The sequence below is a fragment of the Squalius cephalus genome (assembly GCF_949319135.1).
Source record: "Squalius cephalus genome assembly, chromosome: 1".
Taxonomy (NCBI): domain Eukaryota; kingdom Metazoa; phylum Chordata; class Actinopteri; order Cypriniformes; family Leuciscidae; genus Squalius; species Squalius cephalus.
Genome location: NC_137122.1, coordinates 47,398,626 through 47,522,865, shown reverse-complemented (window position 1 = coordinate 47,522,865; position 124,240 = coordinate 47,398,626). Strand labels below are relative to the sequence as shown.

The following is a 124,240-nucleotide window of genomic DNA, read 5'->3' as shown; positions in this document are numbered from 1 at the left end:
CCTGAAACAAATGAGGAATAACTTCCAGGAATAATCTTCGTACAAAACAATAAAGCACTGGATCGGTCAGGTTACTTCTTAATTCTGCAGGTTAAGGACTAAAAGTGAAATCATGTCTTACAAAGAAACACAAGGTGTAAATATCGGCTTCCGAATACCTTCGGTGTGAAGACTTGTTTCCGGTGGTTTTTTTAAACCACACAAATAAGCTGAATGACTGTTGTTTCTGATTTCTTCTCAACATAAAAGTGTTCTACCTGTGATGTGAATGCCACCGGGTAGCATTTTATCTTTAGCAATACATGATGTACTTTTTACTGTTTATGTACTATTTGCAATGTCGTTTTTTTGTACCGTAAGCGTAAATGGAATCAGAGTCGAGTCTGCCACAGTTGACAACCATTTGACGGAGATGAAGTGCTTCCGAATTTTAACACCCTTCTCACTTTCCTTACTAACTTAAATGATGTCTTGCCATATTTGAAGCTTGCGCTATATGTATAAAGCATATGCTTTATTTAATCATTTTTAAAAGATGTATTATAACCAATGCTTGAATGACATCTTAGTTGCCCGTCCAGAGACATGTAATATGTATATTAGAGAATCATTGTTCCCATTTGTTTGATGGCTCTATTCGTTTGGTGGTATGTTTGACCAATCTAATCTTATGCACTATTCTAATTTGTACCTTTTGTCTATGTATAATTAGGATGAATTTTACAAAGGGCTTTTAAAGAGGTATGTGCTCATAACAGGAGTTGCCCGTGTTGAAAATGAAAAGGGTTTGTTTTTCCCAATGCAACGAGAGGGAGTACAGTTGCTTGTGTCGGAGTGGACAGAGTTTACTATGGTAAATTGTAGCAGATTTCAGACGCAAGGCTTTGCGAAAGTTATGCTCTGTTCAGCGATCAAAAGTTGAGGAAGTTTCTAGCTTTAACACACTCATGGGTTGTGTAATACCATCCATCGCAAAGCAAAAAATGTTCTCTACTTAAGAAAACAGATATTTTCTTGTTTGAACCCAGAAAAGATATATGCAAAAACGTGTTAAGGACATATGAGAGCTTATTACAGGCATGAAAAAAAAAAAAAAAAAAAAAACTGCTCTAAGATTGAACTTACCAGCATTAAAGGAAATCCAAAGCCAGCTACAGCACTGCAGGTTGATCCTAATTAAAAGTCACTGGTTACATCATCGATAAAAAGAACGACATGAAGACTAATTAGGCTTGTCTGTTGACTTAAACAAGGTCCATTTTTTTTACCGCAACACTAGCTTTGAGAAATATCTCCTGTCACATTTGTTTTACATGTTTACTGATTATATATACGCCCGTTTATTCATACATCAGGGTTAAAAGAGCAAAAAGTTTAATGTATAAATATTATGTAAAAATGTATGTATTTGATGTGAATATAATGCAGCATTAGTTTACAGCCTTTCACAAATACACACACACTCTAAAGCTGAGGATTTGACATTGTAAACACAGTGTTTTGTGCGCGTAAACTTTTCAAATGCTTTTCTGGGTGCAGCCAGGTGGCGTTACAACGTGTCCTAACTACACAGTCTCACCCCAAAACGTCACATACTGACGCGTCTTGACCATACGGCAACATACGACGAAAAGGGTACCCCTTTAACGTCCATGTGTGACGATTCGGGTTATGGGTAGGTTTAGGTATGCGTTAGGGTACCGCTAAGAGGCGCTGCTGGTGCGCTTATGTCTGCGTCTCATATTGACGTTAAAGGGGTACCCTTTTCGTCGTATGTTGCCGTATGGTCAAGACGCGTCAGTTTGTGACGTTTTGGGGTGAGACTGTGTTGGTCCTAACTAGGTGTGAAGCGACACGTTTCCAAGTAATTTATTCGTCCAAAATGCCATGCAAACCCTGCAACAGGGACAGCCTGGTTTCTGGAAGTATTATTTTCAAATGATATTTCAAAAAAGCATTGAACCAAACAAACAGCTCTGAGTTAAATCATTCGATCAACATTTAAGCAAAAAAAAGTTTACGAATTTAAAACTGGGAAAGAGAGACAAAAGTATAAGACTATACTTCACATTTTTTGAAGCGATGAAGTTCTCAAACCAAGAAGCACTGCAAATGACGTAACAACATCAGCAATAATGGTACAATGTAAAATGATTCATTATCAAAGTCATTGATTATCAAAAATAGTATTGAGTATTAAGTTAGAGTATTCAAACATAAAACTTTAATTATGCCATTGGCAGTGCTTTATGGGACCAATGGGGATTTTACTTACTCTAGCAAGCAGTATTTTGGACCAATACGATTTTACCGTGGGCGGGGCTACCCAACACAATGCTATAACAGAAGTCATGCCTGGTTAGGGCACAGGTTCCCTGGCTGAGATAAATAGCTTTTCCTTCCATTAGCTCTATGTCATCAGCATTCACTCTCTCTTTTCCACTCATCCTAGCTTCCTCTTCTGACTCATCAAGGATTAATGGACGTTCACACCGACTGTGATAAAATTGTTGGAGGTCAGAGTCTATCCTGTCTGTATTCTTAATGGTAGTCACCATATTAAATGGTAGTTTATTGGAATAAAATTGCATACCTTAACTTTGTTGCATTAGGGGTTGTTGTCGCTCGTGTCACCCAGAAATTGTCAGCCCTCAATAAAAATGGCAAATCACTGTCAGTGTGAACGTCCAGTCACCATTCATCTTCAAAATGATGTAAATGTAGAGTACACACAGGACCTGTAGACAGGGGTGTAAGAAGTACTGAGAAAATATACTTTTGTATGGGTACTAAGACAACATTTTACATTAGCCTAAAATATACTTGAGTGAAAGAGAAATATTCTACATTCACATTACTGTTCAAAAGTTTGGTCAGTAAGATTTTTTTTCCACTGCTTTCAACATTGAATATAATGTTTTACTATATTACGATTTTCAATCAAATAAATGCGGCAAATAGACATTGCAACCTATTTAACTGTAGTTGTCTTCAATGTCCCGGATATATAAGACTCTATAGGACACTGAACTGCATTTAGTGCTAAACTGAAATCAACATGTTGAAACGTAAACTCTGCATTGTGCAGATCAAACATGTTTGAGTCAAATTCATCTTCAACAATTACAATATATAGGCACATGTTGTGGTGATTGATGAGATGTCTTTTAACAAGGATGAATTACCATAGTTTGACCAATTACAGTACATTTTACATTGATTTTACTGTTTGTTTCTTGGGATTCTGAGACCTTGATATGCCTTTTTGGCTAAATAAGGCAGACAAAATTATATTTTCTCATTAAAAGAAAAGAATTTGCACTTTAGTGATGAAGCACACAACATTTTTTAAGTACCTTATACCCTTGCCTACAGGAACCAGTGCAGAAACTGATCTTCAAACTTCAACTACTGCACCATCTCACACTTGGACAGTTTCATTGATTATAATCTAGTTTTGTCGCATCACTCACTTGCAGTGCAGACCTGACATTACAGTAGTCTCTCTCTCCTTCCTGTTCTCTCTGTCACTGTCTCATTTGTGTTTGTTCCCCCATCTCTCATTGGAACAGTGGGAGGTGTAAGTCTCAGCTGTCGGTGATATCTAAGTTAATATGGGTCTCCTGATGATAGAGAGAAAGAGAAATGGAGGATAATACAGTACATGATGATGAAGAACTGTGGGTGGAGAGAGGAGATCTGTCATCCTCTCCTCTCGTTTCCATGTACTCCATCTCTTTTGCTCGTCTAATGCCCCATTTCCATATCTGCCATGCCTTTTTTTTCTTAAGTCTGGTTGCACTTTGAGGAGATGTTGAATAATTCAGAGAAATAAAATTTACAGGATGGTGAAAGAGAGAGAGACAGTCAGAGAAACACTGCTGTAGAAAGCACATGAAAAACTGTGGCAATTCAAAAGTGAAGCTGAAATGCACCTATTTGAGTAGAACACAATTTATAGTCGTTTAAGTGTGTAAGTTGTACGTTTTAGAAGACATTTATGGACTGTTATAATGTCTGGGAAGGTTTGGCTTGACTTAAGGAATATCCAAGGTTCAAAACAAGCTTAAGACCCCATGAATTCGCTTGATTATCAATATGTTGTGCCCTGTGTTGACATTTTCTATTGAAACGGGAAGTTTAAGTGGGACACATTAAAATCTCACCCTTTTTTTTAAAGTAACCAACAGGAATGAAGGTATTAGAGGGCGGGACATTCTCATCCTACAGGTCTGATAGGACAAAAATCTGTTCAGTGTAGAATGAGTCATCAACATTTCTGTCAGTCTAAGAAACTCTTAGATTTGTAGGAAACATTGAACATTTTTTTTTTTAATTGAAAGTTTGAATGTGCAATTTTTAGGAATACATTAGCCTATAGACTCTTTCAAAAGCTAAATGACATGGGCCTTCATGGGGTCTTGAAGATATCATCAAAAGCATCTGTTAGCTGCTGTCGATAACCATTGAAAATATAGTAATTACAACCTAAAACAATTGAATGCACTTACAATGGAAGTCTATGGCATTAACATCACAATACACACCATCTCAAAAGTATAAATGCTAAACATAAAGATTATGTGTGTTAAAATGTTTGATAATATTGCTTACTAACCTTGTCTGTAAAGTTATATCCAAATGAGCTGCCGACAGACTTTAAACTTGTTTTGAGCTGGTATATTCCTTTAAAGATTTACAGAACATTGACTACTGAAATTGTCTAGTGATAAAAACTACAAATCCCATGATTCAATGCAACAATTACCAGGTAGAAAGATGTCTGTAAATGCTTTCTCTTAGGTCAGCATGAGAGCAACCTTATTCAATAAATGATTATTATTATGAAAACAATTTTTACTAAGCAATGAAATAACTGAACATATGGTAGAGAGGCAATTTGATGTTCAAGATACCAAGAGCAATGATGATGATGATAATGGCAACAGTAACCATGCTGACTCAACAGCAAAGAAAACGGCAATTGTTTCTACAACATTAGATGCAATTTATAAGGTGCATACGGACATGGTCCAACTGATTTAATGGCTTTTTAAACATCTCTTTATAACAGAAACATTGTTAAGTGTTCTTTGTATAAACTTGTTTAAAAAATAAAAGGCAGAGTGAAACACTCCTCTGGGCTGAGTCTGGTTAATGACCACCGGGGGATCTATCTGCAATTTCTGGGAAGATCTACTAAAAAAAAAATCATGCAACATTTACTGAATAACAGAGAGTTTATACTGTTAAAGAATTATCTAAGCACTGAGGTTTTATGCAACAGTGTGATGTTAACCACATACTGCAAAGGAACCTGTAGCATTTTAATAGTCTTATTTAGCCTGACTTTCAGTTATGGACATAAAATCTGGTTCAAAATGCAGCATGTAATTTTTTCCATTAAGTTGAAGGAAACGTTAAATCGGAAATGGTAACACTTTACAGTAAGGTTCAATTCTTTAACATTAGTTAATACATTCAGTATCATGAACTAACAAAGTTAATAAATAGGATAAATTGTTAATGTTAAAGGTACAGTGTATGTAACTTTTGGCCCTAGCGGTTAAAAAAACTGAATGTATTTTGCAGAAGAACATAGTTTGGTTGTGCTTCAGCTCTGTGTGACTGTGCTCAAAAATACGTTTTTTTCTCATTACTAAAAGAAAAGGAGAGAAAGAGATTATCCTGCTGCATAAAACATTAGCTGAAGACATTACTGTAGCAATATCCATAAATAGACACGGTACTTCCTTGAAAATAAATTCCAGCACAGCGCTACAACAACCATAATGAAATGACCCTTCACCTTACAATAAACTCTGTTAGACAGCTACATATGGCAGTTTATCTGTTCAATAAAATACCTTACTCACCTGTTGAGTAATAAAAACAACATCTCCGCGTCGCTTTTACAACATTTCAAATCCTTCAGTTCTCACCATCTCCGAAAAGTAGAGTCAATAGCCCCTTTCACACATACAGGCTAAATCCAAAAACGCCCCCTAAACCATCATTCACTATTCCCTATGTTAGTCCCCTAATACTGTTCACTTGAAGGAGTAAATAAAAAGGAGTGAGCGAATTCGGACAGCCGTTGAGCGTACACTCGTTATTGCAGTGCAATGTGGGATTGAATAAGTGCACTCAATAATGCCCACTAAGGTTTCGGACACTACTACAAATGGCTGTCCCCTTAAATAACGCCCTATTTGACGGTATAGGGGGGCGATATCAGACATTTAAAGATCACTTCCGATGACTGACATACAGAATTTACCAGAATTTGGAGCTGATGTGTGAATGGTCTCTTACCGGTAAAAAGCCAGAATGCCGTTGCTTGTGTGAACAGCATTTTTGTCTATTTACCGGTAAAGTCATTCTGGCAATTTTACGGTAATGTACCGGGATTGCTGTGTAAAAGGAGCTAATGTTGATTCTGGTTTTATTACAAGCACGTCTCGTTTAATTTTGCCAGCAGACTCTCCTCTGTTCTAGCCTGGCTAATGTCAGACCTCTTTCTCATTGAGACGTGGTCTGGGAACCACATGTTCATTTTCTCGTATTTGAGGCGTGGTTTACGAATGCCCAGAGCCGTTTATTGGGCGCTACGAATGTCAATCAAATGGGCCTGTACGTAGCTCATAGCCAATCGTTTCAATTATACCAGATGACGTATGTAGAGCAGCTCCCTCCCCGTTCTGTGATTGGTTCCCTTTTTGAGGGGAAAATCTGGTCCATGGTGTCCAGGCTGCCTAGCAGCGTGAATAAAATCGCGCTGCACTCAAGGCAGCATGGGGAAACCCAGGCTACCTCTGTTCAGCGTTTTTTTTTTTTTTAAATGGGTGATTCACCGGTTCGAGAGTTAGTGGCAATAGCCAACAATACACTGTATGGGTCAAAATTATCGATTTTTCCTTTATACTAAAAATCATTAGGATATGAAGTAAAGATCATGTTCCATGAAGATATTTTGTAAATTTCCTACTGTAAATATTTATTTTTGTGAGTGAATGCAGCACAATCGCGAACATAAATGGACAACTTTTAAGGCGATGTTCTCAATGTTTCGATTTTTTTGCACCCTCAGATTCCAGATTTTCAAATAGTTGTATCTCGGCCAAATATTGTCCTATCCTAACAAACCATACATCTATAAATACCTTTATAAATCTCAATTTAAAAAAATTGACCCATGTGACTGGTTTTGTGGTCCAGGGTCACATATATACTTCAAAGTAGCTGGAGCAACATTTTTCTATTTACAGATATGACAAGGCACACACGGCCTGGTGAAGTACGTAATTTTCTACGCAACCCATCCTGCATGGTCAAAAATATAAACATTAATGCTGCGATCCAGACAGCTCGGTATTTGGATATTTCTCAACTCATCGACTCAAAATCAGACATTCGACCTGAAAATTCGGGGTATATCAATAGATCAACCCCAACTGCAGCGAGACGCGTCATTTGACATCACTTCCAAGATGTCGGCAAGTCCTGCTTCCAATATAAATGTAAAAACAAACTTTAACATTAGACATCAAGTTTTTTACTTTTTATGTTGTTTTCGTCACGGTATGTTTTTGCCATAATTGACACAAAAACACGATATGCTCTCGTTGTGTCGTGGGCCATGGCGACATCATGTGGTCAACATGTGAACGTGACGTCACGTCTGATTGGGATTATTTAATTTGGGATATTCCAACATTCAACTTCGTCTGGAATTCAGCATTATAATAGGCTAAACACAGTGTATCTGTGTATCAGGGTGAGACAAAAACATGTTACATAGTGTACCTTTGATTTGTAAATATAGCCTCCCATTAATAACATGTTTATTCATGTTTGTACATAACATACTGATACCTGGAATGTTAAGAATGCATTATTTCACAATATTAGCATACTGTCTTTTTGATCAAATAAATGCAGCCTTGTAAAGCATACAGTAAAAGACCCCAAACTTTTGAACATGAATGTATTTTTAGCTCCTGTTATAAATAATGTTATCAAATAGAACCTTATTTTAAAGTGTTGCCTCAGACATAAGCAGAACATGCAGCTTTCAAACATTTGACAGCAAATACCTCATAAACTGAGCTGTAGAAAATGGTGTAAATAAGGAACTGGTGAATTTAGCCAGCTCTCAGCAGTTAAATATGCAATACACAGAAGATACGCTGGCATGCCTACTGTTTTTAGTAGACTGAGAAATAAATCATTTGGAAAGAGGTAACCACAAAGCCGTCTATCACAGCAGTTTAATTGGAAAGAAACTCAAGGAACAAAGACATCTGGGGTGCTTCTCAATTCTTATTTGTGCATCCTCGTTTCCTTTCCTCGCGTCTCAGCTCCACCCCTGTAGGATGCGAGGGAAGGCTGCGAGGAAAGAAAATGCGAACGGAGGAATCGAATGAAAGCTTTTTTTATACATTGGAATACTTTATCACTCGAGCGTCACTTCACTGCGTCATCAGCTGCGCTCAAAGGATCTGCCCTTATGTTGTTGAAGATTGTTTATTTAAAGGGGTCATATAATGGTACATGCACTTTTACAAGTTGATTGTACTGAAATGTGTTGACAGTGCCTGTACACAACCATCATAAAATGATAAAAATCCATCCAGTGTTTTTTTTTTTTATCTTCTTATATGTTTTCCCCTCTCTCAAATCAAGCCGTTCGATTTTGTGACGTCACAAAATAGACGCCCCTAACACGATTGTTGATTGACAGCAGCGTTTCAACACAGACCCGCCCTCTCTCGTGAGTGAGCTGTCAATCATAGTCCGCGCGGACCGGCGCGGTCATTGTTGATATGCTGGAGCATTGTCTATGAGCAGAATGGCGTAAGCGATTGTGGTGTTCTGTTCTTGGGTGTAATAAGGAACACAGGGGTGAATATAAATAAGGAATCAACCCCGATCAACCCCAACTGCAGCGAGACGCGTCATTTGTCCGTCATTTTGATGTTCCTAAATCCGAACCGCTGAAGACGCAGTGGCTGAGTTTTGTTTTCTAAGGGAATATTCCCCACGATCAACGTCAATGCTTTCATGTTTGCGCAAATCATTTCACACACCAGACTGCTTTACAAACGAAGGTCAATATAAAGCTGGTTTTGCTAAGAAGCTGCTCCTGCTGCACATCCAGAAGAACAAGTGAGTGTAACGTTTTATTAACCTTATATTAATATTTATATTAATCTTTGCAAATCGCTTGCTGCACGCTTCACGATGAATGCGGCTGTTTACACTCAAGGTACATTACGGCATGTTTTCTATGTACGACATTCTCAATATAATTCATAATCCCACGTTTATAATGAACAACGCATTATGGTTATTGTGTTATTAAAACTGTGTACGCACAGAACAGAGGGGCGGGGTGAGCAAAGCTCATTATCATTTAAAGACACATGCACTTAAACAGCGTGCTGAAAACAGAGCTGTTTTTGACCAGGTAAAATGAGTGTTTTCTTACAATACTAATGAGAATTTTTAGTTAAAGTATATTACAAACTTTTAATTTAGACCAAAAGAATCATATTAGCTTGTACAAAAAGGGCATTATATGACCCCTTTAAGAAATTCTTAATAAATAATAATGAAGCAAGATACCCTGTTGATTAATTGATTTATATAAACTGCAAAGGTAAAGTATAAATTAAAATGATTGTGACCGATTTGAAGGGGGAGGAGAATTTATACGTGCATCACGTTTAGTTGATAAAACTCTTCAGCATAGGATACACCTGTGTATCCTCGCTCATGACTCGTCTGGAAGCTTCCTCACTCCTCGATCCTCGACTCCTCGCAGTGCAATTCGAGAATTGAGATGTCCTTCAAGATGGCTGAGCTCGATCGGTTTCCGGGTCATAGGCTGGAGGATGGAGGAGTGAGGAGATGAAGAGGGATATTGAGAAGCACCCCTTGACTCATTCATTCACATTAGAGGTGCTGGAACCAGAGGGGGCAATGACCTCCTGCAATTTTTGCTCACATTCAGCTGGCAGATTTTAAAATACATCTTCAGTTGGAAGTGCACTCCTGAAATAAACTATTTAACGTTACAGTTGTTTCAGAAACCTGATATTATTTCAAACAGACAAAAGTGACCAATTTGTCAAGATATAAAACCATATGTGGTCTATAAAACCACATAACTCAAGCGCATGCATGAATTTACCAATTCAACAGTTTAATTCAGATCTACTAACAATAGAGGATGCAGCAGTAATGATGTATTTTTGTGGGCCAGCCTAGATTTAAGATTCTGGTTCAACACGACAAAAAACAATAGGAATTTTCCATAGCATTTGGAATATTGCAGAAAATAAGCTCTGACACCAACAAAAGTTTATGATTCTTACACATTTTTTTCATTATGATAATCTTAACAAATGAACACAACTTTTAGAAAGTTTGAAGCCTAAATACAACTGCCAAGTCAAAAGCAAAACATAGGCCGTAGCCTACTTCTTGTCACGTGACACTGATTTTATTTTATTTTATTTTATTTTCCCTTCCCTTTTTTATTAAAAATATTCACAGATTTGTTAGCTATAGCATGAAATGTCTGATATTCCGATGTCATATATGTACATTTCCTGAAGAAAATGTGAAGTGGTGCTTGCAGTGGCAAAACTCGCCACTCGGTTGCTAGAGTGTGGTACATGATTGCATACAAGCCAACAAGCATGTCTGTACGATGTTCTGGTGCTGAGATATGGCTTATTCATGTTGTTCAGGTGGTTGCTAGGGTGTTGCTAGGTGGTTGCTAGGGTGTTCTGGGTGGATGCTATAGTGTTCTGGGTGGTTGCTATGGTGTTGCTAGGCGGTTGCTAGGGTATTCTGGGTGGTTGCTAGGGCGTTGCTAGGCAGTTGCTAGGGTGTTCATATATGTGCAAGTAGATGCCTTTATAACGATCGTGATGAAGCGATGAGCGCGTGTCTGGCTCAGCGCCAGCCAAAGCGCGAAAGCACCAAGGCAAGCACTTTTGAATTTAGCAGTTGATCACGTGATGCACTGAACGTTCTATTCACACCGGTGTGATCGTTAGTGAAGGGAAACCGATGCTTTCTGAAGCATTTGAGGCTTTCATCAAATTGTGCCGAAAAAAGGTTAATGACTCGAAGCTTTTAACACCATGCGCATTATGATCTGGTGGTCACACTTGTTTTCTCCACCATATCTAACAAATCACCAGAGCAGAAAAAGCACGTGACCAAACAAAGCTTTGGAAGTCCGTGATTAATTTGTGCCAATGAGACCACAACTCGTGTAGCCTGGTCAACGAATTCACATATTGATCAATAATATAAAATATAAGTATGTGATCATAATTAAAGTAATTGAAAAAATATTTTGCGTGTTCTGTTGTAAAAAAAATATAAATTATGTTATAGGGAAATGTAGTTAAATCATTTAAATAATGCATCCTCCATAATCATTTCCCTTTTTATGCATCAGATGAGGTCGCGAAGTGCCAATTGTTTTCAAACTAGGTTTACCGAACATAGACTGTAAAAAAAGACCTCCTGTGTAAAAGTCCCGACCTTCTGATAGGCTACTGCATGACGTTCGAAGCCTCAAACGTCATCAGTCACGTGGTATTGTCATTTCGATACAAGCAGGGCCGTTTCTAGCCTTTTTGGCACCCTAGGCAAGATTCCAATTGAGCCCCCAAGACCCCCCCACCCCCCAATCTGGTGCACTTTGAGAGCTAAAAATTAAGAGCTTCAACCCATGAACTCTGCACATTGAACAAAGAAAAACCATTGACTTGTACCTGGACACTAAAGAGGGCTCAAACATCTTAGTTATGATATAGATAGAGTCTCAGTCTACATTACATTATCACTGGTGTTTATGATTTATATAAGTATTCCTATGATGTAAAATCCTTATAGCCAATAATATGTAGGCCTACTGTATAAATTAAAATGAATATTTTAAAAGTATATTTTACATTACACTATAGTATAGGAAAATTACAATACTTTTGTCCTAATTTCTTCACTTGCAAGAAATAAACCCTTGAGCTTTTATTTTGGAGAAAAACACCAGATCACCATGCTGATCGCATGAGCAAAGTGCACACTTTTCTCTAAATCACGCAGCACAAACAGAATGCCTATATAGGCTACTTAATTAAAGTCTTATGCTGTTTCATAAAGGCACAAAGCCATATCACGATTTCGATTTTAGTTCGTTTACAAAATATATGTATGTTAGGCTATAAATTTTACATCTCATGTGTTGGGAAAAGGGAGAAGAGCGAGTTCGGCAAAAGGCGGATTCGAACTTGGGTCGAACGCATCAAAAGCTACTTTTAAGCACCTCACGCCTTATGACCTATGCCACTGTAGATATTTAGTGGTGGGCGTCTTTTTGCTAAAAAGACATGCACTTAGTGCAAATATACATCGGAAATGTCAAAAAATAAGGATTTTTCTTCCACTCGCTTGGGCGAGAAAAAAATCTCTTGGTGTGGTGGGGGCTCTCACTGGCGCCCCCCAGCTGTTTGCGCCCTAGGCGACCGCCTAGTTTGCCTATGCCTAGAAACGGCCCTGGATACAAGCATCGGTACAGTGTGTGCTACAAAAGTGCTTTGAAAACTGCTTCGGAGCCCCGGTATCAACCATCCCATCACTAGTGATCGTACGTGTCAAAGGGTTAAAAAACAAACAAAAAAACATTGACTTCAGGATGATGGATCCATGCTAAAATGCTAATTCGTTTCCGAAGTTTGGCCTACAAAAATACATAATTCCTCCAGCTCTCTATGTTAGCATGAGATAGGCCTAATATTCATGAGCCAAGTCAGTGACATTTGTGACTACTTGAAATGCATTACCCGCAACACTGCCATTAAAATACAACATTTGAGAAGTTTGGGCCAGCTGACATCTCTAAGAGGGTGCTCTTGTTCAGTAGCTTCAGTATTTCCTGAAGTAAAGCAATTCAAAACCAATGAAATGCCATTATATATGTGCAGTGTGTGTGCTGAGAAAAAAAAAAAACATTATCTCTGAAGGATTAACAGCCTAAAATGAATGATTTACCCTGCCATTAATGATTTCACACCAGCTTCAGCACACAGGAAACAGGGCATCAAACCTCAGTGTGTTCTACCTGCAGATCCTAAAAGATGAGTGGCGTCAGACGTGTCTCATCCTTGCTTGATGTTTGACGTACTGTACTTCTGAACATCTGTCGCTCACTCTTGCTTGTATGGAGAAATACACATGCAATATCTGCAACAACACCTGATGAACAAAACCAAAAGCAGAAATAAACAGACACGAAAGCTGTTCCTTAAGCTTCTTCTTTTGGCCAAATGCTAAGTCATCATCGCATGTATCTTTTGCTGAGAAGACAATCCCAGAATGCATTGCAAAACAGACGAATTGGGAGAACAGAAGTCTGGTATATATTTTATTTAGTACCAAGAATTATGCATAGTTAATTCTAAAAAAACAAAAACAATATTTTACCCAATATTTACTTGCTGTGTGCAATATGTATTTGTATGCTTTTTAGAGTAGAATAACTATTACTGTTGCTTTTTTATTTTGTGGAATTAATTGGCTATTATTAGTTAGCAAGGATGGATTTAATTGATCAAAAGTGATAAAAAAAAAAGAGTATGATTTCTGTAAAATAACAATGGTCTTTTGAACTTTCTATTAATCAAAGAAGCCTAAAAAATGATCAGAGTTTTCTTAAAAATATTAATCCACAAAACGGTTTTCAAAATCATAATAATGATAAAATCGATAATAATGATAAATGTTTTTTGAGCAGCAAATCAGCATATTAGAATGATTTCATAAGGATCATGTCACACTGAAAAATTCAACTTTGCCATCACAGGAATAAATTACATTTTATAATATATTCCCATATAAAACAATTATTTTAATTTTATGTTTGTATGTATGTATGTATGTACTGTATGTATGTATGTATGTACTGTATGTATGTATGTACTGTATGTATGTATGTACTGTATGTATGTATGTATGTATGTATGTATGTATGTATGTATGTATGTATATATATATATATATATATAATTATTAGGAACACCTGTTCAATTTCTCATTAATGCAATTATCTAATCAACCAATCACATGGCAGTTGCTTCAATGCATTTAGTGGTGTGGTCCTGGTCAAGACAATCTCCTGAACTCCAAACTGAATGTCAGAATGGGAAAGAAAGGTGATTTAAGCAATTTTGAGCGTGGCATGGCTGTTGGTGCCAGACGGGCCGGTCTGAGTATTTCACAATCTGCTCAGTTACTGGGATTTTCACGCACAACCATTTCTAGGGTTTACAAAGAATAGTGTGAAAAGGGAAAAACATCCAGTATGCGGCAGTCCTGTGGGCGAAAATGCCTTGTTGATGCTAGAGGTCAGAGGAGAATGGGCCGACTGATTCAAGCTGATAGAAGAGCAACTTTGACTGAAATAACCACTCGTTACAACCGAGGTATGCAGCAAAGCATTTGTGAAGCCACAACACGCACAACCTTGAGGCGGATGGGCTACAACAGCAGAAGACCCCACCGGGTACCACTCATCTCCACTACAAATAGGAAAAAGAGGCTACAATTTGCACAAGCTCACCAAAATTGGACAGTTGAAGACTGGAAAAATGTTGCCTGGTCTGATGAGTCTCGATTTCTGTTGAGACATTCAGATGGTAGAGTCAGAATTTGGCGTAAACAGAATGAGAACATGGATCCATCATGCCTTGTTACCACTGTGCAGGCTGGTGGTGGTGGTGTAATGGTGTGGGGGATGTTTTCTTGGCACACTTTAGGCCCCTTAGTGCCAATTGGGCATCGTTTAAATGCCACGGCCTACCTGAGCATTGTTTCTGACCATGTCCATCCCTTTATGACCACCATGTACCCATCCTCTGATGGCTACTTCCAGCAGGATAATGCACCATGTCACAAAGCTTGAATCATTTCAAACTGGTTTCTTGAACATGACAATGAGTTCACTGTACTAAAATGGCCCCCGCAGTCACCAGATCTCAACCCAATAGAGCATCTTTGGGATGTGGTGGAACGGGAGCTTCGTGCCCTGGATGTGCATCCCACAAATATCCATCAACTGCAAGATGCTATCCTATCAATATGGGCCAACATTTCTAAAGAATGCTTTCAGCACCTTGTTGAATCAATGCCACGTAGAATTAAGGCAGTTCTGAAGGCGAAAGGGGGTCAAACACAGTATTAGTATGGTGTTCCTAATAATCCTTTAGGTGAGTGTATATATATATATATATAAAACACACACACACAAACACACATAAACCACTTGTCCTCAATGTCCCGACTAACATTTTCAAAAACATTTTCAAAAATTCATACCCAAAACTTTGAAACAGAAGTGTAAAAGTATGTTACAGGTAAGTGTTTATGTGATAAATAAATGTCTAAAATGGGTCATGCCTCTCTCACACTGCAGCAAGATGGGACTTAAACACTGAGAGAGACAGAGAGATGATGAAATAATCGGGAAGGATTGCCGAAAGAAAAGGATGAAAACTGTGCGCAAAAGAAATAAAAGCTTTCTAGAGCAAAACGTTTTTTTTTTTTTTTTTTTTTTTTTTTTTAATCAATAGAAAAGGAAACAACAGGGAGAGACACTATAAAGAGAGTGAGCACACACTTTTGTTCCTGTATATTTATGTCTGTGGAGAATGCAGGCCATTTCACAATTACACTCCTCCTACTCAGACACACAAACACACACACTGCTCCTGCAAACCCCCAACCCATTTTGTTACACACACAATTAAAACAGAGTCAGCTCCAGCTCCATCAATCACTTGTGTGAGAGCGAGAAGAGGGTGGACACATGACACTAGTCACACGGAAGATAAATGTTGGACTCTACAGAACACGGTCATGGCAAGCACGTGTTCCAAGCTCTATATCTGCATGTGTTCTAGAACTTCGACCTGTCAATCACAGCGTGTCACAGGAGGTTTGTAACACCTTGGAAGGGTTGCACTAGCCATAAAGTCTTTCCTAAATTGGGACGTAAAGTTCACACTAAGAGCTTAGTGACTAATTTGTTTTGAACTAACTCTGCTTTTAATTTGGTTGCACCATTTGTTCAAAGTTTTGATGAAACGGAAGTCGCAACTGATCATTTCTTCTGTATTTTGACGTGCATCTGAGTGAAACACATGATCAAAGAAGAAAAAGGATTTTGGTTCTATGCATCAGTTGATGAACGGATGGAGGCAGATCTGAATGCGTGCTTGTAATTGATTGTAAGGAAGGGGCAGAGTTTAAGAAGAATAAATATTGAGATTAACTTTTAAAAAAATGAATGGATGAATCGTGCACAACAAGATCAATAACATGCTTTAAGAAAATAGTGTGTGTGTGTGTGGGGGGGGGGGTTCATGGCAAATTTAGGCAGATTTTTCCTGGTATGGTCATAAATCTCACCATAAAGTAATGGGTAACACTTAATTTTACAGTGTCATTGTTGCATATGTTACATGTAGTTACTATAGTAATAAGTTAGCTATAAATTACGAATAATTATTACATGCAACTAAACCAAACCAAAGCCTAAACCATATAACAAGTAGGCTATATGTATTTAATTAATAGTAGCCTACTTAAAGGGATGGTTCGGAGTAAAATCAACCTATAGGGTCCTTTGCACCATGACCTCGAGCCAAACACCCCCCAGAAGCCTTTTTTCCCTTGGTTCATATTAAAGTTAGAGCTTATTTAGAGAAATCTAAATGTGAAGAGCATGTGAAGAATCAGTGGTTAAAATTCATCTTTACCATGATATCACAGCAGTATAATCCTAAACTTCTGCTGTGTTCCCTTTATTTTACTGACGACTGCTTCTCAAATCTCGGAGTTCGATGTAGGATTCGCAAACCGCTTGCTCTTGAAAGATGGTGTTCAAAATGAGTTTTGAGTTTTATATTGTGTAACGTTAGGTCTCTTGCTAACTGGCTAACTCATGTTATCACTGTCTTACTGAAATACTTCTAGTGAAAATCAGTCACGCAACCCAAACCTTTTGATGCAACACACATAGACATCCATTCACCAACTAGAGTTTCAGACAAACTGGTCCTGATTTGCTGTATTCCCAGTTCCCAGTATTCACACCTTAAACATTCATAAACGTCAAAAGCTTTCTTTGGTCTTCAAGCACCCTTAATAAATGACCTTAGGTCTAAAAGTCATGAGAAAGCACCACTGAAACCTGCACTACCGATAACGATGAGATGCAAGACACCCGTAGTTTCTTTCGTCCATCAGGTTTTGACCTCCTCAGCTCAACTCCCTTATTGTGTTGACTAAATGAAATATGATGCTCTGTATATTGAGCAATACAATGACGAGCCCTTCCGTCCGCACGAGCCATTATTTAATTAATTCGGGTCGTTAAGAGAGCTAGGGGCTGTCTGGGAAAGGGGTTGGGTCAGCAGTCCATTACGACTGATAGATTTCTGCATCTCGGTAAATTGATTAAACAATGTGATGAATGGACACTGGAACACTCAGCCAGAAGGAGAACACACGGACAGGGGCGATGATGTCATCGAGGAGGGCGTGGAACATGGGAACAGACTGTTCTGTTACAATTTGAGAATCCTGGCAGGATGCAGTTGAACATTATGCAACAGACGTGCAGTCTAGAATCGCTCATCCTAAGGTCAAGATACTCTCTAATGGGTTCATCAGAGGTGCATTCGACGCCAGGGTGTGAATTAGTAATTTACGGGCAGGGGAGGTGCTCTTACACTGATCTCACCAGAGGACGGTTATGAATTTATAATCATGCCCGCACCATCTAATCCAACAAGCTGCCTGTAAACACAAGGTTCACTGAACATGGATGAAATAGAGCAAATGTTCTGATTGAGAATCTGGTTTAAAAATAAGGCATCATGAGTGCAGCAAACCTCCACAGCAAGAATAAAATAAAAAAATCTATTCTGTGTTGCATTATGTTAAGTGGCAAAAGTTCAAATTTTAAACTACACTGAGGTTTAAATTCAAATGCATTGAACTGTGGGATATTTTGATGAACAAATTCTGATGAACGTAGGGGTCTTTCAGGAATAATATGTAGGCCTATAAAAAAATATACAAAAACGGATGTATAAAACTTTAGCCTAGTTGATGGGTTGTCTGAACAACCAGCAAACCAAGACAATCTTAAAGGAAAAGTTCACCAAAAAGAATAACTTCTGTCATCATTTACTCACCAACATGTCACTCCAAATCTGATGACTTTATGTCTTCCATATGTGACCCTAAAGGAGAAATGTTAAGGTTAAGCCAATAGTATTGAAAGTCAAGGGGGGATACTTTGTCTACGCAACTCATGCAGTATATTTCAAGTCTTCTGTACAATAGTCTTGTGATTAGATGTAATCATTGTTCGCTTACTTGCTCATATTTGGGTGAACTGTCTCTTTAAGGAAGCCCGGTTTACGGTAGCGTTCACCAAACACGTTTGTAAGGAATATATGGATGTCAAGTGCAAATTGACCATTCTGACCCAACCCTACTGCATACTTTTTACCCCAACCACAATAATAACAATATTCTATTTTTTAACCAAGACTGCCCTTTCCACCCTGGAAAGCACAAAATACATTTATTTTTATTTGTGACATATAATTTTCCAAAAACAAAAAAAGTCTTAAAGATCTTAAGCCCTGAGAGGCTCCAAAGCCCCACAAAATGAACACATTCAGCCAGTGAAGCATTGAGGAGTTTGATTCTCCAGCATACAGCAGGGTACGGTGGACTGAGGACCATGTGGACATGAAGTTCAATTTGGGCTCAACCACAGGAAGCACCAGCCAAAACTCTGTAAGTGCAATTTCAAACAGATGGAGAGCGTGAATACTGCGGACAGTAATGCTGTTCCCACAAACGACGTCACACACACGCACACACCACAATTCATTCCTGAGCTCATGTACAATATGCAGAAACGCTGGAAAATTGCACATTCAAGCAATGCATAAAGAGAATAACAGTAATAATATAAGTGTGTTTGAGGGTCCTTGAAATTTGAATGTTGCTTATTGATAAAATGTGGTTATGCCTTGTTTATATGCGATTAGAATCCTCTATGCACAAAAATATATACATTCAAATCATCTTAGAAACATTCATTATCTCTTAGGCTCATATTCCTTTATCAAAACTTCAGCCTATAGACAGAAGTATTGATAAAATACAGTGCAGTACAGTACAGTACGCTGTGTACTGTGATAGGCATATACAGTTCATATACAATGCAGAATATTTACAGTAAAACATTTAAAAATTCTCATGTTTTTGAAAGGTACAGGCATGTTCGATTTTTAAGAATGTTAACATTAAATTAAAATGCAGCTTCATGTAATAAAGTAATTTCCCAGCACACACCGAGTCTTGTATATAACATGCACAGAATTATTTACTGGGTCTAAAATATATGAAGCAGTAAGACCTCTTTTAAGCTTGCTAAAATGTAATGGTCAATTTGTTTTGAACTGTATTTAGGTGATTATTGATGATGTAAACCAAGGAAAAGGAATAATAAGGCTAATATTTTTTAGGAATTGTACTCTTAACTTCAGAACTCAAAATGTTAAGCACTAGGGAATTATTTTGTACTAATAACTTAAGAAATAAAAACTTCGTCTGGCAGCTCTCATCGGGTTGCAATGCTAGCAAATGCTAACAGGCTAGCAAAAACAAAGTATGAATGGCTTGTCTTACCATATTGAAAAATATAACTAAAGTAGAATAGTCCCTTTGTATTATAATTCAGTCAAATTTTGAATAGCTTACTGGCTATCTATATAGCCATAAAATAATATTTTTGGCACCTGTACAAAATGTTTAACAGATAATGTTGTGAATAGTAGCTACAGAGATACACGCATGTTGAGTCTCTTGTCCTATTGAATAATAATAATAATATATAATACTAATACATAATATTAATAATAGTTAGTTAATAATAATACCACCGTTAAAAAAATTATAGAATCAAGAAGTCATGGCAACATGTCTTTTTCCCCATTACTTTAACTCGTCAAAATAATTTAAAGATTCAACTCGATTTTTAAGTCAGTTTGACAATTTAAATGGGTTGAAATGACTTGTAACGCCAACTTGATTATGTTTAAAAATAAGGCGTAGGTAGAAATTTCTACGGTGCAATAATAATAATAGTAATAATAATAAGAAGTATTATTAGAAGTAGTAGTTATAGCAGTATTACTAAAATGCTTATGCTAACATACAAATGTAAATGCTATCAAAATGTTATGAAATCTGTTGGCTTATAGGGTTATAGCATATGCTATAATTTTTTTTAGCAACATTAGTTTAATACTATAAATGGTAATATCCAGGTGAATATTCTGTACTGTAGCTACTGAGTTTTCAATAACCAGTATGCATAAGTCGACCAGTTTTATTTGGTAAAGCAAATAGTTCACCCAAAAATGTAAATGTTGTCGTCATTTACTCACCATCAAGTTGTTCCAACCCTGTATGAGTTTCTTCTGTTGAACACAAGAGAAGATATTTTGAAGAATGTTGTTAATCAAACAGTTGACATTAGCCATTGACTTCCATTGCATTTTTTTTTTTTTTTTTTTTTTTGGCTACCGTCAACTGTCTGGTTACCAACACTCTTCAAAATATCTTCTCTTGTGTTCAACAGAAGAAACTCATACAGGTTTGGAACAACTTGAGGGTGAGTAAATGGAATTTAAATTTTTTAATTTTTGGGTGAACTGTCACTTTAAAGAGTTTTAGGATATATTGCTTGTCTGTATGCCTACTTCCATAAGCACACGTATGTCACCAAAACATTTTGAGCAAATGCATCATTTAGAAAGCATCTTGTTTTAAGTGTCATATTATTATAAGAGCAATTCACATATTTCAATTGATAAAAACATACAAAAAAACCCATCTTATTCTTCTTGTTTCCAAATTTGGGAAGTTTTAGAAATGTGTTTCAGATAAGAAAATGCTCAAAAAAAGTGCTTCTGGATAAAAAACCCCCAATATATCAGATTGACTGCTCAGTGACATACGTGTGTTATGAGGGGTGTGAGCGTTTGTACAAGGGAAGGTGAGGGATAAAGTCCTTCAAAATGTAACATGATCCAAGTTAAATTAGTATTACGAGAATCCAAACTTGTTGAATCCAAATTGGAAAAGTCACTGGTGGAAACTAAAATAAAAGCTGCTGTACTGTGCGAAGGAAGCCAATCCACTACAAGCTGGACCAATTCAGATCAGAAGTGTCCAGAAAGTCTGCAGAAAATAAGCTGGAGGAGTCGTGTCCATTCATATGTACCATCCCTGGCTCCTCCCCTTCAGCCCCGCCCATTCCAAGCTCCATCCAATCCATAGGATCGGGGGCGGAGTCTACCAAATCTGAGGCCGAGTGATTGGAAAAGCTCATGTCACACGTATCCATTGGGGAACGTGGGTGGTCTAGGATACTCGGTGTGCTGAGCATTTGGTTGTGGAGGTCGACGATTAGCGTTGTCGGTCCTCCTGGCTCCAATCCCAGCAAAGGTTTGCCAGTAGTGCTTTCCAGGAAATCTTCAAGACGCCCACCTCCTGTGCCACACATGCCGTGAGCCTTAATGGAAGGAGGTTGAGATTCTAAAATCAAAGTTTTGATGGGCAGATCAGAGGGAGGGGAAAGACAGAGAGGGAAGGAGCTCGAGAAAAGGGGCGTGTTTGGCCGAAGCCTTTCGAGAACAGGATCGGGGGCGGCTTTGAAATTCTCAGAGATTTCTGTAGGATGCAGGAAACAAAGCATGAGTGTGAGCAACTATACACTTTTCTCATCTAAATTACTTTGGACGACAGTAAATATTAAAATAAATAATCAAAAATCACCTCCACGCTGAATTAGGATGTCAAACAGGTCGTCAACCTGCTGATGGCAGCCATTCTCCTGCAAGAACACCAACATCATTAAATATGCCAACATGGAGAGCCATCAGGATTTCGTTCAGCAATCAGAATTGGGATTTGCTCCCCGAAATCCATTAAATCATTCAGTAAACAAATGAAATGGGAAAACTGTTCTAAATCAGCACCAAGTGATGACAAATCATGGATTTACAAATTAACGGTCAGAAAAATGTATATGAAAAGCAAACAAACTCACAGAGGAACAACAGAAATTTGACAGAAGATGGAAGAGAGATGGAGTACAAGACAGTACCTGATGGCAAAGAGCTATGGGTGAACACAAGTTGGAGGGAGAGAGCAAAGCATGCTGGTCCAAACACATCTTCTCCTGACAGACAGACATGGATGCATATTACAGGATTCGTTTTGTCATTATTAACTCACCCACAAGTTATTCCAGGTAATTTTTCCATGGAACACTAACATAAATTTTTCACAAGGTTTTAATTTGCATTAAAGTTGTCCTTTTGTGCTCCACATAAAAAAAAAATTAAAGCATACATGTTCGGAATGACATGAGGGTGATGAAATGACAGTGTGGTGAGAAGAGATAGAGGTACAAAAGACAGTTTGGTAATGCAAAATGATTCTTAATGTGGTTAAAAGAGCGTTTAGAGTAAGATTAAGTAGAGTTGGTGAGGTACATGATGCCATGCCAAACTACCAAAATAGTTAACATACATGTTGCAATAAAGGTCTAAAGATGTTGCCACAAATAAGGTGAGCTCTATTTATATCACAGACCTTTAAATCTGTACTCCACTAACAGAATCTGTGCCTTATAGCAGTCTAGACACAACTGAATTTCGACTGAAGTTCCTATTAGAATTCCTGCCTCGTACGACACAGATTTTGTTATTTACTTGTAGAAAAGAGTCTTGCTGGCCCCAAGACAGTCTTTACATAGAGTACAGACACAAACATAAGCTCTGCTCCAAAAACCCGTTTTTGAAACTCTTTCCAGCTTTACACAGTCAACCATTCTTAATCTTAGGTGTTCTGAGATCTCTTTTTCTCAAGGCATGCTTTACATGAGGCAATGCTTCTTGTAAAGAGCAAACTCAAAAACTATTCTTTTTCTTTTTGGATTGAACTCCAGGATAGCTGATGCGATGCTACATTCGAATTTGGTTAAAATAACATGTATATTAGAAGGCACCATAATGTAAAAGGCTTCTATAGATGGGCATCAAACAAGGTTTTGGAACAGATCTTTAGTACGTACACAAACAAAACACTTACATTGTTGTTGTTGTTGGGAGATGAGGGGACGGGCTCCGTGTCATTCATGGACTCCACTGGAGAGAAGAACGGTTGGAGCTTGTATGGTGCTGAGATTGATGTAAAGCTTGATGTTTTGTAATTGGTCGTCACGTTTAGGTCTGGCTTTAGTGCCTGTCAAAGTAAAAACATGCATCTCAATTAGTCCCAGTGTTAATGGGCTAATAGCCCGTGCATGCAGCCCTCATTTGAACACCAGTGACAGTGATTAGTCATTAACATTTTAATAAGCGAGTTTAAAAGCCTCATAATTGTGTTCAATGACTTGTCAAGAATAAGTGATGCTGCTTTATACATATCATTAATTTATATGAAGGAAAGATGGTCATTTTCTGCAAAAGTCCTTCCCTATTAGCTATCATAGACTCTCAATTACACTGACAGCTTAAAGAAGGAAGGCTATATTCAGAATAGCATACTAGCACACTACTCAGACAGTACGCTTTTAGAAGTATGTAACAAGTACACTGTGTGCAGTGTGCATATTTTCTATATGCATATAATTCCCCTATTAACATTTGTGAAAACATGCAGTATATAATCAGAGCACAATGCACAGTATTCTGTATCCCACAATGCAAAGCGCATTGTGACTTGACCTGGCATGTGGTGATTGAAATAGAAGTAATATCATCTGTGACTTATATTTTTTTCATTTCATTGATCAGACTGACAAAAGTTAACATTTTTACACAAAATCATGTGATCATGTAAGAATTCTGTATTCAAAAAGTATTGTTTCACATACTAACTTTTTTTTTTTTTAAACACAATGTGTATAGTGTGCAGTATTCAGTAGTACTTCATTCCAAATAGTACAATGAATAAAAAAGTGGTTTTGAACAAACCTTTTTGATTGGCTGTTTCAAAATGACAGTTTGTATGGGCTGTTCAGATTGAGTGTTATTGTTAGGCAATTCAGTCACTGATTGGTTGGGAAATGTTGTGGATGTAGACTGTAGTCTCTGAAAATGACATAAACCTCAATGATTACATAATAAATGTATAGACTCTGACAACTTTAAGCATTGAGGCTCAACGCCATGAGTATTACCTGTAGTTTGATCTGATTGGTTACTTTGCCCTGGGGGCGGCGGCCTCTGGCTGGTGCGTCTGTGTTTTGATTTGACAGTGTTAGCAGGAACTGGTTGCCATTACTGTCGGTCACTATCGCGGGGGTGGAGTTTGGGTTAAGTCCGTCCACTGGGAATGAAGAAACAGGACTTGACTGCTGGTTGGTAAGTGCTTGAGGCAACTGCTGGGAAAATGGAAAAGACAGAAGGATAGTTAAAAACGTGAGATGCTCCACGATTTTGCATTACAATTAAAAGTAAAGCATCCGACTACTGCTGTGCCACAAACGTAACCCCAGGGGGCCGCAACATAGTGCTAGGGTGAGTCAGAAAATGCTGTAGAAACACTGTACTGACTTGTTTTTGTTGGTTGTGTTGTTGTTTTTGTGTTTTCCTCTTCCTCTGATGTGCTTGTTGCTGCAGGTTACGCTGATTCTGTTGCATTATGAGCTGCTGCTGCTGCCGGTCCTGCTCCAGCGTCCTTTGCTGCTCCGCCTGCGGGAACACCTGTGGCTCTATTACCATCTCACTCTCCTCCAACACCTCTATGACTTCTTCCTTTATGGTTGCCCTGACCGCCTCCATAGTGACAACAGAAAGTTCCTTTTTGACTGGGACCGACACGCCCACCTGTTTGCCCTCCAGCTGCGAGCGCAACGATTCGACCAGCTGCTGCTTCTGCAGAAGCATGCGTGTGAGTTCCTGAATGCGCCGGTCTTTCTCCTGCAGCATCTGGTCCTTGTCTACAGGGGGCGCAGCAGACTGGGACAGCAGGCAGCAGGAGGAAGGAGACGTCCGGCTGCCGGGCTCCTCTTTAATGCAGATCGCTGTGGGGAGAGGGGAAGAAGGCTGCAAGGACAGCTGGGTAAGAGGAGAGGTCACCTAAACGAGACATACATAAATATTATGAGCTCTTATTCATAATATTACTAATTACAACAATACTCACACACTTACAGTATATAATTGTATACATGTAATAATTCCATACTTGAGGAATACAGTGTCTTCTGAGACAAAAGTATAATCAACAGAAATGTCTACGCTGGAAGCAGCTGACATACTGCAATGTGCAATTAGTTGATGAACACACTGTGTGATTTCTGACTTTTAGCAACTAAAAAAAAAAAACTATTAAAAATGATAATGTTATTATGAATGTAAGAAATAAATAATTGATTGCTATACATTTTATTTATCATAAATGTTCTCATAATATACATTGTACACCTAATTTCTCAAAGAGGTTTGTTTGAAGATTCAGTCTCTCTAAACCCCTCCTTTCCGCGATCCAACTCTGCTCTGATTGGTCAGAACTCATCCTTTTAAAGACAATAACTTTATTTGTCACTTAATTTTTTCCTGACATTTAAACTTTACAAACAGCTGTATTACACACTGCATGAAAGGAAACATTCAAAAAAGCACAACAGGGGCACTTTAAATATTTTCTAATCATTACAAGCCAGTGTGATGTTGCGGTCATTCTAATGTAGATGGACTTTTATTTTTAACCAAATGAATGAATAAATAGAACTATAAACAAATACAATTCATAGCAATGAATTTTATAATCGTATGATCCACAGATATAAATAATGACTAAATTATATTATTTTATTATTATTCATTTGGAACATATTATTCAAATTATTATTAATACAATTAATTATTATGCTATAAATTATTACATCAGATATATTTCATTAAAATAAAGTAGGCTTTTACTTTCATTTGACTGTTGCTGAGGTCTAGCCAAATTATTATTTTGAAATAATTCATTTTAATTGTTATGATCGATAATTAGACCAACAGATTTTCATTAAAATATAAAGTGGGATTTTGCTAACATCTAGCCTAATTATTTTATTCAATAAAATAAATGATTTAAATTACTATTTATACAATTGATTATAATACTATTATCAATTATTGTACATAACCAATAGATTTTAATTAAAAGTGGGACTTTATTTTCATTTGACCATTGCTGAAGTCTAGCCGAATTATTATTCTGAAATAATCTAAATTATTGTAAACAAAAATATTACCATAAATTATATAACCAACATATTTTCATTACAAATAAAGTAGGAATTTATTTTCATTTCACTGTTGCTGAAGTCTAGCCTCAAGCTCACATCTGATTGGTTTGTGGTGAGTGAACATTCGGAAGTGTCATGCAGTTTTGACACTAGACAGCCTCTAGCTGTTGTGGTGCAATGCTTCATTTGTCCCTTCCATTGCAGACACAGTGTAAGGTTTTCTGTAAATGCCACTTTGTACACGTTTCACTATCGCTAATCCAGAAGTTACCCATTTTCATTTGTCTGAATGCTAGTGGTAAGAAAGCATAGAAAAAAACATTTACCATTTCCCCAAAAGCATCCCCATTGCAGCTCGTTTCATCTGGGCTCAGTCCAGTCGATGAGCGCTCTGAGTGGGCGGGGGAAACCGGAGGGGAGGAGCTAGTGCTGCCAAACTGCATTATCTGTGGTGCTGTCACCTGAGCTCCGCCCCTTTCAGCAGTGGCAACGAATGGGAAGGAAGCAACCACCATGCCCCTGTCTCTTAACTGGTAGAGGGAAGAGTCTCCTCCCGCAACAGGGGCAGCTGTTGAGTGCGTGTTGGTTTTAGAAGATGTTGGTGCACTGGTGCCACCGTGCTGCTCCTGAAAATTCTTCAGCCGTTCAATAAGGTCATTTTTGGTGCCCGAGACAGTTAAGCCCCGCAGTTTTAACTCCTGCTTCAGCTCTGCCACCTGCAGGAAATGAAGAGAACGACAGGATGTGACAGGAGTTCATTTGATTTAATACAATTTAAATAGCCATTCTGTAATGAGTAGTGTAATTGAGAATGATAAGTGTAGCATGTGATTCAACCTTTAGCTCATCCAGGTTAGGAGGCAGAGGCCCTATTTTAATCCCGCCTCCATTTGCAGTGTTCTGCTGATTTTGACCTGTCAGATTAGTGGATGTTGACTGAGGTTGCGTGTCATTCCTAGATGATGATGGGCCATTGGCTGAGGCAAGCTGCTGATCAGCAGGAGGCCTAAATAAAGTGTAAAAAACAATATAATAACAGTAATATATACACTACTGTTCAAAAGTTTGGGTCAGTAAATTTCATACTTTTATACAGCAACGAAGCATTAAATTTATCAAAAATGAAAAATTTATATTTTCAAATAAATGCAGTGCTTTCTATTCATCAAAGAAGCTTGAGGAAAAAATATAATATTAGTATAATTTCTGAAAGATCATGTGTAATGGCTGCTAAAAATGCTTTATCATCAAAAGGAATAAAACAATACATTAGATATTATGAAATTGAATTTTAAAATTATAATAATATTCCACATTATTACTGTTTTTACTTTTTTAAATCAAATAAAGGCAGCCTCTGTGAGCACAAGAGTTTTCAAAAAACATGGTAACACTTTACAATACGGTTCATTAGTTAACATTAGTTAATGTAATAACTAACACGGACTAACCATGAGCAATAAATTTGTTACTGTATTTGTTAATCTTTGTTAATGTTAGTTAATAAAAATAAAGCTGTTCATTGTTTGTTCATGTTAGTTCACAGTGCATTAACAAGATTTTAATAAAATATTAGTAAATGTTGAAATTAACATTAACAAAGATTAATAAATGCTGTATAAGTGCAGTTCATTATTAGTTCATGCTAACTAATGTAGTTAATATCATTCTATCATTCTAGAAGAAAATTTCAGATGGCACTTACATGCTTTTGCATCTGAACTCTTCATATATATATATATATATATATATATATATATATATATATATATATATATATATAAATATATACACATTTTTTTTCAATATTTCTTTATATATATTATATATACTATATTTTATATATTTTTTATATATATTCAATTTTTATTTATCCTTTAAAAAATATATATATTTATCTTTTTTATTACAAGTTTTTTTTTAAATGTTTTTTTTTGTAAAACATGCATAGTTCAATACATAATCAACATACATATATGTGTATGTGGCGTATCTTACTTGGGCGGAGCAGGTAAGATGGTGTGGTAGTTGTAGTTTTGCTGCTGTTGGTTTATGATCTGTAGCTGAAGGAAGAGCTGCTGTTGATAGAGGAGTTTGGCGTAGGAGGAGTCGAGCAGAGGCGGAGGCTCACGCTCAGGTTTCTGGTCCGGAGGAACATACTGGTGATATTTCAGCTTCCTTACTTTGGGTTTATTGTCTCTCACCTTCTTAGAGCGCTGAGCAGGGCGCTCACTACTCACTTTACCACCCTAAAGAAGACAGAAAGAGATTATGATTAAGCATTAACATGTTAAGTTATTCAGACAAACCCCCATCCCAAGTCAAAGGGATAATAATCTTTAAACTAGTAGGGGAATGTCACCTTTTGACCAATGACATTTTGATGATAAAGACGTTTCCAGTCTTTCATAATAACTGGATACGTTTTGGATACATATATACATACATACATTTATATAGTAATTAATGTAGTTAATTGCTACATAATAGTGTCCAAAATATTCTCAATATGTCAAAAATATTGGGCAAAAACTAATGCTAGCATGGAAAAGGATTTATCTTGTGGCATTATTGCGCTGTGATTGATAGGACACGTGTGCAAGACTTTAAATTGTAATTACAGCTGTCCTGGGTTAAATGAGGAACCGTCACCTTTTGTAGTGCAGGAGCTTGCTTGTGGCCTGTTGTTCCATTGGCTAGTTTCTGCTGAGGGGCGGGGCCAGCTGCGTTTGGCAGCGGAGGTGGAGGAGGAGGGGGCGGGACCTAAGAGAGGACAGGACAGGAGGAGCACATGAACTTAAGCAACTCCATCACGACTGCGTGACTTTATTCAGAGAGTGCGGGCATGTGTGTGTAAATGTGACTTCAGGACCAAAACATTATTGCGTGCAGATGATCAAGTGCGATTACATGCATGCTTGTTAGAATAAGTGTGTGCGAAAGTGTCTGAGTGGATGTTTAATGAGCTGAAGGAAGATGGTGAGCGTTGCAAATAATTCAGAGCTCTAGAGAGCTGACTGAGCATGAGGAGCTACACGAAGACTTCCAAGTGAGTGTGTGATATTCTGATGATGATAGATTATTATTTATAAGCCAGAGGGGATTTACTGAAACTGCCAAGATTTGCACAGGTTTAATGGAAAACAAATTGAGACTACCTCTATGTGTTTGAGACACTCAATACTATGCGCTAGAAGTATACATACTGTTTACATTGTTATTTTAGTATTACAGTTCCATATCACTTCGCCAAATTATTTCAGTTATTTTAGCTATAGGTTTTTACAGCCGACAACAGCAAAAGAACAACGACACTGACCAAGCAAATAGATAAAGTAAACAATAGGATAAAAACGACAAATTATTTACATGTTTTTTGCCACAAAATTATGTTTTACTGTGTATGAAAGCACAGAAACGTGTTGTCGGCGCTGCTCTGACATTTTTATCAGTAAAATAGTTTAGCAACTTAAAAGCTACATGACATTTCTCACTAGTGACGTAATAACGGCGTTGTTCTTGGACCAGATAAACTTACAATAGAGACGAACACTGTTGAGAGACACAAACTCAGGTAATTCACATACGCTTAATCTCTCTCTCTCTCTCTCTCTAAAAACTGCATTAGTCTGATATCAGTGGCTCAAGCCTCCATAGCTCTAAAATGACATCAGTTAGCAATGGAGATGAGATGTGTAAGAAATTAGTCCTACACACAAGAGTGTTTTAAGGACAAAAACCTGACAAATGTCTTGAAATACATCATCTGAACAATGTCTTGAAGTGTGGTAAAAGTAGTATAAGCGGAATTAATTGACTCCGGGGCCATTGAATTATTGCTTCGAGTTGACAATTATTCCTTACATATATTAAAACTTTGAATTAACCTTCATTTTTATATGTTCAGATTTCATTTCAATTTTAGTTTGTTTAATAATTTTGTTATGTGCTTTTGTCATTTGTTATTTTAAGATATTTCTATTTAGCTTTAATTTTATTTCACTTGAAGTATTTTAGTACTTCTGCTTAAACTTAATAAACTTAAAACTTATTTTATTTCAGCTATTTGCCAATGCAACATCTCATTTTTATATTATATATATATGGCCTGTAAAAAATAACATGTAAAGTTCTCTGATTAATATTTTCTTTCTTAATAACGCATTAAAAATATTTAACACAATTAATGCAGCATCCGTTTTTTTCCTGACATGCTTTGGCTAGCGTTACAGTGCATGATCCCGCTTTCTGGATTGCCAGCTTCGTGAAGTGAGAGAGAGCGGCTGGCCAAGGATGGTTCGCGTGTAGGCCTATCCTATGATCATCATTCATTCAAGTACTTTTAAACCATTCAAGCGCGTAAATTCGGTACTGGTGCGCTGTCTGTGAAGCAGTTCTCAAACAGTGTGCCATAACATTTTGTGTTTTTTGAACACACAAAAAAAACCCCCACAAAATTGTCAAAATGTCTGTTTTGGGCAAATATCCTCATAAGAACAGTCTTAAATGAGCTAAAATGCTTCACGTCGACGCTGCAATAGCCCAAAGTATACTTCCATTACTCTGAGGTATAATTTTATATGAGAAAATTATGATATGGCACCTGTTTTGGTGTTGTTTCATTGGCTGGTATCTCAGGCGGAGAAGGTAAGTGGACAAGGGGTGAGTCCTGACAGAGTATCTGTTCTGGTGAGAAAGCGTCACTGCTTTCCTCATCAAACGAAGAGCTCTCTGCTTCTACTTTTGGAAACTCCGTCTCTGAAGGCGAGAGAGCGAAAGAAGAATGGTTAGGGTAAACATGCAAGATTTGTACATTTTCTAAAGTCAACATCAGTGGTGGGTGCTAGGATGATCCAGGAGGTTGATGACAGGCACAAAAAACATGTTTTTACTCTTTTATTTTGTTTATTTTCAATGTATTTTTTATTTTTTTGCATTTTAAAGAGTGTTTATTTTCACAGTTGCATTTCACTTTATTTTATGCCAGGTGTAATGAAATAAGTAAAGAAATACGATTCATGCCTATAGCTAAAACATGGGATTTTTCATATTGCCATTAAATAAATAAATGAATAAATTGTTTTAGAAATACTCAGTGATCTTAAATAAGAAAAAGCACAAAGTAAACCTCTGAACAGCACCATTTCCCTGTTTCACTTACACTGCACTAATATTGTCCTATAGTGAATAATAAAACCTTTAAACGCCACTGCATTATATTTCTATTTAATTTGAGCTCGTGCTCTGAGAGTGTGGCATTATGCCGATAATCATTAACTCTCTAATTAGGTTATTTAGGGATTAAAACAGTTTAAGTCATTCTGTGCAAACATCTTTTTAGCATTCCCTCTCTGTGCTGCATTGTGTGACGCTGCATAAACTTCACGGTTAATCGACTCTTGCCACCACAGAGTGGCATATACTGTTTGAACATGAATGTAAATTCCCCTCTAATTAATTTAACTTGGTGTTTGACGCACACCGATCTCATTACCATAACTCAGCATCAAATTATCGCCCTCTGCACCGCTGCAGGAACGTGGCGGGATATAAATATGAAGATGAATGCGCATATACCACCTAACAGCGGCGCTGGAATGAGAAGTGAAGTGCCTGTGAATGGATTTGCTGCAGATTGAGGAAAAAAGGGAATGATCCAGAAGAAATGTTGAGTGAGAGGAATATAAATGCGAACGTAAGTGTTGAAGGGAAAATTGTCCAACTCGTTAAAATAGAGCTTTGCTTTGCTTCGTCACTCACAAAAAACTGTGAATAAAGAGACAGATAAAGATTTAGATGTATGCTGAGTATGAAAGAGAGTGTGAAAGTTCAATAAGCTGTAACTGCTATCTTAAAACTGGTCCTGGCCTGATTTATTTTTAATGCCAATATTTTGGCTGATATAATGGCAATATAATTATGACTACAACAACCAATCAACAAAACTGATAATCAAAAAATAATCAACAATCAATTTCTTTCCAATTTCCAGTTACAGTAGGTTTGTGCTTTTGTTTTTCTTTAATATTATATATATATAATATTATTTATTTATTATGTATTTTTTTACTTATTTATAATAAATATTATTTCTAGTTATTTAAACTGGCAAAAAATGCATTTTGAAAGCAGTAATCAATCATAACGTATAGCATATATATATATATATATATATATATATATGAATATGATATATGTTATGAGCGGTTAATAATAAATGTATTAAAAATATTATTATTATATATTTAATCTTTTAAATATTTATTAAATAACTGACAGATTATCAACCTAACTGTTATTTGTAGTCCTAGATATATTATAAAAATCCAACATAAGGATGAAAAAAATAAGAAATACATACATAATAGTATACAGTAAGTTAATAAGATAAATGAATTCAAATGAATTCAACAGAACAAATACCAGGGGAAACTACCACTCATGTTAAATGGCTAACTGTTTTCGGCTTGTATATTGGTCTATAACTAAATAAAGCTTTTACTCTGCCGTGTGATCATTATTGTGTTTCTGGCTTTAATTTAGTACCTATGATGACTTGTTTGAGGCTGCTGTGAACTGGAAGGATGTTTTTGTGAATGAGCTCCATCGGACCAGGCCGCTGGGAGATTTTATCGTTCAGGTCGTCAGCTAGACGAGCTCGCTTCAGCAGAAGCTGCTTGGCCTGAAGAGATGGCTCCGCTGACGTCTCTATATACAGGAAATACACACAGTTATACATGCTGTATATAACCCTGTCATATTGTTTTAAACTTTTTGATAGCCAGTCTATATGTCTTAACCTCTTGCTCTCTCTGTGAGGTGTGTGTCTGTGTTGGAACTGTAGGGGGTGTTATTAAAATACTCACCTTCAAGAATGTGCATCCTGACCAGCTCTGACCTCTCTGGACGACTGCGGATCTTTCTCTTCAGGTAGTCCTCAGTCTGAGATACAGGAGGAGAGTATGAGGAATAAAGTGAGAGTGAAAAATAAATAAACCTTTGTTGTAGGACTTACCCTAGCTCGTTCTAAACTTCGTCTCTGCTCATGAAAGGACGCAGAACTTTTCAGTGCTGGAAGGCAAAAAGATACAAAGTGAAAAGACTATTAAACCTAAGTCGACATATAAATGTATAAAGTTTCTCTGTTTAAAAAAGGAGCTGTGAGAAATGGAAAACATTTTTCGGTAAATTAGAAATATCATAAATAGAAAACTTGTGATCTGCGCCGCAGATCGCAGGCAACGGTTTTGCTTCAGTGTGTTAACTTGCTTATACTTCTCATAGCTTTTTAGTTTGGATTAGGTGAACATGTTATTTTTATACAAATACAAATATAAAGACCTTGAAACAGGAACAGCATATTACACGGCATCTCTTTACTTCAGACGCACATACGCATTTGTACATGCAAAATATAAAAATAATATCGCAACAGGCACATCTGAGAGACAGTTTAACCCAGCAGATTCACAGTCTGAGTACTTGTCTTTATTTATTAAACAAAAACTAGGCCAAAATGGAGAAGCCATGTGTGACAAACTACTGCTTCCATAGGAATTAGGAGGGTAAGTAGCTGTCAGGCGCTGCTAATCAGATGTCTTTGATTAACTGATCATCAGCAAGTGTGGTCAACTCTATAAAAGCAGAAGTTTTGGCAGTTTGCTGGTCTGGAGCGTTCAGGTGTGTGTTAAAACACAATGTCAAGGAGGAAAGACATCAGCAATCATCTTAGAGAAGCAATTGTTGCTGCCATCAATCTGGGAAGAGTTATACAGCCATTTCTAAACAATCTCAAGTCCATTATTCTACAGTGAGGAAGATTATTGTTATTATTAAGTGGAAAACATTCAAGACGGTTGCCAATCTTCTCAGGAGTGGACGTCCCAGCAAATTCACCCCAAGTCAGACTGTGCAATGCTCAGAGAAATCACAAGAAACCCAAGAGCTACATCTCAGACTCTACAGGCCTCAGTTAACATGTTAAATGTTAAAGTTCATGGCAGTAGAATTATAAAAAGACTGAACAAGTATGGCATGTTTGGAAGGGTTGCCCCGAGAAAGCTTCTTCTCTCTAAAAAGAACATTGGCAGCACGGCTTATTGCAAAGTTGCATCTGAACAAACAACAAGAATTCTGGAACAATGTCCTCTGGACAGACGAGACCAAAGTGGAGATGTTTGGCTATTTAATGGACAGCACCACGTTTGGAGAAAACCAAACACAGAATATCAGCACAAACACCTCATACTAACTGTCCATCGTGCTGGTGGAGGGGTGATGATTTGGGCTGGTTTTGCAGCCGCAGGACCTGCTGGGCACCTTGCAGTCTTTGAGTAGACCATGACCTCCTCTGTATACCAAAGTATTCTAGAGTCAAATGTGAGGCCATCTGTCTGACAGCTAAAGCTTAGCCCAAATTGGGTCATGCAACAGGACAATGATCACAAGCACACCAACAAATCTACAACAGAATAGCTGAAAAAGAAAAGAATAAAGGTGTTGATTGAACTGGCCTAAGTCATTCAAAACTTTGTTTTGAACTAGTCAGTCAAAACTTTGCTGAACTAGTCAAAGACCAGACCTCAACCCGATTGAAATTAGGGATGCACCGAAATTTCGATTGCCGAAAATTATCGGCAGAAAATGGCATTTTCGGTTTTAGGCCAAAAGACAAAAAAGGCAGAAAAATGAGCCGAAAATATAAGCTGCCCTGCTCAAGCCGTACTTTGCTTTTACATGGTGTGGTATAGCCGTGGCAACGCTGGTAAAATGACGCTACACTCTCGTTCACTGATCCGCTCCCCGCTATCTGCTTACATGCTCAGATAATAATAGCTTTGTAGGAATATACATTATTCTGAAAATTGATCAAAAAATAAATATGTTACTCTGATTCTGTTGCATAGAGCTGAATGAAGAATATTGATATTTAAAGGCACAATATGTAAGATTTTTGTAATAAAATATTCAAAAACCACTTTCACAGAAAACATTACATTTCACATTCCTGGCAGCTAATTCATTACGATGACATAACATAGTGTGATCAAATGTACAGGTAATACAAAAACTAATTTATTAGCTGATATATAATTTATATGATTCGTGAATTCTATACATCTCTGGATGGTGAAAACGACATCTCCCATAGTTCCACTCTCCTTCATCATCAAGCTTTGTCTTTGTTATCGTTTTGAAAATGCGACCTCTGGTGGCGAAAAAAAATACATATTGTAGCTTTAATATTATTTTAAAATATTTCTGTCCAATTTTGGTCTGTTAGCCTACTTTAAATAAAAGTGAATTGTATAAAATTACTGAATTTAATTAAAACATCTAATATCAATACAATTATACAAAAAACTAATTTAAAATAAGAAATTAATAATTATTAAAAAAAAAGTAATTTTCGGTTTTGGTTTTGGGCCAAGTGCATCCAGAATTTTCGGTTTTGTTTCTACACAGAATTTTCATTTCGTTGCATCCCCAATTGAAATGCTGTGGCGGGACCTTAAGAGAGCTGTGCATAATTAAATGCCCACAAATCTCAATGAACTGAAGCAACGTTGTAAAGAAGAGCGGGTCAAAATTCCTCAACAGTGATGTGAGAGACTAATGTCATATAGAAATCAATTACTTCAAGTTATTGCTGTTAAAGGTGGTTCTACAAGCAATTGAATAACAAGGCGTACTTAGTTTGCTTTTTTTGGCTTTATGTTTGTTAAATAAATAATGACACAATGTAATATGTCATGTGTTGTTTTTCATCTGAAGTTGTATTTATGTAATTTCAAGACCTGATAAAGACCATATTATTTTTTTTATTATGTCCTGACACTTAAAACCACAGAATTCAAAAGGGTGAATTGTTTCAGACTTAAAGGAAGGTAGGTGATTTGCTCCTAATTTTTTTTTTGTTATGCTGGTTGAAAGTCTCTTCACATCCTGATAGCAATCACTAAGTTAAGTGGTCTAAATGTATTTATATGTATATATAACGTCTGTGGAAAGCGTAGGACCATAAAATGTTCGTCCAATCATTGCATTCGGTCCAAATGCAACAATATGATGTCCTACCTGCCTGTCAACATATGTATTTTCATACTTATGCAGAGTTAAACAGACTTCAGTCATCGAGCACCGCAACCGAAACAGCACAAACCTTTTACAGTTCCTCCTGAACCAAAACAACAAGCTTATGTTTATGTCAAATGCACTACAGTAATTTGGAAGAGATGGAAACCTGTGACGTTATATATGCTTTCTAAGCTAGCTCGCTATTGGTAGCCTACCCTACCTTTAAAACTTTATTTTTAATGAAATGTTGCAATTCTATATATGTGTATGTATATATGTATGTATGTATGTATGTATGTATGTACACTCACCTAAAGGATTATTAGGAACACCATACTAATACTGTGTTTGACCCCCTTTCGCCTTCAGAACTGCCTTAATTCTACGTGGCATTGATTCAACAAGGTGCTGAAAGCATTCTTTAGAAATGTTGGCCCATATTGATAGGATAGCATCTTGCAGTTGATGGAGATTTGTGGGATGCACATCCAGGGCACGAAGCTCCCGTTCCACCACATCCCAAAGATGCTCTATTGGGTTGAGATCTGGTGACTGTGGGGGCCATTTTAGTACAGTGAACTCATTGTCATGTTCAAGAAACCAATTTGAAATGATTCGAGCTTTGTGACATGGTGCATTATCCTGCTGGAAGTAGCCATCAGAGGATGGGTACATGGTGGTCATAAAGGGATGGACATGGTCAGAAACAATGCTCAGGTAGGCCGTGGCATTTAAACGATGCCCAATTGGCACTAAGGGGCCTAAAGTGTGCCAAGAAAACATCCCCCACACCATTACACCACCACCACCAGCCTGCACAGTGGTAACAAGGCATGATGGATCCATGTTCTCATTCTGTTTACGCCAAATTCTGACTCTACCATCTGAATGTCTCAACAGAAATCGAGACTCATTAGACCAGGCAACATTTTTCCAGTCTTCAACTGTCCAATTTTGGTGAGCTCGTGCAAATTGTAGCCTCTTTTTCCTATTTGTAGTGGAGATGAGTGGTACCCGGTGGGGTCTTCTGCTGTTGTAGCCCATCCGCCTCAAGGTTGTGCGTGTTGTGGCTTCACAAATGCTTTGCTGCATACCTCGGTTGTAAGGAGTGGTTATTTCAGTCAAAGTTGCTCTTCTATCAGCTTGAATCAGTCGGCCCATTCTCCTCTGACCTCTAGCATCAACAAGGCATTTTCGCCCACAGGACTGCCGCATACTGGATGTTTTTCCCTTTTCACACCATTCTTTGTAAACCCTAGAAATGGTTGTGCGTGAAAATCCCAGTAACTGAGCAGATTGTGAAATACTCAGACCGGCCCGTCTGGCACCAACAACCATGCCACGCTCAAAATTGCTTAAATCACCTTTCTTTCCCATTCTGACATTCAGTTTGGAGTTCAGGAGATTGTCTTGACCAGGACCACACCCCTAAATGCATTGAAGGCAACTGCCATGTGATTGGTTGATTAGATAATTGCATTAATGAGAAATTGAACAGGTGTTCCTAATAATCCTTTAGGTGAATGTATGTATGTATGTATGTATGTATGTATGCATGTGTATAACAGGGTTCCCACACCTTGGTTAACTTCAAATTCAAGGACCTTTCAAGGACCTTTCAGGTCCAATACCCTCAAATTCAAGGACTTAATGTGGGGACACATTTCAAGTAAGAGCAAGGTAACATAAAAAGCTTTTTTTTGCATTTATTTTTGGCCATATGACAGAGATCTGATATTCTATTTGTCGTATTTCTGTTTTGCATAAAACTGAAGAATATCCGGTACATCCTATACTGTATTCTAAAATGATCTGATATTAACTGCATGGATTTTATTGAAAAGAGCTTAGGCTCATTTAATGAGAAATTTTAAGATATATGAATATGCTTTTAAGTTTTTCCAGCTGATTGGTTTACATTATCTTAAGAAGCATTCTTTGTAATTTTCTTTGGTGAGCCAAATATCTTGAAACTTGCATTTTCCAGGCATCATGTTTCAGCGGTTTCAGCTCTTTTTTGCAATGTTTCACGGTGTGTCTGTTAAACGTTGAGGTACCATCGTAGTAGTTTCGTGCTCACATGAATGTCATGGCAACGTACAACATAAACCTCAAGCGAGAAACACTTAACGCAACGCATAAATGCGCGTAACTAACGTAAATCAAGCAAGCTAGTATGCATAGGCCACGAAGTGTTGGCGAAATAACACATTAGCGGACCTCAGGGAATAATATGGATTTTTTTCAGAAAACTTTTTGCACAAAATAAATTCAAGCACTTTCAAGGACCTGTATCTATGTATGTTTATTTTCAAAAACTATCCAGGCCCTTTAATTATTATAATTTTTTTAGATTCACACACTTTCAAGTATTTCAAGGACCCGTGGGAACCCTGTATATAAATATAATTGCGAAATGTATTTAAAAATAACGTTTTCAGTCTGAAACAACTGAGAATGATTTTTGTTCCTATTTTCTATTGTGTACTGCAAGTTTTTTTGTTCCTTTCCATCCCTTTTCATGTTATAATATACTGTATAACATTATATAATTACTGTATAACATTATACTGTATATAATTACTGTATAATGTTATACAGTAATTATATTAAAAAAATCATGTAAAATCATTTAAAAATATGTAAAATCAAGTTTAATTTGATTCAATTAAATTCAAGTACTTTTTAAGACCACTTCAATCTTTCATTTTGATGTCCATTATACATTGCACTCTGCCTACAATGAATGAGAATTACAAAGCCACAGACACTGAATTTATCTCTTATATTATATATTTGTTATTATTCTCTGACAGCATGTGGAAAGAGAAAAAAAGAATGGGCTGGAAAGAAGCAAGAAAAAGATGAGTGCTGTAGTCGTTTATTGAGAGATTTTGGTCTATGGGGTCAAAGTGGTTCATGCACTGCACACAGCAACATGCAGCTCCACACACACATAAACAACGCCCTTTAACCCTGACCAGCAAAAAGACAGAATGCAGTTCCGCCTGTAGAGAGAACAGTGTGTGAGAGAGAAATTATGAGGTTAGTGTGAAAAACCACTTCATCTGTGTGAACTCTTATCATCATTTTCAGCTCTAAAACCCTATTAAACATAATGTCTAATCTTGATATTAGGGATTCATTGTATAATTGGGATAAAATACAGTTGCTTTATCTGACATCGAAATTATGGACAGACCAATTACTAAAGCTGACATTCACAATGGTCCGCCACAGTCAAAAACATGGCAATGTTTGTCGTTTATCTTCCAGTGAGAAACTACTAAGGCAGAAAAGGTGAAAATTAGGGCACAGACACAATTAGTTTGTGTAGTAAATCTCTTATAACTGCATTCATAGATGTCTGTAGAGACTTTGTGCAGAGCCCAAAGACATTTAATTTTGTTTTAGGTTATGTAATCAGAATTTAAGCAGAAAGTCCCTGTAACCACATGCACGTCAAGCCAATCCAGGATATGCGATTCACTGTGCTAATAACACAGATTTAAATGATTCTCAACAGTAACACATCTACTGTGACTAAATCAATCACCAACATAGTGTTATTAGCATCATTAACGTAAACTTAAAATACATCCAAACATTTTTATTAACTTATTCTGAAAAACAAAATATTTTCAGAAATATTTTAAATTGGCCACAAATTGATTTTAGTTTTAGGTTTTTATGCAGAATAGTCAATATAAGTATAATATAGTGTCATATTTCAAACTATTTTATAACATATGACTTCTATAGACAGCCCTGACAATTGTAATGTTATCATTTAGTACTCTTTGGTATTACAAAAATACAAAAAGCAGAAGCGGTTACACTTTATTGTAGATTTTTGTGTCCACTTCAGACATTCTACTAACTGTAAGTTACTTTGCAACCACATGCCAACTAATTATCAGAGCATAAGTAGACTGTAAGGTTAAGGTTCAGGGTTAGAAGAATAAGTTGGTACATGCAAAGTTATTTATAGTCAGCAAAATGTCTTGAGTGGACTACTGAAATAAAGTGTAACCCTAAAACTAAATCCAAAACTAACTAAACTTAAACTAGGCCTATTAAAAAAAACTAAAAGGCCTATATATATATATATATATATAAACCTAAAACTAAAAGTTAGAGTGAAAACTGATGATAAAAAATCTAAATTAAAAAGGACAAACTGCAAATAAATTTGAAATTAGAAAAACTATAAATTTACAATCAGGCCTGATGATTCTGATGCATCAAAAGGTCAAATTGTACTTATTTCTAAGGTTGTAATAATGTGTTTTAATGGGGGAAGCATGTCGACTCAGTCAAGAGTGATCAGACAAGGCAGATAAGAGTGAAATAGGGCATTCAAGTTGACAGGAAGCGCAGACACACACAGGAAGTGAAAGGGAGAAGACAGTGAAAGTAGGGCCTAGGAATACTCTAAAAGAGCAGATACACATTTGCAGATTTGCTGGTGGCTTTTCCTTCCCCTTGGGCTCCATATTTAGATCCAGACAGTTATTGGGTGAGAGCTGTAAAGATCCCCTTAAGTTGCCATCTGCTGTCATAGCTGTTTATTTCTATTTTGGAAAGACCATTTCTATCCAAACAACTTGCTATATTCTCTCTACAGAGTATATAGTTTGCTTCGTATAATCAAAAGGATTTGGAAAGCAAATGGCTTTGATGAGTATAGCAGGCGTCTGACCTTTTACTAACAGATATAATGGGAAACATGGCATGTATTTAAATACACTGCTTATCACCTGTTCACTGACTCAACGGAGTATGTGTGTGTGTAACCCACCCAATAAAGAGCATGGCTAGTCATGCACTCATTACGAGTAAGAGCGCACAAAATATCTTCATCTTAGACTCGTTTTAGAGCTTTACACGCTTAATGTCTGCAATACAAATATCTGCAGATCTACTGCAATAAAAACATTTAAATTCTTGAACCTTAAAGCTGCAGTGTTTATTTTCTGTAACACTAGTGTTGTCCCAAATGGTGCACTATACACTATGTACTCAACCGTGTAGTAGTGTATAGTGCTGCCCCGGACTGAAGATTTTTCTAGTCAACTTGTAGTTGTTCATTTAAGCCATTAGTCGACTAGTTGCTTGTTTATGCTTTATATATTTATTAATAAACAAGTGTTTTCTGAGTCAATGTCGCCGGCAAAGATAACAACGCTGACTTATCTCCGCAGTACAGCATCTTTAGAAAGAAATACACGTTAAGTTAAACATGTCATGCTGCAAGTGCTGTACTAATTTAGCTTCCACTCTCCACACAAACACTTAGATATGCGCACATTATTCTAGGTTAGCATTAATATTAGAGCGAGCGGCCATGTAGAGTGGCTAACGTAAGATGAGTAGAATCCTGGTATAGATTTGCTATAACTGCTTTCAAAAGAGTTTCCCAAACCTACTTTTTTTCTGATTATGCATTGTATTAAAAATAAATGTATAAAAAAAAGTTAAGTTAATTAAGGAAAACACTAAGAAATTGCTTCTTAGATGGTGTTTTCTATGGCATCATTGTTGTTGGTTGAACAGTGTTGACAGTCCAGTCAGTGTGCCAAGTGAGATGCTGATATCAGCAGACACTGGGTTCAAATTGGATCACAGATGCTGGAAGATATTATGGGACCAGTATGAAGCATTACATAAACCTACTAAAGGGAAGCACCACCTCATTTGAACTCTCTGTTTCTGCTTTTCTAGTTTTCATTTCTTTTTCTTTTTAAGATGATTCTAAGAAGAGATCTTAAGCAAGAATTTGGTGGTTCCACTTTCAACACGCCTTCTTAAAGGGCCAGTCACACAACCAATGTTTCATACAAAACAAACATAAATTGACATAAAATCTTTTAGTAGGTGTTGTGAGCATGCAAGGAATGTGTGATATATCTTTAGTCATATCATAATTACAGTATTGTAGGTTAAACATAGCACATATTGTAAACAGATAAGTGTTTTTTTTTTTTACCAATTCAAACAGTAAACTAAAATACTAAACTATCATATTTCTTATAGTAAATTAAAATCGGAAAAAGACATATGCAAAATACATATGCGAAATTAGATCTCTGATTAGCTAGACCAGATCTCTGGAGAAAACATGACATGGTTACAGGGTATTTACACATTTGAAAGAATGAAATTTAATTCAAAATGCAAACTCATATTCAAATTCAGATGAAGGGCCAGAGCAAGGGAATGGTTTATGCTCTATAGCTTCAAGCATCACATCAGTCCGATCATTTGGATTATATAACTAGTGATTCTCCACTAGATATTCTTAGAAGTTTATGCATAATGTTTCATAAAGGAATAGAGCCAGAGATCAGAGGATGGCAACGACGAATGCAACTGGTTGTAGGTTTCTCATGTACATGAATAGCGGAGTTGGAAACTTGGTAACAAAATGGGACAGATTCCGTAATTGGTTTTGTAAATGCACTGGTTAAAAAAATAAAATAAAAATAATAATAATAAATAAATAAACGGAATAAAAAAAAAAAATCTATTTTGTTTGCTTAAAAACATTGTACAGTATGGAAACACTGCTTTATTAATTTGTTTATGCTATATTCCAGTTATTCGCATAAATTAAATCTGGAAACATAGCTAGTGACAATTAATCGCACCTTACAATATGAAAGTCTTTCAGCACTGTACAACCATGACCTGACATGAACTATTTTGCTCACCAGCCACTGTGGCTAGTGGTTTTCCAAAGTTACTAGCCACTCAGCATTTTCACTGGCCACAATTTTAACATCAATAGATACCATGGGGTATTATGCTCAATACGCGAAATCCCATGGCAAGATGCAAGCCCTGTAACAAACAATAGTCATCCAGAGCAAATGAAACGAGTGAGTAAAGGGACGCGGGTTTGTGTGTCACTCGCTGTCCGAGAGATTAGAAAGCGAGAACGAGCGGCTGGAATTGTGTCTCCTGCGGAACAGTTTCAGATATTTCAGTATCGAATGTATCGGAAAATTAAAATTTTTGACAACACTAGACTGCACTTAGTATATTATTTTAGATGCCTAGACTACAGCTGAAAATGTATATTATATCAAATTCAACCCGCCAAAGTGGCTAATAGGAGTGACTGCGTTACACGCCACAGCTGAAATCCACCCGCATTTGGCAGGTTGGCGGGGGTTAATGTCAAGCCCTGTGTACAACTATTGTAGGAGTACATCAGAATAACCCATAATAGTCCATGCAAAAGTGTTTATAATATTCTTGAAGGCTGATAAATGAATAATTTTAAATATTCAGATCTTTTAATGCCGACAAAACACTTAACGACTAGCTGAAACATTCTAAGACTCAACTGAACACACTTACAGACTCTTGCAACGACTGCAGCAGGTTTGAAAGGGTAACTCTCGCCAAAATTGAACCTAGGCTCTTTTTGTTAATCTACCCGAATCAAACTTTTGTGTAAAAGCATAATTAGAATGGAAACGCTACTTTTAAGACTGACCGTATTTTCGGTTTAGGACAAAATGCCTTTTGAATGGGAGTGCATGGGGCACTTCTATGATAGCATCAAAAATCGCTATTTTTAAAACACTGAGAAGGCTCGACACAACATAAAGTATCACCAGGGGCTCTACACATGAACTTGAGCATTGACTACATTGTTTGTGTACACAAAGTTTACTAAAAAGAAAGGTTTGGTATGACTCACTTTATCAGTTAAGTGTTTCCGGTGGCTGGAATTTTGTCAGTCAAAAGTAGTCGATCTACGAATGCAACGTAACATGAGGAGAGGCGAGGGAGGCGCGGCGCATCTTGGAAGGTGAGAGCGGCGAGGAGAATTGAAGTGAAGTCAACTTTATGGTAATAAGCTATGACGCGGTTCGGCGGCAACCAATCAGAATGTAGAAGTCCTCCGCCTGAGAGGATTCCAGAGAACGCAATCCTGTAAACATTGGTTTAAAAAGATCACGCCTTTGATCTACGTCAGAGCATCAGAGCGTCCCCGAATCTTTCCCCGGCGTCGTTGGCAGGGCGAATTTTGCCGCTCTCGCCGGCGGCGATGTGAACGTACAGTAAAGATGGAAAGCTCCTAAAGCTTGTTTCCATATAAATTCACGGATAATTTTTTATCTAAAGCTCTATTCGCACAGGATAAGTATTACCTGGTGACCTCAAGTCATTTGTAATAATGGCAGAGGTTGTCTGTGATCTTAATCCCGTGCGAATCGGCCATGTCCATAATTTGTAAAGTAAAAATTCCCCCGCATATGACCTACCATATTTCGCCGAACACCGAGGTCCTGTGATAATATTAGTCCCGTGCGAATCGGCATCTCTGTGATTTGGCGGGGTCGTTTATCATTTTTTCAAGATTTTTGTTTCCTGTGCGCTTTTTTATCCATCTTTCGCAAAGAATGGAGGCTGCGTTGGAGTGTTTTGATAGTATTTTGGGTACTGGGTCATATCGCTGTACACCATACAACTATACAATTTGCAGAAAGAGAAAGCTGAAAACAATCAGAAGAGCAAAAATAAAAATAATGATTAGATGGAGATGGATGACATGTATAGCAGCATGTGGCAAGGAACATTCTTCTGTTTATGATATATCATACAGCCAGACCTATAATAATGACAAGACATTTCCAAGCAATAGCCTATTGACATCATATACGGGAGATAAGTCAGTAATTTCGAGTAAAATCACAAGCTTCGTTTATCCCGTGTGAATACACCACACGAAATTCAGATGTGGGTGGGTAATTTCTAAATCACATGAGGTCCCAAGATAATACTAATCCAGTGCGAATAGGGCTTAAGTTATCATGCTTTTCATTGAAATTACAAGTTCATGATATTTCCCCATATGGAGTCAGTTCATTACGTTGCATTCGTAGATCGACTACTTTTGACTGACAAAATTCCAGCCACCGGAAACACTAACTGATAAAGTCGTACAAAACCTTTCTTTTTAGTAAACTTTGTGTACACAAACAATGTAGTCAATGCTCAAGTTCATGTGTAGAGCCCCTGGTGATATATATCCCCTAAGGCATAATTAGAATGTAAACGCCACTTTTAAGATTGACTGTATTTTTGTTTTAGGTCATACACGAAAGTTTGACTCGGGTAGATTAACAAAAAGAGCCTATAGGTTAAATTTTGGTGAGAGTTACCCTTTAAACACCGACTATGAACACAGACTGAACGCAACTATCTCTCTCTGATCAGTCGTATGTATCAAATTACATTCATAATCGGTCTTACAGGCGTTTAAGTGTGTCCCCGGCTTAAAAGAGTTGCATTTTTTAAACAGTGCATCCTGTGTGAGGCCAGTTTAGTGTTCAAGTCTCAGTTATGTGTGAACAGGACGCTTAACATGACTCTCAGACTCACCACCGACATAGAATGGCGTGACTCAAACTTCTCACCTGGCTAAACTTGATAACTACCAGAAAAAAAACTTGTAAGCATACCAGAACCATCATGAACCTGGCTGCTTATGTGCACTGAAACAAAATGACTAAAAATGACAAAAGTCCCAAATAACATCAGCAGACACGAATTCCAAATGTCAAAAATTCTGCTTGCACAACATCTTAGCAAGGACCAACTTAGCTATGAGGTGCAACACGAGTAATTACATATAATTTGGCCATTCTTCTATAAGAGACTTGGTGAAGGAGAACAAGTACAAAAGGAAAAGAATGAGAGATGTGTTGAGTTATTCAAGCTGAGTTACTTTCGAAGTTTTGACCTAAAAAAAAAGCTTGTTCAAACATACACTGGGATCTATGTGTGGGTGAGACCACTAGCTACACGTTTTACTCATCATTAAGCATTCAAATTAAACTATCTTTTAATTGGAATTGACTTAAATCAAAATCTCCAGCCAACACAAGATGGAAACCTTTTTGACAAAATCGAGTGCGTAGGCACCATCAGAATAGCGATGACCCGACAGTTAAGCAGAAAAGTTGTAGTTTTGAGATGAATGGGCCGACGTTTCATGCTCTGTGAAACCACAGCACAAAGGAAGTGAGTTTGACTCTAGTCTATCTTATGTTTACCAAACCAAATCAGCATCTTAGACAGGATGAGAGAAACTAGCTATATCTGCTAAGTTTAACCACAAGGCAACTACATTTTGCCCAGATTTATTTAAGTGCAAGGTGTGCCAGGTGTGACAAAACTTGTGCAAAAGAAGGAAAAACACCTTAAAGGAACAAAACATTTGAGATGTACTACAGAAAGATCCACTAACAGAAGTGCAAAATAACAACGGATTATTAACTAGTACTACTAGGAGAGTGTGAGTGGTTCTTACGTGGCATGATCCCCTGGCAAACGAGTTCTTCTCGAGTCCGTCTCTGCTGAAGTTTGAGTTGGAGCACTAGAAGAAAAAATAAAGTCAAAGATGAAGACATATAGTCAATTATCAAAGGATCAAAACGACTCTGATCCAACTGAGTATTTTTAACCCTCTTTGTTAACCTGTTGTTTAATTCACTTAACTCATTTCATCAATTATTGGGATATGAAGTTGCACTGTTACACAATGAAAAGACTGATAAACTGTACATTTAGATTCAGATAAGCAGCATCAACTGTACGTCAAAAGTGCACAAATACATAACTATACTTACATACACACAAAAATGAAACATTTCATTGACTGAAACCCCAGTAAAAAACATAAAAGAGTGCAAAAAAGATGCTAACAGGCAGGTCGTGTGCAATTAACACATTTGAATCTCTCAAAACAGAAACGCATCTCAACTGAAAAAAAGTTTACAAACTCTTCACAAAATGATTCGACGCCTCAATATTTGCATGTTCAGGAGACAGCAGGCTATAAACATAAGGAAACACATCATGACAGAAGACACACAAGTTGAGCAAATACCCGGCGAGCAGCTCGATCTGTCTCCTTCATCCTCCCCTCGAACAAGCTCTTCCTGACAGCCGACAGAGAGCTTATCAGTCATAGAGGAGAGAGTACAGACTACAACATACTTCCTCTTCCTGTTTCTACATACAATTAAAAACAGAAGCAAGTGCGCGAGATGTTTCCACGGCTTACCACAGGAAGAAAGACTGTCAATTCCATGAAACTGCCTTGAAGAGTGTTTGAATCTATATCGCGATTAAACCTAGAAACTTGTATTAAAATGATCCTGGCACTTCTACCATGAATAATACAATATAGACGCTAGAGTTATGGATATTTACACTTCAAGAAAACATTTTCTCAGGTTATCTGGGGTTGAACTGAAACCTCAAAGATACAGCAACAACATACATTTGGTTAATCAAGTGATTTATAAGTAAAGCCACAATACATGAGGTAAAATAAGGAGACAGCACAAGGTTCTTGCTCATTGGCTCATATTTTGGATTAACCAAAGCATTAAAGTATGTCGTGCAAATGTCGTGCAAAAGTCAATCATCTTCTCCTTCATTAGAAGAAACACCAACAGAAGTGCAATTAAAAAAATGTTTGCCATGTGTCAGTGGTTTTATCGGAAAAGTATTTTGGCATCATAAGCCTGCAGGTTTCAAACTTACAGTATATGAGAATGCATATCCAAGTCGTTCATGTAACAAATCTGCAACTAAACACCATGTGGTAGGAACAGGCCTCTCTGTGTTAGATTAATAACATGATACGAGCCTAAATCGAGCCATCTCTAGCTGTGGTTTTGGTTCTCGCATCTGACATTTTGTCACATTTGCTCCCTGGTGTCGTCATTAACCATGTGGTGGTGTAAAGTGAACATGAATCTAGACGTTAGTGGAACTACAGTAAGAGCTGCTAATACATGCAGAAAAGAAAATATCCAGTCTGCAATATTAACAATACCGGTATATGATAGATACAACATTTTTATTAAATATTGTTTATTAATATCCATTAAAGGGTTAGTTTACCCGAAAATTGTCATCAATTACTCACCTTCATGTTGTTATTAACACTTTCGTTCATCTTCGAAACACAAATGAAGATATTTCTAATGTAATCTGTCACTCCAATGAAAGTCTATTCACCCAAAACTCCCGACGCTTTAAAATATTCATGAAGAGATCATAAAATAAACCTATATGAATCAAGCGGTTTAGTCTTCTGAAGAGAGACGATCGCTTTATATGACGAACAGATTTAATTTAGGCTTTTATTAAACTTCCGCGAGAACTAATGAAGTTGATTCTCGCGCGTCAAGCAAGTACGGTTGAGTTTCTGTTTACTACATTTGAGTGCTCTATGAGTGTTCGCTGATCAGTGTTTATATGCGAATAAAAGCCTAAATCAAATGTGTTCATCATGTAAAGTGATAGTGTCTCTTCAGAAGACTTGGATTAAACTGCTCGATTCATAAGGATTAGTTTTATGATCTCTTTATGAACGTTTTGAAGCGTCAGAGTTTAGGATGAATAGACTTTCAATGGAGTGACCAAAATCTCTCAGATTTATTTAAAATAATATCTTAATGTGTGTTTCAAAGATGAACAAGTAATTGATGACAGAATTTACATTTTTGGGTGAACTAACCCTTTAAATAAATTGTATATAAAATACAGTACATACACACACATACAGTTAGATACCATAGTTTGTATAACAAAATCATTTTAACATTCATTTGACAACCACAAAAGCCTAAAGACGTGTTTTTTAACATGGTTGCTGTTGTTGAGGTCAGAACCTGTCAGTACGGTTAGATTTATTAACCAAGCGCCTATAGCACCTGTTTGTGTTGTGGAATAGAGCCAGTGTCCCACCTGTTGCGCAGCTAAATTGTGATCTGGCGTTTGGTCAACACAACAGCTGACGTGCTTCTGAATTCTGATCTGGCATGAGGTCACTAAAGATGCTCGGGAGGTGAAATCGAGATGACTGACAGGAGGCGTGTGCAAACGTTTCAGGAAGACAACGGTGCTAACAGACATTAAACCTCAACACTGCGAGTTAATGATCGTAACACCCACGTGTGTGTGTATTCCTAGTTGTTCCAGCACAAATTGCAGCAAAGAAACACTTCATCCGTATTGAAGTGAAAAATGAATCAACATCAGAGACCTGAAGAGTGTGAACAAATGAGGAGAATAAAGGGATGCAGGTCCTAACTAGGCTGTAATGTACACAAGCCCAACACGCTAATATTCTGCTCCATTGTGGGTTTGTAATTTCTCCTAATCCCATGTTGACGATGCTTCTAAATAATCAATGGCACATTTGTTTATAATTTAACACAGTTTAACAGTTAAAATATTTTTAGGCTTTTATCAGTAATAGAGAGTACTTCTTGCGAAATCACATATAAAATATAATTTATTTGTAAATATTATTTATATATAAATATTACACAGGTATTATGTAAATAGTAATATAGATGTAAAGCAAAAATATTGTACTATAGCCTATATGTAATTATATGCCATAAATACATTTGCCACACAGTTAAATGGTGAAGCTTACCATTTAAATGATATGAAAATATTAAACTAAAATATTTAAATATATTTATATACATCTAATATTTAATGAAGCAGCATATTTTTCTTGAACCAAATAATGCTAAAATAAACAACTAGATTGCGAATCAGACACTTGCGTATGCATGTGACCTCCACACAATGTCTCTCCAAAAGAAAAAAAGACCATAGATTATAATATTTTATTTGATATACCTGAAACTACTTTATAGCCATGTAGTTAAAGAAAATTAATCAATACCCTGCAACATCTACCAAACAATCAGATTCAAGGATTCATTCAACAAAGGCAGAATATAAACTGATCTAACCCCTCTAAAAGAGTTGCTTTACTTATGGTTTCTATATTCTTACCACAAATAATCACAGTTAAGCTCACAATGCAAGACTTATGGAAGTTGTTTGGAATCTCTCCATTTTTCTTGATACCTTGTACTCCATATGTTTCTATTTGTGTCCTGGCAGTTATTCTGTACCTGACACTCAATCTGTGTGGCAGGCTGCTGAGCTGCCGCTGAGTTATTGGGGATATCATTGTAATTTACGTCTCACGTCTCAAATTGCAACCTGCAGGACACCTAAATGTGCTGTTAAGCATATGTGTGTGTGTGTGTGTGTATGTGCGTGTGTGTGTGCATGCATGAGCTGATGCTTCTTCATCCTGGATCGAGGGAAATGTCATCACTCTGGTTCCCTTATCACCCATGGCATGCCAAGCACAACACGCAGGGCCACACAAACACGTGCAAACATCTTAGTGGATCACACCTGTGTTTACATATCTCACTGATAAAATATTCAATAAAACAATATCACAGCTCACATTTGATCTAATTAGATCTGATTGCTAATCCACAGCCAATTTATAAACTAGTTATACACCTAATTCACCCTTTGCACGGAGTTTGATTGACAGGCAATCTGACCAATCATAATCTGCCATTTTTGTCCGACAAAGCAGTCAGGAGAGTTAGTAGATTAACGTTGTGGACTTGAACTTGAAAAACGGTGTGTACTGACGTCTTTCCACGGTTGAAACGACATTCCTTCTGATGTTTATTTGATGCTATAAATTAACTAGAAGGAAGAGATGATCGGTTCACGAGCAGCTTAAACTGAGGCGCTACAGCGATCTGTCACGACACATTAAAGAGCATCAAAACGGTATTTATTGTTTAAATTTCTTTAAAAAAATGACCATATTTGAAGGTTAAGACTTTGTTTCATATCAAAAGTAACTTGTGTGACTAAACTGTCAAATCAGAGTCCTCTTTGCTCCGCAATGTATTTTTCACTGCGTGAGAACATGGTGCGGCGTGAGAGCGGCGTGAGAGTAACTAAAGGGGGCGGGTCTTTGCGACCGGTCAATTATGTGTTTGTTTTTAGACTTAAAAAAAAAAGCATTAATGGATGTAAAACAGGTTTAGAAGAAAGATACTGGGTTTTGATAGATTTTCTATAGCTGCACAGTTGCTAGTTTGTAGACTGTATTAGACTAGAAACATTCAAGTACATGAGTACTTGGCCAAAGTATGACCCGGCTGAACAACATACTTAAAATACGCTCATGTATTAGTCTTAAAGTAACAAAACTCAGTACACCAGAGGGCAATAGAGTTACTTTCAAACTTCTGTGCCACTAAATAAGGTGAGTTATTATTCATGCTACAAAGATATACTAACTTTCTTAGCAATATTCTGTTCAAACTGTTGCTCTATTATGATGGTATCTGACCTAAAAGAGAAAACTGACCATTAAAAAGAAATTTATCCTATTAAGCACGATTTTTAACTGGTGGCGTACGTATATAGTTTTACAACATGCTTTATGAAGAGTTCAGATGCAAAGGCCTCTAAGTGCCATCTGAAATTTTCTTCTAGAATGATCATTTTCATCAAGCTCGTATATTTAAGTTCAGTAATTTCACTTAAATGACTAATAATAGGTCATTTTCATTGCCATTTAAGTGAAATTACTGAACTTAAATATAGCTTGATAAAAATGATCATTCTAGAAGAAAATTTCAGATGGCACTTAGAGGCTTTTGCATCTATATTTATCAATATTTATGAGAAATTTGCTTAAAACCATAATAGCACCCCACAGTTCATGTCTGTAGTATAAGGTTGATCTATGCGGCAAAGTTGAATAGAGTTAGGGCCTTGTTCAGACACTTGCTAAAGGCTTTAAGTGTGTTTGTCGGTCTGAATGCATACATGCAACACGACTCCACACCTTCTCTCAGACTCAGGCAAGCACGCCGCTCACGGTCCAATCGGACAGCTCTTTTCCTCATGACACGGCTGATTGGAGCAGATCCAAAAGGGGCGGGGCCAGCGTGGAGCCAAGAGCTGGTGTCCAGCATGGTGGTCATGTTTTCAAAAGGTAAATTAATCTTTCTGCGGCAAAAAGAAGTGATTCACTGCTTTTCCCTCAAAGAGACGTTCCAATTGACTCAAAAACTTCATTCAGCATTTGTGTCTTTCATATTTCATCTGTTTCAGTCATTCACGTAGAACACCCAAGCTGCTGCTCTGCTCACAGGAATCCAGATGAGGGAAAAAGAGAGTAGAAGATGATGGAAAAGTTAGAAATAAAAAAATGTAAAGAAGAGAGATTTCTGATGAGAAGAAACAGCCACATCAATGATCCAGAGCTCCTGCTGTTGCAGTAGCAGCATGGAGACTGAAGTTATCCGCAGGGAAAGGTGTGTGTGTGTGTGTGTGTGTGTGTGTTTGTGTGTGACAGCACTACCGCAGCTGTTCCTCAAGTCATTCGTTCCAAACACACACACACACACATTTGTGCTGAGTAGTGTGTGTTTTTTTTAAGGCAACCCACTCTGCACTCAATGACTTATCTCTCTCGACAAAATGACACAGATATGTACGTTCATTTCTTAGTATGAATACATGGCTGAAATGAAAATCTGAGAATTATGACTTCCTAAAAATGTGCAGACTTTCAGGCAGCTGTAGAGAGAACATAATTGTCTGTTGCAGCTATTTAAGACTGCAGAATTTTTGGAAATGCATCTAAAGTCTGTCTGACAGCCACACCTCACTGTTAAGGTGTAAAATCGCTCTGTTTGGCAGGTGTTTTAGGAGCCATTTTTAGCAAATATGGCCCAGACTCTTTCCTAAACCGCATGTGATTTTACACGCTGAAGTGTGAGGGTGTAAAATATCCTCGGAGGCGACGAATCGAGAAAGATGCTTGTGCTTTATGGATAAATGTGATGGGCTCAAGGGTACAAGTAATGAAACTGAAAAATTCTCAAACTGCGCATTTGAAGAATAAAATGCGTGCATATGCAAACACAGTCCTGTCTCCTACATCCTGAGTGACAAACGGAGTCTCTCATCAATGTTGTTAATGTTAAAGTCACCATGAAATCAAAATTGACAATTCTTTATTTGTTGAATACTACAATATGTATTAGAAATGATTTATATATTTTTTTATTTTATTAACGTGTCCTTGTAATATTTCATCAAAACAACTTCCTCTCCCTCTTGCAGTGACGTCTCTTCACTTCTCTGATGACGTGTTTGTTGACGTGAAGGCGGGTCGCCATACTTTTTTTCTTATTTGAGAAGCCGCTTCACTCGGATATACGTCACAATAGGGAAGAAAAGACTATCGCAGACTTCCGTTTCATGCCGATTTTAAGTAAAACAAAAACTATTAAGAATATTTAATAGTATTCAAATAATATTAAAAATGATCAAATTAAATAAAATTAAAAACTTAACATTGAAAATTAGAAATGTTGCCTTGGCATCTAACCTAAATAAGATTACATAGAAGTACTAAGTATTTTAAAAAAGAAATAAAAAAATAATTCTATTATTAAAAAATAAATAAATAAATAAATAATACAAATGACAAAAAACACTATATTTAAATAAAACAGAAAATACAAAAATAACAGCTAGCTACAAATATTAATAAATACTATAATAGTATATAAATAATAATAAAATAACAGTCTCTCACATCCAAAACATGATCTGGTATGACAGTATCTGATACCGCAGCGGCAACCCTGCAATGTGGCCAAATATACATACAGTCGCTGCAAATAAATTATTCAGACACCTGCTGAAAGTTACACTTGTAAAATAAATGACTTCGGATAAGATAACAAAATATAAAAGCCTCCAAATATTAATTTTGGGTTGACTGTATTTCATGTCTGAAACACACATCAATGTGAGTTTCATTGCTGAAACTATTATATTTGTTTCAAAATATTTATTATAAGAAACAAATGTTAAAAATCAAAGTGCCAAAATCTGTTACAACATCATGCAACTTATTTCCAGTTCCTGTGCAGAGAGTGCAAGTGCAGACAGAGTAGAGTGCATGTCTGCAGCCAGACCCTTCTCGCTAGGGCTGATCCATTAGGCACTTAAATCAGGTCAGTCAGGGTTGGTTAAAAGCATCTGCTAAATTAATACTTACTTGCCAGACTGTATATATACGGTTGGACAATGAAACTGAAACACCTGGTCGACAATAATTTATTAGTATGGTGAAGGGACTCATTTTGCAGCTAATACAGCATCAGTTCATCTTGGGAATGACACATACAATTCCTTCACAGTGGCCAGAAAGATTTTGAGCCTTCCAGACAGTGGCCAGGTCACTATGTGATGCTGATGTAGGAAAATATTTAGATCTGGTGACTGTGCAGGTCAAGGAAGATGTTCAACTTCACTTTCATGTTCATCAAACCATTCTGTCACAAGTCTTGCTGTGTGTATTCTTGGTGCATTATCATACTGATACACGGCACTTGTATTAGCATTAGGTGCACGCGGTCCTCCAGAATGTTTCGGCAGTCCTTGGCAGTGATGCGTCCATCAAGCACAGTAGGGAATGCCATGATATCGCAGCCCAAACCATCACTGACCCTGATCCACCCCGTGCTTCACTCTGGGCAGCAACAGTCCGGGTGTTAAGCTTCTGTGAGGCTTCTCCACGCCGTAACTCCCACGATTGTGGGAAAGACAGTGAAGTTGAACAATACATGTTTCACATTGTCCACAGCCCAAGTCTAAGATTTGCCCTGTTGGCACCAATGAAACCAACGTTTGCCACTGGCACGAGTGACCAAAGGTTTGGCTATAGCAGCCCGACCATTAATATTGACTCTGTGAAGCTCCTGACAAACAGTTTTGGTGGAAACAGGAGAGTCGAGGTGCACATTTATTCTGCAGTGAGTTGGGCAGCTTTTACATCTTTTGGATACAATCTGGGTTAGTACTGGACAATACTTTCAGACAGCTTCCTCTTGCATCAACAGTTACTCCTGTTGGATGTAGTTCGTTCTATGTGGAGATATGCCGACATTACCCTGGATACCATAGCTCTTGATTCACCACAAAGACTTGCTGTCTTGGTCACAGATGAGCCAGTAAGAATTTGTCCTTTTTTGAACTCTGATATGTCTCCCATAATGTTGTGTGTATTGCAATATTTTATTGCTCTGCTAATTCAACCTTCACTCTTCTAATACTGATGTATAAAATCGGTGCAGATTGGCCACCAGGCCGTGCTTATATAGGTGTGAAACCTCCAACACGTTATTGGCCATTGTCTCAGTATCATTGTTCAACCCCTGTAGTGCAAGTGATTTCAGGCTGACCAATACTTTTCCAGGATAAAAAAAAAAAAAAAAAGTATAGCAAAGTGCTGATAGGATCCACTGGATGGCAGTAGCAACACCTCAAAGATAACACAGTTCCTCCAACCAAATTTTCACCCTGAACATACAGAGATTGTGGGAGGCAAGTGTGGGTGTTTACAAAAATAAGCAATGCAAAATAAACCTAGAAACCATTATTAGCCAAAGGCCGGTCACCACATGCTAAACAGGTCATTGCTATGAGGCAGAACACGGTTAATCAGCCTAGCCGCGTGTGAGCATGTCACATTTCGGCCATGTGCATGTATGCTAATAATAACATTAGGCTTATAATATCAGATCATAACATTGTGTTATTATGCACTTGTGCACGCCAGTAGAAGCACTTTCTTTTTTTTTCCTGTTTATGGTAACAATTTACAATAAGGTTCCCTTAGTTAACGAAAAAAGAATATTATTTTATTAATTACTCTCCCTCATGTCGTTCCAAACCCATAAGACTTTTGTTCATCTTCAGAACACAAATGAACACACAATCTTTTTTTTTTTTATGAAATCTGAGAGCTTTCTGTGCCTCTGTTGACAGCTACACAACATGTTCAAAAGGTTCATAAAGAGATCATAAAACAAATCCATATGAATTGAGCGGTTTAGTCCACATTTTCTGAAGAGACACGATCGCTTTATATGACAAACAGATTTAATTTAGGCTTTTATTCAGATGAACTCACTCATTTTTGTGTTACGCAGCTGGTTTGAGATTTTCAGAAATTGCTCAGATTTCATTCAAAATACCTTCATTTGTGTTTTGAAGATGAACGAACGTCTTACAGGTTTGGAACAACATGAGGGAGAGAAAATTATGACAGAAATGTTTTTAATTTTTGGTCAACTATCCCTTTAACTAACAGTGGCAAATACATTGCTACAGTATTTGATCATCTTTGTTAACATTAGTTAATAAAAATACAACTGTTCATTGCTAGTTTGTCAGCTCGGGTCCATTAAATAATATTAACACATACTGTATCAGCAAATGTTGAAAACTGATATTAATAAATACTTTAGAAGTTTTTTTCCCCCCATTGTTAGCTTTTGTTATAGTAGTTAACTAATGTTAACAAATGGAACCATATTGTTAAGTGTTACCATAATTATTTATTTTTTGTGACTCAAACTACATAAAAAAATAAATCTGTGATTGCACAGAGAATCCAAAATTAGCATCCGATAAGTGCAAATGAGAATAAAATTCCTTGCTATTTGGCTGCTAGATTTACAAAAGTCCTGCGAAATAAAACAGTCTAAAATGAATCGAACCTTACCACTTTAATATTTGTGGTGGAAAATGTACCATCAAACATTTATCTAGGGTGCCTTTCGGTTTTTTTTCCTCCATAGCTAGATGTGGTGACAGTGACACTGCCATTAATGTGAAATATTCTTCTCATTAAGACACCCAGACAAAAATATGAGGGACAAAATCTGTCCAGGAATTGTGAGATGGTGCCTTTTCACAGGTTATTTTAAGATGAGCTATTCTTTCTCTTAAAAGTGTAAATGTTTTCAGTGGCATTGCATAGGTTGTAATTATACATTAGGTGCAAAATTTCTATATGATATGATTACATTTTTTACATTACAAAAAACTAAATTGTTTTAAAGAGGCCATATTATGCCCTTTTACAAAATGCCTTTTTGTTTTCAGGGTCTTCTAGAATAGGTCATGCTAGAGTCTAAACTGTTCAAAAAAATTTCTCATATTTTACATTGTTTCAGCACTTCTCTTCTCAGTCTCTCAGTAACGCTCTGTTTAGTTCCGGTCTGTGTGAAGCCCCTCCCTCTGAAAAGTGCAATGTGTTCTGATTGGTCAGCTGGACCAGTGTGTTTTGATTGGTCCCCCGCTTCGAACACATTTCGGAAATGCCACGCCCCTTACCATAACCGCAACTTTCAATACACCATTAATGCAACTCAAGGCCTAGTCCCTTTTTTGAGTATGCCTTGGGTGGAAATTATTTAAATGAGGAATATTGTGACGAGTGTGTTCCTGGAAGAAAATCTAGAAGGAACCAGTGGCGAGTTAGACTTTCGAGTTCTGACGTCATACCTGCACCACTCTATTATTCAAGTTTCTGTGTTTTTAGATTTAGTATTTAGATGTAATTGTTTTGGCATTATAATAAACTCACCATTCTTTCTCTCGTGAATAGGAAGCAAGTTGGGAATGGGCTGAAGAGACAGTTCTTGCAGCTCATTGGCTACGGCTTCACTCTGTGGACTGGAGGCGGAGCCTGTGGGAAGAGAAGGGGTGGTGACACTGGGACTTGACTCCTCCCCCGTAGTCGCCATGGTCAAAAACTGCCTTAAAGGAAAAAAAGAGAATGGATAATTAAAAATAATTAGATTAGTCATTCACCGTTACCCTGCTTTATCTTAAATTTGCAAGGCTTATGTCCCTTTAAAGGGGAAAAAACTATCATTTCTGACAACAGTTTTTCAAAGTATGTACAAGGATATTTTCCAGGACAAAAGTATAACATTGTGAATATGACCTTTAGTTACAAAAAGAAAAGAGGCATTCATCTCGGATTGTGTGTGTGTAGTGAAGAGATATATGATCTCACTGCAACAGGAAAAAAACAGTGGTAACACAAACTCTGCTGCAAGCATTTTAAGCAGATGACAAACACCATCACCATGGTAACATGTTATAACACTTCACATGCAGAAAGCAGCATCTTTGCAGTGACAGGTTGCGAAGGTATCATCCCAACACTGAGTCAGATATTCAAGTCATGGCCGCATCTGCTAATGGGGTTCACTTTTTCCAACCATCAACTTCCAATGTTAGAACTCTTGAAAGATCATTTGAAAATTGAGAGCATGTCTGCTCTGACCTTTACATATTCTGTGTCATGGTGAAATGTCCCGGCAAACCTAGAGCTCAGATTACACTTTTTACACACAATTACAGAACCTGAAAGATGGTTTCATGTACTGAATGGGGCAAGATTTTGATTGTTTAAATGTTCAAAAGCAGAATTTTAGAATGTCTTCAACATCTAACATTTCAAATGTTGAAAAAAAAAAAAATAAATTTGTAAGATGTCTGCAACATCTATAACATTTTGAATATTCAAAAAAGAGAATTTTTGAATGTCTGCATTTCTCAGGAACATCTACAACGTTTGAATTTTAGAATGCCAGAAACATCAAGAACATTCAAAAAGTGAGAATTTTAGAATGTCTGCAACATCTTGAACATTGGAATGTTCAAAAACTGAATTTTAGGATGTCTGCATCGTCTAAAACACTTAAATGTTCAAAAGCAGAATTTTTGAATTTCTGCATCATCTGTTAATCAAAAATCAAGTTTTTAAATGTTGTGTTTTTAACATGCTATATAAAACATGTGCAAATTCATAAGTCAACACCATTTGCGAGTATTTTTCTTCTTTAAAACTGCAGTGAACTAAAGACAGTCTCTTGTAACTAATTACATCAAGGTTGCCGGACGGCTTTAGTATAATTTACATTCTCTGAAGCAGGGGAGTCTAAAGAGAACCGATGAATTCCCGGTATATTTTTCTGTTGGGTACATTTAGCATTATAGCGGGTGAATTATGTATATGATGTTACCATGTTATGATGAACTATATGTCTTTCTCCACTGACATTCTGAGTTGTTTCTAAGGATTGTTGGAAGGCAACTGTCTGACTCTGAGATGGTGAACAGGAACATGTTTTGTGTAACATTAGCAACTTGACTTGATAACAGTCAAGCTAAAGGCTAATCATATTAATTACTGTTATGTGTCCGACGTTGTAAAGAGCGATACCATTGTACAGCATTTACCTCAGTTAACTTGAGCGAGTTAAGTTCATAAAGTTCAGTTAAGTTCATAAATATGTGAGCTGTTGTGAGTGAGTGGAGGCGGGGCTAATTTTCATATTCATGGCACTGCATATACTAAATGAAGCAAGGTTGTTACATTCAAGCTATTTTAAGACATGAAGACATTTAAATATGTTATTTTGGTGCTCAAATATGAGTTTTAAGGGATTGAATTATTGACTTCAGGGGAACTTTAAAAAAGTTCTCTCATGTGCATGTTAAAAAAACGCACAGCATGAGAAAATATGGTTAACATAATAATTTATAAACAGAATTGTGTACAACATTTTGGATCTGTCAATGTGGAATATTGAAAATGTCCTGAATAATTTCTTGTAATTGCTACAAGTAAGATCTGGACAATTTGAAATATTCTACAATGCATGACTGTGTTTTTAACATCCAGAAAGCATTCACAGATTTCTCATTTTGAGTGAAATTTCAATGAAAAACTCTCGAGCTCTCCATCAGAACTTATCTCAGGTTACAAAATCCCCTCTTCAGAAAAAAAAGATCATTGTTAGATCCTATCACCTTGCTTTGAATAATAGGGAAATAACATTGTTGATTCAGCTAGTTTACTGAGAAGTTGCAAGCATCAACAAAGCTGCAAACTCAAGCGGGAGCCATATGAATTAATTTAGTTTATTTAATTGGTAAAGCACAGTTAATATTGGAGCAAAATTTATTAAAGTTTTTTTTTTATTAGTTTGAGCATAATTAGGTGAAAAAAATGTAAAAAATGAATGTTTCTGTTGTCATCTAACAATGACATGAATCACAAATGAAAATGTCAGTGGATTTCATTGTAGTAAGGCTTCTCACTGAGCTCTTGATGATTTGATGGTGTTATTTGTCCTGTATAATCTGAAAAAGCTACATTAAGATTCTTAAACGGTCTTATTTTGTGGAACAGAAAAAGTCATACGGATCAGACTTTCCCTCTACACAGAGGGTTAGCAGAAAACAAAACACTTAGTTGCAGAACAAGAGAATTGGTTTGGATAGAAGGAGTGTCAGGTGCTTTCAGAAACGTATTTCTCTCCACAGGGTTCGAGTACAGAGAAGAGGAGCAGATAACAGATTAGTCATGTGCCGAGTGAGTCACACAAAACACACACACACTTAGTTCTCATCAGGCCATCTGAGCAAAACAGTGCTGCTGGAATCTATCGCCATGGTGATGAATGATGTCACAACGGGAAAACATGATTGACAGGTGCATTCTGTTTACATCTCAGATTCTCAGCACTGCAGTAAAATTGTTTTGCAAACTCATTTGTTTTCTGTGATATGCTTTTTTTCTTCCCTTTTGTTGGTTCACAGAACATTTCTGTGAAGTAATACTAAAAATATGAGTGGGAGTATTTGCGGTAAGAGAAATGTGCTGAGAGCGACGATGAACACAGGGAAGTTTGGGAAAAGGGACTGCAGAACACCAGATGTACTGTTTGGGCCAGACTGTGAATGTATATAGATGTAGATGTATAGAGATTTGCATATACATATGGGTCAATGACGTGGCGCCTAAATTTTCTGTCCGATTGCATTTTTTCAGGCAAAAATGGGTTTAAATGCCTAAAAAGATACTGCATATTTGTAGTACCTCTCCCATGTATGTACTCACTTTAACTTTTCAAAAACATTTACCTATTTGTTTGTTTTTTTTTGTTATTTAAAGTGTCAAAACATCATGTGGTGCGACCGTCCGGCCATAACTTCTGTTTTGAAAACATCTTTGAAATTACTCTGAATTTATTCAAATTTATATTCTGCACTATTTGGCATGATTTCCAAAATGTTTTGTAATCCTTTAAAAAAATTCAAAGCATTTGCATTTATATTTCCATCATAATATACAAACAAACTTTGTCCGATGATGTCCATTTTATGAAATATCATGTGGTGCGACCATCAAGGAACTACCATTTTGGGACTTATATGTTGAAAACTATTCAAACACAGGAAGTTACATCATAAACCAATTTACCAAGGACCCATGGAAGCAGCAAGCAGGTTTGTAATTCTCTCAAATTGGAAAAAAAAAAAAAACCTTTGTAATGGTTGGTATGTAGTTGCCAAATTTGGATGTCATGTGGTATGACCTCAAAAAAAAAAATTTTATGTTTGCGATATTGCTATATTCACTCACAAAAATAAATGTTTATAAATTTATGGTAGGACATTTACAAAATATAAAACATCTTTATTTAATATCCTAATGATTTTGGGAATAAAAGAAAAATAGATAATTTTGACCCATACAATGTATTGTTGGCTATTGCCACAAATACCCTGTTGGACTTGTGACTGGTTTTGTGATCCAGAGTAACTAATGATTTGCTGCTCAAGAAACATTTCTGATTATTATCAATGTTCATATTTTTGTGGAAACTGTGATACATTTTATATGTCAGGATTATTTGATGAATAGAAAGTTCAAAAGAACAGCATTTATTTGAAATAGAATCTTTCGTAACATTATAGCCTGCGCCTGAATGTGACACTGAATGTGTCCTTGATTAATAAAAGTATTAATTACTTAAAAAAAACTATTGACCCCAAATGTTAACTGTATACAATACTTTTATGAAATAATTAATATCTATAACATTATTATTTGTTAGAAAGAAATTCTAAGTCAAGTTAAATTAAATGGTGCACTTGTGTTTGTGATGTGATTTTTATAAAAAAAAGTTTATTAAATGTTTATGTTCAGGAAAATTCTGTGAAATTTGTATAAAATCTGGTTTAAATCTTTTTTTTGTATAAAATGTATTGTTCATTGATCTCTTTAAATACATTTTTAACTATATAAGGTCTTCGTGTCATTTGGAGCGACCACTTATCATGTGGTGCGACCAATAAAAGCAATCACTGTATTAAATTTAAAATAAAATATCTTATTTCTGTGGCTGAAATATGAATCACTGATTCAGTATGCTTTAGTAAATTATATTTTTAAAACATTTCTATCAGTTTTATGTGATTTACAGGAAAAATAAGTCTGTTAACTAGATTTAAGAAGGCAACTCGGAAATTATAGAACAAAAAATAAGATCATTATTTACAAGAACTCAAAAGAAATGCAAATACTTGGTTTCTAAACACTTTAATTACCAAGAACTTGTAAAAAAATGTTTAAGCATGTTAAGGAAATTAATTAATTTTAAGATAAATCATGGTCGCACCACATGACATTTTTTAAGGCTACGGACAATTCATCTAGATGAAAAAACACTTAAATCACTTAAATTACATTTTTAAAATGAATTTAGGTGTACACAACATCCTTAATGTTTGAACAATTGCAACAGGTATTATGTTTTTTTGTATTTTAAAATTGGCCTGTTGAAAATCCTTATACGTCATTGACCCATATATAGCAGCAAATCAGCCTATTAGAATAATTTCTGAGAGATCATGTGACACTGAAGACTGGAGTAATGATGCCAAACATTCAGCTTTACCATCACAGGAATACATTGTTTAAAAATATTCTAATAGAAATCATTAATTTTCTTAATATTACGTTTTTTGTGTTTTTAAACAAATAAATGCAGCTTTGATGAGAAGGATGGATGGATGGATGGATGGACTTTAAAACTGAGACATCCTGACTCTGACATCCAACACACACTCACGATAATTACACTATACACTTACACAAAATGTATATGATTTATTGATCTTTATGGGAAACTGATGCTCAACTGCTGGGAACATATTGCACTTACTGACATCACTTATCGTACATCACTTTGAAGATTACTGCTTACCCTATTCAGAAGTTACAGTCTTTCCAATACACTGTTTTATTACCTCCCAGCAATTAAAGCAATTAAAGCCAGTACAGAAACAAATTTCTGGGGGTTTTGGCTACTTTTATGGGTGAGGAAAGGAATCAGGATATGACTTAAAGCCAAGCCTCCAGCATAAGCAAGGTCTTTCCCTCAGGTCTTTGAATTGTAAAACTGAGGTCAAGTTTGTTATTTTGGCTTTCGTGGTCAGGCACATTTGCTTTTATCTGGGTCAGAATGCAAAACACCATTATCTCTGGGATGAATTGTCCTTCTACAAATGCTCTCTGGCGTTATTATCGGCTTCAACAGCAGGCAGGATGGTTGTTTCTTGTGTTTACCAAGCTAAACACGTGGGGCATAGACAAGTCAATATTTTAAGACTACACACATCACCAAATAGATGAGGTCACTGAGTCAGAATATCATGCCGTGTGCCTGTTGTCTCTGCAAAGTGGCAGCTGGCTAATCTATGCCAGGAACAGCCAGGCCAACAGTATCCAAGTGGCCCGCAATCCCAACTGACTATCAGTCAGTTTTTTTTTTTTTTTTTTCTGAGATCCATCAGATTACAAAAGCAAAATGTTTCAAGTTGACTTTTACTCCTAGGCTTTATGAATACAAACTAGGGCTGGGTTCGATTTCGATTCACAAGCTTGTGATTCCATTTAATTCAATACCAATTTCATTTCAATTTAATTCGATATTGATTCATTTGGATGTGTATCAGGTATAGTACATGTCAACTTTTCTCAAGGAAAAACGAGAATTCTCATTCTCTGTCTCTCATTCTCTGTCAACTAAAGCTGTAAACTATACAGGGAACCCTGTCAATGGGTACATGACTATTTTAAAGGTTAAAATTAGTTGATTTGTGTAAAATCGAGTAAATTACACAAAAAAAGTTTTTTTTTATTATAATAACCTTTTAAATTACCTACACAATTATGGTTCTAATCGAAGTAGTTTATTTTAAATATAAACATTTAAAGGGTGGCTGTCATAAAAGCTTGTTTTCATGATGGATTTATTCAAACATATGAAATATTGTAGAACACTGTTCATTTTTCTAGCTAACTAACGAGTTTATGGTCACTGAATGGCTTTCCTGAGGTAAATGTAACGTTATGTGACACATGGTTTACAGTACAAGCTGTTTTTTGACATCTCACCACAGTTGAAATGCTAATTGAGCGATAACACGAGACATGATACAAATTACGTTAAGTTGTACAGGATCTTTCAACATACTGTACCTTCTGATGTTCATGTTTATTTCATGCTACCATATACTGTAGGCTAACTAGTAAAGCGAAAGAGATGATCAATTCACATGCCGTTTGAACTATATAAATCTACTACTACTCCAAATTAAAGAGCGCTGAATTTCTGAGAAGTGAAGATAATAACAGGGTTTTGGGAATGCAGAACAGCAGCAAAATAAATACGAGGAGCTGTGAGGTGGAAAATACCCAGAGGTGTTTACGTGTGCCTGTGATTCAGTTACCTGATTTATTCCCTGTTCAAAAGAGTCCGGAGTAATTCCATGTCAGGTGTGACGCACCACCAACTACAAGAAAGAAAATAGGAAAAGAAAGAGCAAAAGATTAGCTAATAAAAAACATGGTCACACTTAAGTTTAGAGTCCAATTCTCACTATTAACTAACTATTAACTGACTTTTGCCTCAATAAACTCCTAATTATTGCCTATAAATAGTTAGTAAGGTCGTTGTTAAGTTTAGGTTGGGGTAAGATTCAGGGATGTAGAAAATGGTCATGCAGAATAAGGCATTAATATTAAGGCTTTATAAGTACTAATAAACAACCAATATCCTAGTGATATGCATGCCAATAAGCAGCTAGTTAATAGTGAGAATTGGGCCCAAAAAAATGTTACCAAAATCATCCCAGAGATCAGTTCACATTAGGGGTATTAGGTAAAACGATCATAAGGATTCGACAATAAGGATTTGCCAGTAGTAGTTTAAATTTTTTTTTCTCACCATGTCAACACAGACCCCACCACAAAAGAATGATCATGTTAAGTATTTTAATATTTGTTCATTTTTATTTTTATTAGAATGTTTAATATATTTAATGTTTTAGAAATACTTATTTTAGAAATATTCATATTTTTCTTCACAAGATTTTTCTTTAAACTACAAAACAAGAAGCTGGAAATGATATAGCTAACAGTCATTTTTGTAGTTTCCACAAAACCATTGTTTTTGCACAGATAGCATTGCTGTTGCAAATTCTGCTGATTTGTCACAAAGATAATGTGAAATACATAACAGAAAGCAAAATGCTTACAAGTTAGCAAAGAATTAAAAATGCTAAAAAGGCGGTAGCCCATAACCAGAAGTCTATCCACATAGAACAGCAGTACCACAACTTAAAGGACAAATCAGACAATCTTAAAGCCCAAATAACACATATTTTAGCTGAAGAATTAATGTGCTTTATCAAAAGTACAAGCTGCACATTTCTGCTGCTGATAAAGCTGAACTTCAACATTCCTTGGAACCTGAGCTTCGAGACAAAAGGACAAAAGTAAGAGTGACTAAAAAGAGGCATGCACAAGAAACATATTAAAGAAATAAGTGAGGACTGTTGTTTTTTATCATTTTAAGCTGGTTTGTCTCAAAGTCTCTATATAGTGTGAAATGAAGCAGAAGTTCGAGTTCATTTTGTCCCACTTTATTGAGTCACTATGAATCATCAGCTGACCTAGTTTATACACACACACACACAGTGTGTGAAGCAGAAGGCATGCCTGTTGATCATAAACTGTGTGGTATATGTTAAATATTGTATATTCATCATGTTTCCAACCAGCAGTTAAAACGCTGATGTGGCAGAAATACAGATCAATAAGTCTTATGCATCATGCAATACATCCCAAGACACTTACAGCAGAACCTTGAACCCATTTATTTTAATACATATTTATAATTCTAGAAATATATTCATATTTTTAATTACCCTATTTATTATAATACATTTTTTATTTATTATTTTAGAAATATATTCATCACAAACCTATTTATTTTAATATATATATAAAAATATATATAAAAAAAATTATTAAAAAATGTCAAACATTTTTTTTAATAAATGTCTAGTTTTAAGAAATACTCACATTCTTTTTCATAAACCTATTTAGCATAATGTAATATTATTAAATAAACAACAAAAAAGGATAACTTTTAAGTTCATTAAAAATCATTTATATTAACAAACCAACAAAATGAATGCAAAACAGGACATTAAACTATTGTTTATAAAGCAATAATGCAGTCATACAGAGATCAAACGCATCTGTATGACCATCAGCATTTACCTAAACTAAGACTTTAGACTTTAACTGAAGTGTCTAAATTATTTTTTCTTTCATACACCTTGGAACTTGGATACCACATTCACATACACTGTGATATTGTACATGGTATGATAATCCCATAAATGTCAAAAACTATTTGGTATTGTTTGTATTATTTACCAAGGTATATTGTCCAAAAACAAAATATATGGCATAACCATAGTACTTTTGGAACAAAGGCAAAATAACACTTTAAAAGCTTTAAATAACATGTTCTAAGAGCTGTCATAATATGCAAACTCACCTAACGACAGATGCATTCAATAAAAGAATAAAGACACCATGTCATGATGCACGTTACATAACAGTCCCACCTTCACAGCATCAGGACCACAAGCACCCTCCTATGCCCACTGTGGTCAAGGTGACCTGTATCCCTAATAATCTTCAGTCATACGCAGGACAACCCCCAAAAAGATGCTGTCTCACCCAGCAAACATATGGCACAGTATCCTGACAAGCAAACTCAGACCATGTGCTTGCTGTTCCCAACTAACGTTCACAATGCAACTTCCAGCAAGCTCATGATGCAATATTAAACACCCTGAAAGTATTGGCTCAAAAGACTGCGCCTGCACAGCGATAGCGCGTCAAACCTAAGCATTAGTTTAACAGTTGTCTTACTTTACAATGGTTGATACATCTCATCATCTATTGGTATTCCAATGGTCTGGACTTGTTAATCGTTTCCGATATCCAGCAAACTTCAACCGGAACCCCGCCCATTTTTATGATCCATCTAATAGTTGGCGAGTACTTAGAAGACTGGCATCGCAAATAACCAATAGGCTCATTTAAATGACTTCCGCGACAGGGACAAACCAGAGCCATATCTGTAAACAAACGAGGTCGACTGTGTTGAACGATGACCTACTAAACCAATCACAGCGCTGCTCGCTGTTCTCGGTGGAATGAGAGGGCCAATCGGAATGCTCATCGGTTGAGGGTGGTAGCTCAGCGTTGAGATTTTACCTTTACTGTCTATGGATTTTACCAAATGTTAAATGAAAGTTAGCTTGTACGTTATTTACAAAATAAAATAAAAAATGTTATATACTATATACTTTAAAGTGTACAAATATCTCCAATAACATAAAAATATTAGGGATTTTTTTTGTGACCCACAATTCGTCTTTGTCTGTTAGTTCAACAATGATGATACTTTATTACAAATATTTGTATAATTTAAATATTTTAACTATTTAAAAAATATATTAATTAGTCACTAAAATCATGGTGACTTGGAAAACTTCTTATGGACTCTAGTCTGAGAATTTTGAGTTGAATAGCGCAAAAAGAGTGATCTTACTGCCTCCTCGAGGACAATTTACGCAATCAACTGTTTGTCTGACCCTGTCAATATTGAGGTTTAAACCTTGAAAGCAAAACAGTTCATACGACTCCATTTTGTACCACATTATCATTGATCAATTATTTTATTGTATAAAAAAATATTACGCAAATTTTATGTGACATCAATTATAAAATCTAAGTAGTCATCAATAAATACAGTAGCCTATGCTAAAGTATTTATAGTTTGAATCATCTGACTGGGTTTGCGATTATTAATATATTAATCAATGTTAATAATCATTCTGACATTTAAGGGAAAAAACATCCACATTTTACATTCATAAACATCTGTAACAGTATGCTGACGATTCCACATCAGCAATGAGAGACTTTTGAAATGATTTTACAGTCCAAATGCATTTTAATATCTGTATGGATTCACATGAGTCTCTCTATAAAGCATGCACATAAGCCTCGGTGTCTTACAGTTTCTCTGTGTGCAAGTGCAACATTCAGAGTTCAGATGTGGTGATTCTGACTCACTAACTGGTTATTCCAGTCCCTTATCAAGAATGATAAAAGTAAGATATTTTAAAGTTCAGGCTGTAGATCTTTTAGGTTAAAGGTCTGTTACAGCCTCAGTGGCTTTGAGTTGTCAAGTAAAATCAAGTACCACTTAAACAGAACCAGAAAAACCAGCCTGGGCTGCCTTTCCCACAAACATCGTAAGCCTAAGTTGATCATAGAAACCACTGGTGGCAATTACGATGCTTTTGGGAAACGCAGCCCTGGTTGTTTCTATATGATACATCAATGCAGGAGGGCTGATCTGAGATCAGGGTCCACTGTTGACAGCAATGATCTCTCTCACAAAACAGATCCGTCACAAGCGTTACATTCCTTTTGACGCTTTGTATCTGGACTGGTATTCGTAAACAAGGTTAGTTCAAAATACTATATAAAATAGTGACCAAGGCATCAAGGCAATTTTGCATTAATGAGTATATTGCATTAATTACTTAAGTGGGGCTGATTTCAGTAATTGTGCATATATATTAATTTGTATTATTACACTATCAGTCAAAAGTTTGGACACACTCCTTATTACTATTCTCAATAAAAGTCATTAAAATACAAAATAACACTAAAGAAAGTAAGAATTACATAAAACCCCCCAAAAAATTCACAAATCAAAAATGACCTATATTTTAGCTGCTTTAAAGTATCCACACTTCATTTCTGGTTTATACTTTCAATCTGGTCATAAATGAATCAGTTTTATTTTAGTATTATTTATATACTATTATAGCATTTATCAATATTTTGAATTAGCTATATATTATATTTTCATTCTAATTGTAGGTTATGTTTTAGTAATTGCTGTGTAATGTAATGTACAATAATGTTTTTCAGTTAAAGTAATTTTAGTACTTAAACTTGTTTATTTCAATTTGACGCAAAGGCAACATTTCTATTTTCATTTAAGCTATTCAAGTTTGTAAGGATTTTATCCAATATCCATATTTAATTTTATTTCAGCTTCATTTCAATTACCGAAAATGACAATAACAACATTGTTCGCTCTTATGACAAATTGCTTGTGATGTTCCTTATTTCAAAGTTTCTTCATATAAAAGCATCTGCTAAATGATCAAATGTCTAGATCACAGCTCTGCACACTCTGGACATTCTTGCAAACAATGAGGTGCATCATGGGATACTGTACTGACGGAGTTTCCATTTATGCTTATCACTAGTTGGTTGAATTTCCTTTCACTATTCAGTCCAACTCAACCATTAAAAAAAAGTTTTGTAGAGCTATTCATATGTTGGCAAAATGCAAACTTGCCTGCAGAGTTTATATCAAGCATGTAAGAGTCAAGTGTGTCTAAACTTTTGACTGGTACTGTATGTTTCGTCCATTTATGAAACACACATCATTTGACCACTGCTCAACACATGAGTTCTCATGTCAGCGCATGAAGTTCCTATGACATCAGTGGGACGTCACTGTGCGTTTGACCCCCATGACCCTGAAGGTGGTGTTGGCAATTTTCTCGTACAGCAAGAACATCAGTGCGGCAGTGAGGACCGTCTGAAGCAGCTTCGCCTCCAGGCCTTTAAACAATCCCAGCATGCCCCACTTCCTGCAGTAAATCAATCAACAAACATGTCAGTTTGACAGTTCAGATGTCATAAGATAATAACATGTGTGAGTGAGCTAAGCTACTAAAAATGAACTGCAGAATGGATTACGTGTGTGTCTGAGAGTCTGAGTGTGTGTAATTGCACCTGACTCTATTGATGAGCAGATACATGACAGATCTCAGGCTATTCAGGAGTTTGGACTGATCTGCAGGCCTGCCATGCTGTCCGAACTGAACACAGAGGGACAGGACAGGTTAAATAGACCATATTATCAGTACACAAACAAAATAAAAACTTTAGAAGAGGTGTGGATTCCTAATGTCTAACAGTGGTTCTGAACTGGTGAGCAGGTCTGTTCTGATAGGGACAGAAGAGAAAAATAATGCTAAATGATTACAAGCAAATTGATCTAACCATATAACCGTGGATAGTTAAGAGAGATAAATAAATCCACTCTTAAAAGGGAGGAGAAAATGCTTCCCTCAACTATCTTTTGTTGTTGACATCAGTGGTCTCGTTCAATCAAACTATACAGTATTTTGGTATATATATGTTTTTATTCAACTTTATTTTATTCCTGTGATCAAAGCTGAATTTTCAGCATCATTACTCCAGTCTTCAGTGTCACATGATCCTTCAGAAATCATTCTAATACGATGATTTGCTGCTCTAGAAACATTTCTTATTATTATCAATGTTGAAAACAGTTGTGGTAATTCATATTTTTTTGTTTAAAACGTGATTATTTGGTGAATAGAAATTTTGGTAACACTTTACAATAAGGTTTCATTAGTTAACATTAGTAAACTACATGAACTAATAATGAACTGCACTTCTACAGCAATTATTAGTCTTTGTTCATGTTATTTTAAACATTTACTAATACATTATTAAAATCAAAGGTTGTATTTGTTAACATTAGTAAATACACTGTGAACTAACATGAACAAACAATGAACAGCTTGAATTATGGAGGATGGATAAAATTTCTTTCAAAAAAGTATGAATTCATTTCAAAATGTCTTTCTTAGTGACCCCAAACATTTGAATGTACATGAGACCTGCTTGGGTAAATTTAATCCAAATGTATTGTGGTCTTACCCGTAGAACCGACTGAACTGTCTGTAGTGGGTAGGTTATGGTGGTTGCTATGGCTTTAGCAATGGCTCCAATAAGAAACACCTCCACCGAGGACAGCTATTAACAATCAGACAGAATCATAGTGAAACATATCAATTAAAGGTATAGTTCACCCTAAAATGAAAATCAATCATTTCAATCACAATTGAACACATTGCAAACCCATTTACAGTCACCCTGTCAACACAGAGGAAACAGCACATTTAAAGGGTTAGTTCACCCAAAAATGAATATTCTGTCAGTAATTACTCACCCTCATGTTGTTCCAACCCCGTAAGGCCGTGTGTCCACCGAAGCGTTTTTAGCCAGCTGAAAACGCTAGACGCTCTGCTGAAAACGCCTAGCTGTGGGCGCTTGAGAGCATTTTGGCAGCGCAGCGTTTTTTCAGTTGAGACACTTCATTGCTATGATACAGAATATCCGCAGCACAGTTTACTTGTAACTGAGTTCGCAGATAATTTGTTTCATACTAAAAATTTATTTTTCATTCATTTTGTTCGGTTAGCTCTGCTGGTTGATGTCGTTGTACAGAAAGAATGTTGTGACAGTTGGTCGGTGTGGTATATGTCCCGCCCCTCCTCCACTGTGATTGGACGGCTAGGTAAAATGTGACAGTGATGAGCGCTGCGTTTTATCCAAAGTTGAACATTCTTCAACTCTCGGCGACCTGTAAAAAACGCCGAGCACTCAGAGCTTCAGCGTTTTAAAAACGCTCAGCGCCTCGTTGCGCTCATAGCGTTTTAAAAATGCGGCACTCCCATTGAAAAAACACGCCATCCGCGTGAAAAAAACGCTTTGGTGGACACACGGCCTAAGACTTTAGTTCATCTTCAGAACATAAATTAAGATATTTTTGATGAAATCTGAGAGCTGGATCACTTCTTCATAGGCTTCTATGTAATCGATATCTGCCATCCCAGAAAAGTTAGTAAAGACATTGTTAAAATAGTCCAAGTGACTACAGTGGCTCAACCTTAAGTTTATCAAGCGACGAGAATACTTTTTGTGCACAAAAACCCCCCAAAATAACAACTTTATTCAACTCTTCATTTTCTTCTGTGTGGGCATCTGAGTGAGTTCGCGAGAGCGTCACGACGTATGCGTGAGAACTGAGAAGATGACGCTCATGATCATTTGATGGGAAAGTGTGAAAGGTAAGCTATTCATTTTACGGCATTGGTAAGGCACTTTTACGTTTTCTCGTTGGTTTCTCACGATTCGGACATTCAGTAAATGCACACTTTAGAACCATTTTAAACACTACATCGAGACCCATCTGCGTCATCTTCTCAGTTCTCACGCATGCGTCGTGGCGCTTTCGCGAACTCACTCAGAGGCCCACAGAAGAAAATGAAGAGTTGAATAAAGTCGTTATTTTTTTGTGCACAAAAAGTATTGATAAACTTAAGGTTGAGCCACTGTAGTCACTTGGACTATTTTAACAATGTCTTTACTAACTTTTCTGGACCGGCAGATGAAATTACCTAGCAGCCTATGAAGGAGTGAGACAGCTCTCAGATTTCATCAAAAATATCTTAATTTGTGTTCCGAAGATGAACGAAAGTCTTACGGGGTTGGAACAACATGAGGGTGAGTAATTACTGACAGAATTTTCATTTTTGGGGTGAACTATCCCTTTAAGTTTAAACCAAAAAGCCTGATTTGAATTTAAACTTTAATGGAACTTCAATGGAAACTGAATGTTCTGTGACATCATACATGTTTGCATAATCGTATTGCTATATCACTATGGAATCAATACACTATCTGTGGAGTGGTTTACTCATCCTCGACAGATGCTCGCTCATGAGTGCTGAATGGGCATATCCACTCTAACATTTCTAATCGTCATCTGCACACTCTACAATATCAGAAATGCTGTGGTTACCGTTTCCCAGGCAACAGAGATCTTGTGAACAGACTCATCTGTTTATTCATGTGCTGTCATAATCAGGTCTGCTGAGAAAAACCTCTAAATGAAGATAATCCATTACTGCACTGTCCTTAAAGCTACACTGTGTAACTTTTTAAGTTGATTCTTAGCAAAAAACACTTTGTTCTATCAAAAGTATATGTGCTCATTCATGTGTAATTACTTCCACCAACTAATAGAGTATTCTCGTAAGCGTAAAATCTGCCATTTATAATACAAACGAGCGAGTCGCTCGAATGGCGGCAGCCATGTTGCGCCTCCATCTTGAAAATACATTAGAACATTATAAAAGAAGTCCCCAGAAGACTGTCTTTGTATCAGTAGTCTAACCTCTCTGCTCACACCCCTCAGGAGATGCCTTTTCAGACCCTCGTAGATCATGAACTGCACAGCTGGATTGAGCACCAGCAGCAGGGAGGGAAACGTCCCGTTCCATAACGCTCCCACTCCTTCCTGCTGCATGATCTGTACAAACGCATCTGAAGAGAGACCGGTCAACTAATGATATCACACATTTTAATTAAAGGGAATGAAATTAGTATCATGTCTGATATATTTTACCCATAATTCCTCTGTAGTGTGTGGGCTGTATGTCCTCATTTCTGAATTTCGCGCCCTGCAGTTTCAGTCTGGTATTGACTACCCAGAGTGGAGTGGTCACAAGAACATTCACTACACCTAAAGGCAGACAGTTAGCTTTATTTTAGTGCATGCATATAGTAGAAGATGAGGAAACATGAAATATAATATAATATATATATATATATATATATATATATATATATATATATATATATATATATATATATATATATATATATATATATATATTAATACCATTGCCAAAAATAATTTGAATATATACACAACTGGCCTAAAGTTTGGAATAAATAAGATAATAAATTTAGAAAGAAGTCTCTTATGCTCACCAGCTTTTATTTGATCAAAAATACAATAAAGAGAGTAATATTGTGAAATATTATTGCAATTTAAAAGAACTGTTTTCTATTTTAATATATTTTAAAATGTAATTTATTCCTGTGATGTCAAAGCTGAATTTTCAGCATCATTACTCCAGTCTTCAGTGTCACATGATCCTTCAGAACATTTCCGATTATTCTCAATGTTGAAAACAGTTGTGCAGCTTAATATTTTTGTGGAAACCATGATAAAGTACCACTACTTTTATTTATTAAGGATGCATTAAATTTATTAAAAAGTGACATTTTATGAAAGGTTTCTATTTAAAATAAATGTTGTTCTTTGTATTAAATATTAAATCAAATATATTCAAGCAAAAGTCATTTATACACATTTATTCATTTTAAATGATAATAATATTTCATAATATTACTGTAATTATGATCAAATATCATGGGGCAGTTGTGGCCTAATGGTTAGAGAGTCAGACTTCTCGTAATATAAAGGGAAACTGAGCTTTCCTGCTTTCCTCTGAGAAGCACATACAGTACATTTTCAAATAAGCAAACCTGCAGCAATGCCAATGACGAGGTCTCGCCCTGGCGTTGACCTCTGACCTTGCAGCCAGGCGGCCTTCAGACTATGGAAACAATAGAAGTAGACGAAGTTTGAGCAACAGAGGCTGCAGATTACAGGGAACCAGCCTCTATATGGAGCTAACCTGAGGAGAGAGAGAGAGAGAGAGAGAGAGAGAGAGAGAGAGAGAGAGAGAGAGAGAGAGAGAGAGAGAGAGAGTTTAAAAAAAGACTGGTTATTGGTTATGCTTGCAACCTGAAATAAAATGAAAAAGACCTTCAGGCTTAGATGATGCCACATGCATTGATTTAATGCATGTAAAATAACTTACAGACCCTCTTCCTTGATGATCTCCGACAGAATGGCTGGAGTAGATTTGGCTTTCCGCTTTTCATCAACTGCACAGAAACAGAAAGAAATGTGGTCACATATTTTAAAACACAGAAAACAGAACATAAAGGGGCAAAAGGGAAATAAAAAATCAATCTGTTTCACTGTTTACCTTGCAGCCGAAGCCGAGCTGTGTCAAGAGGAAAGAAAACAGTCATTGCTGTAACACTGCCCTGCAAACAAATTACTTATATTAAAAAGATTATATATGTGTGTGTGTGTGTGTAAATTTACCATATTCGATTTTTTGTGTCAATATTTTAATATGCTGACTTTAAAGGTTCAAAGCAATCAAAATCCACATTTTATGAAGACTTATTGATTTCTTTATTTTTCCTCGACTTGTTTTTAATGCTGTCATGCAGCAGGTGGAGTTCAGAAAAGCAGATCAAAGTGTGTGATAACTGTACATGTGTCATCGTTCAAAAAGCCGTAAATGAGATCATATAAAAACCCTACAGATGTGACGTGATCATGTAAAGCTGAGTTTTTACCATCGCACCGGCGACTGCATGCACGAGACTCTCGTATGAAAACACATCCAGGAGTTTCAGATCTTTAGATCCCATCCTCGCAAACTGGAAGATGCAACTGCAAAGTGACTTTCTTTTTTGCTAATTTATTTAGATTGCAAACAAATGATATGGTTTCTGAGTTCAGAATTGGGAGTGATACACAGCTCCAGCAGATATTTCCCTGTCAACATCAAGCTGATCAACTTCCGGGTTCGTTTGAGCCAATGAAAAGGCTTGTAGAAATTTCCTCAACGATGATTGGACAAAAGTTGTTCTTGACCTCGCGTTGTGTAGAAATGTAAACCCCTCCCACAGGTTTGAATAAAGGGGAACTATAAGCGATTTTTTTATTATTATTACGCTGACACTTTCTAGGGGAAATATGACAAATAACTGTCTCAGATAAGATGAAATGGGTTTCTTTTTCAAATCTTTCCAGCTGACAATATATTTCTGAAGGATCATGTGACACTGAAGACCGGAGTCATGACTGATTAAAATTCAGCTTTGTATCACAGAAATAAATTATATATTAAATATATTCAAATAGAAAATTAAATATATTTTATTATTTAATTTTATATTATTTTAAATTGTAATAATATTTCACAATATCAGCCTACTGTTTTTTCTGTATTTTTATCAAATAAATGCTGGCTTGATGAGCACAGGAGACTTAAAAAACAGAAGACTAGGTAGATATAGACATAGATATTTTGAAATGCAACCATACAGCTCAGACTACAGTGAAGTATCTTTGTGACTGTGCACACAGGTGCAGGTGTGTGCTCAGATGTTGTCAGTTTAATCTACTCTGTTACTCAGGTTGAAATCTAGCTTCCACTCTCAAGGCTGGAGGAGCATTTTTCATTTAGGGGTGAATTCAGGTTGAGTGGGACACTTTTTGCCATTGAGATGACTGGGGAAAAGTGTCCCAATCAACCTGAATTCACCCAACAAAAAAGTGCTTGCCAAACACACTCTATATTCCAGACTAACATGTTAAACGAGTCCTCATGCCTCAATGGAAGACACGCTTGTTGAGTGAAGTGATTGCATCCTTTAACAAGACCAGCCCTCTAACTAAAGTCGATACCTGTGTGGAATATTTTACATATCTTCCACAACAAACACAGCATATGAACCCTGCAAATTTCCTCGTCTCATGCAAGTGCGGAGGTGCTGATCAGTGCATGTATTATAGTACATAAACAGGCTTAACACTATTAACTTTACCAACTGTGGTAAGTCGCTGTCTCATTTCTTTGATGTTATGATCAGAATAAACAGAGTAAAACTAAACTTTTCATAAAAATAACTGATAAGAGACTTTTTTTTCTTCTTGTTTTAAGCATAAATCTAAGGAAAGTTAGAGAGGTTTATGCTTAAAACAAGAAAAAGACATGCTAACAAGATAAGAAAAACAAACCCTTTTTCTCTAAATGTATCTTATCTTTAAATTTAATATTTTTACTGAAAAACAGGACAAAAAAATGGTTTTCTGCAGCATGATACTTGAAATTCTCTTCTTTTTACATCAGAAAATTACTCTTCAGGATAAGATGGACAGTAAGAAGGCAGATGAAGATATAGACGAGTCTGAGGAAGATGGGATCGACTTTGAGGAAGAGGAGAATGATTCAGCATTGGACTCATCAACGGGCTGTGAGTCACAGAGTTAAACGTTTACAACTTCTTATGACATCCCAAAAAGCCATACAATTCCATTCAATATTCCAACAGTCAATGACTATCAACTTTAAGATCAGGGACATCAAGGTCTATCATTTAAAAAAAGTGAAGATTACATAGAAATTGGTCTGTCAACACAAAATGTGTTTTGTGTGTGAGAACTTAATAACACAATATTTTATTCACAGATGCAACATCTGAAAAACTGTATGAAAATGTGCAGAACTTAGAGAAAACCAGTTTAACTGCATCAACAGACTTACAAGGTAAAACATTTAATGACACCCATATTTTCACATTTTAAAGGGGACATATCATGCTAAATCCACTTTTTTAGCCCTTAAATGCTTTTTGTTGTATATTTGGAGTGTTTAGAAGTACAGAAAAGTTGAAATTATTCTCTTCAGGTGTTTCGTTGATATCTTTATATTCTGTTTTGGTCATATTTTTCAACCTGTTCCGATTTTTCTGTTATCTATGACGTTTTGTGAACTATTACGTCACAGTATTTGCAGCGGAACTGCCAAATAAGGACATTGACTTCCAGCCCAACACTTCGAGCAATCCGCCATTTTTATTTCTCGCTGCAATTTTGTAGTCCAAGCTAAAAGATGCAGAAGTTACGAGAGGGTAAGTTAAAATGTTCGGTGGTTGGATGTAGTAACCCACACGCTTCATTACACCGTCTAATGTAGATGAACTGCTGCGCTTGTGACAGGGCGCATGTTTAACTGAAAGAACGAGCAGAGAGAGAGAGACCCGGTCGCGCGCACGCACTCTCTCTCTCTCTTCGGAGCCAGGCGAAAGTGTAAACAAGACACCGTCTCCAAACTAGACGCTGTCTTGCTCTCTCTCCCTCGCACATATTAATCAAAATAAATCGACACGGTGGTAAAAGGTCGGAAGACCAAAGTTTCATGTGTAAATACAGTAACACACCATTGCAATACATCCATATGAAGACGTTGTTCTGCAGGTTCGTCGTCTTCATTTTCATCTCGCTCCGGCTCCGACTCTGGCTCGAACATGTAAGGCTGGCTGGACAAGTCTTCCGTTGTTGACATTTTGTTAATAACGTGTGAATAAAAAGTTTCTGTGCCGCTATAATCGTATCTCTGCTATCAAACTACAAAAATGGCCGAACGGGGTGGAGTTGAACCTCTGCAAACTGGAGAGGGGGCGGGGTATGAAGTGTCTCAATTGTATTTAAAGAGACCGCACCAAAACGAGTTGCTCTCAGACGCACATCAGAAAAGGGGTAGAAAGGGGGCTTGTGGAGCTATAATAATGAGGAATTCAGACCCAAGCATTGCAGTTCCGCTTTATATAGACTACAAATGTATGATTTATATGTTAAAAGGAACGATTTAAAAGCATGATATGTCTCCTTTAAACGTTTATAATCAGTTAGAAAACAATGTAGTGTCAACCTGTACTGAAGTTATTTTGATTAAAGATTATGATGGCACATGAATTTAAAAAAATAATAATAAATAATGACATGCATTATAATAAATGCTGCATTTTTCCCCATAAAAAATTAGAAATGTCAATTTTGATTTCATGGTGACTTTAAAATGATTTTGGAGAGACTATGAGGGTTAAGCAGTTATATTAAACTCTTATATTGTATGATTGAAACATTTCATGATTTTGGCAGAGGAATTGCGCATCATGTTACTGGGGGCGAGGGGATCTGGAAAAAGCTCAACTGGAAACACCATCCTCAGTCGGAACGCCTTCGACACGGACATGCAACTGAGCAGAGTCACCCAGTTCTGTGAACGAGCATCTGGAAACATCAACGACCGGCCAGTGGCCGTAATCGACACGCCGGGACTGAACAGGATAGGCCACACAGAGAAGAGAGTGACCCGAGAGATCCTGAAGTCCACCTCGCTCTATTCTCCAGGACCACATGTGTTTCTGCTGGTTATGCCTGTTGGGAACTTAAGTAATGATGACAAAAGCATGCATAAGCTTATTGAGAGCATGTTTGGGCAGAGCATCTGGAAGTACACCATCATTGTGTTCACTCACGGAGATCGTCTGGAGGGGAAGACGGCGAATGATGTTATCGCATACTCGGACAAGGAGCTACGCAGTTTCATCCATAAGTGCAGCGGTGGGTTTCTGTTTTTCAATAACAAGGACACGACAAACTACGAGCCCGTGACAGAACTCCTAAAGAAAGTCGAGACCCTTGTGGCCATCAATGGAAAGAGCTGCTACACAACGTCTTTCTACCCGGCCTCTGAGAGAAAGATCAAGAAGAAAATGGAGAAAGTTTTAGAGATGAGAAAAGACCAGATTGCACAGAAAGAGAGAGAGCTGATGATACTCTGCAAAACTGAGCAGGAGGTGGAGAGAAAAAAGCAGGAACTCTGGAGAATGGAAGAAGATTGTGCAAGAAAAATGGCTGAGAATCCAGCCAAACAAAAAATGTCCATCAAACTAGCCAAACGGCACCCAGACCGAAAGTCTTCCATTTAGAGACTTGCCCAATTATATGCTTGTGTTTTTATATGGATATTTGTCCGGGTTGCACAGTGAGATAGAAATGGACAGGGCAAATTCTTCTAATGTATTTTTTGTTTGACTGAGCAAAATTGTGTTTTTTTTTAATGTTTTTTTTATGAAACTTGCCTATATTCAAGTGTTGATAAAAAAAAAAGAATGCATGAAGCTAGAATAAAAAGTTTATATATATATATATATATATATATATATATATATACATATATATATATATATATATATATATATATATATACATATATATATATATATATATATATATATATATATATATATATAAAGCAGAGGGTCTGTTCTGTCTTTTGATATATTGAATATTCAGATATTCATACAACAAAATATTCTGGGGGCCATTAAATTTTTGTGAAAATGCAATCAAAAACACTGGCAGGGAAAGAGTTAATGCTCTTAAAGGCGCACTATGCAACTTTATTTTGTTCAAAATGAACAACATTTAAATAATAAAGTAAGTAGCTTAATAGTACATTTGAACAGGTATAATTAAGCATTAAAACAACTTAAGAAAATATATATTGCTAAACAAATTAAACCAATGAATATGATTTATATTCTTTTGGTTTCTCTACCTACCTAATATATTTGAAAATTCCAAATGCGATGGAAATACAGGTGTCAGTATCGGTGAGTAGGCTACCAAAAATGAAAGTATCGGGTATCTGCCTAGTTCTAAAAAGTGGTATAGGTGCATTCCTAACGAGAACTGAGGGATTGGAAATGTTGTAAAAGAGACTCTGAGATGGGGTTTTTATCACTCAACAGGTGATTAAGGTATTTTATTGAACAGATAAACTGCCATGTAGCTCTCCAACAGAGTTCATTGTAAAGTATTATCTATTGTGAAGGGTCATTTCATTATGGTTGTTGTAGCTGTGCTGGAATTTAATTTCAAGGAAGTACCGTGTCTATTAATGGGTAAAGCAACAGTAACGTCTTCAGCTAATAGCTTGAGATCCGTTCCGTATAAACTGGTTATATCTCTTAAGCCTAATAGTGTATGTTTTATGAACAGCAGGATAATCTCTCTCTTTTGATTATGAGTAAGAACCAGATTCATCTGCACAGTCACAGAGAGTCGAAGCTAAACCAAAATAATTGTAACCCTTCTTCTCTGTCGGCGATTACTCCAGTCTCTTCATTGTAGGTAGCATAAATGAAACACGAGTTACAATGGTGATAATTCACGTTTCTTCTTTAATCAGAAGCCGCCTAACTCGCCTACAACTCACTTCTCTTCTCTCCTCTTTTTTTCTTCCAGCACGCTCTGCCTTAAAGGGGCAGGAGCACAAAATAACCTCTACACAAATATAGGCTATATATAAAACTTTGTATAAGACAAATAAAAATGTATGAAAAACATTTTCTTAAATAGATTATTATTGTTTAACATCTGTTTCTTTTCCCAAAGTAAAAAAATAAATTTACAAATAGTGAAATAAAATAAAAGAATGCACTAGCAAATTTAAGGTTATACAATGTTCTTCTGCAAAATGCATGAAGTTTGTTTTTTTAACTGCTAGAGGGCCAAAAACTACATAGTGCACTTAAAAAAAAATAATGTAGATTAAATAGGCCTACATTTGCTATATTAATTGTTAAAATTTTACATTTTTTGAACAGTGTCCTTGACCCACTTTTGGAGTGTATTACAGAGGCTCCTCAAAACTAAATCAAATCAAATCACATAAAAATTAAAAATAAAATAAAAATAATGATTCTACTCAATTAAGTTATGATGCAACTAAGCTGAATCAACTAAGTTGAATAATAAAGATACCTCATGTACAAACATATCTTCCCCTTGCAATCTAAATGAATTACTGCACCACAAATCTCCATCACTCCATAAGACATAAAACTTGATATTCAATGTGACAAATTCAATTATCACTATTATTCAATAAAGAAAAATTAGATGTAACCTCAAAAATGTTCCAGTGGAATAAATCTGGATGAAATGTCAAAATAAAAAAGCAAAGCCTTTTTAGTCTTCAAATTCCGGTCAGGTATGACTCTCTCAACTGATCTGTTGTAGTTTTTCACTGATTGATCTGGGGAAAAAATATTTCATGATTATAAACACAACAAGGGGAAATGAGCATCATTTTATCTGCTGCCTGTACCATTCTTAAATGTGATACGTAGAACACCAGAGTAAAAATGAATTCTATTCAGGATAAAAAGAAATAACAAACCAAAACCTAATTATGTTTCCGACATAGCTGTAAAGCAACTGTGATTGTTTTTTTCCTTCCTCTTGAGTTTCACTTAGATGTGTCAGAGATTCTTTCTTTCAAACCTCTTGCAGTTGATGCTTAAATACTAAAGTACTCAGTTAACACTGGGTTGACTACATGCTCATGTTATTCCGTCATCCTGGGGATCGTCCTGTCTAAGTGCTGCCCTCCACTGCTTAAAAGACTATACTGAAGTACAACAGTAAATGACCTACTGCAAGTATGCCTTTCAAAGTGTCAGTTTTTTTAATGGCAAGTCAGTTTGCCATTTGTGTTTTCATCCTAAGTAACCTACAGTAGATTAATGTCTTGTAAATAATAATTTTTCAAGCATTTTTGTTGCATTTAATTAGCCACATTTTGTTTACTGTATATCAACATATTTTGTCTATTTGCATCATTAAATATGTCAAAAAAGGTTCAGTGGGGTTCTATATAGAACCCTAGGGTTCTTGTCTCATTTTAAAAGAATCCTTCATGCCAAAAAGGCCAAAAAGAAATGTCTTAAATGATTGCATCAGTGTTGGGAAAAGTTACTTTTAAAAGTAATGCATTACAACATTTCATTACTCCCTTGAATAAAAATATCTAATTGCATTATTTAGGTACTTGTTATGGAATGTGATACGTTACTTTTCTCATCTGGTATGGTTTGGGCTTGTTGTTTATGTTTTTTTTAAAAAACAAAAGACATAGGTTCTGTTTTTGGCAAATGTAAAGGCCCTTTCACACCAAAAGTGAAAAATCCTCAGGCTGAAGGAAATGCAGATGCATGCAGTAAAGAGAGGAACTCAAAGCTTTCAGCTGTGCTGCCATTCTGGATTACAGAAGAATAGGATGCAAGAGAAAAAAGTTCAACACTCTTACTTAAAGGGATAGTTCACCCAAAAATGAAAATTAGCCCATGATTTACTCACCCTGAAGCCATCCTAGGTGTATACAGTATGACATTCTTCTTTCAGACGAATACAATCGGAGTTATCTAAAAAAATGTCCTGGCTCTTCCAAGCGTTATAATGGGCACTATATTTTTGGAAGTCCATCAAAGCGCATCCATCCATGATAGAAGTGCTCAAAACGGCTCTGGGGGGTTAATAAAGGTCTTCTGAAGTGAAGCGATGCGTTTGTGTAAGAAAAATGTCCATATTTAAACCTTTATAGACTAGTCGACTTACGCCAAAAGACACTTGACAATGACGTTGTATGACGCAGGAGTAGCATAAGCTTTGACGCCTCTCGTGGTTCAGACAAACAGGCCTGGTCAACCGGGTTCGTTATTACGTTGTGCATCAAGTTCAAGGTTTACTCTTTTGGCAGCTAGACGAGTCGAGAGACGTGGATCTTGGTCCGATTCCCACAAAGCACTGCCATCTGGCTCTACATAAGCTTTGTGATCTTCTCCGCGGTGCCTGATGGTGGCGCTGGATAGCCCTCGGTGGACGGCGACGGCTCCTCCGGACAAGGGCAGTCGGCAGGAGTCCTCCGTTCCCTGCTCCTCCCCATCATGGTGAATGGCAGCAGGCTCCGGCCCACGACAAACGGCGGCGACTCCTCCGCTCCCTCACGGACGGCAGCCGCCCCTCCAGCACCCAGGCGGCCAGCAGCGAGCTCGTCCGTCCCAACCCCCCCGGCAACTCACTCCAGCGCACTGCCTCGAGCGTCCATGGCGATGGACTCTGCTCAGCCAGCTAGTGTTCAAAACTATCACCTTACCTTAGCCCTATTCACAACGGTAAGCTTGTAGTAGGCTAATGTATTCTAATTTGAGTGGTACTGGTAGGTTTCCGCGGGAAATAGGCTACGACGAGCCTTGCTGCCGTCCGTCTTTGTGTCATTACATCACGTCTGTATAGCCTACATAAAAAGACCTGACTAGGCTATATCGCATGTGAGGATGCTGCAGGTGGCGGATCATTTATAGTCTTAAATACACAGTCACGCAATGTTGATAACATAATGTGGCGAGCAGGACGAGGCAGAGGGCCGCGAGAGAATGACGCGAGCGGAGCGGAGATAGCGTTTTCAATTCATTCCTATGGAAGTCGAGATTCACGCTCGCGCAGTGCATTGTGGGATTGACAGCGGACCGGAGAAAGCGTTGAGAGCGTCAAAAAGTTTGGGCAGTTCAAATATCAAGCGATGTGACGTCTGTCTTGAGAGTTTTTGCAGAACAGGTAACGTTAAATCCACTTTTCTTTCTAAACTGACGTTCATGTTCGCCAAACCAACACAAGGATGTAATTAGCTAGATTTATGCAGTCAGCGTTAACTTTGGTGAATACAACATGTAGCCTACGTTATGTTTCTAGCAGCGATCAAGCAAATTCACAGTAACGTTAGGGCGACAATTTGTGTAAGTTAAGGGTTGTTTTCATCCACGGTTTGTCGTGAATTTGAATGTTCATTTATAGGCTATTGACAACTTTGACTAAATTGGTTTACAACGCCGCCGTTGTTTATGCTCACTGGGAAACGCGAAGCTAACGTTATCTATCATTGCGTCCTTGTATGGGAGCTATTTATAACCTCAGGTGGCAAAACGATTTTAAGATAATTTTTCTCTTTTTCTGCATTCTGTTCTGCAATAAAAGCATTTATCTAACTTGGCGACATTACACATTGAATGAAGTATCAGTAAAACTTAACTTTGTAGTGACTATTTTGACTTTCCTTTATGCCGGAAGGGAGGGGAGGAGGGAGGAGACGGGATGAGGAGGAGGGAGGGTCTAGCCAGCCTCCGTTTTGTTTGACAATAATTCGAATGTCAACAAGAAGAAACGTCTCCCGGGATCGCTTAGACAACCTTTAATGCAGGGGCGTAGAATTTAGTAGGGACGCTGTGTCCCTACCAATATATCCAGTGACACTGATTTGTACTACCCTTAGCAATAATTTCGATTTTTATAACCACTGTTGTCCGGTTGGGTCTTGTGGTTTTTATGTATTACTTCAGGGTATCCGCGGGGTCTTGAAAAGTATTAAAAGGTGATAAATCAATTTTGGGAAAATTAAGACCCTTAAAAAGTATTAAAAAGTCTTATCACGGCTTTATAAAGTCTTAAATTTTGAAAGTATTTTTTCTGAATTAGCTGTCCAACAGTTTGAATCCCAAAAACATCGTAAAAGTGTGTGAATTTAGTATTTAAAAAAAAACAAAAAACGAACAGGTACATAAATTGCCTCTGAGAGCACCAGAGCGGGCAGGCGGGCGGAAGTTCAAAAGCACAATGCAGGGCTCGCAAAATCGCCTGCCCGACGTCCCGGGGCTATTGTGTTTTCCAGTCGGGCTACCAAAATGCATAACCAGCCTGCCCGACGGGCTATCTGAAGTAGTGTTCGCTTCAGTCTTGTTATAATCAGATTCAGCGCGTTCTTCATCTTCAATCCGAAGCGGCGCCGAGCACGTCAGAAACAGAGAGGACAGGGTGGGTGTGTGTGTGTGTGTGTTTATCTGAGTCTCATTGGTCTGCGGTGCTCGTCAATGTCAGAATGACCAATCAAATCAAAGTAGGCGGGCTTTAATTTCACAAGAAGCTGCTGAGCGCGAATTTGAGCAGAGCGACTCGACGCTTCAGTTTACGGTCAAGTGCGAGATAAGATGTAAGTAGCTAAACTAAACATTTCATATTTGACAGCTTTTTTAGGTCATAAATGTGAAACAAATGACAAAAATAATCAGGCAAATGAATATACTTTTGTCGAATTTCGCCATTTGGAACTGAAAATAGGCCTATGTAATGTGACTAATAATTAGTTTACTGTCATTGTGAGGGGACATTAGCATTAACAAAGCCGTTTTCATCATAGGCACAATATTAATAATGAATGTGTACATGTTGAGAATTAATATACAATTTGTAGCCTTCAGTAAATTAAAAAAGTTCAGCTTTAGGTAGGGAGAAGAGATGGCAAGATGAGGAGACTGAGAGAAAAAGAAAGAGTGATGGATAAGAAGTGAGAGCAGGTATCATCTACTGCCTGCTGACATGGTTTTAAAGCTATTTCTTTTTTGGCCTTCAAACGTCTTGAAATGGACATATCAGAGAAATAAAAAATTTAAACCCCCTAATAACCTTAAATGTTGGACCTCTTTGATTATAAAGCCCTGTCTACGGCCCTGTATTAGGAATAAGATCAATAATGAATGTGTACATATTGTGAATGAATTCAATAAACTACCTAGCTAGTGTGATGCTGATGAGGAGAGAAAAATAATCAGCTGCCCACTTATATGGTTTTAAAGCTATTGTTATCCAATTTTTTTGGCCTTCAAAACATCTTAAAATGCACATATGTAGATCAGAGAAATCAAAATTTTCTCAGGGGTGCCCCGAACCCCCCTAACTAGCATATCTCACATTCAGGACCTCAGTGATGAAAAAACCCTGCCATCTGCATGTTAATGAAACAAGTTAATAGTGAGCATTAAACCCTAAACTAAAGAGTTACTTTTTTTTAATTATTTTTTTATCATACCCTCATTGGGGGCTCAGCCACCGACACAGACTGATTCATGTTCCATACTGGTCACACAAATTTCAGTTCAGTTAGAATCAGATGCATATTTGTTGATATTTGTGTTTTGAAAAAGTTTTTTTTTTCATTGTGTTGACTCCTAACCAATATTCTACATTAAAAATGTAGTATTTTTATATGGGCTAGTAAAATTCATTTCGGGCTACCAAAATCTGGAGAGTGCCTGCCCGAAGGGCTACCACCAGCGATTTTGAAATTTTGCGAGCCCTGCAATGTACGCTCTGGCGGTCCCAGTGCGTATTACGTAGTGCGTATAGTCTTTATCACAAACTAAAACTGTTAAGTTAAAAGTATCACTGATGTAAATGGTTACAGCTTGAAGTGGCGGTGAGGTATTAAAAAATATTGAGAAGGTCTTGAAAAAGTCTTGAAAAGGTATTAAAATTAACTTCAAGATTCCTGCATATACCCTGTACTTATTTTATTTAACCAGGAAACACATTTAGATTAAAATCTCTTACACGAGCGTTCTGAGAAAAATACACAAACGGTTAATAGAGCCTCCCGAGAGTCCCGCCTCCCGAGAGTCCCGCCTCCTGAACACACATCGATAAACTGATTGGCTTTGTGTTTTCTTTCTAACTTGTGAGAGGCTGTAGGAACATTTGGTTGTGCGAAGCGGCAAAACTCCTCCGAAGGAAACCTAGATGCGGTAAGCAAGGGAGAAATCAACAGTTCTGTGCGCAAGAATACGGGCAAATCGCGTCAAATATTGATTTGGGGACAGCCGTTTTTACAATAATTTAACAGCTTATAAATCAGAATAATAAGTGATGTTTTTTGAAAATGTAAAAATGCAGAAAGTTTTCTTTGATAGGTAAGATTAGTCTAGGCGGGTAGAATACAGTATAAAAATCCTTATATCTATGGGAAGTCCCCATAAAACATGAAAAAATAACATTGCTTGGTCTGTTGAAGGCTTGGTCTTGTTGAAATGAGAGGCCTGTTTGATCAAGTTGAAATCGTTGTCATCCCAGTCTCATCAGCTGGACTGAAAGAAGTTTCAGTGCTCTTAGGACACTGAAAACATGGCTCAGAGAGCAATGGTCACAAGCGACACTTGACAGTATTGCTGTGTGTGCCATGTCCACATATATCCTCTCTTGTGTTCAGCAGAAGAAAGAAATTCATACAGGATTGAAACAACTTGAGGGTGAGTAAATGATTTAAATTTTTGGGTGAACTATATTTTAATGAAAGATGCAGATATGTGTTTTGCTTCTTCAAAAAGCAAGGAACAAGACAGTATTGCACTATTGCATTGCGCTATGAACGGAGTAAAGTTAAGTCTCTGTTAAACTGCCTCCTTGTCTTTATTAATTACCTGTAACATTACAGAATTAATGAATTAACGTATTGTTAAGGTCAATTTAGACTAAAAACCTTAAAACATTATCCTATTAATTTCCTGATTCCTCCGCTTCTGGGGATGTCCCCACCAATCTCAAAATCAAACCTACGCCCTTGGGTTATATCAATTAAAACTAAATTTATTAAAACTAATTCCATAAAAAGAATGCCTAAAAAGTTGCATATATGATGTGCCTGACAGAAGGTTACATATCTTTTCTTCTTAGAGTGTTCTGATTTGAATTTACCTAAAAAACGCTTCGTTGGCTGAACAACCATTACTTATAAAAGTAATTAGATTAAACACAAAAAACGTAGTATTCATAACTTTTCAACCTCTACTTAACATATATAGTGTGTGTAACACAAAAATATAAGTTACCAGGTGAACTTAAATGTATGCATAAATAAAATGAAAAAACACAAGTCAAATCAACTACTATAACAATTGCGTCAAAATTAAGTAAATCTAGCATAACATTTTAAGTAACTATACGAGCCACGTGATATGCAATTTCCCGTGATGCCTTTCCAGCCAAAAAATTGGAGCCATTTTGTGAAGCACATGAGGATGGTGAAAAGGTAAGCTTAACTTTCTATAAACTTAGTAAAATATTAGATTTTGACGTTTTAACATTAATAGGCTAAACACTTGTTTATTGTTTATTGTGTTAGTGGGTGAAGATTTTCTGAAACGCAACGCGATGAAGACACTGAAAAGAGGTAAGCTTAACTTTTTTCACTTAAGGTAGGCTACACTAAATTATTGCATTTTTGGTCAAGAAATTAACTTTTAAACTGAATTTCAGAATTGCTATGAATTTTCAACAAGAAACGTGTTACTTACGAATACTTATGAAAACGTTTGTAGACATATTAGTTGATGTAGCCTATGAAATGAGTGACTGTGTGCGAGTATTCAAAAACATAGGCTATAGGCTATATTTTATTTGAATTATTAAGCGAGTGAGCTTCCATCGAATGTAGGGATAAGTGTTTATAGTAGTCAGAGTATTTATTGTTTATTTCGTGGGATATGACCATGCATCGCATTGGCACGTATGCATTAAGATTGCATTAAGATGACTATTCAGACGGCGTTATTGGGAGGCTTGCTCTCCCGCACGGAGAAATTCGTACTTTACATTAACGAGTTGTCACGTAGCTTATACTTCAGTATTTTTTAAGTAAATGTAGTTGTCATTTATTATATATGCATATAAGTTGTTCTTTGCATGTTTACATATTCCCATATTCTCTATGGATCGCGGGAAATGGGGGCGGCCTGTGGCCTTGCGCGGGTTACTTTTGGTAACGTTAACGTACTGTATAAATATTAAATTCGAAAACACATTGGCTACAGCTCCATATGTGTGCACTATTTATCATTAAAAAATGTCGATCTTGATTCAAGCACAATATTATTCCTAAATGACAACGACGACTGTCTATTAAACCTTCGAAATTATTATCAAAATAAGTAAATGCAAATAAAGATTGTAGATCTATTACATTGTTAGGCTATTCCAGTAGTTACTGTTAAAATGTTTTCAATGAGATTCGTTCCAAACCTCTGGACAAAAGTCTTCATTAATTAACTTATAGTTATTTATTATATATATATATATATATATATATATATATATATATATATATATTAATCAATATTATTGAATAGACTAATTTTTTATATTTATAGGCATTTAATAATGGACTAATTTGTAACATTTAATTATTATTTTTTTATTTTTAGATAGATTTTTGATCAACAGACAAAATAATAATTATATAGACACACACACACACACACACACACACACACAACCAGTAAGATTTTTTTAATGTTTATAAAAGAAGTTCCATCTGTTCGCAAGGCTTAATTTATTTGATCCAAAATACAGCAAAAACTGTAATATTGTGAATTTCTTTTACAATTTAAAGTAACTGTTTTCTATTTGAATATATTTTAAGATGCAATTTAAAAGTTTAGGGTCAGTTCGATTTTTTTTTTTTTTTTTTTTTTTTTTTTTAAAGAAACAAAATGAATACTTTTATTCAGCAAGTATGCATTATACTTACATTATAGAAATTCTATACATTTCTTTCTAATTTTGTGATTCAATACAATGTATTTTCAATGCAATGTATTTTTCGCGACAATCTGAACAATAGCAGGTGATGTTGCAAGTAAATGCAGATTTGCTGTTTTTTTTGTTTTGTTTTTAAGGATACTCATGGGAACGAAGAGGAACTGGAACAGCTCACATTGAGGATCATCATGAAAGGTGGCTCAACAGAAAATCTTTTTAAGTGTTGCAAAGGGTGAAAAAGTGACCTGTTGTAAGTGAACTTCCATTTGTCAATTTGCCATATGTTGTTGTATATTTCATGATGTGTGGTTTCAGGCTTTGCAGCCTGTGGCAAAAAAATAAAGTGAAATGCTTTATTGTGTGTGATTTGCATGTTTTATTTATTTTAAGACATTGAAAGCAGTTCAGTAAGCAGACCAATAGCTGAAGATCTAAAATAAGTTAAAAATGTTAAGTAAAAATGTTAATTCATTTAATTGTCTTATTTTTATTTATAAATGAGCTTAAATGTTAAGTTAACACAACTAAGATTTATTTTGATCTCACATGGCCTGCACTGTGTTGGATTTACTTAAAATGTATATGTGTTGGATTTACTTAAAATGTATATGCACCATTTTTGCATCACACTTTTTAAGTAATCCCAACTTGGAATAATTTTACTTAAAATTAACAAGAAAACCTTTGTTATACGTGTTTATATTTTTAAGTAAAGAATGTTGCATGAACTCAAATATTTAAGTACATATAACAAAGGTTTTCTTATTAACTTTAAGTAAAATTATTACAAGTTAGGATTACTTAAAAAGTATGATGCAAAAATGGTGCATATATATTTTAAGTAAATCCAACACATCATTTTTTAGAGTGTATGCTTGAGTTAGGAAATGAAAGACACATTTTTAAAAATAGCAACAGATGGCATCCAGAGATAACACCGTTTGAAGGGTTTTGTTGTTGTTGAATAGCTGAGCTCACAGGTGTTATCTCAGTATGCACTTCCTGACAACAAATCACACATCACATCCTGACACACCATAAGACGAAACACTTAACATGATCATTATTTTTTGCATTTAACTAGTGTGTAAATAAAAACTGCACAAGTCATCTTAAATTTGAATTTTAACCCCATTTTTACCTAAGCAGGAAAATATTCTTGAGCAATATTTATCGTCTCAAAGAGAAACTTCTAAATGAAGTAGATGAGCAAATTAATACTCTTGGCTGCTTCCACAATATTTTTGAAGTCAGTTGACAAATATTTCATTTATGTATTTTTTTGTAATTTAAACGGAAATCAAAGTCATCAAAACTTCATTCTTAATTAAAAAAGCTCATTACACGTTAGCTCAGCATACCTGAGAAATGTGTCAGATAGCAAACGGAAGAGTCTGACTGGATGAAATCCTTCAGTAAAACTCAGTACGATCAGCCCTCCCATTTTACTCATGTCACTTGAAACTACTGAAATTGTTTGCATATCTGAAAGATGTTTAGCTCCATTTCTTATCATAAATGCCTGTTAGAAGGCAGAAAGAAGACCTCTCATTCGTTTGGCGCAACCCTTAAAGACACTGGTTAAACAGGATTCCCAGTCATTCATAGTGGCGAAGGAACTCAGATTCAAGCACTTTACACTCTGTCTGTGGATCCAGAATCATAAACATCAGCTCTGACCATTGTGAGTATTTTCTTGAATATATCTGTTAAATAATATATGCTAGAAAGAAATAAAGAGACTAAACTGTTAAAATAGGGAAGTGAGTCTCAAATATTGAGGGCACTTATTTCAGTCATTAAGTTGTTTTCCATTAAACAGAGCGATGGCTTCAGATGAGAACCTGTGGGACAGTCTGAAGGCTGAAATAGAGAAAGAAACCTTTGAACTGGAATCATCACTGAGCTGTGAGTTACTGATTCAGTACATCAAGTCTGAACCCATTCATTCAAATCAAATCATTCTTAGAATCTGTTCTTTTACTGAAAGATATACAAGGTCAATAAACTAATGAATATTAATATCTTATGTAGCTGAGATTGATGAACTATACGAAAATGTAAGAAGAAACTCAATGTCACCAACCCTGGAAGGTAAGCAGAAATGTGAGAACAATATATATATATATATATATATATATATATATATATATATTAATCTGTTCTTTATTTGGCTTAGATATTGAAGACTTAAAAGCAAATTCAAAATCACCCTCCTTGAATGGTAAGCATGATATTAATTACCACTGGCAATAAGAAGAGCAACATAGTGCTCTTCTTATATATATATATACACTAACCTAAAGGATTATTAGGAACACCATACTAATACTGTGTTTGACCCCCTTTCGCCTTCAGAACTGCCTTAATTCTACGTGGCATTGATTCAACAAGGTGCTGAAAGCATTCTTTAGAAATGTTGGCCCATATTCATAGGATAGCATCTTGCAGTTGATGGAGATTTGTGGGATGCACATCCAGGGCACGAAGCTCCCGTTCCACCACATCCCAAAGATGCTCTATTGGGTTGAGATCTGGTGACTGTGGGGGCCATTTTAGTACAGTGAACTCATTGTCATGTTCAAGAAACCAATTTTGAAATGATTCGAGCTTTGTGACATGGTGCATTATCCTGCTGGAAGTAGCCATCAGAGGATGGGTACATGGTGGTCATAAAGGGATGGACATGGTCAGAAACAATGCTCAGGTAGGCCGTGGCATTTAAACGATGCCCAATTGGCACTAAGGGGCCTAAAGTGTGCCAAGAAAACATCCCCCACACCATTACACCACCACCACCAGCCTGCACAGTGCTAACAAGGCATGATGGATCCATGTTTTCATTCTGTTTACGCCAAATTCTGACTCTACCATCTGAATGTCTCAACAGAAATCGAGACTCATCAGACCAGGCAACATTTTTCCAGTCTTCAACTGTCCAATTTTGGTGAGCTCATGCAAATTGTAGCCTCTTTTTCCTATTTGTAGTGGAGATGAGTGGTACCCGGTGGGGTCTTCTGCTGTTGTAGCCCATCCGCCTCAAGGTTGTGCGTGTTGTGGCTTCACAAATGCTTTGCTGCATACTTCGGTTGTAACGAGTGGTTATTTCAGTCAAAGTTGCTCTTCTATCAGCTTGAATCAGTCGGCCCATTCTCCTCTGACCTCTAGCATCAACAAGGCATTTTTGCCCACAGGACTGCCACATACTGGATGTTTTTCCCTTTTCACACCATTCTTTGTAAACCCTAGAAATGGTTGTGCGTGAAAATCCCAGTAACTGAGCAGATTGTGAAATACTCAGACCGGCCGTCTGGCACCAACAACCATGCCACGCTCAAAATTGCTTAAATCACCTTTCTTTCCCATTCTGACATTCAGTTTGGAGTTCAGGAGGTTGTCTTGACCAGGACCACACCCCTAAATGCATTGAAGCAACTGCCATGTGATTGGTTGATTAGATAATTGCATTAATGAGAAATTGAACAGGTGTTCCTAATAATCCTTTAGGTGAGTGTATATCATCAAGGTTGCATTTATTTGATCAAAAATACAGAAAAAATTGTGAAATATTATTCAGCAATTATGTGTTAAATTGATAAAAAGTGATAATAAAGACTTATAAAATAATTTCTATTTAAATGCTGTTCTTTTTTTACTTTTTATTCATCAATGAATCCTGAAAAAAGTATCACAGGTTCGAAAAAACATTACGCAGCACAACTGTTTCCAACACTGATAATAAATCAGCATATTAGAATGATTTCTGAAGAATCATGTGACACTAAAGACTGGAGTAATGATGCTGGAAATTCAGCTTACGTGACAGAAAATAAATTATATTTTAAAGTATGTTAAATAGAAAATCATTATTTTAAATTGTAATATTTTTTCTGTATTTTTGATATAAAATAAATGCAGCCTTGATACGCATAAGAGACTTCTTAAAAAAAAATAGTAATGTGTCCATTTCGAGTGTTGTTGTCAGCCTACACTTTACATAATAGGCCTGTAGGTGGCGTGGCGCCTGGGCTTCATTTAACCAACTATGATAATTTGATCAAATGGTAAATGGTTAAATACAAGTGACTTCAATACTATACTTACCATTAATGCTACTTTTGGTGCTGGTTTTGTGTAGAGCTTTGTAGTCAATTTCAAACGATTTACGAATGACTGGAAAATTACCGCTCCACTTCACATTGTCCAATGAAATTTGAACTTGTTGTGCCCAGATGACGATTGGTCTGTGTATTATAGGCTACATGTCAAACAGACATCAATGAATTAGCCTATGTAATATTTTATGTTATATGTGGATATTTAATTGAATCGACACACTACCAAAAAAAAAAAAGATAAAAAATTGTTTGGAATATTTTTTTCCGGCCGTCGAGCCTTATACTCACTGAAAGAACCATATTTGGCTCAAGAGCATCATTTCCCGCGTAGACTGTGGAGTACTTTTACAATAGTGCATTTTCGTTTTAAAACGCATAACGTTTGCTACGATTATGCCTGCCGTCCACACTACTCCGGAGTTTAATGTGAAAACGGAGACACCATCAGTCAAGTCCGAAGCAAGACACGCAACCCATAGCATAGGCTATATAATGGCATAATGGTATGGAAGGCCATAAGGACAAATGTCTTTTATGGAAGGGCGTAAAGACACACATTTTTAATCTCTGTATATTTAAAAAAACACACAAATTCCTTCAAAAACCATATATACAAGAGACCTTGAACATTTTCATCACTCAAGTATTTCTATGCTGGTGACACCATTGCTTTGTGTATGGGGGACCAGGATCACACTAACAAATTAATTTCCAGGTAATATTATTACTGTAAAACGAATGAATAATTATAATCACTTCAGTCTTTTTACTGCAAAACAACACAAAAATTGCGCAATTTTGAGAAAAGCCCTGCAAAAGTCTTGGTGGGACTGCCTGCTAAAATAAATATGAAATAAAATGAAATAAATACCATACTTTTATGTATTTTAAAGTTGGTGAAAACTGCTTATTTAATTACTTTGAAAACTGAAATGAAAATCATATAATATATTCATTAAAAAGAATATACTAATTATATAATTATAATTTAGTCATTTTTAAATATTCTAAACATTATATTATGTTAAAACAATTAAATATATATTATATAGATCAAATATGATAAAAGATTATATACTGATAAATAAAATAGGTGTAGCCTAGTTTGCGGTGCTAGTGGATGTGAGTTTTTATTTTGATAGTGGAAATCGTGTGTTTACTACATGTGATTATACCAGGGGGGCACTGTTTCAGAAAAAACTGAAGCTTCCCCGGGCACCGCCATTGGCTATCAGACCATCACCTGCTGTTAGCATTCCATTGACTCCCATTCATTTTGGCGTCACTTTGACAGCGAACAACTTTACATCTGAGGCATTTAAAGACTCCATTTGTCCATTATTTATTTCTAAAGAAACACGAAAATGTATAAAAGGCTCCTTTATCTTGTATCTTACGTTATGGCCCCGTAGAAGCAGTTTTTGTAAAAATAGACTAACGATTGCGTCATAACCACGCGACTCTCTGTCGCACAGTAGAGAGATTACCGTATGGACAGGAGGAGAAGCTCGCGGGCAATAGGGGGGACGTGGAGGCAAAATGACAAAATAATTAATCAGAATACTTAGCAAAAGTTTCTTCTGCTCCAAGCTCATGGACACCTCCTACTCACACTCTCCGTCTCTGCAAGATTCGGAAGGGAATGATTCAGATTTCTCTTGGCACAGCTACTAGAAGACAGACGGGTTGCTCGCGTCACATCTACGTCGTCAAGTTCAGTTTGAGTCTGCGCAGTACGCTCAGCCATCAGGAAGTGAGTGCTTCTGATTGACTTCACTTTTCTCCGTTGAATCCAATGGGGTCACTGTGTCCATTTCTTTTACTTTCTATGGATTATACGCCTTTCAGACAGGAAGCGGAATACGCAGCGCTGGCCGCTAAGTTCAGCGTAGCCCTTCAGATACAAAACGATTTGCGCTACCTGGCCAGAGCAAAGTAGGCAGGGTTTTCAAAACTTTTAGCAGGAGTTCTGTACGTCTAGTTATTTGATTGTTGTTCCTCCTTTCGGTCAGCAGCAAAGCAAACTATGTATCTGTCCCGTTCTAAGAAACGAGCGATAGCACTATTCCTGCTAGTGAGAAGAAGAAAGAGAGCAGCAAGGAGGAAGAGGAAATTCCGACACACACACACACACACAGTAAGCTGATCATCCACTTTGATTTCCGCCCAAGCCATTGAAATAAATGGGTTTCATAGCGTAGCGCATTCTGTGTCCTGTCTGAAAGGGCCATAACGCGTACAGGTGCATATTTGTCTTTACGGCCTTCCATATGGCAACGACACCAGATACGACACAGATACGTAAAAATAAACGTGAATTTAGGCTACTTTAGTTTTGTACACATTGTCATGTTGATTATAATCAATTACCCCCCCCCCCCCCCCCCCCCCTCCCACCCTGCACATGCCTGCTGGCAATATAAATGAATGAATGTACTAAGCAGGTTCAGCAGGTTTATTGCCTTATAGTGCTTGAGTCTAAAGAAGCAGAAAATGGTCATTGCACAAGATAATGAAATCACTTCAATCTGTGCTGTAAATCCAACAAAAACAAGATAAAGAATCAAACACATCAGATCAGAATACCTAGAATGCTCAAAACTGAAACTAAAAAAGGTTTTGCAAAGTCATATGTGCTCTTCCAAACTGTTAAACATATAGCATTTTAGGCATAAAAACATTCCTGAGTCCTGACACAATTAAACTCTTTTTGAGCAGGTCTTAAATACTGAAGAATCGCAGAATGCCTTGCGAGAAGCTTTATGAACATTTTCCAGAATGTCAATTTGAAATATGTTTCAGGCGAATTGAGAATGAACTATTTCACCCAGTACTTGAGAGTACTGTTTTTTATGCTTATTAGTCAACATGCTAACATCAGGTGAATGGTGAATTTAGGTCAGGATGCTTCTTACAAGGCTACCTATTTAGAAAGTTGACATTGAAGGAGCTTTCTTAGATTGGGAACATAATTCATGTTCTTTCATTGTATATACTGAATTTGTTTCGATATGTGCATAATCTTTTTCCAGCTGAAGCAGAGGAATTGCGCATCATGTTACTGGGGGCGAGGGGGTCTGGAAAAAGCTCAACTGGAAACACCATCCTCAGTCGGAACGCCTTCAACACAGACATGCAACTGAGCAGAGTCACCCAGTTCTGTGAACGAGCATCTGGAAACATCAACGACCGGCCCGTGGCCATAATCGACACGCCAGGACTGGATAAGATCAATCGAATAGAGAAGGAGGTGATAAGGGAGATCATGAAATCTGTCTCTCTCTATAAACCAGGACCACACGTGTTTCTGCTGGTTCTGCCGGTGGGAAACTTAACCAACGAGGACAAGAACATGCATAAGCTGATCCAGAACATGTTCGGAAAGAAAGTTTGGAATTACACAGTTGTTCTTTTCACACATGGAGATCGACTAGAAGGGAAAATGCAGAACGACGTGATTGCCAGCTCAGACCAAGACCTTAGAGACTTTATTCGCACTTGCAGTGGTGGATTTGTGTTCTTTAATAACAAGAACACAGGAAACTTTGAGCAAGTGACTGAACTTCTGGAGAAGATTGATACTTTGGTGGCCATCAATGGCAGAGGCTGCTACACAAATTCGTTTTACCCGAACTCAGAAAGAAAGAAACGTGAAAAACAAGAGAAGATTCTGGAGGAGAGACAGGTGGAAATTGCACGAAAGGAGAGAGAGCTGGAGGAGAATTATGAAGATGAGGAGGAGTTAGAGAGGAAAAAGCGTGAGCTCTGGAGAGAGGAAGAGGAAGATGCACGGAAACTAGCTGAGAATCCACAAAGACGCAAATCTCTGACAGTGAATCACACCAGAGCCCCCACATCTGTTACAAAATCACAGATCTTTCACTAATTCAACTGTCTTATAAACTGTACACAAAATTTCTGATAGATTAATGGAATTAATGTAAAATTCCCTGTAGGTGATCATCTAAATTCTGCATTATTCAGGTTTTTTTCCACATAACCTCTGCTTCCACATGTAAAATTAAACGCACACTCACACACACACACACACGCTATACTTGTGAGGACATTCCTTAGGCGTAATGGTTTTTATACTGTACAAACTCTATATTATATCCCCCTACACTAACCCGACCCCTAAACCTACCCATCACAGAAAACTTTATGTATTTTCTTTACGTTTTTAATAAAACACTGTTTAGTATGTTTTTAAAGCCATTTTAAATACGAGGACCCAGGAAATGTCCTCATAAATCATGGGTGTAATACCCATGTCATTTTCCCCACAAATGTCTGTCCTCATAAATCAATAAATCACATAAACACACACACACACAATGTAAGAATCTAAAAAAATGTATATACATTTTTTTTTTTTACTTTTCATAAAAGTTTAAATAAACTGAAATTACCACTGTTACCATTATACTTTAATGGACATTTCTAAATTATGAAACAATTCAAATGGCACAGGAAAATCTGTGATTCTGTCATTCATCTCGGATTATACCTGCTGTATTCTATGTGTTCTGTTCTGTTTCTGACCTTCACTCTGACCTTTTACTGATTTTCATGATTTAATGCTGCCCTCTTCTGGTAATTACTGTTAGCAAGCGCAAACTTGGCTTCAAGGGGAAAAATCTAATAAGCTTTATGCTAATCTACTAGTAAAATAAATAATTTCAACGGGAAATTGTACAGGCAACCAGTTATCATTGCATAAACAGCAAGCAAACAAAACCTAAATCTTACTTTCTTACCTTAAAATTGTTTTTGTCCTGTAATTTTCTTTTTCTTTTTTAAAATAAATTAATACTTTTTTTCAGCAAGGATGTGTTCCCAGCAGGCACAGGATATAGACTACAACGTCGGTCAGACGTTGGATTTTGGTTGAAAATGAAAGTCGGGTTGACGTCTAAATCCAATGTTTGTTTGACGTCAAGCTCCAATGTTGGGCAGTCGTTGAATTTTGATTGGAATAAACCTAACAAAAAAGGTGAAATGCATGGCCGTACACTTATTACCAGCTTCACTTAAAACTAACCAGATTTACTTTATTTAATTTCCATTTGAATGAAATCATATTTTGTATTTTAAAGTCACCATGATGGTGGTTAGCGTTTGCTTTAGTTGTGCTCTTGACCCTTGACTCTTTAATATAAAAATTTCTCTGGCTGCTATAATTGTGTGTTTATAAAGCACATTTGTTATCACTAAAAAAGCCATGAGAAAATTAGATCAGGTGATGTTGGCTGTTTATTGATGATGATGACGATATCATCATTGCGTGAATCCCTGATCTTATTCAGTGTCTAATGCTTTGATTATAGGACTTGTGGTTTTAATATTGTTTTATTCATAATAGAAGTCATTTGATTCTACAGCATATCTAGCAGTGTTGTTTATCAAAAAATATACTTAATATATTTAGTGCACAAAAACCTTTCATCTATGGCATTACTTAGACGCACACAGACATCAAGAAACAGCATATGAATCTCAACAATGGTGACAATCAAACAAAATATCCAGATAATCAGATCAACTCTGAGCATAAAACAAGCTACAAAAAAATCCAGCTGCATAATTTATTAATGCCGCAATGCATGCATGCATGCTGGGAGATATGGGTGAGTTTAGATTGGTGGTAGCATGCACTGCAGCATGAAGCATTTCATTGACTGTCACCATTGTTGAGAGTCATACACTGATTCTTGATGGCTAAGTAATAATGTAGAGGAAAAAGTTTAATGCACTAAATGTTTTTAAAATCCTTTATATTATTTGATAAACAACATTTCTCTCATGCTGTAAAATTAAATGGCTTCTATTATAAAACAACATTAAAAACACAAGTCCAATATAATCAAAACATTAGACTCTGAATAAGATCAGGGATTCAGGCAACTACATGATGATGACTTCATCATCAATAAACGGCCAGCATCACATGATCTCATTTTCTCTAGGCTTTTTTGCCACAATAAATGTGCTTTATAAACACACAATTATAGCAGCCAGAGAAAATTTTATACTAAAAAGTCAAGAGTCCAACTAAAGCAAACGCTAACCACCATCATGGTGACTTTAAAATACAACTATTGATTTCATTAAAACGGAAATTAAAGTAAATCTGGTTCGTAATGAGTGAAGCTGATAATGCTGTTTGTGGAGTTGTTTAATCCTCCTCTGCTGAGATCTTCAGAGATTTAATGTGCTGCCATGCATGTCAAATTTTTTTGCGGTGCTTATTCCAACCAAAATTCAACATCTGTCTGCGCTACGCTGGCCAGAGCAAAGTAGGCGGGGTTTTCAAAACTTTTAGTGGGAGTTCTATACGTCTAGTTATTTGATTGTTGTTCCTCCTTTCGGTCAGCAGCAAAGCAAACTGTCCCGTTCTAAGAAACGAGCGATAGCACTATTCCTGCAACATTATTTACATTAGCTCAAGAAAAAAAAATCAGTTTTATTAAAATATTTTTGCAAAATAAAATAAAAAGCAGTATAAAATAAAATAAAAGCAGTATAATTTAATTGGTATAATGATGCAGGGAGGAGATCCAGTCAGATGATGAAGTTAAATTTAAGTTCTTAACAGCAGACAATCAAATAATAAATGAAGAGTAAAATTAATTCATCCATAATCAGAATGAAAAGTTTAATAAAGAAACATAAATGAACAGTTAAAATCACTTCTGATATTTCTAAGTAAAATATAATCAAACCCTCTGAGTATAATATTCTTGCATAAAGTTAAGCAACTTGTTTGAGAGATCTCTCTTTGAAAAGACAGGTTGCAAAGGGGGGGGAAGGGGGAGGGGGGGGTGCGTACACACATTGTCTCTTACCCCAAAAGTGTCAGAAAGTTGTTAATCTTAATACTATACACAATACAGAACTACTGCACAACATGTCCCTTTTGCAAGATTTTCTGCTAAGATAAAATTTGTTTACCACTTTATTCTGAGACATTCAAGCATTTGTGGTCTGTCTATTGGAAACTTAAAGACTTTTGACCTCATCTAAACAGCAAGTATAAAAGTTCACCCTAAGTTAATCAGCTACATTTGAGGCATAAAGATTAATAAAAGAAAAGCATTAAACATGCATTTCAAATGATAATAATGGTAAACAAATTATAGTAATGAGAAACACATCAACATGACAATAATGATTTCTTAAAATATGATTGAATACATTTGATTAAATGATATTTAAGTTCTATAATGATAAGCAATCAAAAATGAAAAACATAAGCAAATGATAAAACAATTTTTTTTTTTTTGATTCATCAGTATACTAAGAATATGATGGTTAAGTTAACAATGTTACTAAAAACTCCAGGTACAAAAAGAAGACAAAAACTGATGTAGACTCAAATTATGTAATAAAAACAACAACATTAATAGATCAATCAAAAACCCTGAACATCAAAGGAAACTAATGTTACACACATATGATCATTATATAAAATAACAAAAAATCTGACTAATTTAATTATAATGACATATTTTCATATAAAGGCTTTCAGAAAGTGGTGAGAACAACAGAACTTATTGGCAGTAAACTAAATAAAAAATTTAGCCTTAAGGGCCGTACACACCGGGACGAATATCGGCGCGCGTTATTCGCCAGCGTTTTTCAACGCGTTTTTTGTGTTCACACTCAAGCGATTTTCGCTGACGATGAGCCGAGTGAACATGCAAATTCATTCCCTGACATTAGATGGCGCTTAATGTAAAACAGAAACCACTCCATAACAGTTCTCTTTTATCAAGATTTTTGTAGTCGCTGTCGCGTTTGTCATATAGTTCTTTATGTTCCGACACCAACGAGACCAGCAGCTCTACAATCATCTTGCCTTGCATCTTCCTCGTCTTATTTCTTCCCGGCAGTGTAGACACTACTTGGTGTATATCTTCTTCGCCTTTACGTATGTGTGCTTGGCAAGACCGTTTTGTGTTTGAGCGCCCCCAAGTTGTGTTTTACTGTAACTTCAGAAGCTCCAGACACGTGAACAAAAGCGGCAATCTCATTGGTCAGATAGTTTTTGATGCTGCGCGTCAAACCAAAAAAATGAACCCGAGGCGTTTTTAAAAAAATTACGCTTTTACGCGTGCTGTTTTTCGCGCCGGTGTGCACACTCACATTGGCGCCCTTTGTTTAGTCACGAGGCGTTAAACGTCGGCGAATATCGCGCGCGAAATTCGTCCCGGTGTGAACAGGCCTTAAGGCACCAGTTAAACTTATAGGTATTTTTCTAAACTCTCCAAAGCTTGCTTCTTTGTGTAGGATCTCCATTCATTTGGAATCTTACCATAACCACTGAAAGTTTTTTTATAATACTTTTCCAAATCATTCTGGAATAGACACACAAACCACTTCCAGTATGGCAACTCTGAGACATCAGGCGTGATGCTCCATTTCTCAAAATCCGTACCTGCTGTTCTATACTCCTTCCATAAAACTGTGTCATCTTTTTGAATATCTGGGTAAAACCTTTGTGTTTCACTTGCCACTGAAGATGTGCAGAATTCCAGGCAAAGATTATCTGTGCCCTTGTAAAGCATCCCTCTCATCCCACAGTTACGATGGAAGGGAGCAATGTGATCTCCAAGATGGTCCTCCATTGTGTTAACACAGACAACTTTACAGAAGGGACACTGAACCCAGCAGCACTGGCAGAAATGTTCAATTAAAATATCATCTGGTGGTTCCCTGAACATTTTTATTTCAATATCAGAGGGTTTTGTTAAGTATTTGTTTGACTCTTCTGTGATGGGCTGAAGTTCTTTTTTAACAACCTCTTTTAGAAGTTCAAAGTCAGTGATGTCCTGACAGCAGTTACCAGTGAGATGTTCTTTACTGTATTCAAGCTCGTCTTTCAGACAGTCTGAGAATATCTCCAGCCACATATTGGCATCTCCATGTTTCCTTGAGACTTCAGTTGTTGCATTTTCAGCAGCCTTAATGACAGATTGCCCCTTGTTCTTGATGTTCTCATTAATCATTGCAAGAGTTGGTGAGTTCTCCCCTGTTATATATGCTTTCACTTCAGCTTTGATGAAATCTTCAAAGTGCTTCCTCGGTAAATGTATGTACTGAATGAACTTTTGAAAGTCCTCCTCCTCTGCTAGTGTTTTCAGAATGTGTTTCTCCAGGTTTGACCTGTTGCCTTTGAAAGCTGGAATAGTTGTCCGCATCTCTCCTGCTAGATCATTTGCAGCCTTGTTGTAGGCACTCTGGAGAATGGGGTTTTTCAGCTCACTACAAATCAAGGCTCCAAATATTGCAGCAGATTCTGCACCTTTGCAGAATCCATGGAACACACTGTAGTATTCTGGTTTCTTTCTCTCCAAATAAATCAAAGGATCATTGTTGTTTCTGAACACCTGATGGAGCTCTGCAAACTTCGCACCTGCCCACTTACATGCACTGATTGTCAGATCAACTGTGAACTCTTTCTTGAATTCATATGGTACTTTTTTGCACTTGTGGTTTCCTACATTCATTTTTACAAGTTGTGCAATTTCTTGAATGTAGCTTGGGTTGTAGCCTGTGTTCGCAACTAATTTTGACTTCACCTGTTTCTCAGTTTCATGAAAAATACTGTACACCAATTGTTTTATTGACTCTTGTTCTTCTGGTGGAAGGCCAAACAGTTTGTTTTTCCAGTATTTTCCGATGAGATTTACATATGTGGTGAAATCAGTGGTTTTATGCATGTGTTCATATTTATTTAATCTGTCAAGCACAAGTGCTTTTTCATGAATTTCAGATATTATTGTAATAATGTCACTTTCTAAGTGAAGCTCTTCAAAAGGTTGAACATCCCCTGCCAACTCAGAGACCCACATTTCCCACACTTTATCAAATTGTACCTTCAGCTCATTCTCATCAAAACCTTTTTGTTTGAGCCTGAATGCAAACTCTTTGCTTTTCTCAAGGAGTTTTCGCTCATGCAGAGTTTTCTCTCCATCCAGTTTAGTGAGAGCTTTCTTTTGATAGATAATGTTCTCTAGTTTTCTTTTTGCATCCCTCACAAGCTCCCAATGAAGGTGCTGGATTTTCTCTTGAAATTTCGATCTCCACTGAATCAACATCTCCTTTTCTTTGTGTTCTTCAAAGTAACACGTCATGGACCTTTTTACCTCTTCATTGGTCTCTGCCATCTCATTTTCTAAATGACTTCTCTCAACTTTATGCAGTTGCTTGTTGTTGATTCTGTTGTGCAATTTGTCTTCAATCTCCAGCATGGCACTTCTGAGACTCCAGGTCCACTTTGCATACTCCTCTTCTAATTTTCTATATGTTGCAATTTCCAAAGTATTCTTAAAGCTGAAAACAAAGTTTTCATTCAGAAGAGCGTTCCAGAGGTCTCCAATACGATCTTTGAATTGTGCCAGTGTTAAACCACTATATTGTAAGGCACGAGAAAGAATTGTGTTCTTAAGCTCCTGCACATTTTCACTGTAACCTGGATTGGGTGGAGCCATTGGTGGGTTGCCTTCCCAGAGCTGGGCAAAGTACCTCACATCAGTCTTTATATCAAATCCAATGACGTCACTGAAACACTCTGCACCACAGACTTCTTCTTTAGCAGCTAGTTGAGTCATCTCATCTAGTTTCTCCTGTAAGCGCCTTTTCCCTACCATGTTCTTCTCACCCGCTGTGATGTCTCCAACATTCTGATGCACATACATGCAGCTGGGATTCAGTCGTACCTTTTTCATCCTCAAGAAAGCCTGAACAACAATCTGAAGGATGTCCTGCATCTCAGCTGGATTCTCACCAAAGATGTTGATCAAAGTCATGTTTCCAAGACCGACTACAAATGTTGCCATTTCATTATCATGATGTCTTGTTGACCTGCCAGCCAACTCTAGAGCATGAAGTCCCTCAGTATCAACAACAATAATGTAGTCAAAGTTTAACTTGGTTTTCAATTCTTCTGACACCTTGATCAGCTGCATGAAGGCTCCTCTGGTGCACCTCCCAGCGCTGACCGCAAACTGCAGTCCAAACATGGCATTCAGCATGGTGGATTTCCCAGTGCTCTGAATACCCAAAATTGACAACACAAAGACTTTTAGATCTCCCAGCATTTTGTTAAGTTCATCTAGAACAGCTTGAACCCAAATCAGAGGAATGTGAGCTGCATCACCGTCCATCAGCTCCAGTGGGTATCCACAGATCATGAGCTCTGCAGCAAATCGCGGGAGAGACCTGACATCTAGTTCATATTCAAAACGTTTTTTCTTTCTCACAGATATGTGTGATTCATATATCTGACCAATCTCTCTTAATATGTGCTCCAAGCCAAATGATGCTATATTCAGTTTTTCAGATAGCTTCTCTAGATGTGACTGTTCTGTTGTCAGTTGCTCAGATTTATCATGTTCCTTTTTCAAATCCAGCACTTTTGACCATGTTTCATAATACTCATGATGAAGCTTGCAGAGATCTTTTGAAGTATACTCGTCCAGGAGGATCCCCAGCCATTTAAGGCAATACATCTTCTCAGTAGCATCTATGGAGTTAAGTTTTTCAATAAACAATTTTGAAAATTCACTGAGGCCAATTTGTTTCTGCTGCTCACGGATTTTGTACATTTCTGTTTGTTTTTGGCAATTATACATTTCAATGTTGTTCCCTTGAGGGCGATGTAGTTCTTTGTTCTTTAGACACCAGTCGTGCCACAGTTTTCCCTGACAAGGGAGAAATGTGTCTTTGATTTCTGACATTTCCTTTGTCTCAAGTAGTCTCATCATTTTCTCTGCTGCCTCTTTTCCTCTCCTGCATTTATCATCATTCTCATCAAGTTTGATTCCTGAATGTTCACCTATATTCTCAAGTTTGAAAACTGGTTTAGAGAGGAACTCATTGATGGTTCTTCTAAGTTCCTCTGATACATCTGATCTATTTCTTTCTTTCAAGCCAATTCTATATTTGCCTTCCTTCATCTTGAAAACATCTGAGCCATCTTCAGTCAGAAGGCAAATGAGAGGCTTTGTGCTGTTGTAGAGCTCTTCCACTATTTTCATACTTTTGTCACTGCTATCAAGATTTGGCAAAAGCACTACATTTACTGAGGACTTATCAGTCAGAATTTGTAGCTGTGTGTCATAAGCTTGTGCATCGCCATGAAGATTACAGAAGGCAATGCAGTCTCTAAATTTATCAGTTTTCTCTCCAGAAGGGCAGTACCAGGCGATCTCAACCACTCCATCCATCAGCAGGCGGGATTTGCTGCTTCCACGGCAGTGTCTATGAAAGAAAGTTTCATGGCGTTCATTGATCAGGTTGTTCATTAATTCTGATTTGGATGAAGAAACTGCTGAAAATCTAAAAAAGGCAACCATAGGTGTCTCAGCCTTGTAGATTGTCTGGTTTTTACTGATGTTTTCTTTGTGTGACTTCCAGCTTTTCTTAAATTGCCTGAAGGTCCACAGAGGAAATTCAATCTCCTTGGTAAATATATTAGGCACAAGCAGAGGAAGAGCATACTGACATTGTGACAGTTTTGTTACCATGAGCTGACGGAGGAAATTATCTGCACAGAGAAACACTGCCATTTGGATGTCCATTGGGTGAATGGGGTGCCTTTTGTCTGTTTCAACATGCACAGACCTCGTGAAAATGTTTTCAAAGGCATTACCCCCTTGCACATTAGAAACCATGGCGCCTTTTGTATTAAGCACCTCACTTTTTTCTTCTTCCATTGGAATGTATCTTGCTGTGTAATCTGCCATTAGGAGTCCTTGTATATAAGTTTGAACCAGACTCTTCTCATTACAAGGTTCATGCCTTTGTAGTGGAGGAGTTACCTGCAAAAAGTCTCTTGATAGTTTGTAGGAGTTTTCGCGACTGAGTTTGAGTCTACTAAAGAGCTTATCGATGCTTTCCAAATTGATCTGATCCTTGTCTTCACATTGGGGTGGTTCTTTTCCCAATTGTCTTTTCTCACTGTCTTCTCTCTGCTAAATAAGTAAATGGCATATTAACTGTTAATTTCCTGAGTAAATTGAATTTAGATTTGAGAATGATTAGATATTTTTAAAAGAAATCTAGACAAATATACTTAAAGTAACGTTAAGGATTTAATGTACATTATGCGGCATTATCTATTATGCAACAGTTATTGTTCACCAGATTTACATGTAATGAAGTTAAATGATTGGATATAAATGTAAAAGTTAGTTACAACAATTTTATCTTTTTATTTTTGAAGAAAACTGTAAAGTTGTGATAATTACCATTATGCCACAAATGCTGTCAATAAACCTGTATGTTTTTATATATGTTTTTATACACCTGTATGTTATAATGCTAAACAAATACATAATATATGATTATGCCTGCATTGAAATGTATTACCTTACCTTACAATCATGTTGCAGCTGAAGAATGTTGCCTAAAAATAAAGATAAATGTAATTTACATCATGGAGCATTACCATTATTCTTTCATAAATATTAATGATTTGTTTAATTTAAAATAAATTTACAATAAAAAAGTCTCAGGTTACGCATGTAACCATGGTTCCCTGAGAGGAATGAGATGCCGCGTCAGCTGACGCAATGGGGACGCGTCCCGCAGGACCCGGTGTCTGAGGCACATATACCAACTAGCCAATCATGGCGGATGCAGTGATGATGTCGCAGGGAGCTCCCCAGCGTATAAAAAGGGCACCTGAAAACACATCAGCTTCAAATGCACGCCCGAAGCATGGCAACGTGATGCAGCATCTTGCTCTTCTCTCAGGGAACCATGGTTACATGCGTAACCTGAGACGTTCCCTTTCGTGGGAACTCAACGCCGTGCCAGCTGATGCAATGGGGACTTCAATACCAACTACGCAATGCTGACCAATGCCTGCTTGGAGACTAGAAATAATCTAGAACTTTAGGCACTGAACTTAAAAAGTTAGCCAGCGAGTGGAAACACCCTGCACAACATTGCAATGGGAAGGCGCATAACCTCACTTAATACCCAGGTACCAGGGGAAGGTGAAAGAAGAGAATATAATTACCATAGCCGATCATCTCAAGCATCTGTCCGCTTTACTTCTGAATATATTTTCAGGGAGCCAAACATGCAGCGTCAGCTCGACTTGATGCCAGCCATCCCCTTTCATTATTATTATTATTCTCCTCTAACAACAATGTTCTGCACCCCAGCTCCCTCCTGGGGGGAGGGAGGAGAACTTTATTCTCTTCTTAAGCAGAATTGTTGTACCCCAACACCGTCCTCAGAGGGGGAGGGAGGAGATTATTCCCCTTTAGAACAAGCCATTGTTTTTATTTTCCTCTAAAAACAACAAACTGTACCCCATGCCCTCCTCAGAGAGAGGAGTTTTTTAGGGAAATAGGGGGAATAAAAAGGGATAACAGAAAGGCTGAATATCAGCCCTTCTTAAGCATTCACCTCTTTTTCTGACTTATTAAAAACCCTTTGATCTGAGTGTGGCTTACTCCTATGACAGCGTATATGCGTATTTGGCGTGCCATTCGAGGAGAGGGCTCTAAGCTTGGTATTTGGCCTGAACCCAGAGTACTCCCCCCATATTCCTAGCTGTAGTATGAACAAGCCAAGAGTGAGAAGTCAGGGTGGAGGACGGATACTGAAAACTGTCGAGGAATGTAGGTGAGTCGACTGTGGTCTAGGCTTCCTCTCATGCTGATAGGATTAGATGTGGTAATTGCTGATGACGAGTTGATTGGATTGATCATTTAAACCTGCTCCTCCTGAACTTTGTCAATAAAACATCATATAGTATACAAAGCTCCGCCAGTCTGACCAGCCGCCGAATACACTTTACCCACAAAACTCAATGTCATCTGACATGGCTTAGAAGGCAAAGCGGAAGCCTTCATCGATGAGGATGTCCCTGGGGAAAGACAACTTGCTAAATTTCTCTCCACCCATGGCATCCTTCCCTAACCCCACTCAGCCCCTCTACTTTAGAATAACTTGAAGTAGAATGGGCCAGGCGAGCAGAGAATGGATGTTCCCACAAACCTGACACGTCAGTGTGCAAGGTCTGGAAGAAATGGAAGGCTCACAGGAGCAGTGTGCTTTTGACTGTGCAGATATCGCTCGTCTAAGCGGCTGCTTGCGATCTCGTGCTTCGAGACGGACCATTCCAAGCTCAGTCTGACTGTAGCGCGAGTCATAAACTCCACTAGCTCATCATATTCGGCATTCTGCTGCATGGAGCAGGAAACTGATTTTTTACACATGTCTGTCTCTATTGACTCCTCACTTTCTAAATCGTCAGAATTATGAGCGAGCAATGAGTCCTCATTTTCCACAGAAGAAGCTGCCGAGAAGGGCTTCCGTTTCAGGCTCGGGGACAGCAGAGCTAGGGGGAGACGTGAGGAGAACTTGACCATATCAAATGCTGAGCTGAGATCTAAGAGGACCAAAGCAACAGCACTCCCCTTATCCGTAGCCAGTATAATTTCATTTTCAGTTTCACTACAGTCAGTAAGTGTACAATGTTCTCCAATTATGATTGATGCAGTAACGCAGACAATCGCCAGGTTCCTCTGTGAATAAACTTGAAAGCAGTGAAGATTTACATCGCTTCTCTTGTTGCCCTTCGACTGAAAATTACAACCAAAAGCCGCACAATGTGGCATTGTATCAGTATTTTATTTTCTGAGTTGTGTATTCCGAATTGTGTTGCAGTAAAAATAGCAACAGGTAGCGCCAGTAACTCACTGAGTGCAACCATTGACGTCATCGACGCAGAATGCACTGCGCACCTAAAATGGCGCCCCCATTGTCCAAAATATGCATAAAACAATGTGGATTTTTTTTAAATAATGTAAATCTTTCATGGGTTTTCTACTACATATTTCAGTAAGAGACATCATTTACATTATATTAAGCCATACAAGTCTTAATACCCGTTGGTTCCATTTAAATTATCATTCATTTTCAATGCTTACTATCAGAATGACTACTTTTTTAACACTACAAAATACTCACAATGTACGTCTTATCAATAAATCAAGAAAGTTCAGTTGCACTTATGTTTAGGTAACTTGCCATGTTTTTCCTTTTTTCCAGGTTCCTGCCCATAAGCCTGAGTTTCCATTTTTTCTTTATGCTCAGCCACTGACTGGTATGTATCTGTTCACAAGAAAACATAATTTATCCTGCATGTTTGAGGAAACATACTGTGGGAAAATATCAGTTACACTGTCCAGCACTTTATTCCTTTCTCTCTCACACACAGACACACACATACAAAATACTTATTTTTTTTTGTTAAATGGATTTGATAGCGATAAGAGTGGGTTTGTTTGCTCACCCATAATATGCAAAGTCAAACTGTTCTCTTTTTGTCACTCAAGTCACAATAGTTGTGTCATTTCTCAAAAGAACATTGTAGGTGTTGAATCAAAACATGCTTATTGTGTGTACAAAGCAAAAATCTATATGTATTTTTCCATTTAAATTTTTTCCACTAACTATTTTAATAGCACTGACCAGTAGCTTTTGTGGTGCAGTCACTGCTTAGAAGAGACAGTAATGGCCAAGTTTCAGTGAGACAAGAATCAAGACTACTTACTAGAGATTCCACTAGAGAATGTAAGTACTTACGTGGCACAATTCATGAAGAATGATGGGCGTCAAAAAAGTCAAAAGTTGGATAGTGATGCCAAAGTTACTCTGCTGTAGAAAGAAGACCAAAACAGATTTATAAACACAACATAATAAGTCAGCCTTCACTGCAAACATACACAACTTAAAACAGTGGCAACATATATACCTCAAATATCTGTCTGCAGTGCAAACCATTACATTCCACAAACTTCCCATTCCCCTGCCTTTATACACTATCGGCCTACACTTTCACAGCATATGGAGGACTACGAGTGGCACTTCAAAATAAAAGGAATCAGTTATCAATTTAATAATTCAAACAAAGACATGCAGACACACTTTTGGCAGAGTGCCTTGTGTTAGAATACAAGTACAGATTGTTAAAAAATATTATGCTGACAAGAGTACAATTTTATCAAGGTGTAGTTGTAATTTGTAGGTAATTAAAGAGTTAGTTCACCCAAAAATGAAAATACTTTCATTAATTACTCACCCTTATGAAAGACGTTTGTTATCTTCAGAACACAAATGAAGAACCTTTTGATGAAATCTGAGAGCTTTCTGTCCCTCAGTTGACAGCTACACAACTACCACTTTGACACATCAAAAAGTTCATAAAGACATTGTAAAAAATAATCCATATGAATTGAGTGGTTTAAACACATTTTTCTGAAGAGACACGATCGCTTTATACAGATTGAGTTTAGGCTTTTATTCACATATAAACATTCATGAACTCACACACCAGTTGTGGTAAACGGAAGCTTAAGCAGGTTTGCTTGACATGCGAGAACCAATGAGGTTCATTCTTGTGTCACGCAGCACATTTGAGCTTCCGCAAGAACTAATGAGGTTCATTCTCATGTTACACAGCACTTTGAGATTCTGAACGAACCAATAAGGTTCATTCTTGTGTTACGCAGCACATTTGAGCTTCTGCAAGAACAAATGAGGTTCATTCTTGTGTGTCACACAGCATATTGGAGCTTCCGCAAAAACCAATGAGGTTCATTGTCATGTTATGCAGCACGTTTAAGCTTCCTTAAGAACAAACAAGGTTCATTCTCATGTATTACGCAGCACGCTTGAGCTTCCTCAAGAACCAATGAGGTTCATTCTCGTGTTACGCAGCACGTTTGAGCTTCTGCAAGAACTAATGAGGTTCATTCTCGTGTTACGCAGCACGTTTGAGCTTCTGCAAGAACTAATGAGTTTCATTCTTGTGTTACGCAGCACGATTGAGCTTCTGCAAGAACCAATGAGGTTCATTCTTGTGTTATGCTGCACGGTTGTTTGGTTGAGCTTCTTTTCATGTTCGCTGATCAATGTTTATATGTGAATAAAAGCCTAAATTCAATCTTTTATCATATAAAGCGATTTAGTCTCTTCAGAAAATTTGAACTAAAACTAGAACGCTAAACCGGAGGGACAGAAAGCTCTCAGATTTCATCGTAAAGATCTTTATTTGTGTTATATGAGCGAAAGTCTTACAGCTTTTGAACAACATGAAGGTGAGTATTTAATGACAAAATTTTCATTTTTGGGTGAACTATCCCTTAAAGTAAGTAAGTAAAGCTTTTTTATATAAAGCTTGTCAGATAATTATGACTTTAGAACACATACCTCTTTTACCTAGATATCATAGACTGTGTTTGTTCCTCGAACTTTAATAAACACAAAAATCCTGAACCCATTTAAGGGTAGTAATTGAATGTTTAACAATATAAAAAATGTGATACAGATAAATAAATGATAAAGCTCAGCTTGCTGAGTATTAGATCCGTTTCTACAAAAACACTTTGTGTATATGATATGATCACAGATCATAACCTAGATCAGGGGTCGGCAAGTAAGTTTGGCATCGGGCCAAAAAAATGTCACCACTAGATGGCGGGCCAGAACATAGTCAAATGATAATTTAAGAAATGAATGGGCTTTATGCACAGCTGCACTACTTCCTGAACTTCAGGCAGGTCCTTTGTTTCCTGCCTGCCATTATTGGACAAACTGATTAATCCAGGTGTGCCTGACCTCCTGAAATAATCAGTTTGTCCAATAATGGCAGACAGGAAACAAAGGACCTGCCTGAAGTTCAGGAAGTAGTGCAGCTGTGCATAAAGCCCATTGATGAGAAATGCAACTAGAATTGCCTGTGAAAGACTGTTAAATTGTATTTTGTAACTGGTAGTGAGCTGTTACTCTGTGTTAAATCCTGTAGTAGGACATTAACAAAAAGCCACATTTTTTTGCCGGTATGTGGCTGTTTAAATCTGCCGCTTCTCCGGGGAACAGGTAGCCTGGCAAGCCATCCATAGACACAGCTCAATCCGAGGGGCGGGATAAACGGCTGTCTTTCAAATTCCCTCTGCACGCAATAGGACAGCGCTTCAACCGACCAGAGCATTTTCCCAACAGCGGAGCTAACGTTAGATGATAGATTCAACTTTTGAATCTGGCCTGCAAAACTACGAACACATCTTCCCTTTTTAAGAATGACTTAAGTGCCGTTCTTTGCTCTTTTCTCAAAGAAAAACTTAACTCCAAATCCTCCAGAGTCACGACCAAAGCCGATTCGAAAGACTGTTCTCCAGCAGCAGCTGTACGTTAGCAGGGGACCGTCACAACTCTGTCGTCATTATGTTAAGCCCGCCCCGCCTACTCTATACACGATGTGATTGGCCTGACCCAATTTAGGTTTTTGCAGCTCGAAAGTCAATGGAGAGTTGCTAGACTACCCTGGCTGCAAAATAAATTTTGCTGCCGCTAGGGTGCGTCTAGATTTCTAGGCTAGGGAACAGGCTATCACAGGCTTGCTTGGCCGCGTGTGGTGCGCTGATCGCCACAAAAGAAATTCACTCTATCTGTGTGGTCTGCTTGGGCCTCAAGCATGCTGAAGAAGCTTTGGAGAACCCGGAGAATTGCAGTCAGTGCCTTATGCTGCCCAAGAAGGTTTTGCGACACCATCTTAAAGTCGCATTTTTTACATATTAATTAACTTAAACAAGTGACATAAATGAATGAATGAATGAATAATTCAAGAAAAGAAAATTCTGATTTCATGATCAATATACCTGCCTACAACTGCTGCTGATTCTGTCAGTGTTTGAGTCATGCACATAACCTTGCGTGCATAGACAATTCGTGCGCAAAGTCAAAAAAATGTTAAGCCATGTCACAAAAATTTGATTTGATCAATGATTGATGATTGACATTTAAATCAATGATTTATCCTTTAAATTTAATGATATTCAGAACAGAACAAGAATAAAAAAATAACTATAAACAAGCCAAAATGAAATAATTTAAAGCGAAAGTGAAAGTAGGCCTAAGTGGCGTTGGGCTCACGTATCTCTCTCATTAGAATCAAAACGTTTCAACATTCGCAATGTATTTGGATGGTAAACTATTCTTTATTATAGGCTTATTTGTACTTCACTCATGTTCCAATATCGACGGAAAAAAACATCCTCTTCACTTGCACAAAAATGTGCTGTGCAAAAAAAAAACACAGTGGTAGGCAAATAAATTGTAGCCTACTACTGACTATTTAAACAGAGCAGTGTAATTTTTACATGTTAGGTTGACTATTTTATTATTATATTTTATTATGGCTATAATGAACAGGCTGCGATGTCAAGATTGCAATGCTGGAATATGTTGTGTGTGTGTGTATTTATTTTGTATTAATACATAACCTCATTGTATTAATTTATTATGTAACATTATAGCGTGACATTGTGTCAATAATCGTCAAGCACAGGTGACTCCGCGTGGTGGGAGGGGGCCCCCAAATCAAATTCTGCTTAGGGCCCCCAAAAAGCTCGGGCCGGCACTGCAAAAATGAAACAAAGCTAAATCATATTCTAATGAGTTCAAAATGTTGCTGTGTTGCAGATAAGGATGTGTTAATGTCAACGTTGTATTTTATTAACTTGCCGTTGGGGAACTGTAATTAAATGTTCCAGTTTAATATGGGAAGGCTCCACCCCTGTGGAGAAGGGGAGCAGAATAGTACCTTGCTAGTTCAAGTGGCGGTTTCTGAGTACAATACAAAACAATACAATGTTTTTTTTATTATTATTTTTTTTTTTATAAAGCACAATTTAAAAACAACCGAAGTTGACCAAAGTGCTGTACAAGTAGCAAGAACAAGAATTTCAAACAATAAAAGACAATTAAACAATGTTTAATGTTGAATAACACTCCGTTAATACTAATACATAATACTTGCGTCTTTTTTTTTCCGCATCCATGTTAAGAGCTTTCACACTGCACGCGGATGCGGTCTGGCAATGCGTTCCAGGTGCGGTGCGTATACAGCAGTGCAGTATGGAACGCCAAAAGGGTCACAATGCGCCACTTTCCTACCTCGTTTTGTTAAAAAAACGGCGTAAAAGGCGCTGTTTGAACGGCCAGGACGCCGCTTTTTACGCTGCCAAAAAGCGAAACGACGTAAAATGCGCCGTGGAATTGTGTAAACAACGGCGTATTTTTTTCGTCGGCCCGGAGGCGGCGAAACAACCGACGCTCTATATGCTCATGTAACACCGCTTTTTACGGGGCACAGTGTCCCCAATGATGCGTATCATAACGCGTCACAAGACGCTTACGCCCGTTTCACACATACTCCGTTTGCAGTGCGTATGCGGTGCGTATTTTTTTCCGTACCCATGTTAACAGGTTAGAGCTTTCACACTGCACGCGGATGCAGTCCGTCGATCCGTTCCAGTTGCGGTGCGTATACAGCAGTGCAGCAATCGTCATTTTTGATCGTTTCCGCATCGAGTCTGTTTTTGCTGTGCTGCAAACGCTGAATTAAAGTGACAGCGCATGTTTCGTGGTCAAAATGAACACAGATTGACCTGAAAATGCAGTAATTTCACCATAAATGCGTTTAATTAAATAAAATGTAGTAATCTCACCATAAATGTATTTAATTAAATACTACTTTTTCCTTCTATTTACTTTAAGACCGGGGTAAAGCAAGGAAAACTACAATTTACCTCAACAAGGAGACATAATGAACAACACTCGTCTCATTCGTGGAGGTGGGAAAACAAGTTCTTTGTGACATGCAAGATTTATTGTATTAAAATTTAAATGCAAGGCATGAGAGTCGGCTGTTTTTGTCAATTTTAAGTTTTATTTTAAAATGTTTGCGATTTTAATATAAGTACATGGTTAAATATTTGACCACTTGCTTGAGCAACTTAATTTAAGTAGAAGTAATGCATGGAATTATAGGCCTACATTGTTTAAATTGTGTTTAAACGTTCATACGTCCATTAAAGAGTGTATATGTGTACAAAGAGAATCGCAATGCTGACAAAACTTTTTTTTAATAAAAGTTGCTGCATAACTTCTGGATTTGAAATAAAAATAGTAAGTAGGTTTTTGTGGTACAGCCGTGGATCAGTTACGCACTGCAAACGCAGCCTATGTGAAAGCACTATAGCGTGTGCTGCTCCTGCACCGCATACGCACCGCAACACACACTGCATATGCACTGCAAACGGAGTATGTGTGCAATGGGCATTAGTGTTAAATGATAATGATCTCCACCCTGTCTTTTCCAAAGCCAATAAATTTGAACTGGTATCACCCAATCAGTAAAGAACAAGAACAGACCACATTAATCCAACCCAGCACAAGGATGAGCTTCCATGCCTCAGCTCACTGAATGTATACTGAATGTTGCTGAAACTGAGAGAGATGGTTTAGCTCACTGCTAACGTTATCGCCTTGTAAGGCAAGTCTTTAGGCATATTTTATTTATCATTATAATAGGCCCACTTTAATCTTTTATTTCTCTATGTTCTTTTACCGCACATTCTCTGTGTTTTTTCATCGGATTATTTGTAAAGCACTTTGAATTGCCACTTTATGCATTGTGCTTTATAAATAACCTTGCCTTGCCGCTACTCCCTTAAAATTAAGATACAATTTTGGCTATTTAAGTGGTCAAAGTCATGTCTGACCCACACCATGTCTCCCGATATATTGCGCATCCTATTTTACTCATGATGTTCACTTTTCATAATCAACATAGATGGAAAAAAAAGAACATTATAATATTTTAACAAATATGAAAATGCACTTATTTAATGGCTACAACATGTAGGCTAGGCCTGCAGACTCTCTATTTGTACAAACTGCTGCACATTCATTTAATTCTGAATTTTGCACACATAAGTAGAAAGGCATTTGTTTGTGCATAAAACTACATATCTGCTGCAAGTTCACAGATAATTGTGCGTGCATTTATTAATCATCATTATGATACTAAAATAATAATAAAGTAGGCTATAGGCTAGCCTACTATGTACAAAAAAATCAGATGAGCCCAGAATATGAACGCAGCGCGTTTAATTTACCATTTTAGGAACGCTTAATGCGGCTTAATGCAGATTAGAATGTCCTCTTATTATGTCGGAATAACGACTTATGTCGAAAAAATGAGATATTAGCTATGTTGAAATAACGACTTATGTCGGAAATAACAGATATTATGTCGAAATAACAACTTATTAGGTCGAAATAACGAGATATTAGCTATGTTGAAATAACGACTTATGTCGGAAATAACAGATATTATGTCGAAATAACAACTTATTAGGTCGAAATAACGAGATATTAGCTATGTTGAAATAACGACTTAGGCCTAATATCTCGTTTTTCTTCTCGTTTTCTTTTTTTTCTTCACCATGTGGTTCAGGGCTTCCATAGAATAAATTCTGAATATAATTTCTTCCAGAAATATTTTTTGGGGGTGCTATCAGGGTGCTTTGGTCTTTCTTGGGGGTGCTGAAGCACCTGCTAGACCCTCCCTAGCGCCGCCCATGTTGATTAGCGACTAAGATACAGCTGCATCTATCGTAGAAAAGTTTATTTCTGTAACTTTATTCAGAAAGTGAAACTTTCATATAGATTCATCACACAAAGTTTATCATTTCAGGCTTAAAAAAAAAAAAAAAATCTTGATGATTGACTCTTCTCAGGTCCACATTGCTGTATTGCTGTACATTCTTTGTTGTAATATTCTAATATTTTGATATATGGATTTTGATTTCCATGAGCTTTACGCCATAATCATCAAGATTAAAACAAAAATTAAATATTGAATATATATATATATATATATATATATATATATATATATACGTTTTAACGACATAAGATCTCGTTATTACGACATAATTGAGTAAGAAAAAATAATATGTATGTGGCAACAATGCATCACCATAGTACACAGACTGTACAAAAAGATAAAAACCTTTCTCAAATAACAGGATGTGAGTGGCTGCAAACCCGCGACCCACAGAGACATGCCTTACAAGGCGGTAACGTTAGCAGTGAGCTAAACCATCTCTCTCAATTTCAGCAACATTCAGTATACATTCAGTGAGCTGAGGCATGGAAGCTCATCCTTGTGCTGGGTTGGATTAATGTGGTCTGTTCTTGTTCTTTACTGATTGGGTGATACCAGTTCAAATTTATTGGCTTTGGAAAAGACAGGGTGGAGATCATTATCATTTAACACTACGCATTCCAGACACAGTTCTGTGTTTGGAATGGTGTTTTTAAAGGATTAGTTCACCTCAAAATGAAATTTTCCTGATAATTAGGCTGGTTTCTAAAGTACTTCTTCCTGCCTCTATGTATTAATGCTCATGGGTAGCCTAAATGGGTTCCATTCACACCATATGTTACTGTTATGTGTAAACAAGATTCAACAATACATTTTCACCCTGCTATACCCAATGTTTAGATCTGTTGTGGTATTTATGCAAATTAGCACCTACGCTTTAATAATAATCAGTAGGCTATATATTTAATTCATACAGTGAAAACTAAGCAGTGTTTTATTTTTGCATTTGATTATTCAGTTTCTGTTGTTAAATAAACCTAATGTAGGCCTTCCTGAAATCCTAAACCCTGTGGTTTACACTGATTTTAAAATACATCACTTATGCTACAGTAAAACATTGCCGTTCGCTTTCAGAAGTTGTAGGGATGCTTTCCTGTCACAAAAAGAATGTGAAACACGTATGTAGGTTATATAATTTTAAAGATATTTTAAAGATAATTTAAGTTTATTTTACACACTTTAAGCATTATTTAATGAGTTCGCATATCGCAATTTTCTTCAATATCGTGCAGCCCTAACAAAGAATAGTGCTATATACATGCTGTTGTTTTTTAATAAAAATAATACAAAACTTGGCTAGATTTACGATAATATGATGTTAGGTTAATCATTGCAGAAATTATGCTATAGTATTTTGTTATTGGATCGAAAAAAAGCATTAGCCTACTTACAAAATGAATCTAGATCTTCCTTTCTCTTATTTTTCTTTCGTCTTGCAACCACACCCACAGATGAAAATGAAAGAAAAGCTGCTTCCTGGTCCTCCCATTTCCGCGCTGTTTTGTATGCAGACATGGTCATAGACACGCTCACTCCGAGGGGCGGGATAAACGGCTGTCTTTCAAATTCCCTCGGCACGCAATAGGACAGCGCTTCAACGGTCAGGGTATATTCTGGCATACCGTTTGCCAATCACGTCTGGCAATCGGCAAAGCAAACTGTGGCACACGCCATTTACCAACAAGCGATGGGTAATTCGCAAAGCACAATGTTATTTTCTGTTTCCCCAGCACGATACCATAGAAGAACGGCATAAAGTAAGAGGTTTGAGAAGAAAGAGGCGGGGCACCAGTTAAAAAATTTCAAAGTTAAAGTTCACGCAAACTGGTAGCCTATTAATAGACCAGGTTTAGTCAAATATTGATTGTTTATAGCTGAATTAGTTATAGGCTATATACAATTATACACAACCGATTTTATTGGTTTATAGCCTACAGCAATGCATGTAGGCTACACGTCTGGTACGAGTTTATGAATGATCTATGACGCTGTTTGGCCGTACTACAGAAATATTAAGTGATAACGATTTCAGTAACAATCAATTGGATAATGTTTTGATTAACTTACGAATCAAGTTAGATGAAGTTACTGTAAAAATGTATTCGTATAGCCTAGAGCTCAATTCACATCGTTTTCGTTTCAAAGTTTTACAAAAAGTCATATTGTAAGCTTTATGGCTAGACGATATCACGAAATATGTTGCTGATAAATGATACACTGTTTGAGAGTTAGCCTAGTTATATTAAATTAATTTACCCGATATATCAGTGCCACTTTTAGTGGGCAATGAGCATGACTGCATGAAATTACTAGCATGTCAAAGTCTGATATAGACAATATTTTTTCCGCATGCTATGCATGGCTCCGTTATTTTACTTCATGCGATCGTTTTTCCATTAGGATCTGTGAATAAACACAACATCGGGATTTTACACATGGTGTAGGCCTAATAATTCACTGTAGGCTATTTCAGTAAAATGTCAGAAAACATCTTTATTTTAAAGCAAAACCACCGTGACAAATAAGACCATAATAGGCTACCAAATAGAACACAAGCCCTGCATGGCCATTGTTTTGTGCGTACAATGGGAATAAAAACCGCGCAGTGCTAAAATGTGAAAATAAATAAAGAAATATATATTTTTTTTTACTAAAACAGATATTATGTCGATCTTTAGCAAATATTATTATGTAGCCTATAGGCTAAACGTGCTCAAGAGCGTATTTAAGCAATAGGCCTACATGTTATCACTTCTCTGCTGGGTATTGTATTATTTTATTATATTATAGGCTAATTGCACAGATTTACAGCAGTGGTTTTTATGGTTATGCAGCTAGCTATATGTGAGTGTTAATATTTGAAACCATTTTTATATACATTACACGCAGATTAAAACATGAACACACAATGCGGGGGTAGATAAATAAATAATTGGATTTTTAATGTCACAGTCGTAGGGCCTATGTGTCAGGTTTTAAAATCATCGGTGCCGTCACCAAGCGTTTGTTTGCAGCCGGTGTGAAAGCACAATGGGCACGCACGCGCAGCAAACGCTCTTCCGACGCGCCACTCAGGCGTGCTGTATGAAACCGGCCTTAAAATAATTGTAATGTGGCGATCGGGTGCGGATATCTATAAATCAGAGAAAATTATGTTGCGGGTGGGTGGCGGTGCATTATTAAAGCTCCAGTATGTGATTTTTTTGACCACAAGAGGGCGCAGTTTCCAACAATAACAAAGGCGAAGCTTGATGACGCTATGAAGGAGGTGACGATGGGAGATGTCGTTTTTAATGCGTTTTCACCATCTAGCGATGTATCTAAATGGAATTAATGAATCATGATCACGGATGAGGTAATTTATTCATTTTTGTATTACCTGTATGTCTGATCGTATTATTTTATGTCATCATAACTGCAAGGAACGTAAAATGTTATGCTATATTATCCCGTTACAACATACAGCTATTTGTCAAATGATTTGTTGGGTTAATGTTGTGCAGTTTTACGTTTTTATGGTTAATGCCGTGTTGTTTAACGTGTTCAAACCAATATCTAAAAGTAAATTTGAACGAACATTTGCAAGTAATGACTAAATATATTTTTTTAACAACACATATCCGATTGTATTTAATTGTACTGCCATAATCTCGCTCACCACACGTGATAAAAAGCCTTACCGAAGTACAAAGAGCAATATAACTTTGTTTATAAGTGCTATTATTGACAGTTGCATGTCTTACCTGTCTATCAATACACTCGCGAGAGCAGAGTCTCTGTCTGTCAAGTCCAAGATAGTCGCGCAGCTCTCTCCATCTCGAAAACGCCTGGCCGATATTTATCCAGGTTTTATTCCTTCGTTTGTCACACAGTCTGCGTGTATCCGAATATGGACGCTTTCGTTTTGTTGGCACTTCAATACTCGCCAAAGAGTAATCGTGATCCATAACAGCTATAACCATACAGTCTATGGCTATAACGCTATAACCACCATTTCCGCATTTGACCATGTGATATTCCGGTGTGGTGGGTCATATTTTTTATTTTATTTATTTTTCTTCTTTGTCAGACGTCGTTATTGTTTATTGTGATAAGAAAAAAAACTCAATAAAGTTGTTGTAAAAAAAAAAAAAAAAAATCCGGTGTGGTGGAATATCCGATCACATGGTCCACACCGGAAAACAAGGATAGAGCGGACATTGCGTCACTGAGAGGCGACGTTTCTTTTCCGGGACGGCCAGTTATTTAAAATCGGAATTTCTCTGAAATAAAAAATCTTTGGAGACTTTTGAAATATTGTAAGTACACAACTGGAGGAAATATATCACACTGTGCAAGTTATTTTCGGAAATTGGAGCTTTAATTAGAAGCAGCCGATTCGGGTGACGTTTAATATGTTCCGCGCATCTAATGTATAGCCTCAGTATTAAACGATCAAGCTTTAGATTATTTTTTTCCACAGAAAATGAATGACACAAAACCATTTAAAACTTACCATACATACATGAAATAATAGCCTAGAATGCGTTATGCAATGATTTAATAAATTATGTTGGTTGGAAGTCTTATTTCTCTGATGATTGGCTACACTGAATTTCTGAAAATTTCTATAGTTCATAAAACGTCTTAAGTGTGGCTAGGCTACCCATCTGGAAGCTTTACAGCATGGCCACTAGTTTGAGAACCACTATTAGGCTAAAATCTGTGTTAACGGACTTTACAATTATATTACAAAATGGAGGTGTGAACTTAGATATTAAATTCGATATTTTATTAAGATATTACATAAGAATGGGGTTGCTCATGCCAATATCTTATATCGTTGGATTCTTTATTGGATTATAGGGGAGTGCGGGGCACAAAGTAAAGCTTTTTGACTTTCTCAGTTTGTGTAAATCTAGCCTACTTATGGTTCAGAGTATTTTTTTCCCCATATTAATTTACCACATGTCTAGTACAATTATGTGTTTTTGTTTTATTAATACAGTATATACTTTTTTCTTGATATACCCCGAAAGAATGGAAGTGAAATGTGACAACATGCCCCATAGGTGGGGTACATTGTAACATGTGTGGGGCACATTGTAACATGACCATATGACAGCTTAAAATGTTATCTGATCTAATAAAAAATATATACAAAACAAACTAAAATATTTTATAAATAAAATACAATTAAAAAACGTTTTCATATAAAATAATGGCATTTTTTAATAATTAAATATAAACTCATTTTTGAGTTTTGACTATGAACACATGAAAACACAGCTATACAACATAGTTCAAAACAAATAAATAATTAGTAATTTCTGAACATTGACTCTCAGTCAGTATTCACCTTTTTCTCACGTTTTCTCAATAAAATTAATAAAAGTATAGAATATAATAGCATATTTCTAATAGGGGCACATTGTAACGCAGTGTTACAACATGCCCCCGCCTGCACAACTGGGATTTAAGCCCTGCTAGTGTCTTCTGCTAGTTAGCGAAGCATTAAAGAACTATCTCAACTGTTAAATAACATCTTAGAGATTAAAAATAATATCAGATTTGTCTTATTTTAAATAAACACAAAAAATAGAGATGAAAAATTAATTTAAGTAAGAAATTTACTTTTGCTATGGTTTAATAAATGTCTATGGATATCTTCCAAAAAAAAAAAAAAAAAAAAAAAAAAAAACCACAAAGTTTCGTCATTCAAGCATGTGCGGAAGTATTTAAAACAAGCGTGTTACAACTAGCCCCGCGTTAGGTTGTGCCCCGCGCTCCCCTAGGCTATATTCTATCTATGTTCCAAATATAATTGCGTTCTACTAATTCAGCTATAAACAATCAATATTTGACTAAACCTTGTCTATTAATACCTGTTTGCGTGAACTTTAACTTTGAAATTTTTTAACTGGTGCCCCGCCTCTTACTTCTCAAACCTCTTACTTTATGCCGTTCTATGGTATCGTGCTGGGGAAACAGAAAATAACATTGTGCTTTGCGAATTACCCATCGCTTGTTGGTAAATGGCATGTGCCACAGTTTGCTTTGCCGATTGCTAGACGTGATTGGCAAACGGTTTGCCAGAATATACCCTGACCTTCAACCAACCAGAGCGTTTTCCCAACAGCGGAGCTAACGTTAGTTGATAGATTCAACTTTTGCCATATCTGGCCGGCAAAACGACGACGGTGCGTCTAGATTTCTAGGCTAGCTGGAACCGATCGGCGAGAGTAGCCGCGTGCAGGCGGGGAGGAGCTGCAAACGGAGACGTGAAGTCGGACACTTTCTGGTTCCCGTAGTGACCGCTCACGTGGTGTTTGCATACTTTACCACAGCTGAAGTGAAATAAATGCAATATTTGCCTAATAATGCACAGATGTTTCAGAGACATTTTCATTCAATACTTTATGTACTGCTTCATACAGCGTATGTTTGAACAAGAATAAAGGTCAACATAAGCTACTATCAAGTGGAG

The 124,240-nt window shown here is 36.8% G+C and overlaps 5 protein-coding genes and 2 long non-coding RNA genes across 19 annotated transcripts; 4 read left to right on the top strand and 3 right to left on the bottom strand.

The window, feature by feature from the left end:
- Window positions 1-20,696: 20,696 nt before the first annotated feature.
- Window positions 20,697-58,068, bottom strand: mrtfaa (myocardin related transcription factor Aa; the record flags this gene model as incomplete). Of its 11 annotated transcripts, XM_079891028.1 has the most annotated exons (18): window positions 20,697-21,843; window positions 21,949-22,006; window positions 22,280-22,351; window positions 23,263-23,421; window positions 24,156-24,272; window positions 24,362-24,565; window positions 24,738-24,875; window positions 25,011-25,262; window positions 26,752-27,141; window positions 27,263-27,431; window positions 28,424-28,674; window positions 29,078-29,188; window positions 31,029-31,183; window positions 32,972-33,133; window positions 33,292-33,367; window positions 33,441-33,496; window positions 46,833-46,898; window positions 57,846-58,068. In XM_079891028.1, the coding sequence occupies 18 exons, from the start codon at window positions 58,066-58,068 to the stop codon at window positions 21,311-21,313; spliced, it is 3,192 nt and encodes a 1,063-aa protein (XP_079747154.1). In that variant the 3' UTR covers window positions 20,697-21,310. The 11 variants fall into 11 exon arrangements, with proteins under 11 accessions (XP_079747154.1, XP_079747146.1, XP_079747149.1 ...); XM_079891020.1 differs by having other exon boundaries at window positions 24,362-24,562; window positions 24,738-25,262; XM_079891023.1 differs by having other exon boundaries at window positions 22,280-22,354; window positions 23,269-23,421; window positions 24,362-24,562; window positions 24,738-25,262.
- Window positions 29,254-33,304, top strand: LOC307170094. Its single transcript, XR_013823291.1, has 2 exons — window positions 29,254-29,474; window positions 32,969-33,304. It is a non-coding gene; the product is annotated as an uncharacterized lncRNA (long non-coding RNA).
- Window positions 50,947-59,091, top strand: LOC307170089. Its single transcript, XR_013823288.1, has 4 exons — window positions 50,947-51,163; window positions 52,246-52,385; window positions 52,505-52,707; window positions 57,867-59,091. It is a non-coding gene; the product is annotated as an uncharacterized lncRNA (long non-coding RNA).
- Window positions 59,092-68,143: 9,052 nt separating this feature from the next.
- slc25a17 (solute carrier family 25 member 17) lies at window positions 68,144-75,864 on the bottom strand. Its single transcript, XM_079873811.1, has 9 exons — window positions 75,630-75,864; window positions 75,248-75,308; window positions 75,077-75,143; window positions 74,739-74,890; window positions 73,810-73,926; window positions 73,579-73,727; window positions 71,277-71,372; window positions 70,320-70,405; window positions 68,144-70,174 (listed from the first exon to the last, which is right to left on the bottom strand). Exons 1-9 carry the CDS (start codon window positions 75,702-75,704, stop codon window positions 70,024-70,026), a joined length of 954 nt encoding a protein of 317 aa, XP_079729937.1. The 5' UTR covers window positions 75,705-75,864; the 3' UTR covers window positions 68,144-70,023.
- Window positions 75,865-76,772: 908 nt separating this feature from the next.
- Window positions 76,773-80,006, top strand: LOC307167645 (GTPase IMAP family member 9-like). The gene is made up of 4 exons (XM_079886903.1): window positions 76,773-76,894; window positions 77,192-77,315; window positions 77,531-77,608; window positions 79,003-80,006. Exons 2-4 carry the CDS (start codon window positions 77,213-77,215, stop codon window positions 79,833-79,835), a joined length of 1,014 nt encoding a protein of 337 aa, XP_079743029.1. The 5' UTR covers window positions 76,773-76,894; window positions 77,192-77,212; the 3' UTR covers window positions 79,836-80,006.
- Window positions 80,007-91,653: 11,647 nt separating this feature from the next.
- On the top strand, window positions 91,654-98,654 carry LOC307170727 (GTPase IMAP family member 7-like). Of its 3 annotated transcripts, XM_079891951.1 has the most exons (6): window positions 91,654-91,795; window positions 91,934-92,019; window positions 92,146-92,205; window positions 92,291-92,335; window positions 93,002-93,058; window positions 97,262-98,642. In XM_079891951.1, exons 2-6 carry the CDS (start codon window positions 91,938-91,940, stop codon window positions 98,113-98,115), a joined length of 1,098 nt encoding a protein of 365 aa, XP_079748077.1. In that variant the 5' UTR covers window positions 91,654-91,795; window positions 91,934-91,937; the 3' UTR covers window positions 98,116-98,642. The 3 variants fall into 3 exon arrangements, with proteins under 3 accessions (XP_079748077.1, XP_079748078.1, XP_079748079.1); XM_079891952.1 differs by lacking the exon at window positions 93,002-93,058 and having other exon boundaries at window positions 97,262-98,648; XM_079891953.1 differs by lacking the exons at window positions 92,291-92,335; window positions 93,002-93,058 and having other exon boundaries at window positions 97,262-98,654.
- Window positions 98,655-100,682: 2,028 nt separating this feature from the next.
- Window positions 100,683-119,228, bottom strand: LOC307160879 (interferon-induced very large GTPase 1). The gene is made up of 5 exons (XM_079875196.1): window positions 119,166-119,228; window positions 110,844-110,915; window positions 110,286-110,369; window positions 107,612-107,643; window positions 100,683-107,209 (listed from the first exon to the last, which is right to left on the bottom strand). The coding sequence occupies exons 3-5, from the start codon at window positions 110,332-110,334 to the stop codon at window positions 102,476-102,478; spliced, it is 4,815 nt and encodes a 1,604-aa protein (XP_079731322.1). The 5' UTR covers window positions 110,335-110,369; window positions 110,844-110,915; window positions 119,166-119,228; the 3' UTR covers window positions 100,683-102,475.
- Window positions 119,229-124,240: the final 5,012 nt, after the last annotated feature.

What these genes read in the sequence shown, in the direction of transcription:
- slc25a17 (XM_079873811.1), bottom strand. Translation starts at nt 75,704, where the DNA reads ATGGGATCTAAAGATCTGAAACTCCTGGATGTGTTTTCATACGAGAGT. An exon ending in AGCTCGGCTTCGGCTGCAAG is followed by an intron (nt 75,144 to 75,247) that starts GTAAACAGTGAA and finishes GTTTCTGTGCAG; the next exon opens with TTGATGAAAAGCGGAAAGCC. An exon ending in ATCATCAAGGAAGAGGGTCT is followed by an intron (nt 74,891 to 75,076) that starts GTAAGTTATTTT and finishes CTCTCTCCTCAG; the next exon opens with GTTAGCTCCATATAGAGGCT.
- LOC307160879 (XM_079875196.1), bottom strand. Translation starts at nt 110,334, where the DNA reads ATGGAAACTCAGGCTTATGGGCAGGAACCTGGAAAAAAGGAAAAACAT. An exon ending in TGGAAAAAAGGAAAAACATG is followed by an intron (nt 107,644 to 110,285) that starts GCAAGTTACCTA and finishes CTTTATTTTTAG; the next exon opens with GCAACATTCTTCAGCTGCAA. An exon ending in AGCTGCAACATGATTGTAAG is followed by an intron (nt 107,210 to 107,611) that starts GTAAGGTAATAC and finishes TTACTTATTTAG; the next exon opens with CAGAGAGAAGACAGTGAGAA.
- LOC307167645 (XM_079886903.1), top strand. Translation starts at nt 77,213, where the DNA reads ATGGACAGTAAGAAGGCAGATGAAGATATAGACGAGTCTGAGGAAGAT. An exon ending in ATTGGACTCATCAACGGGCT is followed by an intron (nt 77,316 to 77,530) that starts GTGAGTCACAGA and finishes TTTTATTCACAG; the next exon opens with ATGCAACATCTGAAAAACTG. An exon ending in TGCATCAACAGACTTACAAG is followed by an intron (nt 77,609 to 79,002) that starts GTAAAACATTTA and finishes TGATTTTGGCAG; the next exon opens with AGGAATTGCGCATCATGTTA.
- LOC307170727 (XM_079891951.1), top strand. Translation starts at nt 91,938, where the DNA reads ATGGCTTCAGATGAGAACCTGTGGGACAGTCTGAAGGCTGAAATAGAG. An exon ending in AATGTCACCAACCCTGGAAG is followed by an intron (nt 92,206 to 92,290) that starts GTAAGCAGAAAT and finishes TATTTGGCTTAG; the next exon opens with ATATTGAAGACTTAAAAGCA. An exon ending in AAAATCACCCTCCTTGAATG is followed by an intron (nt 92,336 to 93,001) that starts GTAAGCATGATA and finishes ATGTCTCAACAG; the next exon opens with AAATCGAGACTCATCAGACC.